Source organism: Argiope bruennichi, chromosome 8, assembly GCF_947563725.1.
Source record: "Argiope bruennichi chromosome 8, qqArgBrue1.1, whole genome shotgun sequence".
Classification (NCBI taxonomy): domain Eukaryota; kingdom Metazoa; phylum Arthropoda; class Arachnida; order Araneae; family Araneidae; genus Argiope; species Argiope bruennichi.
In genome coordinates this window covers 29826677-29951285 of record NC_079158.1, presented here as the reverse complement: position 1 = coordinate 29951285, position 124609 = coordinate 29826677, and the positions used below count along the sequence as shown (strand labels likewise).

General features: G+C 30.1%; 3 protein-coding genes and 2 long non-coding RNA genes across 5 annotated transcripts; 3 read left to right on the top strand and 2 right to left on the bottom strand.

Annotated features, from left to right (window-relative positions):
• Nucleotides 1–7572: 7572 nt before the first annotated feature.
• Nucleotides 7573–9855, bottom strand: LOC129981686 (uncharacterized). Its single transcript, XR_008785346.1, has 3 exons — nucleotides 9397–9855; nucleotides 9128–9272; nucleotides 7573–7644 (listed from the first exon to the last, which is right to left on the bottom strand). It is a non-coding gene; the product is annotated as an uncharacterized LOC129981686 (long non-coding RNA).
• A 3-nt stretch (nucleotides 9856–9858) lies between these two features.
• Nucleotides 9859–12213, bottom strand: LOC129981687 (uncharacterized). The gene is made up of 3 exons (XR_008785347.1): nucleotides 11336–12213; nucleotides 11069–11225; nucleotides 9859–10084 (listed from the first exon to the last, which is right to left on the bottom strand). It is a non-coding gene; the product is annotated as an uncharacterized LOC129981687 (long non-coding RNA).
• Nucleotides 12214–13391: 1178 nt separating this feature from the next.
• LOC129980605 (uncharacterized) lies at nucleotides 13392–14312 on the top strand. Its single transcript, XM_056090987.1, has one exon. The coding sequence runs from the start codon at nucleotides 13392–13394 to the stop codon at nucleotides 14310–14312; it is 921 nt and encodes a 306-aa protein (XP_055946962.1).
• Nucleotides 14313–27815: 13503 nt separating this feature from the next.
• LOC129981689 (testicular acid phosphatase homolog) lies at nucleotides 27816–43719 on the top strand. Its single transcript, XM_056092627.1, has 9 exons — nucleotides 27816–27918; nucleotides 32833–32928; nucleotides 34756–34836; nucleotides 36861–37013; nucleotides 37168–37263; nucleotides 38771–38860; nucleotides 39959–40079; nucleotides 41039–41124; nucleotides 42270–43719. Exons 1-9 carry the CDS (start codon nucleotides 27829–27831, stop codon nucleotides 42552–42554), a joined length of 1098 nt encoding a protein of 365 aa, XP_055948602.1. The 5' UTR covers nucleotides 27816–27828; the 3' UTR covers nucleotides 42555–43719.
• A 13207-nt stretch (nucleotides 43720–56926) lies between these two features.
• On the top strand, nucleotides 56927–80525 carry LOC129981688 (testicular acid phosphatase homolog). The gene is made up of 9 exons (XM_056092626.1): nucleotides 56927–57134; nucleotides 62547–62645; nucleotides 64203–64283; nucleotides 65190–65342; nucleotides 68028–68123; nucleotides 73555–73644; nucleotides 75456–75576; nucleotides 78223–78308; nucleotides 79776–80525. Exons 1-9 carry the CDS (start codon nucleotides 57042–57044, stop codon nucleotides 80058–80060), a joined length of 1104 nt encoding a protein of 367 aa, XP_055948601.1. The 5' UTR covers nucleotides 56927–57041; the 3' UTR covers nucleotides 80061–80525.
• Nucleotides 80526–124609: the final 44084 nt, after the last annotated feature.

The following is a 124609-nucleotide window of genomic DNA, read 5'->3' as shown; positions in this document are numbered from 1 at the left end:
AAACAAATATCTTTTGAATTCGATTCAAGTAAACAGAATCTTATTTAATGTCGCATCGCTTATAAAAATATCCATAATTCTTGCTCAGTTTTGGAGTTAGAATCAGTTGAATATTTTAACACGTTGATATAAGCAAATGAAAAAAAAAATTAGCGTAATAATAAATTTTTATTTAACAGCATTTATGTCTAAATAATTGAAACATTATTTTGTTTAAAAACATTAGTAACCCAAGCAGCAAAAGATCGTAGGCCAAGCATTGACCAAACATTGCCCCACAAAACGCGCGAGGTCCAGATCGCCCCGGCTTGTTTCTGACGAATTTGCCGATCTTTTTCCAACGTGTAATATCATTGGCGACTTTATACCAAGCATTTCGCGATGTGTTTTATCAATGGGCAACCCAATACCAATCATTCCCCATATATTTTAGCAATTGGCGACCAAATACCAATCATTAGGCGATTTATTTCTGAATACTTGCCGGCGTCAAATTTAAATATTAGTTTATTGATTATTCAGTTTTCTCCAACTCTATGAATTAATGTTACAATATTTAAAACTATCATACTTTTAAAATTTTGTCAAATGACTGAAAATACGAAATATTTTGAGTAGTTTACTTTTTTTTTTTTTTACCTCTGAATAACTTTGTTACTTATTTTGATAAATTTAAAATTTCATAAAGCACTTGCTTTTGATAGAATGACATTTTCTTTGGTTTTAACTTTTCTTCAATTTTTTTAACTATTATTTTAACATATATTTTACCAAAATCTTACCCTATAAAATTTTGAAATGATATTTTTTTTACTACTCTTTAAGAAAAATAAACAAATGTTAAATGTATCTGGTATAATTTTAAATTTGATCACCTGCATACATAAGAGTTAGTTCCTTCATTTATATTTTCCTATTTATTTTCATTGTTCATTTTCCTATTTCATTTCAGCTACTGTTTTAAGCATTCCAGGAGGTCCGTGTTATCTCTGACGATCGTGGCTTTTTCGCAGAAGATTCCCCTGTGCGTAAAGGGGGTAGAGTTGGAGGGAGGATTCACTAGATAGGTTGACTGCATATATTTTGTGTTTTGATTTTGTTTTGTAGTTTTTATTTTTATTTCTATTTCTTGTGTTTTGATTTGTAAGTTTCTATTTCCACTTGTTATCGCAAAATTGGAAAAAATTTAGAACGATTTATATGAGAAATTTTCTACTGAAGTTCTCTGCTAATGATGAATATAAGGATACCGACACAATGTTTATTTTTCGGATAAGCATGAGAGGCTCTATTCAGTATTAAGACGATTGTAATGATATAAAGACAAACTATTGCACTGATATTGCGGCCAATTCACATTGCAATTTTCTCACAAAATGGATAGCGACTCTTGTTACTGTGGAGGGAAGTGGTTTTATATTCCTAGCATCTTATTCTATCATCAAAGGACAGTCGGAATTTTTGATGCCGAATACATACTAAGGCTATCAAATAGGGCTAAAAGACCCTAAAAAGTTTGAGTTTTCTTTTTCCTTCCTTCATAGAGTGAGATGTTATATAAATGTCGAGTTCTTTGTACGATTGCTGTTCTGAAATTTCTCCTCGTAATTTTGATCCACGGTCAGATGGCGAGGACGACAGCTGAGCTGGTACCCAATTTCTAAGTTTCTATACAACACCAGAGGGAGGACGTTTTGCCCCGATGGATTTAACGTGCACCAGATATACTTACATGACGGTTCTTTGACAAAATCGGCTCTCGAACCTAAAACCTTTCGGTTCCAATGCCGAGAGCTTACCACAGAGCACCGCAGCCAGGCATGAAAGGTGTTAAAGGTTCAAGACCATTTTCATCAGACACATATGAATCTGTAACTGTCGAACACCAAGAGATTGCCGACCACACTATAATAATATGCAACTTTCGGATTTAATTGCATCCAAGTCTAAGTTCTCATTTTCAAATAAAAATGAGTAAAAAGTTGAATGTTTTCATTGTAATGTGCATTATCTCTTAAGAGGACAGACTAATACAGAGAGTGGACAGAGTGCTCCCGCGAACCATACAAACAATAATTTAGCCATGTCAGTTATATTTTACCATCACAAGTCAACAATATTTTAAAATGCATTCCTGCACACTAAATATACAACATTAATTCATTATCTATACATACATACATTCGAAGTAGCGAAATTATTTGTCGAATAAAACTGACATTAATTAATCAGGTTTATCAGGTTGAAATTGACATAATCGGTGGGCTGCGTTATAGTTTTATTACTCGATAACTTTTGAAATGGAAATAGTTGGGGGAAAGAAGCATTATTGATAACTTATGTAGGGATCATGACTTGATATGTGAAATAGGAATTGGGAAAATCAAACCAGTGGTTCAGGTTGCGTGACTGGTTCATTTTTCCCTTTATTATTTTGAATATATAGATTACGTGTGCAATTTTAAATATGTATATAAGCCCCTGCGAAAATCGTAGTAATGAATGGTAGAAGATGCTGTGCCCAACTTTTTACATAGGATGATTGATTCCTATATCTGGGTGGCAATTTATTTTTTCCGCGACTGTACATTAGGTTTATTTAGCAGTAAAATAGGCGGGGTTTTATTAAATCTAATTTATTAGACTACCGTTATTTTACAAATAAAATATCAACTGCAATTAATGAAAAAAAATGTGATACTGTAGCGTTTTAAGTATACTAAAAGAGCTTATTCAATAATTCGTTAAACAAGAATAAATTGGTACCTAATTTTATAAAATCCATGTTCAGTATTATAGCTATGAAATCTAACTCCCTTTTCGAACTTTTTTTTTTCTATTACTTTATTTTTGTCATACAATTTCAAGTGCTTCTAAATTTTATTAGATTTTATTTTCTAAATTTCTTTGGATAAAGTAAAAATACTAAACATGTATTTTTATAGAAAAATATTAAGTATACATATACAAATCTGAAAATTCTTAGCATTGGATATCAATGTTCAGTTTCCTCTCTTTATCCTCTTCAAATAGAATCCCCCCATTATGTACACTGTTAAAGCTGCGTATGCGGAAAATGCCTTCACACATGCGCATTTACGCAAAATTGTATTTACGTCACATAATTACGATTGAGAACCATCTGGAGGCTCTTCCCTTTCCTCCGTTCTTTTTAATTTACAGTAATATTTTTAGAGCATGTTGGTATATAAAATAAATTGATATTTTGCAATATTTTCTATATAAATCTCCAACACTGAGAAATCTAGAGGCTAAATTTCACGACGACATTTTATGGCTGTTTAAATGTGGATACAAGCTTGGTGAAAGCTTTTCGATTCCAGATTAAAGCCTTGGAATTTTACTTTAAGAAAATTCGAAACCTTTGATAAATATTTAAATATATTAAATATTTTGATTAAGATTTAAATACATAATAAAATTTGGCAACGAAGAGTAGAACATCTTCATATAGTATTTTATTGCAGAATTCTAGTCATCCACAATATACAATTAGAAGATAGATACTATAAAAAATCAACATAGCCAGGTAAAAGTACGATTTTAAATCAAGAATGACAATACATCTGTATATATTCAATAAAAGATTTTAATAAAGTAGTAAAAAATGCTAACTTATTTTCACGAAGTATAGAAAGAAAAAGGCAAGATAAATAATTATAAACTGAATTCTAATTCGAGATTAAAATTTAAGAGAAATTTCAAAAATGATAAAGAAAAATTCGAATTTCCTAAATTTTCCTGCAATTATAAAGCATGAACAGTTCAGCTAATTTCTTTTATATGTACTATCATTAAAACAGCGAAATGAATCAACATTTGATTTATCATGTTTTTACTCGATGAATGAACTAGCAAATTAATTATAACGATATTTAGATTAATAAGAATATTTTAGGTAAAAATTTATTTACATTTAAATTTAATTGGCGATTTATTTATACTTAGGCTAAAACTAAAAACGATTTTAAGTAAAGGATAGAAATTAGTAATTCATCTTATGAATTCACTTTTATTCTATATCAATTCAATAGTTCTCAGACGATGTAGATGTATGTACAATCTTAAATTTAGATTACGAATATGTTAGCAATAGTTTCTAGAAAATATTTAAGTACCAAAACTAATAAATATCTGAAAAAAGATCAATATATTTGGCAATTAAAAAAATTGAATTATAAATATATAAATTTCATTTACATCTTTGATATACAAAGATGGTTTACAAGATTGTTACAATATAAAAAATAGAATATGAATGCATTTGAAATAAGAATTTATAACAGATAAAGTAAAGTGGGGTTTGCAATTTTACGTAAAATTCTTAAGAACTAAGCATTTTTTCAAAATAAACCGTCTCGTCAGTTCCGAATTTTATTAATTTCTTAAGAGTTTCATACATTTAAATTACTACCCAATAACTTACATAGCGAATTTTTAATTATAATTTCAACTAGTGCATTCAATTGTTTATACAATTCAGAATGAACATTAAACATTGTATTTAATATTTAATAAAATATTTTTCCAAATTTAATACCAAAGAATTCTGAACAATCAGCTGCTAGAAAGGTTTTATTTTCATTACCGAAGAAAATTAAGAAACAATAAACATTAGATTATTGTAACATTCATTCACCATTTTTCTCGAAATGTTGCTTTTTCACAAACATCTATTTCCCGAATAAAGAACCTTCCAAACTTATCCACTTTCGATCGGGGAGTAATATAGAAAGTTAATTTTTGACTTTTAATTTGACTTTAAATCCCAATGAAAGACATTAACATTGTTCTTCATAGAAATTTCAAGAACTTGAGAAAAACCGCAATTCGCCAAATTCTATATTTCTAAAACATGACCAGCTTTCTTATTTGTCATATCTACACTCTTATCAATAAACTAACGAACTAATTCTAATAATTTTTATTTAAATTTATAAAATGATTTTAGCTAAAGGATATGAACAAATAAAAATTCATCTTAATCATTTCTACTTTTCATTTGAATAAATTCAATACTCTTCTAACGACTTAGATGTATGTAGTCTTAAACTAACATTCGTAAACTTAATTTATAATTTCCCCTAGATATCACCCATAGAATAAGTTTGTCAGAGAAGTGAATATTATTCAGAAATTAAATACAAAATTGAATTCAAAGTACATAAAATTTTATTTGTATGTTTGATAGACAATAACAGGTCTCTTTTACAAGATTATCATAACATAAAAAAGTACAATATAAGTGCATGAAGATTTCAGTACAGGTATCAAGACAGCAAGGCTTATTACATAAATTAAATTGGATTAAGAATTCAGTTTCATAAGTAAAACATTCGTTTAACATTAATTTAACATACTTGAGTTTGAATATTTTATGCAGCATGAGTTGCTATAGTTAGGTAAGAAACGCATAAGTTAAGGCATTTAGCAGAATTTCAATTGAAAATTCATTACAATTTTTTTATTTCAATGCGCAATGTAACACATAATATGCGAAAGTTTAATATTCTATAAATTAAAAGAATTTTTTTAGAAGGTTACTGAAAATCTGATAGTTCAGAACCCTAGACTTTCTCATGTTATTGGAATAAGAAAGAGCGACCTGCCCTACATTTAGATTAACATTCATTGCATCCATTCACTTTTTCCTTCAACAAAGCGAGACATATTCGAGTAGAATTTTATGCACATTTTATACTAATCATTAAAGAGCCTCGTATTTCCCTAAAAGCATACTGATCACCGTGGTGATCAGGCACGATGATCAAATGCTTTCTGAGAATCAAAAGGATATTTTGATTGGCTGGCCGGCCGAGCTAATCAAAATATGCTTTATCCGCGGATGCAAACTTTACATAAAAAAGTTTAAGTAACGAGATATTAGAATTTTAAATTTACTATTAATCTTAAATTTAAAATAAAATAGTAATAGTAACATAAATAAAATGTTAATTTAAAAAATAATTGCAAATGGATGCAACGAACAGATTTCTACACGGATCACGATTAAAAAAATCCGAAATGTTAAAGAGATTTAAATTAATTACCATTGGCATTATGACTGAATTTTTATTCGGAACCAATTAATGCGATTCGTTATGGAATTCACATATGAAAGGTAATGAAAAGATACTGAAACTTTATTTTCAAACAATTTCAGAATATTTATAATTTCAAAAATCGAGTATCAAATTTATATTACCATAAAACGTCTCTTCAAAATACGAAACCGTTTCATTTGCGTAAATACGCGACTTACGATTGATTAATATTTATTGAAAAGTATTTTCGAAATTTCAAACAATGCAAGACAAACATGAATGCTAACAGTACGTTCTGATTTAACCTCCATACACAATAGACATTTTTCTTGACAAGCGTTACTATTCGTTTATTTTAAATTAGCCGAACATGCATATGACTTATTGTAGCAAATTTCATAACTTCAGAGTTTAAAAAAAAATTTGTCTTAAATTTAGATATCTTGGAAAACAAATTAAGCACAAAATAATTTTGCACATTTAAAACAAATATTTGAAAGGCGAATATCGGGATTATGAAAGCAAGATTCTTTAATATACTAGAATCTTATACACATGGTCATAAGAATATACAGAATTATTTGATTACTCATTTTTTAATCACAAAACGAAATTGACAAGATCATGAAGTTGTTTTCACAAGCATCGACATTCAGTACAAAATGATACCAAAAGACTAATTTTAAAAATATGTAGGCAAAATGAAAAACAGATCAGTTTACAAAAATTTACATTTTAGATTTTGCTACGGTAATCAGTGATTAAAAATAATCTTAAATCATCTAATGGCGAAAAGATTTGTTTTTCCCTCACAATGATGAAGTAATGCATTACGCAAATGAAGTCGAGTTTATTTCATAATAACAATTGCGATTCTTGTCTATATTGCTGGGTCAATGAGAGCTCTGCTTGTGAAATCGTTGAGCTCTAAGAGATTAATATCCATACAGAAATTTTAAAACGAATTTTATCTGAAATGTAAATTAAATATTCAGTCTTGTTGGAAAGTTGGTTTAGATTACTAGCAAAATTAAATACACTACCAAATTTTAAGTTATCCATATTAAAAACATTTCACCAATGTCGATTGTTTTTAAGACACTTATTTCTCAAAGATTAAAAAAGAACAAAACAAGTATTATATTTGAAGGGAATGAATGAAGACCAATATTTTCAAGTTGGTATAAGAAAAGTTTCCACACAATTTTAAGATGAAACATTGAATCGCCAAACACTTGTTTTGAATCATTTTGCACACTTCAAACTTTGCAAAGTTCAAAAAAATTAAATATTCAGTATCTTGCTCCTTGAATAGAATAAAACATTTCAAAGATGTATTGATATCCTCAAGGAATGTTGACTATATACATAATCACTTTTCCACTGTGCAGACCATTTATGTATTCATTTTTAAGTACTAATATAAGTTTAGGCAAAACCAAAATGAATTTTACAAACTCAACTGCATAAATTGGATCTCCAATCGTAGTTTTCCATTGAAAAGGTTCCGAATTTCAAGGTTGAAGGCTCCAAATAGCATCTTTTGCCGTGATCACTTGGGTACAAACATGTAGGACGTCTGAAAAGATTAAATTAATAGATTAAATCACACTATCGAGAATGCCATTAAATGCCAGAATATAAAAGACCAAATTTTGATCTATAAATCCACTCCAATAATTCAATTATCTGAAAAAAATTTGTTTAATTGCTATCAAGATAAGCGGAATCTATATCTAGTGTTACGAATCTGCAATGCTGCTTCCCAGCATAGTTGGTTCCATGGGAGGTCCCGGAGCTTGGCGACAAACTTGGCGACTTTGGCGCCAAAATAGATTATACCCGAAACATCGAGAATTTTCCCGATCCGTCCAGTAGGAACCGAGTTACGCCTCGAACGTTCCTGATTGGTTGAGAGGCTTCTAGCCCCGCCTCCTGATGCCTATAAAAAGGAATCGGTCCTGCCTCTGCCGAGGGGGGGGGGCAGTGGTGAATTTAGTCGGAAGCGTCCGAGTCGAGTGAAGAATTGGTCTTCCAGGGACTAGCGGAGCAGCAACGGAGTCGAGCTGCTGTGTATGTTGTTTGCTGCATTTTTCGGCTGAAGATAATCGACTTCTGTGTTGTATATAGTTGTCGTGTTTGTGCTGTCGTGTGTGTCTTGTAAATAAACGTCATTGAGTGTTCTCCACACCATATAACCCCCACTATCCAAACGAACCCCGGAAAATTTCGTAACACTAGGATTTTTCCCACCAACAGTTCGCATTATGAAAATGCAGCTAACCATTTAAATACAATTTCAAAATAATTAAGCAATTTTTTTAATTCCAGAATCTTCTGAGACATGCGTGTTTTTATTCTCCATGAAAATCAGAAATTGCAAATAATGAATGCTCCAATAACGTCCAATAGTCATTGTTTAGATTTTAGAATACGGTAAATTTTGCTAGGCTCTTGAAACTTCCACAGAACCGTTTAAAAGCGCCGAAAATGAACGCATCCTTGCATAGTGGAGAAAAAAGAGAAAGGAACGATGTTGAGAAACGAACACAATTCCTTTTAGAGATTGCAAATGAATTTCCTAGATTGCCGTTTATATACTTGAAAAAGCAAGCATGTTCGCCTTACTGATTATTATATTCTGGTAATGAATGGATTGAAAATTTTAAATATCAACTGCAATACGTTTGGTATGGCCCCAAAAATAACTTTAGCGGAGAAATAACACAAAATTATGCAAAAACCTTTTTTGCTTATCTTTCAAAGGCACATGTCTGAAAAAGTTTGACCCCACATTTTGCTATTGAAAAGAAACCATACATAGGCTAACTCTTTTCTTGGGCAATTACTTCGACATCTATTTACAGAAATTGATCTCCCAGTATAACACGAACGGTAATTCGGTTCTTGTATTCAGAGGCAGCTAAAACTCAAATGTTCCCAGGAAACTATGATTCATGTATTTTTTGTGCCTTCGGAATACTTTCTAGAGGGATCAAATAAAATAGTTTCCGAATATTATGCTATTCTGATAATTTTATTATAATGATTCAAGAACTTACCCTGTGAATTTGACACTGCAAATTATCTTAAGGAAATTGGTGGCTTGTATATGGAGCCGAGAAAGCCGTATTTCTGATGGTGACAGCACACTTATCCAAGAAAAATGAATGAATAATGGTCGTAAGTTGTCTGACCTATGAATACCTAATGAAATAAGAACATTTTTATAGATCTAATTATTTCATAACCAAAAGTGTTAGGGATAATTATTTCATAACCAAAATACAATTTTCAGTTCAATTTGACAATTTGAATTCGTGCAACTTACCGATATCACTTGAGTACTATTTTTTCCACCATTCCAGACATCTCCCATATTTAGAATTTGCGGCTAGAACCGAAATGATATTTACTGCACAGATGAGTGGTATTAAGCCGTTGTTCAATTAAATGACCTCGAATGAGGTCATTGCAGAATGCGCTGCACTAATATCAGTTACAGGAGATTCTGCCTATTTTTCCATTCATAATACGATCCTTCATGATTAAACACGAAGAATTCCATCAGAATACTTTCAGGCATAAGTAAAGTAATTTATATTGATATTATCTCCAAAGTTCTTGCTATTATTACTCTAAAAACTGAAATTTTCATTCGTTTTTTTCTTTTCATCTCTTGAAAACAGCGTAAGAAGTAATGGTCATGGTTTTCCTCCAACCTCAGACTATGAGAAATCAACGTAATTCAGACTCGTCACTTAGAAGCCACTTTCCTGAAATATGCAGGGATTATTTCTTTCACTTTCAATTCACTGTGCAGGTCCTTAAAATTCCGGTAATTTTTGCACAAAGTTGATATATTAAGCTTAGTCTAATATTTCAGGATTTAGAAATCATCCAATAAATCTGGTCTGTTAGTCTGATTCCATAGGATGCGAATTCTAATATGCGCCTGTTGAAGCTCCATATTATCTGTTGTACCGTGATCACTTGGATCACGTGATCATCTTCAACATCTGAAAATAAATTAGATATGAAATCTATCAAGTGCACTATAAAATGTAAGAATATATGCATTTTACTTTTGCTCTTTTATCAACATCAAAAATTCAAAATCTGATAAGCATTTGCTTGCAACTTGCTTGATAGAAATTAAAGGTTTCCCGTTTTAATCAGAAAATCTTACATCCCACATCGGTTCATTTTTTTAAAAAATTATGCCATTATCAATATTTGAAAAGCATTTGTTAAACAAATCTAAATATTGGTTTTAAAAGAATATTTCCAGATCTTTTCCGAGAGCTATAAGCATATATTAGGAAAATAAGTCGTACATCTAATTTGTTAATTGCCCATTAAGCATAATTGCCGATTATACTCGTTATATTAAGTTTACTCGTTAAACGCTAGAATACTCTTTAAAGCGACACACAAAATGCTTAGAGGTAAATTATGAAATTTCATTTAAGGAACATTCAATTTCAATTTTGTACAGTTACATTTCAGATTTTATGGAATGCCATATTTAGATGCTTGAAAAATAGAGAAGCGAATTTGAGGGTCTTACCAAGAAGCATGTTTATTAACTACAACTTATAAAGGATCGAAAAACGTTGATTGTTTAAATAGTAATGCATTTATTCATTCTAGAAAGTTTACCTCAGTCCATATAGACACAAAACAATTATCTGCAATTATTTATTTTTTGTCCTGCTACAGGTGCGTGTTGGAATAAATGATTTGAGTGATCCTGGCCCTGTACTACCCAAGTGATGACATGCAAATAAACATAGTATAACATGTATTTCAATACTGGTAATTCTTCCGTTGGAGGTAGTTCAAAAGGTTACACATACATAGGTTCATAAATGTTTCCCGGTAATTATGTTTCACTTCTCTTTGCAGCTTCCAGAAAATTTACTTTCGAAACGAATCGAATACAATTGGTTTCCAAACGCCATGTCGCTTTGTCAATTTATTAATATAATTTGAAAACTTACTGTTTCCTTAAATTTCTTGTACTTTGTCATCTTAAAATACTTCCTCGCATCCAGCATTGGTGGAAATAGCATGTACATGGAACTGAAAAAACAGTTCTGGTGATGACGTCTTGTCTTTGCTAAATAAAATGGCATGGACATAGGTAAGCTGTCCAACCTATGAAAAACTAATGAAATGAAGTACATTTTTATAGCTCTAATTACCATTGAAAAATTATTGCATCCAATCTTCATTTCGATATGACAATTATAAATAGTAGAACTTACCGATATTACTTTTGTATGGAACCGAGAGGAAATCTGGCCCTCCAGATGGCTGCTATCAACACAATTTTTGCCAAGAGCCGAGAAGGCAGTCATTCCACATATGGGGGAAAGGCATTGCTTCAACAAACATCTGAGTTGTCGGCAGAGCTGCTCTAATAACTGCAGGATTTGTTTAGTTGATAATTTCTGTGAAGCTGCATTTCCTTTAAATTAGTGAAAACTGATGGATTCAAAACAGACTTCCTGGTACGAATGAGGCAGTTTAATGATTTTTAAGGTTATTTTAACCCTAGAAACTTGCGAAATTAAATATTTATTCTGCATATTTTCAGAAACGGCACAAGAAAAAAAATAGCTACTTCTCTTCCCTTTATCATTAGACTATACCAAGTAAAATCTACATAATTATGGCACTTTCGTCACTTGAAAGAAACTTTTGTAGAATATTCAGAAATTTATTCTTCCGTATTCAATCAAAACGCCAAATGTTCGGATTTCAATGCGTCTTAGAAGTTTTCATAAAGTTAGAATGTACGAATGGGCAGCTAGCAGTTTAGGGTTTAATTTTAAATTTTGGAAGAATTATAAAGATTATCCCGCACTTTAATAAAATTTGCTCTCGAATGAAACAACCTCCTTTGCCTTAAAGCTGTACCGACTGTTTAAGCTTTATGAAAAAAGATTTTTTTTATGCAACACGAAATTTACCTACTTTCATATACATTCAAAATAGCTGCATTTAAAGCCAATATCCCTAATGATTAGTTTGATTACAATTCCAAACATTTTCATATCCCTGATCTACACGATTACTGCTTTTCATTCAATTCGAAAGGTAATTAGAATTCATCCGCATTCAATACACGAGATCATTCAAACTTCTGTTTTCGGATTTTGATATGGAACAAACTAAATTATTTCTCATTTCTGAACTTGTGGTTCCTCAAATAGACACGGCTACTTTATTCAGTAGAAATTATACTTTATTACACCATAAATATATCTAGTCATTTTAGGATTAATTGATACACGAGCACGAATTGAACGAATTTTTTCCGTACGACGTGCGATGTTGTAACGTCAACTAGGGGAATAAATTCATACATAGAAATAAAAGAACGGCATCCATAATATTACTGTTCATATTATAGGTTAATTTTAATTTGAAGATTGTTGTGGGGAAGGGTGGTTAGAAAAGCGAAATGCTTCACCAAGATTACATATACGGAATTAGTACTGTCCAAGATGGCAAGAACCACGAGCTGAAATTTAAAATAAATAAAAGGTAGCTTTTAAACGCGATGTAGAAATTTTGGAATAAATTGTTTAATTTCCAATGCATGAATAATTTTTTATTGCCACTCAACGAATAAGTAAATTTAATTCGAAAAAATATCTAAAATTTATATATTAGGCATTTTAAGGAATTTCCACTTTTAAACAAGCTAGCAGATATTTTACGTTGAGCTCAGTTCTAAAGAAAACGCAGTAAACCAAAGACTCCGGAAATCAAATATATAATTTCACCGCGATATGAATTCGAATCCATTCTGTTCATCAATGTTATTCAAGTGCCATTATCGATCCTTATTGTACCATGAAAATTCCTATTTATTAAAATCAAAATGCATTTTATTTGTCGATTTTAGCACAGTTCTAATTATGGGAGATCTCCAAAATCTCGCAAAACGAACAGCAACGGAACAATCGATTTATCCGTTATTATTCAATCCAGTTCGATCTTATTCTTACGTACAGTGGAATATTCAAAATAAAAAGACGATTATTCTATCATACATATATAGCTGTCAAATTTATGGGATTCAAATCCAAAATTTTAAAAATTATCAAGAAAGCCCTGGTTTAATGTTCAACTTATTTCGGAGTCGCCTAATCATTCTATTAAGCATTCTTATCTTGTTCTATCCCTACTTCAAAGCAACGTTTCAAGCTCATCTCCGCCTATATCCCTACTTTCTATTCAAATAATGGCCGTCAACGTGAAATTAAACAGTTGAGAATAATGAGAATAAGCAAATCTTTGTACAACACACAAATGCGACCCCGTTTTCCTTCAGCATTTTCCATTTCATCGAAACACACACACACACACACACCTCCAAAGCCACAGCCAACTCGCACACAGGCATTACCCACACCTCCAAAGCCACAGCCAACTCGCACACAGGCATTACCCACACCTCCAAAGCCACAGCCAACTCGCACACAGGCATTACCCACACCTCCAAAGCCACAGCCAACTCGCACACAGGCATTACCCACACCTCCAAAGCCACAGCCAACTCTCACACAGGCATTACCCACACCTCCAAAGCCACAGCCAACTCTCACACAGGCATTACCCACACCTCCAAAGCCACAGCCAACTCTCACACAGGCATTACCCACACCTCCAAAGCCACAGCCAATTCTCACACAGGCATTACCCACACCTCCAAAGCCACAGCCAACTCTCACACAGGCATTACCCACACCTCCAAAGCCACAGCCAATTCTCACACAGGCATTACCCACGCCTCCACTACCAACCTCCAAAACCACAGCCAACTCGCACACAGGCATTACCCACGCCTCCACTACCAACCTCCAAAGCCACAGCCGACACACAGGCATTGCCCAAGCCTCCAACACCAACCTCAAAACCACAGCCGACACAGGCATTGCCCCTTTATTGCCCAAGCCTCCAACACCAACCTCAAAACCCCAGCCGACATACAGGCATTGCCCTTTTATTGCCCAAGCCTTCAACACCAACCTCAAAACCCCAGCCGACATACAGGCATTGTCCAAGCCTCCAACATTAACCCACGAAACCACAAATAGCACACGAATTACCCACGCTTTCAATACCAACTTCCGAAATAATTCAAGCGCTCATTACCCACGCCGTCTGCTCTACCTCCCATCCATGGATCTCGTAAATAAGCACATCGCTAACCCCAGCCACAGTCCATAATTCTCACCTCTCGCATTACCCCGCTAACATCAACTCTCAATATTACGTAAATACCCGGTATCACAACTAGTTAATCCAGACAATCATGTCTTTTCCATACCTCATAGTGAAGTAGCCTGCATACTTCACACATTGACTATTTTCAAATTCCACAAAGCCGCCACTCCACTCACTGTCAAATGAAACATTGTACGAATTAGACACTCGCCAATCCCCACTCCAACTCCCAAAACAAAGTACATTAATTTTATTCCGTGAATCATGCTTGTACGCAAGATAAGATCTTTCGTGATACACATTACTAGGGAATTTTCCGATTCGCATAATGCATCTCAGCCTGATACTAGAATGCATGTCAGTATTCTTATTGTTCCGCGAGGACCAAATAATTTTGCACTAATTAAAAACGGAATTTAAAAATACTGAATCCAGCGGTTTTTATGCAAGTTACGATTAACATGTTGAATTGAAGTAGAACAGAAACAGAACATGCGATTTCTTCAAGAAATTTTATAAATAAAGTAAATATAATTTTTAAAATAAGTTGCATACAAAATATTACCATTATTGCGTACTGCTTCCTCGGTCAATTTATGAATTTATTAAATTTCCTCAGTTGGGTGCCAAATCACCCAAATCCGACACCTAGCAATTCTCGATCATGTTTCTGAATAATTTGATTCATTACAATTATATATTGCGAAGAAATCAAGTTTTGGTTGAGGGACTATTTGTATCGAATAACACAAGAATGATTTGATTCTCAAATTTAAGAATAGATCTTGGACGTACGATTCTGACTGAAAGCATACCATAATATCGCTAATTTCTTCCTTTGCGTTTCTGAAATTTACCATTTCAAATTTTCGATCTCAATATTCCACATTTCTTTGTGCTCATATCAATTGGATACAAAACTAATTTTGTAAATTCCAGTTAATAAAATTTTAAAGTGTTAAATTAGCATGGCACGTTTCTGACTGGAAATGGTTAAAATGTATCCATTGAAATTTTCCGATACTTTATTTAATAGCTTGTACAAGAATTCGTGATTTAAGTAAATAAAGAGACAATACTAAACAATGAAGCTAGATAATGCTAATTAAATGGCACTCTTTAAAGGATGCAATTAAAATGCAGAAATACTAAATGCAAAATGATTTATTCCATTAATGTTGATTACACGAAATACATTAAAATAAGCAAAGAATGACAGACTAATATAGAAAGCAAAAGAATTTATATGAAACTTGTTTACGACATTAAAAAACTTGAACACAGACAATTATTTGAAAGAGCAAGAGACTTTTTAGGGTATTAATTGGCAATTTCAGTACGAAATATGGTTTCCAAATACGAATTAGCGAGGAGTACTTCAGGCTTAATTTAACATCCTTTGAAATGGATAGTAAAGTTAGAATTTCAATAATTTTCTTATATCCTTCCGTTCTCACTTGATTCGATTTTCCGTTAAAGCTATCATTAAGAACTAATCACTTCAAAAATGTCCTAATTCTGACTTCATCCAATTCGCTTTATTATCCGGAAGAAAAATTTCGTTTATATAATGTATATTTTAACCTCGTTCTCCAAAATGTTTCTGTATTTAGCATATAATTTCTTTAAATATTAAGAAAATTCCTCAGTCTATAGCGTAAAAAATTAGTAGGCCATGATAATTTTATTTTTAGTACAAGAACTAACAGTTCATTCCTTATCTTGGTTTATCTTGCATTCGATAAAAACTCAAACATCAAGAATTAACTGCAAAACTAATTTTTATTCGAAACAGGCGCGTCTCTTGATTGAGTAGTTGAAGATTGACTTAAACTTCCCTACTTTAAGAAATTGATTTGTAATTCGCAATACGAAATTTTCCATATCAATTCATAAACAGAAGTTTGAATAATAGTCTGAAATCTGAATTTTTTTACTTTAGAATATACCGACTGAAATAGGTAAACGCCATTGGGAAGAAATTTCAATAATCGTCAACGAGTTCCATTAATTTATTCTTACAACTCCGAAATAAAGCTACACCTGAACATAATTGAATGGCTTTTGACAAAGTTACAATCAATATTTAGAGGACGAGCTGATCTCTAAATAAACTATTGTGAAAATTAATGGAACCAAGCTATAGCGAGAGATTCACATTAGAAAATTTATCTCAAACATTGATAGATTGTATCAAAAATATTCAACTTCCGTTTTTAGTTTGAGAGGATGCACTTATTGCCAGGTTATTATTGGTTTGAGATTTATTCATTTTTGAGTGGATATTCGATTTCTATATTCTAGACTGTTCCTTCAAAATGCTTGACACCTCGCAAATTCATGGAAGACGCTAAAATCTAAACTTCTAGTATTCTGAAGGAATAGGAGAGAATTCATAATATCCGAATATTCGACACAAGTAACCTCCAAGCAGCTAGAGCACCACAATTATGTAGACATACCTGGTTAGTCCAATGCGATGCGACAGCAGAAAATTCAGGAGAAAGTACCGCCCTCCATCCAAAATCAGCATAACACTATAGTAATGGTGTTTCTTCAACCATCTTAGAACTAAAATTAATTTTGAGTCGAAAAGTTGGAATAATGACATTTGCAACGGCGATAACTTGCAAATATAGTCCGTCACACAAGGAGAGTCGGGCATAAAGATGCAGGTGTCGCTTTCACATAGTTTAAATTATCTGTTATGAAATTACCTGAAAGAGAAATTGTGGTTACCTTGGAGCAAGTTATAAATGATAAATTAAGAATTTCTTTAAGAAATGGGATGCGTCGTCCTACTTTATATCGATTTATGTGGAATTATGGTCTTCCATCGAGGTTCTAATTTCTCATTAATCTAGGCAACCGAAGTTACTGTTAATAGAATTGACATTAAAAATTCTATCCTTTAGTCGCTTTATATCCCTAAAAATAATTATCAATGGCAAAAGGACCAGAATTAGATAAATTGCGTCAAACTGATGCACCATCTATGCTACATACGCAATAGAATATCATCGAAATATGCGAGTGACTCATTACATAGCAGAACACACGAGCTTGCCTTAACATTACAGCTTTATGCTTTTATTATCATTTTAAGTAAAATGAAGCAATGCACTTTATTTAGCTTTCATTAATGTTACAATAGAAATATTGCAGTGCAAATATGTTTTAAATGTTTCATAAAACACTGAAAGCCTGGTAAGTATAATTTAAAAGGTTCAATTTTATTCATTAATCCCGAAGCATAACTTTCACTTCTAACAAATTTAAACTGGCATTTATTCTGCAAATCAAATGATTAAAATACTTCGAGTAGAATGCGTTGAATAATGAAATAGGGCTAGATAGACGATTCAAGCTTAAAATACAATGCTACTACAAGATGTAAATTTGCCATATTTTAACAGTTTTTTTAAATCCATTTCTTTATTGGACATATAAACAATCATAATAAAGTCAAATGTAACTTGGCTCATGGTCTTTCTAATTTTCACTATACTATAACTTATTTCTTCTATTCCGATGCAAAACAGAATCTTTAGCTTTCAACAATGTTTTCAGTCACTCGATTAAATATTTGATGAAATAACGAAGAGGTTTAAATTTCTGAACAGTATGATCGATTGTTAAATGTTAATGAAATAAAAATTTTAAAAATTACCCAAGTTTGGAAAAATTTCCCAATTATTAAATTGACATTAAGATTTTTGTATCAGTATTTTAAAAATACTCACAAAACTCATGAAATTGATCTTTTTTAATAAGAATTATCGTTAACATTTCAAAAAATACCCAAGAAGTTGCATTATCATAATTAAAATTATATATGTGCCAAATTTGGTAGCATTAGGTCAAATGGTCTGTCTTGTAGAATGCCAACACACATATTCATCTTTATTGTTAGTAGAGATGCAGAAATTAACAAGCAAATTTGAATGTTGGGATGTGTCAATTCTCCAATACAAGAATATTGTTTTATTGCGCGAGAAACATGCATTTTTTTTATTTAGCTCAAAAAAAATGTTTCCAAAGTTTAAGAGACTTGAGATGAGCTTTAGCCAAGTTCCGGAGGATTTTACAATGCCCCTATTTTACACTTAAATTGAGCTACAATCGTACATACATTCGTTCAAATGAGTAAGGAAAAGAAAGATGTTTAGAAGTCAAACTATCTAAAAAGTAATTATCCGAGTATCTGCTTCTTATCTATAAAGGTGCTTTTTAACACTAACAGAAATATTGAATCGAGCATTAAAACTAATAGGATCTTAGTCGAACGACGAAGTCATGACCTTTTTCAAATGGACCATTTTCCATAAAAGGAACTTTCTAAATGTTTCCATTATATATAGAGATGTTTAATTTAATTAGCCACATTTGTAAAATGTATCATGAACAATTCATTTTTGGCGAAATTCTCTTATGAATGAAATCCGGCTTACAATAACCGAAATTCTAGACCTTTTGTCGCAATAAAATATCGCGGTTTTTCCCAATTGAATTTTCCTATAAATTTGACGAAAAAATGAGTGACAAAAAATGATACTACTATGTTTTACAGCAAGCCATTTACATAAGACTAATTATCAAGCTTTGATATTTTAAGTTGGTTTATTCATCTAGTAAATGATAGTGTCATTTATATAGTAATGGTTTATTCAATAATTACACAAATTCTGCTACATGCTATATTTTTAAAAAGTTGTTTAAGATAATTAAAATAACCTTCGAAAAAATATTATGAACGAATAATTCCGTAGAACAATTCTTCGAATCTTCCGACACATAAAAAGTAATTAAAATTCATTTTTATACTTATACGAACTCAAAACAACTAAATAACTTACCCATTATTTAATTCAATACTAGTTATAAGCAGTTCTTCAAAAATATATGAATATTATTTTAATTCTTCTTTTAATATGGCACCATAGAGTTGAAGACAGCTAAAATATTCCATTTTCGTTCCGATTCAGAAGTGACATTAATAGTTTACACAATGTGCCCAGTTTAACAGAAATCAGAACCATTTTATAAAATTCATTTAAGGCATCTTCCTTAAAACGCCCGCAACAATAAAAGGAAGACCGATCAATTCGTTGAGTTTTTATAGATGTATAGGGATATAGAAATTTCTTATAAAGCGTCCTCTTCTTCCAAAGAGTCTTGCGAGGTGGCTGTTCAGCTAGCGCGTACGAAGTGAAGTACGAGATATTTCCTAAAAATTGCTCACTTTTTGAAAAAAGATTCAGAAATCTTTATCCAAATTTAAACCTGAAAGAAGAATACTCAATAAATATAAAAATTATTTTTAAAAAAAATCTCATGCCAAATTTAAAAATAACTATGTCGTCTTTCTTAGAAAACTAGGATAAGGCGAAACAAAGGTGCTCTATCACTCATTCAATCAGCAATTATAGGTTATTACTTTATATGCTTTAAGCGGGATTTTCGTTTAAGAAGCATCAAAAATATGATGACCCAGTAGCATAGGAATCAATGAATGTACACCATGATATTGTTTGGCTCCGAATCCCAGCTAATTCTTGCTGAAATACTCCGGTATAGCTTCTTTAGATATTGCAAATAGAGGGTTATGTACACTCCTGACCATTCAAATTGCAACACCAGGAAGGAATGATCTGAATAATGTCAAAATCATATAAAAGGAAAAAGAGGTTGGGATGTGCAAATGATTAGCATTTCAGCGCATTTAGATGACACAAGGGAGAAACGACATCTGAAGCATTTGGAAAGGGCTTTGCAAGGATGGAGTTTGCTCAAAATATGGTGTTATGCCTTGAATAATAATAATACTAAATTCTTACTAGTAAGTCGAAATTCAGTAGAAGCAGAATCGTTGGCTATCGACAGCGTGGATTATCGTTCCATGATACCAACAGTCACACTGGTCGAAATCGCAAAACTATTGTCATACGAATGTGGAATCAATGGGTTGTTGAGTCATACTGAAAGACATTCAGGATCTCAATGCCTCCCATTATTAACGCCCGAGAGGACAGACATGTTGTATGGTAGACCCTGTAAAACTATACAACTACATTATGGACCATTAATCAGGAAACGGGCAGGTTTGCGGCATGCCCAGTATCCTCTCGTACGGTGCGACCATTACTCCGGCTTCCTTTGACAACGCAACATAGAGAGATGGCGACTAATGGTACAACGAAGGAGGCAAAACTGGATATAGAACTGGCACGCCTTTTGAAACATTCTCTCTTCGAGCCGGGCGGTTTGGGACGCTTGGGAATTTTCCTTTAAGTAGAAGTCAAAGTGGGTCGCTTTCGGGCGCCTGCTTCCGTTACAGAGGAGATTGGTATTAAAAGCGGTTACTGTGTTACGTACTCCAGGAGGAACTCTAATTTCCATTTATATCCCCCCTAGTACTGATACTTCCAATTTTATTTTGGATATAGAAAACCTAATGCAAACAGACCAAAACCAATTTTTTTTGTGGGGATTTTAACGCACACCACGATAGCTGGGGGTGTAGATATAACTGCCCAAAATTTAATTCCCTAAAATCATTCGCCCGTCAGGCCATATTAGATATTATTGCACCCCGCCCACAAGATTTGGACCCCAGTCAGCTAATACATAGACCTCACTTTAATTAAAGACTTCTTGTACCCATTAGAAATTCACTTATTTCCTGAACACAGCTCTGACCACAATACCATCTAACTAAATTTTTTCTTTAAATACACCCAACCTAATAATTTAAATAAATGTAAAACCAGATGGGAAAATTTTAATATTAAGTCAGTCAGAAACCCCAGATACTGATGACTTTACAAATCCTGAAAAACTTGATCATTTTGTTAACTTTTTTGAATCAAAATTAGAGACCTAATTAGGGACAGGAACTTTGCCAGGAAAATTTTTCAAAAAAAACTAGAGACGCAGTCTTCAAGAGACTACTGGATCAACTTAATAAGAAATAGAAAAACTAAACAATAAAATCCAAACTAACGAATTCATAAATAAACTAATGTTAACACAGAGGACGGCTCAATATGGAAATTAGTCAAAGCTTTTAAAAGTAAAAAACAAAAATTCTGGTCCTTAAAAGCCCAGCTAGTGGTGCAATAACTGATAAAGAAAAAGTAAACTGCCCGGCGATTAGCCTTGAGAAACAGTTTCAACTTAATGATTTGAAAGATGGCACAACAGAATATAATCTAAATAATACAATCAAAAGCTTTCTGGCTCACTGCCATAAAAATTTATTTATATTCTCCCTTCTGCTATTGACGAAATTAAGAATCACATTAAAAAAATTTAATGTTAAGAAAGCCCCTGGCTTAGACAGCATTAACAATAAAATGCTAAAACCCTTTCGGAAAATTATTTAAAATTTTTAATTAACATCATTCGTAGTATTTTCAATTTAGGACATTTTGTTACATTATGGAAAACAGCTGTAGTTATCCTAATCTTAAAACCAGGAAAAGATCCAAATGACACCCTGTAGTTACAGATTCATATCTCTATTCCTCTCTGTAAGCAAAACAGCCGAACAGATGATACTTAACAGATTAAATATTCACCTAGAAGAGCATAACATCCTAACCCCAGAACAATTTGAATTTGTAAAAAATTATCTACCACCCACCAATTATTAAGAGCAGTTGAAAGCATTGAAGAAGGGTTTGAAAGTAAACAAAAAACTGCAGCGGTTTTCCTTGAAATTCAGAAAGCTTTTGGCAGAGTTTGGCTGATGAAGAAATTAAAACAATTTTTCCTACTGATAAAAGTGACAGTAATATGTCAAGCGAAGATGATGGTTGGTCAAAAAATGATGTTTTGCTGATCATTTGAAACAATTTCTCAAATTTCATTTATTTTTCTGATTTCATTGTAAAATGAAGTTTTAAAACCATCTAGTCTATTTTCTGAATTATTTTAATGTACAAAAAAAGTAAGCATTAATATATGGCATATTGTCTACGATTGACAAATGATTGTTTTAATATCATTTTAAAAGCTTAATAAAAATAAGATAAAAAATAAAGATTTTTCTTTGTGTAGACATTTGTCCCAACTTTTTTTTCAATGATCAAAAAATGATTTACTAAAAATTTAAGCATGATTCACTCATGCGTAAATTTGTGGAAACTTAATTCGGAACTTTCGTTCAACATTTCATTTTATTTCTTTGTAATAAAATCGTGCTTTAATAATAATACAGAAAACATAAAATAATATTTTAAAATTAGAAAATCAGCTTGAAAAATTTAGCATGATGGTTTATGCTAAAAAAAGTAATATTTATGATGAACTAAAGTAAAATGTCCAGGCTGAAAACTGAAGGAATGTATTTGCGAAAACTATTTCGCTGAGTAATTTGTTTCCCTTATTTTATTCTTTGTATATCAGTATTAAAAAGTTTTAAAAACATGTTATTTCATTTATTGAATTGTTTTGATAGATGAGATATTTACGTTTGACGTAATGTAGTCTCTTGGTTTGATAAAAATTTTAAAAGATTAGTAAATATGAGTTGCAAAATAAAGATATTTTTGGAATGTACATTTATCTCGCATTTTTTTTTTTTTTGATGATTTAAATGAAATAAATACGTAAGTTTTTGAAAACAAATTGTGTAAACTTTCTTAAAAACTTAATTAAAAGTTTAAACAATATATCTGCATTACGATCGAAAATTCAAAATAATATTTTATATTCAGAAATTCAATGAGCGTAACAGTTTATATTTAAAAAAATGTAATACTGAAGATAATAATAAAAAAAAATCTTAGCTGAGTGTTGAAAGAATGGGATAGAGTATTATCATTTTAGAAATAACTTTCAAGGTGCTGTTTTAACAATTTTTTTTAATTCAACGGATATTTTTATTTCAGTATTAAATGAAGATTTAAAACATTATTTCGTCTAGTTCTGAATTGCATTGACATCTATGCTATGTAAAAAATATCCTAATAGCATTGATATATACATTATGTATGTAATATATTATGTAAAAAAATTACATACTAATATATGAGGTAGTATTTAATTTTAAAAAAATGTAATTAATATTCTAAAGGTTTATTGAAAATTAGATGAAAAATAAAGAGATTTTTGAGATCGATATTAAGGCCAGTTTTTATTTGAATGGTTTGGAAATCTAAAATAAAACTTGCTTCACACTAAAAAATATCAATGCTTTAGAATGAAACACTTATGCCGATAGTAAAGGCAACTCCTTGTCAGAAAAAAACAAGGCCATTGCTCAAAGTAGAACGATCGCAGATTTTTTTTCTTGGGCCCACAAGAGAGTAAATGCCTTAAGCTCCCTTGAGCTTGGAAGAGTCCATGTATCCCAGCGAGGAGCTCAGAAAGTCCGGAAGTCAAAGGGAGCGCCGCTTGAAAAGTGCTTGGATGTTAAAGAGTTGAAAACACTAATGCACAAAGAAATGCTTAGAAAACAACACATATGTCATTTTTATGGTCTATGAAATATCATGAAGAATAGTTTTAAAAAACAACTAGGATTATTTCAAGAGGTAAAATAAAACGGAATTCAAAATACCCATAATCTTGCTTTAAAGGTAAAGGGAACAGCTTTGATATTCAGTCATTTTCGCCCAAAAAATAATTTATCGCCAAATTTTAGCGAAATTGCCGATTGCGGCGCGAAAGGCTGCAAAAGCGCCACCGAAAAATTGCCAACTTCCAAGGCGCCCAATGACTATATATCAAAGCTTAGACAAGACTTTATCGGCGTATGACTCTGCGTTTTAATGTGCAGATTGTAAACGCTCGATACATAAAATAAACATTTCTTATTTTAGGATATTAAGACCAACGACTTAAAGTATTTTAAAGAAAAAAAATGAAGCTGATAAACAATCGGCCAATAAATAAAATGAAGCTGATAAATAATCGGCCAATAAGAGAAAAAAAATGCAGCTGATAAATAATCGGCCAATAAGAGAAAAAAAATGCAGCTGATAAATAGTCAGCCAATAAATAAATAAAGCTGATAAATAATCAGCCAAAAAAAAAAATGGATAAGACGCTACAGCCAATATATCACCACTAATAACAGCAAAAAAAACAGGACAAAAAATCGTTCGTCTCACCTCCGACGCACTGAAGGGGGAGTAATGTGGTGACGCTTTATAAGCCAGATAACAGCTACGAGACATGAGAAATTTATTTTGTCTAGTGGTCTTGTTACTCGGCTACGAACCCAAAGGTTGCGAGTTCGATCCTCGCCTATCGCTAATAGCAACAAGGTAAAGTTTATAATAAAAACATTCAAAAGAAATACAGCGTGAGTTAATTTTACTCATAATGCGAGATTTTCTGAAAATTTCTAAAACGAGTAATTTTTATTTGTAATATTATTATACTAGTAATTTTACGAGAAAAGTTGCAACTAAATCTTTCTGCTGCCTTATTTGAATTGATTTACCTTTCTTTAAACTTATGCACTTTAGTCCACGTGCATCTAATCGGTTTAAAAGTAAACAAAAGATGTAAGTATAGATAGCCATTTTCTTTAAATCTGGCAATATGAATTAACCAGCTTTAATTGAATGATAATATTTAGGATCAAAGACATAATGCTAAATTATTTTATGAACTTCTCATTTCTAGAGAAAGTATGGAGATATTTATTAAATTTTTATTTACTTGAAACTCCTTCATTATTATCAACACATGAAATTCCAATTCGTCCTTTCACAAATGAAAATATCACACTGATATCAGTGCAAATAGTAAGAAAATTTTTATAATTTTATTCCTAATGTAAGGAAATGGTTGCAATCGCTCTACAAATAATTTTCTGGATTTCATAATATATCTTACCATATTAATTTATAATTTTTTAAGATCTGAGAGTTGAAGAAAACATCGAATTTTATTCTAGTTTCCTTAGATCAATTTAATGTAAATTAGTATTCCAATTTCCAGAACAAATTAATAATGACTAACCGAATAGCGAGTTCGCAAATTGTACAGACTAAGTCTATGTCAAAGGATACCGACTTACTCTGATTGGTTTAAACCTTGGCATCTTTTAGGCAAAACATTGCCAAAAAGATGCCAAGGTTTAAACCAATCAGAGTAAGTCGGTATCCTTTGACATAGACTTAGTCTGTACAATTTGCGAACTCGCATAATACTACTAATACTAATTATTAAAAATAATAATAAATATTACTAATAATACTAGTAATACAAGTAACTAATGTTGTTTATGCACAGAAGTATAAAAACTATATGAAAGTAATTACTAAACATATGATGCAGCAATTAAATAATTCTTATTTTTCTATGATTTTCGTGCCTTTATTAGATAATTTATGCAGTCATTGAAACTTGTTGCTGAACTTTTGTTACTTTCCCATCAACTACATATGGGGAGATGATTACTTAGTGCCCAAAACGTATAAATATGCAAGCTTTAACGGAATATGTGATTTCGTTGATAATTTTTTTAGTTATAAAAAGAAATATTAAGAAGAAACAGAGACAAAAAATATTTTTAATAAATTGTAATTTTTATACTTCCTGAATTTAGGCTTCAGGATTTGATCTTTTCTGCTGTATATGTGTTCCAGATTAATATTACATGTAAACCGTAAAAAATAGGGGGGGGGGGATAAATTCACAAATTTTATTTATTTTTATAAAAATATATTTCGGCATGGCATCTTTTTGGCAAAACATTGCCAAAAAGATGGCAAGGCTTAAACCAATCAGAGCACGTCGGTATCCTTTGCCATAGACTTAGTCTGTACAATTTGCGAACTCGCACAATATACTGGCAAACCAGCTGTCACCAAAGACTACTAATGAAATAATAAGAATGAATTTATATATGTTGGCACTCTACATGCTAGATCGTTTGACCAAAATCTACCAAACTTGGTATTATATACTTTAGAGAGTGGTAATATGCACCTCAGAATGATTTTGTTGAAATTTTAATTAGGAAATTTTAATCAATTAAGGTTAATTATAATATTGGCATTTTTCCACGATAGTTTTCAAAACTATTACTACACAAAAAAAATTAATTTTTACATCATTTTAAAATTTAAAAAATTACCTTTTCGGTAATGCCAATATTTTGTAGAACAAGTATCATTGTATTTTTAATTATTTTTTAAAAATCATTTAAAGCATATTTTATATAATACATTTAATTCCTGAAATGAAAGTGAAATCGTCTTCATTGTTTGTACTAATATTTCATCAAGTCTTGTTTTGTTGGGAATCAAGATATTGAAATTAAACTCATTTTCCCATGTCGATTAAGTTCAAGGTGTAATAACATAAGGTATGCTTTCAAAATGGGATGCATAAAACTATAGATTGAAAATCAGTAAAATGTATAGCATTATGAAAAAAAAACAAAAAAAAAACGGTATAACGCTTCTAAAATCGTATAATTTATATATATAACAAAATTCAGTTTAAAAAATTATTTTGCTAACGAAGAAATAAGAATATAGCGACCAACAATAAATCAGTTAGTAGCTATATTCGGTTGCAAGTTCGCAAATTGTACAGACTAAGTCTATGGCAAAGGATACCGACGTGCTCTGATTGGTTTAAGCCTTGCGATCTGTTTGGCAATGTTTTGTCAAAAAGATGCCATGCCGAAATATGTTTTTATAAAAATAAATAAAATTTGTGAATTTATCCCCCCCCCCTATTTTTTAATATTAACATGTAATATTAATTTGGAACACATATACAGCAAAAAAGATCAAGTCCTGAAACCTAAATTCATGAAATATTAAAATTGCAATTTATTAAAAATATTTTGTGTGTGTGTTTCTTCTTAATATTATTTTTATATAACTAAAAAAATTAGCTACGAAATCACATATTCCGTTAAAGCTTACATATTTATACGTTTTGGGCATTAAGTAATCATCTCCCTATATGTAGTTGATGGGAAAGTAACAAATGTTCATCTACATGTTTCAATGACTGCATAAATTATCTAATAAAGGCACGAAAATCATAGAAAAATAAGAATTATTTAATTGCTGCATCATGTGTTGAGTAATTACTTTCATTTAGTTTTTATACTTCTGTGCATAAACAACATCAGTTACTTGTATTACTAGTATTATTAGTAATATTTATTATTATTATTAATAATTAGTATTAGTAGTATTACGAATAATATTTAGAGAAAACAATTATATTAATAAAAATTATATCGTGTTGATATTCACTCGTATCTTCCATAAAACTAATGAAAGGTACAAGGTTTGAGCCAAATAAGCTAAAACTACACTATTATGAGTGCACTATTTTGAGACATCGATAATATTTATTCAATCGATGTAACAAAAATGACAGTGATCTTTTGAATGGAGCAGCGATTAAATGCGATTATAAAAAGAAACAGCTCTTATCCTTCAACGAATCATCATCTCGTTGATAGATAAGAGCTTTCTAGCTTAAATATAAACAATCTAAACTTTGTTTTTAAACAGAACACTCACTTTCAAAGATGTTTGGGAAGATTTCGTTGGTATGCATTTTAGTATTTTTACAGAGAGCATTTTCAGAAGAAGACAGCAAGTTATTACTCGTCCAAACCGTAAGAAAAAATAATTCAATAATTTTTACTTCTTTAGTAATATTTGTTTGTGAGATTGATTAATATCCACTTTAATGTGCCCCTTTTCATCGCCAAGGACGGCAGTAATGCCAAGTCGCCAAGGTCAAAAACAAAATGGCTGATTATGTAAATAATAATAAGCATAGGATTGCTAGAAAAATTGTCCCTGTTCTGTTTGGGTTACCATATTGGTGATAAATAAAAGAGCACAATAAAGTAGATTCCCATCTTTAATTCATCTCTTTTGTTATAAAATCAATATTTTAAGAATATTGTATAGTGCATATTAATTTTGTGAGATAATGTTTTACAAAAGCAACATTAGTTATTAATTGTTCACTATAAATCTATTATTGTAACTTCATGAAACAGCTTTGATTGTATGAGGTTTTAGCAAAGATGATTGAAAAGCAAATAATATTCAAACATCATTGTATGGGTAATGTTTAATCAGCACTGAATGTATGTTGAACTGAACTATTGAGTAACTTTATTAGATAGTAATAAAAAAAAATGATTTAAAAAACTGCATGCCAGAGATTAATTGCCAAAAAATCCCAAATATTTCACAGTTTATAGCAACCAACTGCCTGCCCTTGTCAAATCACCAAATAAATTTCCAAAATTTCTTGTTATTAAATATATTCATTAAATGTAAAGGATCATTTATGTAAATTAAAATATGTTCGCTAATGCAAGTGTTTGACATTTAAGAATCAAAATTTAATTATTTTTTTAATTCAAAAGCAAAGACTATTATAAAATTAAAATTAAATAATTTGCCTTAAAATATTTTCTTTATCTTTTAAATCTAAGAATGCTTCATAAAAATTAATTCGTTGAAATTTCTGATTTTTTAAATTTTTTTTTTTAAAGTTATAGATAATAATTTTGGAAATGCAGTTTCATTTAAAAATAATTTCGTGTGGCTTCTCAAAGCTTATAGTATAAGATATTTTGAAACATTCTCCTCATTTGTTAACCTTTAGCTGTGGAATTTGATTATGCTTTTATATTTAACTCAAAATAATCAATATTGAAATACTTTTATTTTTTAAACATACCTTGAATAAAACATTTCTTCTAAAATACACGTTTCATTAAATTGACATTTTCTACTGTTATCAGACTATAGAAAAATAAATTTTATATGGATAAAAGTCAGCATTAAAAATTCAAAAGAAAAACTAGTCACAAAACTATTCGGGGACCCCAATTCAGTTGCAAATGGCAACTACTTATAAAATAAAAAAAAAGTTATTTTGAATGTTGACAGATTATCTTTTGAAAACTATATCAGAAAGAAAACGGTTCCATATTTATCTTCTTTAATATCTCAGAGAAATGTTTGAATCCGCAAGTTTTGAAATCCTGATCTGATCATGTATTATCTTAATAGAAAACTAATAAAAATTCCAAAATTGGTACTTTTTAAAAGAGAAACATGATTCCATGAGTGACTAAATTCTTATTATAAGTATCTTATCTGTTGATAACAAATTTAACTTGGCTTTCACTTCCGCTTTTATATAATTTTTAATCTCTATCTAACCCATCCATCCGCATCAAAGAACAATAAATATTTTTTTTTTCAAATTTTTAAAGCACTTCAGTTTTGCTGTTTGTTCTGTTCGCCTTTAATGAAAAAATCATTCTCCAAATGTATTGAATAACTTTCTTTTCGATTCAGCCTCTTACGCATAAATTGATACTCATGTTCCTTTAAGAGAATATGTTTAAACATTTAATTACGGTAAAGATATGAAACATATTTTTATAGTAGCCTTACATTTGTAATTTTCATTGTGCACATTAATGTTCCTAAGGAGGATCAGTGACAAATGTTCCAATGTCATATGTTCCATAAGACATAATTGTCATATGTTTCATATGACAATTGTTCCAATCATCTTATATCTAAATGACGTTATTAAAGCCAAATTTATAATTTTAATCCTCTTGCAAAATAAAAATTTGAATCCAGCATAAATTGGTGCTGCATATTTTACATCCAAAATATATGAACTAGATTAAAAATTTCCAAAAAGGAACTGAAATATTTTAATATATTTAACAAAGGGTTTTATGTACGCCCCGAAACATTTTGTAGAAATAAAAAAAAGGAAATCAAACCCCTTACTCTCCTCCTCTCGATAAAATTATAATGTATCTAAATGTGTGTATCTCTCTAGTATGTTTATATGCTACCTGCTGGTTCTCCATAGATCAGTCGACTGAACTACTTCGGAGGGTAAGAATGTGCATTTCGGAGAGTCCTTTCTGAAATTTTGGTCAATGAAAAATTAAGCGTGTTTTTATTATTTCTTCACGATAATTTCTGGATATTTTTTCATAAGAGGCTTCTCTTTCTTTGATGAGCCCTGTGTTCTAGTTCCGAGGTAACCTGAACTCTTTTCTCATCCCAAGAGCATAACTGTCTTCGTTAACTGTCAACTTCGCAATCAAGGTTGCTCTAGTGAGCTTTATCTTCTTTATTTTTTTAAATTTCCTTGATAGTATGTGTTGAATTAATTTTTCATCTCTAATTTCATTGATCTTTTATGTGCAGCTTTCGTTCATTATGTAACCAACGCGATGGTCATGTATGGCAAACCAAAACGAAATCCTTGATGACCCCCTCCCCTCCCTGATTTGCTTTGTTCCAGTCCACTAGGGGAACACCTCAGATATGGGTTAAAAGGTGTCAGTATAAATTGAAAGCTTCTCACTTCCCTGATAGATAAAATAATGGTGAGAGGTCGAATTACATACGTTCCGATTACAGATAGTATTTCTTAAGTAGAGATTGGAAACGGTAGCTGCGCCATAATGACAGCTATTAGACATTTTCCATAAGCTCCACTTAAATTTCAATTATGGTCTGGTCATTCAGGTCACACCGTAAGGTAAGGCAAGACAGGTGACTTAGAAGACTCTTTTGTTGTTACCATTGGTTCACGCTGCTTCTTTAATCGAGTTGCGGGAATTGACATAGTTCCTTGTCACCATGGGAAGTGGCTTTATGAACTAGAAAGCATTCTTGGAGAATTAGGTTTACAGTGTTTGTAAGTCTGTATACTGCAACCAACCTCAAAAGAAAACTTCAAGTTAACTGTTGAGATTGGAGAAGTCCAGAACTGGTAGCTGCCTCCTTTTGTAGAGCTATATGCTGAGTTGATGGGATATGCCCGAATGGACATCTGATACATATTTACCGAAATTATGACGGATCCATGAATTCACTAAATCCTTTTAAAAATAGAATTATAAGAAATTATTGAAAAAAATTCAATATATTACAATAGTGAAAGGATTTTTTTTATATAAAGAAATGGTTTGTTCCTACAAAATAAACTAATTCTAACGTTTTAATTTACCTACTGTATCAAAATCAATTCTTAGTTAAATATTCAGTTCTATCATACATAATCAACTATCTACATTGCGGTTTTGAATTGCAAAATTATCAAGTTATAAAGACGTAAAATTTTCAGTTTGTATATATTCTAGTAAAACATGGTATTCAACACTACTTGCATGAGTTACAAAGGTTGCCATCTCGCCTGTGCCTTAGTATGTTGGCAAGAATAGAAGGAAATACAGGTCTTCAAAATCACTGAAATCGCTTTTGAGGAGTCACGAAATTTACTTTCAGAATCACTTTCATGAAATTCTATTTTTATCTCAATATTGGTTGAATTTTTTTTTCCATAAGAAAATGAATCTTTATTGAATAGAAAGAAATATAAAATTATTTGTGATTTTGACAATATTCTAAATTTTTATCATTTAACTCTTTTTGTTTTCAAATATTTCCTTGTCTCTGTCACCAGTATAATTCTTATGATCTTGTATTTATCTACGATTCAGTAACATGGGTAATCACGAACACATACCACGTTCCTCTTTATCATTAATAGAGATATTTATTATTTTTAAGATTGCAACTTCAGACATAGTAATAGTTTGTTTTTATCTATAATTTATAGTAGCAACTATTTATGCTTCATAATTATTGAATACGCTTATTGCCGCAAAGTTCAGTTAACATATTATGCATTATAATTTTTAATCAAAATTTTATCACAATGAATTAAAAATATCTCATTTTTTTGTACCAAAATTTGATCTGAATGCTGCGGTTGTCGGTATACTTCCGGACAAGACGTGCCGTAGAAGGAGTTTGCCGATACCAATGCCCCCCTCACCATGCAAAGTAACATGGGTAATCACGAACACATACCACATTCCTTTTTATTATTAATAGAGATATTTATTATTTTTAAGATTGCAACTTCAGACATAGTAATAGTTTGTTTTTATCTATAATTTATAGTAGCAACTATTTATGCTTTATAATTATTGAATACGCTTATTGCCGCAAAGTTCAGTTAACATATTATGCATTATAATTTTTAATCAAAATTTTATCACTTACAATGAATTAAAAATATCTCATTTTTTTGTACCAAAATTTGATCTGAATGCTGCGGTTGTCGGTATACTTCCGGACAAGACGTGCCGTAGAAGGAGTTTGCCGATACCAATGCCCCCCTCACCATGAAAATTGATTCACTTTTACACAATCCATTTCAAGAAATTCCATATGTTACTTCAAATTAGAATATTGATTTGTCTAAATGAATGTGTTAATCTTCTTTTCAACTAATTATACAATGATTTAGCAATGAGCAAAAATAAATCATATTTCAATATTCTTTTACAATTGCCTTATTAAATAACAATTAAATAGTTCAGTGTTTATTTGAGATATTTCACATTCAAAGCTATGGGTTCATCAGGATACACATAAAATGTATGAAATGGCTGTTATAATAAAGAAAGGAATAAATAGTTTTCTAAAGATTATTCTAATTCCTTTCTTATTTCTAGCTTTTCCGCCATGGAGATCGTGCGCCTGCGTTTTCATACCCGACAGATCCCAATAAAGCAGACTGCTGGCCAGAAGGTTTAGGAAAGCTTACTTTGGTACAGAATTTTTTCCTCTTTTCAAGAAAGAAATTTACTGTTATATAGTTATATAATGAATTGATCTATTTTTAATTAACTGTGTCTGTTGGTACTGTTAAATTTTAAATACGTTGTAGTTCAGGTAAATATCGGAAAGATATTCAAGATCTAAGTTTACCGCTGAGTTCTTGATCCGTTCACATCATTGATATTATTTACGGTATTTAAAACACACACACACACATACACACACATAAACACAAACACACACACATATATATATGTAATGATATTTTAAATTCTTAATTTAAACCAAATTAATTTCCAATGCTTGTCTTAATTTAGCCCATAGTAACTTCATTCTAAAATATTCTCTTATTTCGTAATTCAATTCCACTTTCGGTTTAATTAATTCCTTTGTAAAAATAATGCGCCTTCAGTACTACGTATCAAGAGAAAGTGATATCTTCGGTTGCCCTTGAACAGGTGTCAAAGGTCACCACGTATATTGAATTGGCGCCTGGCCAGAAATCCTATGTAATATAAGACTGGCGATCATCTGTCGTTCCTTTTTGCCACCCTGCACCTTCTTGTAAATAATTATATTTGCCTCCCGAGAGAGAATAAAACGGTATTAAAAATACCAAGTCTCTTCACACTGCTTCGAACCTGCATTCTACTTAAACTAAAAATATCTTACATATTATTTAACCGACTATATATATATATATATGCAGGGTAAGCTTGATCAATTCTGACCTCTTACGTATGTAAGAAGCCACGGGTGATCAGAGGCCCCATGGGCCATCTGATGAAAGAACCCATGGGTATCATACTATAACAACCCTGTCCCATCTCCAACCGTTTGCAAGTTACAACAAATAAATTGATTTTGCTCAAAATCGTGAAATAATCGAAATTATAAGTTTTTTGGGCACATCCTAACACAAAATAAACACATATTATGAAAGAACAGTTAAAATCCTTTAATATGACATCAGTTTCATGCAACTACATGGATTTAAAGCCGAGTAATAAGCACCAAAACGTTGGCGAAATTCAAAATCTAAATGTCGCCAAAACTTTTGATTCTGAATTACGAAAAACCGTACGTTACATTTTATCAAATTTATCAAACACTTGTCTGTACCATCGGCTTTAAAATGAGACCACCATAAGCATACCATATAAGTGTTTTATTTCAGGAAAGATTAAGTCGTCGAAAGATTAAGATTTCGTCGGGAATACATCACGGAAATCAGTGTTCATTGAAAGAGACGTTCGATAAAGATTCACCATGCAAAAAAAAGTACAGATAACTGGAAAGTATGCATATATATATATATATATATATATATATATATATATATATATATATATATATATATATATATATATATATATATATATATATATATATATATATATATATATATATATATATATATATATATAATGCAATTTTTTAACTTTGAAGGTAATTTTAAAATATTTTAATATATAATTTTTATATATTTCTGATCGAAATTGAAATGTTTAACTTAATTTAAAATAAATATTAGGAGCAGTCACTTTGTATTTTGACTCTCCATTTGCTTGTAAATATCGTTAAATGTCTTTATTTGTCTTCTAAATATGTTTGTACCAAACATCAATATTATATATAAAACAATGTATTCTTCATTCATGAAAAAAAAATTAATTCTTAGACCAATATTTAATATTTCTTTGGGAATTTTTTATGATAAAAGTTGTCATGAACTTTTCTGATACATTTATTTCTTATGATATTTCTCAACAGTACTCATTCGAATTGGATTTAATTATCTGTTTTTGTCATTCCAGATTGGAAAAAGGCAACAGTATGCACTTGGGAAATTTCTCCGTTCCATGTATGAAGACTTTATAACGACAAATCCAAATGAGGTAATAAAACAATTTGGTATAAATTATGTTGATTAATTGTATGAAATCAGTGCAAAACTTTACATATAGTATAGATTTGTCTAATTTATAAAATTCAAAATTAATTTTATCAGCTTTATGTAATAAATATGTGAATTTCTGTTTAACTCATTCTTTACTAAAAGAAGTACTGATTTCTGTTTATCATCTACATCTTTTTGGAATTTTATAACTGCTTGCATTATTTTATTTGTGTGTTTTCAATAGGACAAATATATAATGAAATGTGAAAGAGTGCAGATCTTTAGCCCTTTAAATATATTATTAATAAATTAATACTGAAATAAAATTTAAAAAAACACTTCCTTATATTGAAATTTCAATTTTTTATCATAGGAAAATATTAGTCATTTTTATAATAAAATTTTGAAATTTGAAAGGAAAATATGCTTTAAAATTAAGTAAAACTTCTTTTTTAAACCTATGTATAACTAACTATGATAATACTTAATGAAAGTATTTATTGTTTTTCTTATTAATGAGGATGAAGTGGTTGATAACAAATATTGAGGTCAACTTGGATATCTAGACAAGAAACTGCGACAAAACGTACCAAAATAAGATTAAAATTAATTTTTACCTATAAATTTGCATATATTGCAAATTGGTTTAAATTATATAGGCCTGTGATGGAACTCATATCAAATTAGGAAAAATCTTTTTTAAATATTGAAATCTAATCTAAATATAGATTTTCAGAATATCCATTTTCTGTATATGACATTTTAAGTCAAATATTTTCACAGAATAAACAAAACTCATTTTACCTCAAATCTTTAAATCGTTTATTTAAAAATCTATTGAAAATATTGAATTTAATTGCATCAGTTATATAAAATCCTAATTCGTTCACTTTCTAATTCGTTTTTTTTTTTGTAATATTAATAAAAGAAAAAAATAAATCCTAGGTTTGACACTCCAAGAAGTAGATTCGAAATTGGGAGTTTTACTCGCCGAGTCAGAGAGTTTCGACTTTATTAGACACTAGCCGCCTTTGGCGACCAGCCGGTTCGCCAATCTTAATTTTCGTTAAAATTTTAATAATTAAATATTTTATGCAATTCCTACTTTAATAGCTTCTTCATCAAAATATTTTAAAACTTCAAATTTTGATAGTCATATAATTCACTCATAATATTATAAACGCCTTCAGTCATAACGTAATATGTATCTCTCTAACTTTCTGTTAGCTCTCGTAGAATTTATACTTTAAATTAAAGTGGAAAGGATTAATCTGCAGTTAATATAATAATATTTTTTACTGAAACAAAGTATTTTTTTTGTAATATGATTACTGAAAACACTCACTGAGCGTTTAAACTTTATGGGTACTAAAGAATATCTTTCTTAATTTATGTAATATTTCAAAAATTTGTCAACAAAATTTTCTCAGAATCATCATGAGCAGATCGATTAATTAACAATGTTTAATTTTAAATGCATCAAACATTAACAAAATAAAACGAATCGTTTAAAATAATCGGTTGAAAACAGGTTAAAAATAACTACTTAAAAAACTATGTACTTAAAACTATAAGCATAGACAAAATATATATAACTAACATAAATACACTTTAATTACAAAAGCATGCAACTAATCTAAAAATAATTTAAATCATCCGTTGATAATGGTTGTCATGTCAACAATCAGAACACAATACGCATGCGTGAATTTTCAACGCCAGTTCCGGTAACGCAAATGCCAGTTGGGGTAAAGCTATGCAGATTTGACATTTTTAATTTCCTTTATTCTGTTTCATTTTAAATCAAAAGTACTTCAGAATGAATCTGAAGCATAAGTCTTTAATCGGAAACATGTCTTTAAAGACAAAGTTTTAAGAAAATCTGATATAAAGTTTAGGTTTCTGTAGTGTACAGGGAAATAGGTGTTATGAGTTTTTATCGAACTTTTAATGTATGATTTGTTTCAGGGCTATGAAAGGGATTCGTAATCAGCTTTGATTTAATATTCTATAATTTAACAGGTGTTGGTAAACAGTTCAGCGGCGCACCGGTGCTTAACCAGCGCTGAAGCTACTGTAGCCTCCTTTTACGCCCCCAAAGGAGAATGGAAAATCGAGGAGGGTCTCAACTGGCAACCAATTCCTGTTCACTATTTTCCTACATATCAAGATAAAGTAAAAGAAATCTCTTTCATTGTATCAAAATTTTCTGACCATATTTTCTTTTTCCTTTAATATCAAATAAGAAAAATAAGTGTTTATAAACTACTAGTGGTATTAATATTTTATTTTCAGCATATATACATGTAATTCCACGTTTGTTATTTAGTTCCTGAGCTACAAGGGCACCTGCCCTCGAGTTGCAGTCGAAGTGGAAAGACAGCTAAATACAGGAAAAGTGCAAGAACTTTTTCAAAAGTATCAGGTATATCAGAGATTAGAATTTTTACTTTTTCATATACTTGAACGAAATCTATACACATAAAGTTTTCTTTTTTGTTTGTCCGAGTACAAGTGAACAGAATAAATGTAGGATAAGAGGTGGGGTAGATCAAATTTGGTGCACAATTTTAGCATATAGATAAAAGATGTGGGTCGAATTATAAACCCAATATGCCAATCGGTTTCGTATTTTTCGTGCTTGCATATACAAATTCAATAGCTCAAAACTAGATGATAAAATAAATAACATTTGATATTTGATTTTGTTATAATAATTCTTTCTCTGTGTCTAATTTTTAGTTTAAACTGGTTATTTGAAATGTGTTCTAAATTCCACACATTCCAAGCATGAACCGTCCATGTGCAAGACTTAAAAAAAAAAAAAAAAAAAAAAAAAAAACTGAGCATTTGTGAAGTTTAAGGCGTTGCTCAAAAACCAAATGGGCCGCGGTGGCCCGGTGGTAAGGTCTCGGCTTCGGAACAGGAGGGTTTCAGGTTCGTGACCCGATTCCACCGAAGAACCGTCGTGTAAGGGGGTCTGTTGCACGTTAAATCCGTCATGCCAAACGTCCTCCCGTTGGTGTGGTGTGGTGTGGAGAGGGGGGTGCCAGCTCAGGTGTCGTCCTCGTCATCTGACCGTGGTTCCAAATTACGAGGTCCGTCCCAAAATAGCCCTAGTGTTGCTTCAAACGGGACGTTAATATAACCAAACCAAACCAAACCAAAAACCAAATATTTTATTATGTGGGAGAGAGGATACCAATTTTAATCGAAAATATGTGAGAAATCGAATTACGTTTCTAGGATATATAAAACGTGAAAAGTTAAAAAATATAATTTGGTACACAAGTTTAGTCCCTAAAATGCATATTATAATCAAACGTTGAACTATATTCGTCAATCTGCTTTTTAAAATGCATATAATAATAATAAAAAAAAACTCATAAACATAATGTATTCAATCAATAAAATTCCTTATGAAACATTGTGACTACAACTGCAGATCGGTATCAAATTTAGGTTTCAATCAATTTAATCAAAAAAGGCGTGCAAGCTATATATTCACATGATAGAATCAGCCAAAATGCGCGCCAATGTGTTGAAATAATTGTTTGCCAAAGCCTTACAAAACGGTCTCAGCCTTAGTTTACAGTTCTATTTGGGAGGAGGTTCGATCAGATCTTTATTGGAGAGTATGCTGGAAAGTTACGGGTACACTGGTTTTTCACCAAAATATTGCATATGAATACCAATACGATAACATTATATAACGGAAGATAGTTGGCCGTCTTTTTTTCATTGTTATTCCAGCACAAAATTTAGTTATATGTACTTATATTGCGAAATCCGTTTCCATTTTGTGCGCATGATCTAATTTTGACCACTGCGCGTTATACCAAAACTCGATATATCTTTATTAGAAGATAAGAATTAATCAATTAATTCCTGTAATTTTTCAGAAATTGCTAATAATATGCATTTCTTTTCAGGCCAAATTTGAAGCCATATCAAATTATACGGAAGTAAATGTTTTTTACGGAATCAATGCTTTGCTTCTTCACGATACGATACTCGTTGAAGTAAGTTTTTTGCTTGTATTAACATTCAAAATAAAATAGAATAACTATATTTTGCACCAAAATTACAGGAAAGTATTTAACCGAAGATTAAAAACTATACCTTCTAACAAAGTGTCGAATATAAGGGACATTTCCCTAACGAAATATTTCTGCACTGTCCGTGAGCACATAACCTGAGCTCCTGTTTGTAAAAAATAGAAGTCCGCAAGAAAAATCAGGAAATAGTTTTCTCAACTAATCATCCATTTATTCATATGGAGCCAATTCTTATTTTTATACAACTTCCGATAAGCAAATCCATATCACGGTTACGAATATCTCTTCAAGACAATAAAAATTATATTCTTGATAAATTACTGATTTCACGAGAAACTCGCTTGGTTTCCGCGTGATCGCTAAAATAAATTTGCTCTGCTTTTCCTCGAGAGTTACTTATCGCTCACATGCCGCGTGAACATCTCCTTTCCTTGACTGCCAATCAAAACCAGAAATCTTTTCTGCATAACTTTCAGGATAACGGGAATGCACTGACATCTGGTGTTATGAAGGGGAACTAATTCCGACACAAAGATTTAAATCATTAGTGTTTAATTCGTCAAAGACATGCCCTGCATTAGTTTCATGAGAGTCGCAAGTTCATAACAAAAACAGTCTTTAGCGCAGAGTATTAGTAAGTTCATAAATTTTTAAATAAATGTCCATAAATTGATGAAATTTCTCCAATTTCAAAATTCATAAGAGTTATAAAAGTTTCACAAAAGAATAATTTTGAAATAAATAAATTAATTACAGTTTTTATAATTATTAAAACATAATTTATCATGAAATTATTATAAATTTCATTTATGTTTACTTTATTTCAGTTCACGAGTAAGAGAGTGCCTTTTACTACCTTATATCCTTTTAATTAATATCAAATTTAACTACATATTTATAACGTTAGGCACCATTTGGCATTTGTCCCCCAGTTTTGTGGTGTTTTCATACTTCATACCAACAATCAAGAAATCCTTTTTTTTTTCTTCTGAAATTTGGTAATTAATTGCAACATTTAAGAAGATATATTTTATATCTTTCATTACTTAGTATCTCTTTCAGAAAAAAAAGAATCTTACCATTCCAGAATGGGCAGATCTCTATTGGGATGAGCTCGAAGAAACATCATATGCTATTTTTCATAGTGTCACGAGTTCACCCCTTACACTCAGACTAAAAGTAGGTAAGTCTGAGTAAACTCATTTCTCATCAATCCATTACTAAAAAAGGTACTTCTTAGGCAATATATAGGTAAACCACCACAAAAAGCACTTTTACTCAATTAAAATTTTGCTAAAAAAAAGTCACCGCTTGTACTCAGGCTAAGTGTAGTTGAGACACCACGAAATTTATTTTTAATTAATTGAATTTTGATTAAAAAAGAGAAAATTAATATTTTTCAATAACTCGTTAATCGAATTTCAATTTAATGTAATGTACATATCTCTGAGGCATGAAATGTCCATTAAGGAAACGAATAAGCAGAGGACACAGATGTACAAATTTTTTTATACGTGAAAAGTACATAATAGATATGTAGATAATGGATAATTTCATATCACATATCATTTTTTTTGTTCTTAAAAATTTTATTATATAATGGATGTTTATAATGTCTTGAATTAGGTATTTTTACAGCGCATGAATATTACAGAGTGTTTTATGAAGAAGTATACACTTTTCGGATGCTGTAAAACTGTAACAGTCAAAGACACGAAAACCATCTTAGTGAATTGTAAGGTAGATGTACTTTTAAAGTTTGGGTCTCGTCCTTGATAGAAGTCACGTAATCAATAGCACGTGTGTCATGTGACAAGTCAGTCGAAATAGTGGCATCTGCAGTGAAGAAGGCTTTTCGTTTTCTTCTATTTAGCAAAACGGAATCCGCAATAGTTGCGCCATGGCGTTTTCGATCACAATTCGGAAAAGAAGTTTCAGTTAAAAAATCTATCTATCAATGGCATGAAAAATTTAAAACTTCGAGTTGTTTGTGCAAATGTATAAGTCCTGGACGACTTATATTGAGAATATAAATTTGCTTTTTCTAACTTTCCCGATTCATATATTGAGAATATTAATTTGCTTTTTTTTTTTGAACTTTAACTTAATATCTCACGCTTTCACATTCTCTGCCTCTTACAGGTCCTTTATTAGAAGACATAAGTCTAAACATGAAAAAGAAAATAAGTGGCCAATTGCCACACCTGAAAGTTCAAATGTATTCTACAGTAAGTATGAATGTAAATCTAATGCATCAGTTATATTTGAATTAATTATAAAGTGAAAGCAGATTTTATTAAATATTCATTTCACTTAATCTCCCTGCTAGATTATCTTATTCCGTATATCACCATCAAAGAAATAGTGTGTGACGCAAGCAATCACAGACATATCGTAAGCGATTACACAATTATCATGCAGAATATGCCTACATAATATAATTCTAAATGATAAATATATAACTTCGTTTAAATGCCTCTGAATTCTTCAAATTTCGCAATGTTTTTTTTTTTTTTTTTAATGGGAAATGTAACGGACGTCTTGTGGCAACAAAAAAGGCATTCTTCAGCAGAAATACTTGGCATATATAGATACGATACACCAAAACATTAGGAATTAAAACTTAAAATGTAATAATCCGGGAGAATTTAATTAAAAAATTATATATTTTGCAATTTTTTAAAGTATGTTTCATTCAAATTTCAGTGCGTATATTAAAAAAAAAATGTTTTAAATGATTCATATATAATCCTACACTATATTATTTATATTATGTATCTATCTATTAAACTTATTTTTGTTTATTTTATGGAAACTTTATATTTTTAAAAGCCTATATTTTAAGTGGAAAATATTTTGTATGTTCTTAGTTATTCTCAAGTTACATGATACTCAGTATTTTCCCAAAGTATTTATTTTAAATATATTAAAATAAAAATGAATACAATTCAAGTATTCAGATTCTGCCTCATTTTGGATAAGATGTGGAATTTATTTTCTTAAGTTTAACAGTGGATATGAACTTCAAAATTATTGCATCTCAACACATACTATTAAAAATATTTTAAAAGTCGAATAATTTTTTGTTATTTAATAAGCACAAAGGCTATTATTTCTTAATGTGTATATGTGTGTGTGTAATCTGCCTCCCTATAAAAGGGGATATCAACTATTATTTGGTCGATTATGGATTCATAAGATTTATTCTTCATGTAATCATACATTTTAAGTGTGATACTTCAACCGTAAGTTTTAAAATTGTGAAATATTATATAAACTAGTTTATTATCTGTGACTTCTTCATACTTTTTATAAGTTAAAAATTCATCAAATTATAGTCCTGTAGAACTGACAAATTTTGTTTTATTTTCAGCACGATGTAAATATCGCCGCAGTTTTACAGGCTTTGAATTTTACGAATATGCCAAGGCCTCCCTATTGCGCCACGTTGTTGTTCGAGCTGCACGAGATGCCCGATGCTTTGATGGCTGTACGGCTGCTCTACTTAAACTCCACCGATCCTCTTTCTGATATGGAGGAGCCCCATATTTTAGTACTGGATGACTGCTCTGAATTTTGTCCAGTAGAAAATTTCACAAAAAGGCTTGAACACTTGATACCGGACAACTGGGAACAAGAGTGTCGAATGATAGATTAGATACTGGTGAAAACCTGTATGAAGGAGATCTTTTGTATTGTTGAAAATGGTAAATGAGATGACACTCTGGAATCTCACTTTTTGTACACATGACCAATATATCCAAGCCATTCAGTTTACAAAAATGTGTTTCATTCTTTGTTTATACAATAATTTTAATTTATGAAATTTAGTAAAATACACTTTGAGAACATTATGAAAGAAGAGGCTTCATTTCGAAATTTGTTTACTTTAAATTTTATGACTTAAAACTATTCCCACACTGAAAACAGATTTTATTTTCTTCAAAGAAATAAAGAAAAAAAATTATTTCTCTTATATAGGTATTCACTTCAATTAAAAATATTATTATGCCTATTTTTGTTATGTTATTTCTCAATAAATGTTTTGGCGACCAACTGGCTCACCGAAAATGTTGATTATCTATACTTATAATAAAGCTCAATGTGTGTGTGTGTGTGTGTGTGTGTTGGCGCTCTACAGGTCAGGTCATTTGACATACAGCTATCAAATTTGGTACATGTATACCTTAGAGGTCTGGAATGTGCACCTGGGGTCCCTTTTTTTGAAATTTTAATTAGAATTTTAATTATTAGTTAAAAACTAACTTTCCCGCCAAAAAAAACTTCCATTTTCCCCAATGCCAACTTTTCCGCCAAAAAAATCTTCCATTTTCCCCATCGCAGACTTTCGGTTATTTTTTTCTCCCAACAGAATTGAGGCTAGGGTTAACATTTTTCGGCGGATTATTTCAAACGATTCTGTTTATTTTCTTAATGTTTTATGCATTTAAAATTAAACATTGTTAATTAATCCATGTTTCACATTCATTCTGAAGTACTTTTGAATTAAAATAACACAGAATAAAGGAAATTAAAAATGTATAATCTGCATAGCGTTACCCCAACTGCCGTAGAAAAATTCACGCACTTGCGTTAACGTAACTGGCGAAGAAAATTCACGCATGCGCATTGTTTTCTGACTGTTGACATGGCAACCAACGGATGATTTAAATTATTTTTAGATTAGTTGCATGCTTTTTTAAGTAAATTGTATTTATGTTAGTTATATATTTTTTGTATATGCTTATAGTTTTAAGTACATCGTTTTTTAAGTAGTTTTTTTTAACCTATTTTCAATGATTTAAATTATTTTTAGGTTAATTGGATGCTTTTGTAATTAAATTGTATTTATGTTAGTTATATACTTTTTTGTATATGCTTATAGTTTTAAGTACATCGTTTTTTAAGTATTTTTTTAAACCTGTTTTCGACCGATTATTTTAAACGATTCATTTTATTTTTTTTAGTGTTTGATGCATTTAAAATTAAACATTGTTAATGAATCGATCTGTTCATGATGAATCTGAGAAATTTTTGTTGACAAATTCTTGAGATATTACATAAATTAAGAAAGATGTTCTTTAGTGCCCATAAAGTGTAAACGCTCAGTGACTATTATCAGTAATCATAGTATTAAAAAAATGCTTTGTTTCAGTAAAACATATTATTATATTAATTGCAGATTAATCATTTACACTTTAATTTAAAGCATAATTTCTACGAGGGGTAACAGAAAATTAGAGAGATACATATCAGGCTATGACTGAAGGCCCTTATAATATTATGAGTGAATTATATGACTAACAAAATTTGAAGTTTTAAAATATTTTGCCGAAGAATCTATTAAAGTTGGAATTGCGTAAAATATTTAATGGTACGACCAGAGTTTAACCTCCTGCTTGGAGCAATTTTTAAAAATCGCCAACAACGACCTTGCGAAATGTTCAAAAGCAAAGGAGCAGATGTTCAATTATAGTGCATAATAAAGATTGCCAGCTTTGGAGCGTTATCGCAACTTGGCGAAGAAGGGGGTTAAACTCCGGTTCAACCTATTTAATTATTAAAATTTAAACGAACATTAAGATTGGCGAACCATCTGGTCGCCAAAGGCGGCTAGTATTTCAATAAAATCATCTATGCTTATATTAACCCTTAACTGGGGAGGTGAAGTTTTAGGTCTTAACTGGAGAGGTGCGGTCTACGAGACCGCATTTCATTTCACTCAAATTAAATTTTCTAATGAATGTATTAGTATGAAAAACTGTCAATATATTTTGCAGATAATTTTCTTGATATATAGACATGCTTTAGAAATTTTCCGAAATATATTATCATTGAAAAAACAAAATGCGTTGGAACATGCATTTTCTTCTCAAATTACATGTTACAATTAATAATATTCTTGAAAAAGCATATTACTTTTTACTTTTTAAATCATATTTATTTTTACAGTATATGAAGGTATATAGAAGACAATATAATGTAAAATTCAACAATTATATGAAAAATAAAAAAAATGACAATGGGTAAAATTGGTCCTTTTTTTTTATCGGCTTGTGTGACTTTCATAGCACGGTTTTCTAGGAAATTTTCAATATACAGGTTAAGAACTAGTATAAAAATCAACCTATAAATTCTGTATATATATCTCTTGGTATATTAATATATTTTATAAATTTTTAAAAAATACATTATCACTAGAAAAATTAATTATGTTTGAACATACATATCAAAATCAGTTGAATGCGAACTTTCATTGAAAAACTCTTCTGTACAATTTTCCTTATCACTAAAATCCTTTTCTGCTTCATTTAAAAGTGTCTGGAGCACTGCTTCATAATAGGATCAGTAAACTGGATGATATTTCGGGGCCCAAGTTTTAGCACCATCCGCTAAGCCTTGTTTATCACTGGGAACTAACAGGGAGATGCGGTCTTAGAGACCGCGCTCGAAGAAATAACTGAATTATTTTAAAAATCATCTGCTGAAATCCGTTGAAAAAGTGCACGTGTATTCAAGGTCATAAAACTGGAAGCTACAGGGCCAATCCATTCAATTGAGCTAAAAATAGAATAGGGGGACATAAAATCCATCGCTAGCGGTCTCACAGACCGCACGTCCCCAGTTAAGGGTTAATGTTCATGCTTCCCCAAATAAGTACTTTTAGACACCAAATTTTGATACGACACGTTTTATTTTAAATTCATCTGTTCTGTTCTTTCTGTATGCGAATTATTCCAAGAAAGTCCGATGACACTACTTATTAAAAATGTAACTGTCAGAATAATCATTCATTTTATTCTAGTAATATTATAAGTTCATTTTTTAACCTTTATTTAATTGATACAGATATTGAACAGAATTCTCTTTCTTTTTATTCAACATTGGAAGAAAATCGCAAGATATAATTTTTCACAGATAAACGAAAAAGAAGTAAATTTCTCTTTAACAATAATAATCAATTGTTAAAAAATAATCAAAAAAAATTTCAAAATTGCCATAATTCTAGAAATGTTTTCTGAAATAAAAATATCGTCATTAGAAACATCAGCTTTTAAATTTTAAAATGCTTGAATTTTTATTTAATTAAAATTGTACTTAAGATTTTAAAAAGCTACACACTTTTATGTGTAGACACTTATTTACAAATTTTACTCACTTATGTGTCAAAATTGGAATTATCATACCGAACAATTTATCCATGTTTAAATTCTATTTTGTTATCAATAGGATTAACATAAAAAATGCAAAATTTTTTTTGCTTTTTTTCTAAATGCCATGAGTAGTACATGAATTATCATAATAAGCATGCTGATAATTAACAGTCTCTTCTTATGCTTTCTTCAGAGTAATTCATTACAATATTATTAAGCGCAGTAAAATCATAATTAATAATGCTGCCATAAAAATTCTTTTAAGTTAAAAAAAATTTCTTACAAGATAAAGATACACATTAGTTTCATAAATACGAATATATATATTTTCTTAATCTTTCTTAGTCAGCATATTTCATTTTCTAATACTCATCATTTATAAAGACGATATACTTTAGTAATAATAGAAACGAATCTGTGTCTGTTCATTTATTTGTTTTTGGGGCTACGATGTGTACCTGACATCGTTTCAAAATTTTGCACAAATATTCTTTGAGGGAATGAAAGATGACCAAGTGATTTTTTTAAATTTCCACGAATAAAAATTTTTTTGTATCAACTTCCCATTTTTCGAGCTAGCTTTCGGAAATGTAGCACAAAAAAAAAAAAAAAAAAAAAAAAGATAAAATTCAAAGAATGTTCTTTTCTATGATGTCAAATGAGTTGTCGTCAAATTTTTTTCCTCACTTTCGTAATGTTTTAAAACTTATTTTGCAAAAATACTTTTTGCATTTTATTTAATTTAAAATGAATTCAAGCCATTTTGTTTAGTAGAAATACTTAATTATGTGTTTCTCCATCAATGCTGACATTTCATTAAAAAATGCACGACTTTTTTATACTTTCATAATCGGAGTACAAATAGTTTATAGATTCTGTAAATTAATTAAGATATAAAGTAGGTTACGATGCATATGGGGGTAGGCTGAATATTTGTGCTTTCTTTTTTAGATTATTTTCATCAACGTGTGACAACATCTACCTAATGTATTTAACACATGCAAGTGAAGGAATTAATCAATCTCATGTTATTAACGCATATTATGAATTAATTAATCATGTTGCAGAGTTAATTTCATGATTTTTTTTTTTAATTTTCAACGTCAATTTAATTTTTGAATCCGCTACATATGTTTGTATGAGAAATGAGAATGAGAATTTTTTTGCCAAAAATGAGTAATTAGAAGTAGATAATGCGGACATTTACAACATGCGACTACAATCTTAAACGGTGTTTATGAACACAATGAAAGGGACGGCATTTTTTGGATAAGAAATAAGAAAGAGTAGTTGGCATTATAATGTTGCAATTCTATGCCAAATGACGCGAACAGTAAAATCATGTGACTTACGCCTAATAAACTTTCATTTTTTTTGTATGAGATATAAAGAAGGAAAGTTCATGCCATGGATATGTAATTGGATGATATATGACGCGAATAGATATGTCATGCCACTAGACGTCTAAGGGACGTTCAAGAACATAATGACCAGAACGGCACATTTTGTATGAAAAATGAGAAAAGGAAGTTGGTACCGACAATGTTGCAATTCGATGTTAGATTGCACGGACTGTTGCGTCGTGTTTCCAGACGCCTTAAGAAAGTATAAGCACATATGGGAAAGAACAAACGCAAAGTGAATATAATAACACAAGTTATGCGTCTATCAAAGTTTGAATTTTAATTTTTCTTAGTTTAAGGTATCGTGAATATCAAATTTTGCATAAGAAACTCAAATGAAATGGAACAAAATTTTTATTGATGATGCATCAGAAAAATATTTAGTTTATCTTTATTAATGCTAATAAGAAATAATTTTAATCTCCTTTTGTAATAATGATATTTTTAATGCGAAACATTTTAATCAATATGTATAAATATATTTATTAATCGCTTTTGGTGAATAGGTTATACGATTCAAAACTGCCGACATCAAAAACTGATAGAATATTCTTTATGATTAATATATGAGAGGTTGTCGATATAGTATTCGACATCAAAAAGACATATTTCGGTATTATTATTATTATTCGACCAAATATTATAAACAGATAACCAGCCTTCTTCCAAAGAAGGCTGCATGGTAGGTCGTATAATATGTGGTATTACATATTAAAAATTCTGGTATAAGTTCACTATTGATATTTATTTAAAGACTTCGTTCAGTTTAATTTTGAAATACATTCCGATTTTTTTTAAATAATTGCTACGGCTCCCATTATATTTCCTTTAAAAATACTAGTGAAAACAGGATTACATTAAAAATTTTTTGATCTTTTTTTTAATGATTTAGAATAATTTTTTATTATAACTATTATTATCAATATTGTTTACTTATAATTAGTTATTTCAATGAAAATATTTTATTTATTTTCTTCATCCATGTTCAATTCTACCATATTTTACTCAATAGCACACACACTCAGTTCACAAAGTCCTCAGTTTCTTTCAATTCAGTTGTAATTTTTTTTTTAAAAAAAAAAGGGTATTTGTTATTCATGTTTTAAAATAATTACTTCAGATTAATGTAATAAATCAGGCGTTTATTTAAAAGCCTAATGTAATGCTATGAAATGCATATTTTGTGTACATATCATTGCTGTTATAGTTATAGGCACATTTTAAAAAATATTTTAAGTGTCTATGAAAAAAGGTACATTCAAGATTAAACACACGTTACAAAATAAAGAATTTAAAAAGAACTTTTAATAACATGATGTCACTTGACAAGCATTCTTTTTGTATCTTCCATGGCACAAATATCGTTAGACACAAAATGTTACGGCTGATGCAATCAATGATGCATCCTCAATAAACAGCAAGATATATATATATATATATATATATATATATATATATATATATATATAAATATTTTTTATTTTTTAATTGCAATTTAAATTATAATTTGTAAATTTTTAAATAAAATAGGTATCTGTGATAATTGCGATTTAGTGATTTAAAATGGTGATTTAGTGATAATTTGGAGGCTAATTTATTGATTAGTTGAGGAGAAACGAAATATTTTGCTAAGAAAAATATGATTAAAAGAGGAAAATCGTTGGAATTCAATAGATGGCAGCACGTGCCAGACTCAAAAAAATGTCCTTTAACATCAATTTCAGGTTTTGAAGATGAAAAAAACGGCTAATTTAATTGGTTCATTAAAAAAAAAAAAGTTCGCATTTTTAAAAGCAAATCCAATTGTTTCTTATAGATCCTGTATTATTTCAAATCGGATGGAATTGTAGCATAATACCTATTTTATTTAAAAATTATCATTAAATCACAATTTTAAAGAAACTTCTTAAATTTTAACTACTTAAAACCTGGTAAATGAAAAATTCAATACATTATTTTACTACATAAATTCTGCAAAAATTTTATGAATAGGGCCAGGGTTTTTTCTTTACATTCAGCTTATGAAGATTTTTTTATTTTAAATCAATGAATAAATAAATAAATTGACTGATAGTCATTTTTAAAAATGTCATTTTATTTCTACATTAAAAATCAGGATATTTTTACATGAATTATTTTCTAATTGAGTGTTTAATTTATAATTCGCAATTAAAATTATTATAGAATCTTCAAATCATTTTTTCCAAATTTTCTATGAGGTTGTCCTTTTAGAACATATTAAAAAAAATAATTAAATAATTAAATGATAATTAAGTTCTGAAATAATTAAAATATTTCATTTTCAACGAGAAGATATAATCTTACAAAATTTGAAAGCTATCCTTACAAGTCGAGATATTTCGTGATATTTTAACATTGCTTAACATTTAGAGTGTGCATAATATTATAAAGACATTGTAACTGTATTGCTGGACATATTAGAGTACATGAAAAAGAGATTATATAATTGAATACTTATAAACATATAACTAAAGTGTAATAAAAATATATGAATAATAATTTTGGTTAAAAATCACGTTTTCAAAACCATATTTTTATATTTAAAATAACTGAGGTTTTTTTTAAATTCTTATAATTTGATTTTTTACTTTTTAATTTCAAAATCTATAACTTTTTATAATGGCTGCCAGATGGCACCAGGGGTAATGAATAAAATTAAAGATGCGTGTTAAAAGAAAACTAGAAGGAAAAACTATTTTTAAAGCATCCTTGATTTTCTTTGATTTTTTTTTTTTAACTTTGATACAAGAACAAGTGCAGCACCTAAAATTCTAATGTTATAATTTCACATCAGTAGCTTTCTTAAATGCATTCTTCAACTTCTGTAGTCAACATTTAACTTTGACATGACGTGGACAATAACCACGATACCACACTAAGGTATGTTTAAAGACTGGCATTTTGTTCTCTTGCGTTTTTTAGTCCCAATAACCCTAAACTAGCTTAATATCCAAATAGTGATCTCCCATTTTCACTTTCTAATATACCAAGTATAGAGAAACTATAGTGACCGTCAATACATTCAAATTCGAAATTTTAAGGAATTACTACGTTTTAGATCTCCCTGAGTGCGGAAGACATATTTTTTGAAAACATCTGTCTGTATATGTCTGACTGTGCCAAAAAAGCTTTGAGCTAGGTGGTTGAAATTTAGAATACGGTTTTTACACTAAATTTATAGATTTATATCAAATTTTAAGCGAATTTGTTTTGAAGATGTAAATCTTTCCGGCTTTTCGAACATAACACGATAATTACAAACGAAAAGAGCCAGGTAGATAAATTTTAGAACACAGATTTAATATCTATAATGTAGACACTTACCAAATTTTGAGCCAAATCCAACTAAGGATTGACTGTCCCGTTCTGCACGTTCAGAACCATGCAAGCTAGATAATTCGAAAACGAATTGACTTAACTGTATCAAATTTGGTACAGTACCAAATTCGTAGTCACAAATTTGGGATTTTGTGACTACGAATGCAGTTTCGTATCAAAATTTTGTTTCAACTGGTTAAGAAAAGCATGTCTAAAACCACAAATTCGATTTTCGGATACTATTAACCGCATGCCAGGGAGTAATCGCCAAATAATTCGCCAAGGATGATACGATAGATTCACACTAAATTCACACCAAAAATTATTTCGTAACTATTATACACCAATGCCATGTAAGGTGCTTCCGGGCATGGCAAGTTTATTAGAGAGCACGCAAGAAAGTTTTGGAAAGACCACACCCGTCGGTAAAATAGCTTGTTGTTATGATGTATTTTGAAAATTTGGGAGATATTTGTGACACGAATAATTTGTATATTATCGATTGAGGAAAGGAATGTGAGGACTTTTTTTCTTATATAAATAAGCTGAAATTATCAAATGTACATGTAATCCTCCCCGTATAATAGTAGCAATGTGTTCTGACGCTTTGCTTAAACAGGAATAGTATCTATCAGATTATCTGTTTCCTTGACCTCCTGACAAGACCTATCCTGACAAGATATACTTAAAAACAAATGTTTTGTTTTCTTGTAGCATATTAATAAAAAAGATTTGCACCGTGAATATCAATCTTAAAGTTCATGATATCAATCATAAGAATCATGGTATCTAATATATCAGCATTTTATACATTTCTGGTAATTTTTTTTAATTATTGCCATTTTTGAACAAGCAATTTCCACAACATCACGCTGATATATTGAAAAAAATATATTTTTCCTTGTTATTTGTTGTTTTGACTTGACTGAAACCTGAAGTAAACATCCTACACCTGCTTTACTCAGACAATGTTATAATTATGTTTACTTTTTTTTTGAATGATATTTGCGAAATGAGAAATTCCATTGTTATTTCTTTCTGATATACTCGAAAACAATGTACTTTTTTGTGCTCAGTCGGTCGAAATAAACTAAAATTTATTTATTTAATATGCATTAATTATAAGATATTTTAACGATGCTTTCTTTAAACTGGCATGAAATTTGATAATTGACCAATTTTGATTATTTTTGTGGAAATAAATTAGTAAGAGATGTTTTGGTTTTTAGCCAACTACTGATCTGAATAGATTAAACATTAATTCGTGTATACTGACATCTCATTTGATTATATTATACTGTAACAATTTTTTTAAACTGGCATGGCATTTGAGAATGGTGCAATCCCGATATTATTATGTCGAAATATTTTAAGATATAGATGTGTAACATTCTTGATTTATTTTAGTCCGTATTGGTTAAAATTCATTTAATTTACATGCACCCATCTCATGTTTAATTATAATCTCCCTTTTATTTATCCCTTTTATAATTGCAGTTTTATCTATATAATTGGAAACCTGAAACACATTTTAAATCAATTCCATCGTAGTATTGATCCTCTCCCAACTTGTGTTTTTGTCAATATTTATTTTATTATAAAAAACCTGCAATAAGTTAGACAAATGAAAAATGTCATTTGAATTTCGTGTCTAGAATTCCAGGGCTGAAACAAATTTCAAATAAATTCCATCATAGGACTGAACCGCTCTCAGTTTGTATTTTTGCGGCCATTTATTGTACTATTAAAAAAACACAATAACTTAGATAAATGAAAAATATTACAACAAAATGGCAGATTTTGAGCAAATTTTGGACCAAATCATTGGAAAGAAAGACGCTCAAACTGCATATTAATTTTTTTTTCACTCAGGTATGCACTATATTGTATTAGCATATAAGAGGCACAAGAGAGAAAACTCTTACAGATTTTTTTTCTATATTTTGAATAGCATGTAAACTCCAACATCATTTTTTGGAAATAGAATTTCCCCGCTCATGCACTAGATCAAACATTTCACAAAGGTCTACACCTATGGCATGAAAGATATATATATATATATATATATATATATATATATATATATATATATATATATATATATATATATATATATATATATATATATATATATATGTAATATTATTTGTTGTGAAGCATGATGCAGTTTGAAGACAATGAAGATACTTTTAATTTTGTGACGTCGTTTTATTTCATTATGAAGAAGCAAGCATATGTACAAGGGACGAGAACACAGAAAGGAATGAGGAAAAATCTCTTGGACATTTTATCCCTGGTCTTATATAACCTATGATTTTGATAGGGAAAATATTTCTTTACAGTGCTAATGTATTATGAGATTTCGATAGGGATTTTCATTACACGGGTGGACAAGGTAGGGGAAACACAGGGAGATTTTAAAAAAGAATTTGCTTGATCAGCGGTATGTTATCTCTTCACGCGTAGTGTGGGAAAGTTAGATTTTAGCTGATTCAACAATTTAACAAAGCTTCTCTTGAATTAATTAAGTAGAGACAGTGGAATTGGATCACGAAATAAGAGAATATTTTAGAATGAAGTTACTATGGGTTAAATTAAGATGAAGTTACTATGAAAATTAATTAAATTGAAATTAGAGTTAAAATATCATTACATACATATATATATATATATATATATATATATATATATATATATATATATATATATATATATATATATATATAAATTTTCTTCTTCTAGCTAGACGCGCTTTTGAATAATCGGTGTGTAGATACGCATGCTCATATAAACAGGCACACAAAGCATGACATTTCAAACTGTTTCGAGCCAGGAGCGATGCGGGAAGTCGCACAATACAGTCACAAACATCACATGACGTAGGACACTCCTATCCATAAGAGACCAACATCTAACTCTTTTATCTAAGATGCCTTTAGCAGAATGAGCATAGGTAAAGTCGCTATATGCAATAGATATTCGTCAACGCCCTGCATACGTTTCCAACGAAATCTTAATTCAGCATTTCCAAACAATTTTTTTTACATTAATTAACATTTACATCTATCATTTGGGATATAAATCAACTAATTTAAACCAAAATCACCGATCAAATCAATTTCTTGAACAATAATTCGGTGATAATGTTCTTAATTTAGTCTTTAATTCCGAAAATTTGAAATAGTAGATGAACATTTTACAGTTGCCATCCTATACAACAATTTTTTCTTCCATTTTTCTACATAAATAAACACAGTCTTGTATTAATTCTTCAAGTGCACTCTCACTTTGATTGTATAGGCAAGTGGCTACAATATGGTTATTAAAAAATAACAAACAAAATATTTCTGAATCAGAGAAACGTAAATTAAACAAATGCATATAATTTCAGCTTTCACAATGAATTATTTATAAAGTCATACGCAATTCAAATAAAAAAATATGTCATTAAAAATTAGAAGCATTAGGCTGTTAGTGTTTTTTTTAAATTCCCAAGACTAAAAAAGTCTCGAAAAATTGTAGTAAACCATTTGCTTACTTGAGCATATTACTTTACCTTGTGAATACTTTCTTTTATCAAATAAACAATCATTTTTTATGATTGTTTATTTGATAAAGGAAATTTTTGAATTAACAAATTAAAATAAGGCAGTAGCACCATTTTAGCAGTAATAACTACAACTTCTTTCTACATCAGTAAGAGTCAAACGCTACATAAAGTTTAATTAGATCAAATACTCACTATTCTCTGAAGCAGAAATATTTTTCTCAGAAATTGAAGAATTACTTCACTAACATTGGTTCAAACGTTGACTAACGTTGGTTTTAAAATAAATAGAGACTAAGAAAGCAGTTCTTCGATATTCGATTCGGCTCACTGTGTAAACGTTGATACTCGATGCCAACAATTCTCTGAAAATTCATTTTTTTTTATTTCTCTTATGCGTAGTAAAGAGATAGTATTGTAATCCTCAAAAAATTCTAACTCGAATTTTTAACGAATTTATGTTTAAGACTTCTTTGAGTTCGAAAAACACATTTTTGAAAAATCTCCGTCTATTTATCTGTGACAGACAACTCAAAAACCCTTTATGCTGGGCGAATGAAATTTGTATACGGTATTTACACCAAATTTGTAGATTTCTGTCAAATTTTGAGCAAAATCCGGTGAGAGGATGTCTGTCTGCCCGGCTTTTCGAATATAAAATAACACTATTACAAAACGAAGTAAGCTAGACAGATAAAATTAGGTACAAGATTTAACATCTATATTGTAGACACTTGCTAAACTTCAGCTTCAAGGGGTCGACCGTCTATCGGTCAGTACTTTGGAAATATCTATAAATGCAATGACTTAAATAGATCAAATTTAGTTTGTTAATTTATGATTACAAATGGAGTATTGTTTTAAATTTTTAGTTTCAATCGGTTGGTAAAAACACATCTGAAAAACAAATTCTATTTTCAGATACTATTTACCACATGCTAGCAATTCATCGCCAAGAAAATCTCCAAGGATGCCACGATAGATTCAGTATAAAAGCTAATTTCACGCCAAAGGTCAATATTTCGCAACTATTATATGCCAATGTCATGCAAGCATTCACTGAGATAACACCTTCATTAGAAAATATGCAAGAAAGCTTGGGGAAGATAACCTATAATGATTTTTCAAAGCTATAAGGTGTGCAAGCACCTTGATGAAGAGTAGATAACAAACGTTAAATGGGACGAAACAAGACGCTTTAAAAAACAAAATTGCTTTAAATGTGATGAGGCAGGCATAGCTCGCAGTTAGAGAAAGATTTCTAGACTGTTTTACGATTGTTAGATAACACTGATAATAATGTTCCGTTACTTGGCAATCCCAGACAATGACTACCCTTTCTAGGTATCTGCAAATTTGCTATAGAATGAGCTTCGTCTTAATATGCAGTTCCTAGCTTATATTGGCTTTCTAAATAAGATAATGACTCACAGCCTCATTACTGGAGCCTGAATTTAAACAAAAACTTGAAAACACGGGAATATAATTTTAGGGAAAGTTTCTAGGTGGGATAAGATTTCGATAGGAATTGTTACAAATAATTCCTAAAGAGAGATGGGTAAAAACGGATTAGTGGATTTCTTTTAGCAATTCAACCTTTATTTTATATTGATATCCTTTAAAATGACCACCGTTAATTTCTAAGAGAATATCTTTGTTCTATAAAGCATTTTAAGAGCCATAGTAACCGTTTTTATGATGATACGATTGCTTAATTCTTCATCTTAGCTAATTTTCGTGGTACAAGCTTGCTTCTTCTGATACTCTCAAAAAATTGAAGTAGTGTGATAAAGCCATGAAAGAGATCTATTTCTGCCAATCCAGCGTTCTAGGAATGTTTCATCAAGGAAACATCACTTTTTTTTATGCAAAGCATGTTCGGTCTTCAGAAATGTTTTGCATAAAAGAAGCGATTTCTTTTAAAATGTTTCAATTGATTCTCTATTGGTGGAAGCTTATTAAATTCACAATTATATCACCTCTGAATTGTTTCCAGGAGATTTTGTTTCCTGGAAAGAACTAGAGAATGCACATAACATTTTGAGTGCATAATACAGTGCATTTTCTCATTCAACAAACAAGTTTTTCTCTTCTGCAATCTGTAAAAAATGGGAAACAATTATTTTTTTGAACAAAAAATCAGTTTAAATCATCACATAGTGTATCATTTATGGATATCTTGTAGGTAACAGATGCCATTAAATCAAAAGGCAAATATAATATTTGGAATAAAATTCAAACTAAATAACTCAAAATGTGAATTTTGAATAAAATTGAATTTGAATTCTATTCTAAATAACTTTCAAAATGTGAATCTTTTTAATGAATATTACTATAGTTGAGTCACATCATTATTTTGACAAAAAAAATATACTTCTATGTTAAAAAAATGCTGATAAGCCTGGTTGACGTCATCTTGAATCATCAAATTTTAGTACAATAACATGATTTACAAAATGTCAAATCATGTATAATTTGTACTCAAAATTTTGTTCTGACACTAAATAGAGAAATCGAATTTTTGCTTTATAAAATTGATCAATTGTCATGTCAGTTCTATGGCGTCTTACGTCATTTGCACTCAGACTTTTATATGGAGTCATTTCCTTTCTCCTCTTACAAGATTCACATAGTTTCCAAATTCAAGTTGATGCTGCGGCATAAATGCGTACGATTCGTTTAGCACATTTTTACTTTCTAATATGGCTTTCTTTCAGCTATTACTGCTGAGTGGAATTATTATGCTAAGTCAAACCCTGACTGAAGAAAATACAACATTATTATTAGTTCAGACAGTAAGAAAAAAAATATTTTCATTCTTTTTAGTACTTTCTTATATATCTGTTTTTACTCCCCTGGATTTTATTATAACTTTGTGCAATCATCAGTATATAAGTTTATTTATGCGTTTGATTTGTGTTTAAGAACTGAATGTTTAGGACTCTAATGAGGTAAGTGCTTTAATGTCATAAGTCTAACTTTTGCTTAAGTCTAAGGAAATAAAATTTTAAGAAATACAATTTGTATATTCTTGTTTCTTTATAAATCTTTAAACTGGTTTGCTTAGGTAAATTTAAAATGCATTGCATTTAATTTACGAAACTTAAATTAATTATTAACACTTTTTCTTTTATGTCTATGTCTATGACGCAATTTAGACGCTATGACTTGAAGTCCATATTGAAAGATATAATATAAATTTCTTACTCTTATAATTATTAATTCAATTAAGGAAAAGTAAAGAAAAACAATGCAAGAATGACTAATTTTCTATATTAGGACAATCGCATATAAGCATATAAGTACTACAAAACCGTGTCGGTTATTTTACGTCCAATTACATAAAATTCCGTATTTGAAGAGTTCTTAATATGCAGATTTAAAAGGTTTTTTGCTTTTAAAAGAATTCAATGATGATAATGTCAGTAATGAAAATGTAATTCACTAATATTTATTGAAACAGAAAGTATTTTCACTTTGGTTACCAGATTATAATGTTAACTGATTATGAAAAATAAAGTGTATTTACATATAGTTTCTATTACTTTGATGCATAAAACCTACCAAATGATTTATGATTATATTTATTATACATTATATATTTTGATTAATAAATTATATTTATTCTACACAGTCGCTATTTTAAATTTATTTATCTTAATTTTTAATTATATTCATAAAGTTAACATCATAAAACCAGTTTTTGAATATTTCTGACTTTATTATAAAATTATCGTCAAATGTGAGAAAAAAATCTTCAGTAAATTTGGATCTTTCAATCCAAATCTCACTCACTTACCACCCATAAAATTTAATTGGATAAAGATGAAAGTGTGACATTCTAATGGAAGCAATGTGTCATATAATGGAAGTTTTTAAATACAGAAAAAAAAATAAAGAATACATGAACATGATCAATGAGCCAATTAGCCATTACTTTAAAGCGCATAATAATTTAAAACAGTTGCAGTTGTTTGCCTGAAATCTTTTCGCTTATTCTCTAATAAATATTTTATGTTTTTATTCCCTGTATAAATTTGTGGATTTGGGGAAGACCGTGAGTGTTGGAAATATTCAGTGTTTATTTTCAAAATTTTTACTCATGATAATTATGGGATTTGTAGTACAATGAAAAGAAAACCAAATTTATATTCTCTGAGCCTTTTGTTTGAATGATTGAAAACAAAATTTTATATAAAACTATAATTCAATGACAAGATAATATACCAAGTTTCATTTGTTTAAATTATTGTATTTTCGAATTATCGGTTCTAACAAACTTTATTGTCTTTTTCTTTAACACTCTATGTCAACAAAATTTTCACATTACTTTCTAAATTTATTTATTTTTAATACCCAAATTTTTTAATGAATCGTGAGTTTTTTAAATATGAAGATATATCAGACCCAAAAGTAAAAAGTAAATTGCTTAAATGATTCAATAGAGATTTAAGGAGAAGTGACTTATTTTGGAAGTGATGAAATCATAATTTATAAGTGCATATCATCCTCTAAGTTGGCAACACTTTCAAGTCACATTTTCTTTCTTATCCTGGTTGATACACATTGCAAATCATTGAAAGAAATTCTGGTTGCATAATTCATTGAAAACTAAAGCAAATTTTCCCAGCGCATAGCTTAAGTTTTAAAAAAATGAGTGTGCATAAAAATGTACACGCTTTAGATGTTCATTCAAGTAAAACATAAATTATATCTTGGAATTCTTTGAGGCTATGTGGAAGTAATGTAATGTGTGACTAAATTCAAAATATATATATATATATATTTTATCGCTAAGAATTACTAAGCAAAATTTTCCATTTAAAGAGTCAATAAAAAAATCAACGTTTTGCAGATAGCTTAAGAAATATATTATTTAATTTTTGAATAATGAATAAGAAATAATATAAATTTCTAATTAATATTTAAATAATAGCAATCGATTGATAAAAAATAATCTGAAATTTTCAATTTATTTTGTATTATGGAACGTTAAAACAATTATAATTTTTTTTTAATTTGCAAAATGTTTCTTTTGTTCTGCAAAAAATATTGAAAAAATATATCAATTAAAATTAGAATAAAAATTATACATTACTTTTTAATTTATGATGGTTTTCATAAAACTATTATAGCAGGGTTTCGAATTTGAGAAAACAACATTTAAATATTTAAATATTGTAAAAATAAATTAAATCATACGAAGGTGCAAAAATGAATGTTGTTGTTGTTGTTTCTTATTCCCTTGTATTGAACACTAATTCAAACCAAGTCCAAGTGATCGAATCCCATGACAAGATTGTAAACTGCCTCCCCTTCATTGACCAGCTGCCTCACAGAGGCGCCGATACAGTCAATGAAATGAGGGGAGAAGCGTCAGCAGAGCAGTTGCAAGGGGTATGCATTTTTTGACCTCTGATGAAGAAAAGACTTTTTATATGGCCAGACTTTATCCTAGATAAGTACGTTTGAACACTCCTTGGACTGGTGCACGCCAGAGACAAGCCAGGACACCTACCGGCATACCAGTCTTGCTCTGAGGAATCCTCCATTTCGTTTTAGTTCATAATTTAAAAAAGGCTTGGATCTCTGTGACTTGCAGTCTAGAAGAGGGGGTTTGGGACTTAGGATTCCTTCCTTGGCCAGAGGATCTGCAATTTCATTTCCTTGGATGCCCATATGAGAAGGGATCCACTGTATGTTCACTTACCCGGTCCTTGCGAATGTAGTTAATTTGGAGATAATGTCTTGGCCCAATCTGTCAAGAATGTGTAACCAGTCCTTTAAGTATTGTATTGAGCTCTTGCTGTTCTGTGAAGATCCAAATTTAGGAATTATCAATCTCCAAGGCGGTCCAATGCTCTGTTAATATCGAGAAATTCAGATGGAAAAACTGAGCTATGGTCTGGGTTTCTAAAACAATGCCTCAATTCCCCTCTACTTGATTTTAAAAATATGCCTCTTTCGGTTCTCCCAGAATTCATTTTGCTTCCATCAGTGTAGATTTTCAAAGCTTAATCGGGGATATCACCAATGACCTTCTCAATGGCCAACTGAAAATGAATGTAGCTTTCCAAAGGAAAAGTGAGAAATTATGATTAAAACGATTTTATAAAGGAAAGTGTTAAAAAAAGAATATAGAATTAAAAAATTATTCGATTTTTTACATTAAAAATCAACTTTTCAACGTAGTCATTTGCCTTAAATATAAAAAACACAATTTATTAAAGTGAAAAAAAATTGGATTTGTTACGCCAAATTCACGTGGAAGGTAAAATTTGAATAAAGCCTAGTGCCTTTTAGCGGCGAAAGTAAAACATCTAAATTATTTTAACAATGAAAATAAAGTACCAGAAACGTGGTGTAATAGCAAAGAAATGACTAACATGGTTCAAGAACATTGGGCATATGGAAAGAGCATATTAAGGATATAATATAGTCATATAAAAGAATTTTGATGGAATGCATCGTGGAATGGAAACAAAAGAAAGTCCTATTTTAAATTATTGCTTCATAATATTCTTCATTTCATTCTAATTGCTGAGCTATCTTACGAAAGGGTGGAATTAATTGGAACGAAAATTAATGAAATCAGTTCAGTTTCTAATTAAAAAACAGCCTACAGATGGCACTGGTACTAACGATTTAATGGATGCATGCAAATGAGACAGGCGATTATAGGTTCTTACGCTCTTGATCCAGAGCCAGTTGCATGCCATGTATGTGAACAAGGACGTTGAGTGGAAAAGATAAGCTGTTTTACATGAACCAGAAATCAGCGATTGTTGCATTGCATAAATTCCGATTTCAGAAAAATGTGAAGACTGGAAAAGGGCCTTTAACTGTGGCAGGCCTCATAAATCCTGTTCAACGATTTGAGGAAACTGAGTCACTGGAGGATCGTGTAAGGTCCAGACAATCAAGTCTAAGGCAAACACGTTCTGCGCGCATTGCAGCCGAAATGGAAATAGTAGATTCAGAGCACGGCATTTCCATATCAGCATGTGGAAATGTCGTCTAAATATGGAACACACATTGCTATAATAAGGGATTTGTAACATTATTTTTGTTATTTGCCTGTCTTTTCTTTCACGTATGTACAAAATGCCACCTATCGGCTGTTTCTTGAATTATTATTAATACCATTATTACTTACCTTTAAAAAATCTCATAACTTCTCGATGCTAAATCTGCAAATCGTTTTTTATTCTGCTTAATTATTCCGGTTTTATAAATTTTTAAAGTTTTTATGTAATTTTTGTCCACCTTGTATAATTTACAATTGTATTCTGCAATATCATCTGTAATTTTGAAAATGAAAGGGTAAGTTGATTCTTGAAGTAACAAGGAGTCGTTAACTTTCATATGAAAGAAAAACTGGCATAATGTATCTATTAGATATTTTATTTATCGATTGTGAATCATGAGCTTTAAAAGGTTTCTCCCGCAGCGATATTTCGAATGCAAGCGTATATTTCAAATGCTTCGAGTGATATTTCAAATGCAATGATGTAATGCATTTGAAATATCGCTCGTAAATGGAAGGTGGATAGAGAAGGGCACCATTGATTTGATATGAAACTCATATGGCCTTCGTATGATCATTATGCTATTAATTTTATATGAAATAAAAATTTACAAAATCAGTACAGTGTTTGTGGATGAGAGAATGATTCTTTGGTCTATTAAACTATTTTAGATATATAAATAGCGGGCGAATATCTGGTCACCGAAGGATAGTGAAACTTTAAGAAGTAATGCTTTTGAAATATGTCTCGAAAATGGTTGGTGGATAGAGAAAGTGTCATTGATTTGATATAAAAGTCATATGGCCTTCGTATGATCATTGCGCTATTAATTTTATAAGAAATAAAAATGGGCGAAATCGGTACAGCGCTTGTGGAAGAGGAAATTATTCTTTGGTCTATTAAATTATTTTAGATATATGTAAATAGTGGACGAACAATTGGTCGCTGAAGGCTGGTGGAACTTCAAAAAAATTTGTAAATCTTATCCTGGTAACAATAATGAAATTCATTTCCTTATCATTTTCTATGAATCGCATACTATGATCTGATTGGTTTCTTTTAATAATGAAATTTTAGCTTTTTTTTCTTTTTGACATTTTTCAAAAAGAAAATAAGATTTGGTTTGTGCTTGAAATTTAAGATCAATAAAATGAATGGTCGTTTTGCTTTCCTTTTTAGCTTTTTCGGCATTCAGATCGAGCTCCCGTGTTCATATATCCGAATGATCCAAATAATCCCGAGATCTGTTGGCCCAATGGACTGGGAATGTTAACCCAGGTAAGAAAAATTAATAAAGGGGAAAGAGTATGAAAATATAACTGGCATAATATTGGGTGTCCTGAAATTGGCTGGCGAATTTAAAGATGCAAAAATGGAAAACGGTTTAGGTTAAAAAAGAAAATTCTTGCAGCAAATTCATGTGACAGGGATAAAATTTTGGAAACAATTGGATACTAATTTTGAGTCTTTCTATCTTTTCATATTATTACCGTTTATTTTTCATACAATGCTAAATTTGTAAAAACAATTAATCATTTTATTCGCTTTATTATTTTGTACATTGGATCTGTCGAAAGAATTTTAATGTTGCACTTGAAAAATAAGTTCAATTTTGAATCAGGCTTTAATAATAACCTTCGCTTCTTCCTTTTTATTAAGCTTCTTAGAATTTAATTTGGTGGTCAGAATATATAAAAAATAAAAGCCAATATTAAAGGTATATGTATGTATCAGAGTTTGGTGATTGGAAAAACGGAATTTCTCTTACTTTTATGAATCCATAAAGTTACATTTACTTTTGGTGAATGCATAAAGAGGGTTTTTGCATTGATAAGACACTGTGGCTAATCTCTATAGATGTTTTTATTTCATCAAGCTATTAATCGCCAAAAAAATCAACAAATATGACATTTTAGTTCAATTGCTATGTTCGGTAATGATTTGTGGTTGGGTATAATGTTTTCCTATGCCATATAGGTAAGCCAAATTATGCCAATGGCATGCAATTAATGCATAACACCGAATAAAATAATTAAATTTGATGTAAGGATCTCTCAAAATTTCCTATTTCAATAAAACCCAGTATTATATTTGATCTAATGATCCTCTTTGAAATACGATATGGTACGATACGATTCTTTTTGAAAGTCATAATAGGAAATTAATACTCAATTATCCTCTTAAATAAAGTCATGGTTGTAGTAGGAACATAAAATTCAGTTATATACATATTAATCCTTTCAATTGATATTTTAAACCATATAATAAATAGGCTTAAAATAATCACACGGCAACAACAACCATATTATACTTTAACTCGAACGAATTAATAAGCACTGTTAACCCTATTCATTGCATATGCGAATATAGTCAAAATTAAAAGAAACTATTATTTAAAATTTGAGAATTGAATTCATTATTTAAAGTTCATTATTGTCACTGCCTAATTCGAAATATTCCTTGCTGATATCAAACCTTGCCGATTGCAAACACGTTAAAGCTTTTGTTTGATCTCGAAAGTTGCTTTTTTTGGCTAATTTTCACGAATACTTTTTTTTTATTTTGGTTTAAGAGAGCTAACACTAAATTCAGACATTAAATAAATTTCGAAGAGCCTCTCTAAACCTTATATCCAATCTTCGTATCATGCTGCTGACAGATTACATAACTACTAGCTGTTAATGTAAAAATGTGGAAAAGATGCCCTATTAAATTTGGGAAACTGAGTTTTGGTAAATATATCATATGCTCAATATCAACTTTTTAAAATGTTGGCAAAATTTTGAGATACGTTTCAACCGATTTGAAGTAATTATCTTTTCTTAACTATTCCAGCTTGGAAAAATGCAACACTATGCAGTCGGAAAATTTCTTCGATCTCTGTACAAAGATTTTATTACAACAAATCCCAGAGAGGTAGGTTGATCATAGATTTCTACAATATTATTATATGTAATATGATAGCTGATGAATATTTAATTGATAATATGCCTTATTTGTTTTGCTTCTTGCTCATTTGGATACTGGTAAAATTGATCTTCTAAGCTAATATCGACATCCATCATGTATTAATGAATATTAAAATAAATAAATAAAAATGTTTTTATTACATTAGATAAAAGGGGGACTTTTAAATACATACTTTATTATCAAAACCTATTACGATATATATATAAAAATAAGAAAAATCTTAAATATGCAAATAAACTGCTAATGCAACTGTTAATGCAATCATTTGCAAATAAACTGTTAAATCTGAACAAAGAGTAGATTTTAGATTTTAGAAGAAAATAATATGAACAAAAATTATTTGCTGAATGTTATACAATCTTATTTATTGAAACAATTTAAAACTATTATGTTCGCTTTTCTTACTGCGTCTTCTCAGCTTCCCGTTTCATCTCTTATTTGTGGTTATTTTATAAGAGATGAAACGGAAACTTTGAACTTATTTGCGGCGGTCAAAATACACCAGGGATTATTCGAAGTATAATCAGTAAGTTCGAAGTTAAAAATATAACAGAATATTTAGTTTTCCACCTATCTATTTTGTATATATCAATATTCACCGAAGAATATTGGCATTATCGAATTTTGAACTTTCACAGTTACACATATGAAAGATTGGAAATCACATAATTTGAACCGTGACTATAACCCTTGCATATAATAATCCAAAACAAAATTTAATATTTGATGCAAATTATCTACCATTCATTGTGAAGTAATTCAAAATTCGTTACAAATGTCATCAAGGAGTTCACCATACGTTTCTTTTCATCTATTCATTGGTCTATGCAAACTATTTCTTCTATTTCTCAGGTCTATGCAAACAGTTCATCAGAGGACCGGTGCTTGAACAGTGTCGAATCGAACCTAGCTTCTTTCTATGCTCCAGACGAAAAATGGCAATTTGAGAAGGATTTCGACTGGCAACCCATCCCCATTCATTATCTACCGATGGAAGTGGATAAAGTAGAGACTTGTTTAACCCTTTAAAGGGCCATTTTTTTCTAGTCATATTATGTAAAAATATTTTTAGGCTTGAAATTAGAATAAGAAAAGGGATTCATTTACCTTATTAGATAAATTTAATTTGATTAATTAATTAATTTGGTTAATTAATAATTAAGTAACAAACCAAGACACATCATTTTGTGTGAGATAAAGAACTGAAGTATCTAAGTTTCTGTCTTTGTAAAAAAATTTGTCAGAACTTATGCCAATCTACATAATTTCATACAAAGATTGATAAATTTGGTGGGAAGCATACTTCCCACGGCCCTAGAAAGGGTTAACTCATTTGCAAGTGAATAAAAATGAAGCGTTTCATAAACGATTAAGTATTATTTCTCTGGCCAACAGCGACTATTGTATTATGATAACAGCGTGAATGGCTACTATGAAATTTTCTTGTAGAATTATGAATTTTCTGTGAGGCTGAAAAGGCAGAACAAATCAATTTTTTATTTTCAAAATTCCACACATGAACGTTTAGTGATTCGTTACATAGTAAAGAAAACTAAGTATTCATTTTGGAAGAGTTTTCAAGACCTATTATTCCTTTGCAAACGGAAAAGTAATTCGAAAAGAAGTTATTCTCTCTAATATCTACTTTGTTTAATGCTACGAAAAATAAGAATATATATATTTGTTTTATTGTTTGACAACGGATTCTAAAACCCTCCTTACTTTTGCGCATGCATTATGATGGGTTTAATTCGTCAATACAGGGGTGAGAGGAAAGGTGAAAGGAGGGGATGTTTACATTTAACAATAAAATAAACTTGGATTTCTCGCAGACTGAATTAAAATAAGACAGATAGAAACAACACGATATTCACATACACGTGGGAAAAAAAATTGAACCAAAAAGTATCTGATAGGGCGAAAATCAAGGTCAAAGAATGACGAAGAAGCCAGGAAATGCCATCATCCTTCCGCGTCTCTCCCTTTAATGAGATAGAATCGTCGAAAAATGGTCTCCTTGCACATCCTTACAACTCTGTAGGCATTTTAAACAATAAAAATTAAATAAATAAATGAAACTTTAAAATGATGCACCGTCTTGAGTGGTGAGTGAGAGTCACTATCGGAGTACAAAGGGTTAAAAACCAATATTTGACACATAACTATAATTTTTGTTACAAGGTCACATATCAAATTTAATTAATTTAAGTCACTGAATTTTTGAGTTATTGCCTTTATATGCTTGAATAATAAAATCTGTTAGACAGTTAACGATTTTAACTTTTTGATTTAAAATTTGAAAAAAAAATCAATGTTTTGAATGTTAAGTCTATGTACCAAATTTCATTTACCTACTTTTCGTTGTTGGGTTATCGCATTTATATGTGTGTGACAGTACAGACGGACGATCAATTCCTCAACGTATTTGGTTCCAAATTTGATACCGCAACTTTTCGAACTAAAATTTTTTTCGTGGATTCCTTTATCACGTATCGTCAATAGTTCTCGTACAAAATTTGGTGGCTTTGCGGCTGATAGCTCGAGCTACAGAGGTATCTCAGTACAGTCAGTTTAAAAAAACACACCCTGTATTTTTAAATAAAATTTCTTTTAAATTTTTTATAAAATATTTCTAATATTTTAAATAACCAGCCGGAATGATCTCTCTGAAATTTTCTCGCATGCACAGTAATAAAAATATTACTCTCCCCAACCAATACTAATTTAAAAATTTGGTTTAAAAACTATATATTAAATTTTAGTTCTCCAACTCGAAATGTATTGAGTTATTGTTTTCAAATACACACATAATTCTAAAAACAATGTGTTTTCTGGACTCATAGAGGTTTTAAATGCGAAGAATTGGCTAAATGTTGAGAAGAATTATTTGACGATTCTAATATATTTTCGTATGCGAGAAAGCCAGGATGTTCTATTTTTAATGAGATTAAAACTGACAGCTAAACAGCCTTTAGTTATTATCGTTTTAAATCAATCAAAAGCCAGCAAAGGGGAAGAGAGTCCGTTGATTGGGTTATCTTTCTTCTCCAAGACGGTCTAAAATTCTAATATTCAAAGCTTCATAACTCGATACTTCATTTCAGTCACTAGAGACGTAAGCATTGTTATGTTCAAATTAAACAGTTTTTCGTTATGTTAAACGTTTCATGAGATCAAAACTGACTGACTGAGATATACAGCTGTAGTTGCTGTCATTTTAGATCAATCAAAAGTCAGGTCAGGGAAGAGAGTTCGTTGATTGGATTATCACTCTTCTTTTTTTTCTTCTCTGAGGCTTCTAAAATTCTAATATTCAAAGCTTCATAACTTGACACTGCATTTTGTCTGCTGTAGACGAGAATATTGTCTTATTCAAATAAAACGTTAATGTATCAAAAGTATTTTAAGAAATTGGACCAGAATTTGTAAAACAAATTGAAATTTCGCTTCCGTTTTCCCTTCTTAATTTTTTTTCAAAAGTCCAATCATTGACTGAAATAAACATAGAATGCAAATTTTACTTCAGTTAGCCTTTCTCTATCTGGAATTATATACTGATATTTAACTGTTTAACAAGTTAGCTGTTAGGTCTTGATTAGATTGGATACTTTAAATATTTCTGTTTCTCTAGCATATCTCTTTGATTTTCCTTTTCTTATATGTAAAATGAAGCCATCATTTTTTTTTCAGTACTTGAATTTTGATGTTCCATGCCCTCGAGCTGAAGCTGAATTTGACAATTTGCTTGATTCAAAAGAAATACTAGATATGTACCAGACACATCAGGTATTTCAAAATTTTTGAACTTGTTTCTGAAACTGAAATTGTGTTTGAGAAAATTTTGAAAATAGAAACTGAATATTATAGTCTCTACATACAATAAAACATTAGGAATAGTGTCTCTGAAACTTTCTTTTCTATTCCCGAATAGAGATTTTTTACCCCTATTCCTTTAGTATCAAATTATGGCCTTATAGTGAATAGATTATAAGCCAGTTAACAGCTACGCTACAAGAGCAATTGCTTTTGTATTGTGGTCATGTTACTCGGCTGTGAACCATAAGATCCCAGATTCTATCCTTGCTCATAACATACCACCACCGCCTTATGGAGCAAGAGTCTGAAAGCCATGAATGCTCAGATTTTTATTTTTTAAATTCCTGCACATGAGCATTTAATAATTCATAGTATTATAAATAAAACCAAATATGCATTTTGGGAACTTTTTTTATCATTTGTAACCAACATTTGACACAGAAATACAATTATAACAACAAAATCAGGTATCAAATTTATTTATCAAAGTGATTACGCTTATATATATGCATGCGAATATACAGACAGACAGTCTGGATTGAGAAGTTTGGGTCCAGATGTAAAATAATGATTAGATGTCAAATCTGTTTCTTGAAGTTTATCCATCTAACTTTTTTACAGTTATAAGTTTACGAGTTTTCGTGTTTTATTGTTAAAGTATTTACTTGTGCCCCACAGTGAGTGAGGCTTTCTGTGAATGTAATTCGTACGAAATTTGATGGAAAAGATTAGATATACGACTAATGGTCGATAGATAGATAGATTTGATATACGACTAATGTAAATACCATAAACCAAGTTTAATCTGTCTAACTTAAAATGTTTTTAAAATATCTTGTTCGTTGACAGACATAGTTCCTAAAATATGTTTACTGAATTCAAGTAATTCTAAAATGTTGAAATGCGTCAAAATCTTCGAAAGTCCGAAGTTTTTGAAGATTACAATACTATCCATTTGTACGCTTCGTATATATATATTGTTACGAATCTGTGGCGGCTTCCCAGCATAGTTGGTACCATAGGAGGTCCCAGAGCTTGGCGACAAACTTGGCAACCATTTGGCGACTTGGCGTCGAATTTGGCGACTTTGGCGATAAAATAGATTATACCCGAAACATCGAGAATTTTCCCGATCCATCTAGTAGTAACCGAGTTACGCTTCGAACGTTCCTGCTTGGTTGAGAGGCTTCTAGCCGCGCCTCCTGAGACCTATAAAAGGAGTAGCCTGCAGCTGCCGCGGTCGTCGTGAACCTGATCGGAGAGAGTAGTCGTGAACCAGTAGTAGTCGGAATCGACGGTAAAGAACTGGCATTCCAGGGATAAGTGGAGAAGCGATGGAGTGAAGCTAGTGCTGAACTAAGCTGTGCGCTACTGTCTGCAGTAGAGTCTTGTTATGTGCTACTGTGTATGCTGTTGTTGCTGCACGTCTCTGCTGAAGGTAATCGTCTTCTGTGCTGTATATAGTTGTCGTCTTTGTGCTGTCCTGTGTGTCTTCGTGTAAATAAACGTCGTTGTTTTATTTTGTACTACCGCCTGGTGATTGAGCGTTCTTCACACCATATAACTTCCACTACTCAAACGAACCCCGGAAATTTTGTAACAATATAAAAAAAGATAAAAGTTTAAGTGCGTACGTCTATGAATATTTCTATTTACATTCCATAAGGCACATTAAATATTACATTTCATGGAATGGAATGCAATATTTCTATTTGCATCCCATTGTCTGCTCTCGTACAGGCATGGGAAAGTTATAATTTGCATCTGCATGTGATGAATTAAAAATAGAATTAAATTTTAACATTATTCTGCATTAATTTTTGAAAATATCATTGCATAAAAACTATTTTTACACATAGTACAGCTTTTAGAAAATCGCGTCGGTGATATTAAATTTTTGTCACGCAAATTCTTTACAAATTTTAACAAATCTTTTTCGTAAAAAAAAATTATATATATTTTTGCAAGAAGAATTTAAATTTTTGTTATGAAATTCAAAGTTCCTTTTTCCTTTCCTTTCCAAAATTCCATTTTTTTATTTTTACATGCTTTATAATATGAAATTCAAAGCCATTTTTTAAATTTTACATTTGTAATAATTATATTTGCTTATTTTAGTTCTTTATGAGTATTTTCTCTCTAGATTGCATTCTGTTTAACATACTTTCACAATACTCGCTTCACCATTTTCAATGATGGAATCAAGTACTCATTTTTTGAGAAATAAAAAAAGAAATTACAACACCGCTTATGACAATGCATAATCAGCTGTTTAACGACGCTGACAGTTGCATCTTTCTTGCAATTTCGACGTTCTGGGCTATTGCCTCCATAACGGAAATTCATAAGCATAATAGGTGAAAAACTTCTGATATATCACAGAATGAAGGTCAATCTTAATTATATGTTTCCAACTATTTTGTGGTGGGAATTATCGAAACATGTTATATATAAAATATTTAACTATGATTTTTTTTAAAACCAAACCTTAATTCCCAGTAAGCTGGTTTTCTGTTAAACGTTGCAGGTCTTTAATAAAATAATTTAAATGATAAAAAATTGTGCAAATGCTTGTAAATATATATTTCGACTCTTTTCAAATATTCTTTTTCTTTAATTTAAAATTTTCTATCTACTTTCTTTAAAGTCACTATTTGGATTTAATAACAAGACCAATTTTGAATTATTTAAAAAGTAACTGAGATTTCGCAGATAAAAGCATCAATTAGGAGAGGATATGCAAGCTTTTTTAAAGGCTTCCACTGAGATCTCGTAAAGTATATTAGATTTTCGATATCTGTCGAAGTATTCGGTTCCAATGTTTTATTTTCATTTTTGACAATAGCTGCTCATTTTTCCAATATACTACAAGTTATTTTGTTAATTTGTTACACGAGTTTGTTGTCCATTAAATATTTTTAATCTGAAGACAAAAGCTCACAGCATTTTAACTTATCCATTATAACTTATCTGATTATCATGCCTGATAAATCGGGTCTTTTAGTTTACTATTGGCTGAAATTGGATTTTGTATTCTGAAAATAATAAAGCGAGAGAAGTCAGACAAGCATTTATTTATTGACGAGTTTGGCCAGTGAAACCATATCCGTGTTTTGAGAGTAGATTGGATGGAGACTCTGATGATTATATCTATCCAGATTAAGGAAGTCAGATATTGTTTGTTTACCCTGGTACTGATTGCTTTGCCGGCGTCCTGGCATAGGGGTAGTGCGTCTTCCCCGTGATCTGGGCGTCGCGGGGTCGAGTCCCGGTTTGGGCATGGTTGTTCTTCTGCTGTTCTATCTGTGAGATGTGTGAATGTGCCCTCCTGTAAAAAGGGGTTGTGCAAGCGAATGAATGATGCGTGAAGTGGCAAAGTCGTACTCTTGGCCCTAGTTGGCGCTGCTATAAAAAATAAGAGACGTCCCCCTCAGGCTTAAATAGCTGTCTTCGTAACAGCGGGCTTGTCAGTGGCAAGTGCCATAAGAAACAAACAAACTCATTGCTTTTATAGCAAGTAACTTTGCTTAGAAAATTGCATTATTTGACATCAGATGTGAATCAACGGTGGAGCGGTTAGCTTTCCCAGACACCGAATATACTATCTGCCTTTGAACCGCCTATATGATATAGATGAGCGTTTCTGAACTTGTGGTATGTTTATTCCGAGAGGTGCATGGAATTGTATTAGGAGTAACTGGATTTAGTTTAGTTTAGTTATAATAACGTCCCGTTTTAAAGCAATATTAGGAATATTTTGGGACGAATCTCTTGCTTTTCAACTACTGGTCAGATGACGAGGACGATACCTGAGCTTGCACCCCCCCCCTCCAAGCTTCCACACCACATCAGCGGGAGAAAGGAGTAAATGAAAAAAAGGTTGAAATAATGAACCCAGAGGAAGAGATTGAACATAAATAAAATGAAAGAAAGTTATTTTAACAACTGGTGTTTATTAAATCAGATTTTTAATTATTGATTGCTCCCAAACAACTTCGAGGTTCCACTTAAATGTCCATATGCGCATAATAATTTATTATTAACCCTTTACCTGTCGAGGATAACTTGATAGATTCGGTCCCCAGTGCCACTTATATAGTTGCGAGACGTATATATATGCCAGGGGCAGTTAACACATTGACTTAGGGAGACGTATATATACGCCCGCGGCAGGCAAGGGGTTAATCTACGTTTTAAAAATAAATTTCTAATCACTCGAATTTTTCATAGTAATTCTAAATTCTGTGTTGCATGGGTTATTATAATTCACAAGGAACTAAAATGCTGTGCCAACAGATTCTTTTCTTAAAGTATATAAGCTCAGAATATTTTCTACAAGCATCTTTTTCTTGCTTTCTACCTTCCCATTCGATTCGCTACGCCGTAATCTCACAATAGCCTTGAACAAAGAAATCTTGATAAGAAGTAAAAATTTGAAGATTAGAAATCATTAAATAACTTCATGATGGCTTCTTCAAAATACATAACTTTATTCAGGAGAACTTTTCTTCGTATTCTATGGATTCGAAAGCCTGAGTCTAGTTGAACATGTTCCTGAACTGTTGAAACCAAACTTTCCTATGATTAAAATTAAATTATTTGAATTATCTGACAAAACCATAAAACTCTTATGCCGTTGTACAGAAATATCCCATAAATTCTTCATTAAAACACACAATTAATGATTGGCTGCTCTCATAATCAGATGAAGGCAAGTTACTTTGGTTTTTAAATTAGAAAAATGAACTCTACAATTTAAAATTCTATCGTTAGTTATTTAGAGATAATTGAAGGCTGATACTCCTTTGATTGGCTGATCCACCCATTTCAATCTTAGGAAACTGAATTATTTATATAAAAAATATTGCAAAATTTTTCTATTGAGACTTTTTATTAATGTTTTTAGATCATTTTTTATATTTTTTTCCAGGATGTTGTGGGCTGTTTAACTGAGTTTTGCTCTTATTAATAAACTAATATCAATTAATTACGAAATGATTTTGAATCATTAATTTCAGAGGAGTGTAATATATTTAACAGCATTTCGCTTTTTATTAGAATATGAGAAATATATAAATAATGAATGATAGAAAAAAAACTTTAAAAACAACTTTGCAGGGGACAAGTTCAATTGAAATTATTCATTCGTTGTTTTTAAGTAATTTATTTAAATTATATATATATATATATATATATATATATATATATATATATATATATATATATATATATATATATATATATATATATATATATATATATATATATATATATATATATATATATATATATATATATATATATATATATATATATATATATATATATATATATATATATATATTAATATCCTCACATCAGTACTTGCTTAGAATATGTGGGATTTTATTTTGTATTTCAGGATTTGGTGGAAAATGTGACGAAGTTTTCGGGACTAAATTATACTGAAGGAGGAAATCCTCTTTTTCTTTACGATACGTTGAAAGTTGAGGTAAGTTTGTTTCCATAGCCGATTATTTCTTCATATTAACATTCGAAATTTGAAATGTGTTGATGATAAAATTGTATAAATATTTCTCAAGATAGTCTGTTTTAATCGTTATTAATAAATTCTACTTTTTATCTGAGCCGAAATGCAACAGCCAATTTACTTTTAAGATAAACGAAATAATTCAATCTTTACATCTTATTCATTCCTTTTCTTTATTAATTCAAACATAAAATGGAACTTATTTTTAGATTTAATGAAATAATGCAATTATTGCATTTCATTCATTTATAACTCCAAATTTCAATTTTCCTTTCCAATGATATTCTTTTAATACTAATGGTATAATTGAATAAAGGCAGTTTTTAAAAACATATTGGTACAAATGTACCAAAAAGATTAATTTGTTTTGCTTCAATTATTTTTTATTTTTTAGACTTTAAGTATTTTTATATTATTATGAATAATTTGTCATCATTGTATCAATATTTTTTATCATTATTACCATATTTAATTAGCATGGCGATTGACGCGTGACTCATGTGTGACTCACACCTTCTGCTTAATTAGTCCACTCTGATTAGTATACCTTTTTCAGCTACGGTTAAGAGACAAAAATTTGGGGGTCATCTAATGACGTAGATTATATGAATTACAGGCAAAATGCATGGCAGTAGAGATATTAAATGAAATTATTATTTAAAAACTCAATTCTGAAATATTAAATTTGTGTATTTTCTCTAAGAATGATTAAGTGTACGAATATCGAAGATCTAACACGTCTAAAAGAGAGAGAGCATCTATTACAAAATGCCAATTCCACAAACCTGAAACATATAAATTTAAAAACAAACAAACATTGGAAACGGTTATTTTGACGTATTGAAATAGGTCGTGGACATTCATCAAAATAATTTAAAAGTATTGAAGATAGTAACCCTTCCTCTGAATATACTAGATCATGAAAAAAGACATTTCTACTGATTTAAAAGAATTCTTTTATTGAGGATTCTATAGCTTAAAATTTTGAAACTTGGATAAAGCTGCGTATGCCTTGCATAGCTTTGTCAAATAATGTTTACGAAATCAAGCCAGAATTTTGCCTTTTTACAAAATCTATAGTGCGGATATGTAATTTTAACCCCATTTTCTTCACCAATTGAAACCCAATTTGCCATGAAACTACAGTTGTAACCATGAGATCACATGCCGAATTTCCTTGATTTAAATAACTGGACATACAAATAGTTGCATGCATACAAATGAACAAACTGGCAGATCTTCAACGCTTCAATAGATTCCGTTCAAAATTTTTTGATAATCTACATTTTAGATGCTAAAACCATCAAGCATGTATCAATTTTTATCTCTCTAGCTAACTTTTTACATTTTGTAGTTATTGAGTTTACTAGCTAAAAAGAGAGACTGCATTTGAATGAATTTCGTTCAAAATTTGGTAGAATCTGTGAAATAAGTCTACAGTCTGTATACCAAATTTCATCCAGCTAGCTCAAAGCAGTTTTGGATTATCGTATTTATAGACTAACAGACAGACTGCCGTAAAGTAAAAAAAAACATTTTTTTTTTAACTTTGTTTGAAACTTGAAGATTTGTGCAGATTCGAATACTTTTTCTGTATTTAATATATGAGGAAATGAAAAAAAAAAAAAAAAAAAGTCTAAAGCTTCAAAAATTTTGTAAAATCTCAATTCCCAATGTTTTAAGGATCACAATCCTTCTTTAAGTTTACTTTTGTATAATTTCAAAAAGAGCCCTTTTTCCTTCATCTCATTTTGCTTGAAATTTCATTTCAGAAAATCCACGATCTCATTATTCCAGAATGGGTGGACACCTATTGGGATGAAATGAGTGTTATAGCATTTGCTATTTTCCGGACTTTCTACAGTTCATATGTTCAACTCAAACTACGTATGGGTAAGTGACATCAGTGTTTTTTTTGTTTTTGTTTTTTTAGTAGCCAATGAAATTTTAACTCAAAAATTAAAAAAAAGTGCGAAGACAGTGCAACATTTTTAAAAGTTCGTTAATGTTCATTAAGAAATTCCTTTTGTAGTTATCTAGATACATTTAAAAATAGAAACATTTTATACTTAATATTATAGGTGTAACATGCAAATATCAATGTGAAAAGATTAAATTAGCTTTTATCTATTTTCACGTTAATATTTGCATTGTAATGTTTGGTTAGAAAGATAATAAAATGGACAATAGCTCATAGTGTGGGTAGCATGAATCCATTATAGAGATAAACATTGATCAAAATCCATTGCATTTTGCAACGCATTAACGTAATTTAGACTAAAAGTAAAGTGCGTGTTATATTATTCACAAACTGAAACTAATCTCAGCAATAGATAGTAAAAAATAGCATCCGAATGTCGACTTTCAAGAAGCAAATGCAAATTTTAAAAAGAAGGTGAAATTGCCGGATTTTTTGTTAGTTGAGTCGTAGCACTGACTCTCTAATAGACCTCGAAAGCACACGGATAAAAAAAATGAATGACCAGACACCCGCAACCGCAACACTAGAGGAAACTGTGGTTGAGTCCTAAGTACCCTCACCGGCCACGGTACAACTCTTCCTTACTTCCTGTCATCGATGGGAGGAGCCTTACCTTAACTTTTTCGTGTACCCTCCAAGGTAGTGAGAACCAACCACCATGCCGGAAGCGTCTCATCCTCATTTCGAGATGCCTCTCAGAGGAAATTTTTTTATTAAGTAAACGATTTCAAAAAACGTCTACCATTCTATGTCCGGGCAGTTTCTGCAATTTCAAATGAATTTTATAATTGTTACATGGGGTACCACAATGCAATTTAACTTTTAAAAGCGCTAAACAATGAAACAAAACAACGATAAAGTCATATGATAAGTTATGTGGCTGTGCCCAAGTATTGCCTTAAATACTGATGCATTACAATAAAAAATCGCGAATTTCTTGATGTGCTACCGTTGGAACGTTTTGTGCCTCCTATGTACGTGGACTAATTTCCCTAAGATGCTTTAGAGCTATTTTCTCTATATTTCTATAACATGAAAAGCGACGAAATTTTTGCCTTCACAACATTTAATCTATACTTATAATAAAGCTCAATGTGTGTGTGTGTGTGTTTGTGTTGGCGCTCTACAGGCCAGGTCATTTGACATACAGCTATCAAATTTGGTACATGTATACCTTAGAGGTCGGGAATGTGCACCTGGGGTCCCTTTTTTGAAATTTTAATTAGAATTTTAATTATTAATTAAAAACTAACTTTACCGCCAAAAAAATCTTTCATTTTCCCCACCGCCAAATTTTCTGCCAAAATAATCTTCCATTTTCGCCACCGCCAAATGAGTAAGGCTTCAGTTTTTTTTCTCCCAACAGTAATGAGGCTAGGGTTAATATTTTTCGGCGGATTATTTCAAACGATTCTGTTTATTTTCTTAATGTTTGATGCATTTAAAATGAAACATTGTTAATAAAACGATCTTTCAGATTCATTCTGAAGTACTTTTGAATTAAAATAACACAGAATAAATGAAATTAAAAATGTATAATCTGCATAGCGTTAGCCCAACTGGCGTAGAAAAATTCACGCCTTTGCGTTACCTAACTGGCGAAGAAAATTCACGCATGCGCATTGTCCTGGATAGTGGTTGTCATGACAACCACTATCAACGGATGATTTAAATTATTTTTAGGTTAGTTGCATGCTTTTGTAAGTAAATTGTATTTATGTTAGTTATATATTTTTTGTATATGCTTATAGTTTTAAGTACACCGTTTTTTAATTAGTTTTTTTTAACCTGTTTTCAATGATTTAAATTATTTTTAGGTTAGTTGCATGCTTTTGTAATTAAATTGTATTTATGTTAGTTATATATTTTTTTAAGTTAAGTAGTTTTTTTAAACCTGTTTTAGACCGATTATTTTAAACGATTCATTTTATTTTCTTAGTGTTTGATGCATTTAAAATTAAACATTGTTAATTAATCGATCTGTTCATGATGAATCTGAGAACATTTTGTTGACAAATTCTTGAGATATTACATAAATTAAGAAAGATATTCTTTGGTGCCCATAAAGTTTAAACGCTCAGTGACTCTATTATCAGTAATCATATTATTAAAAAAATGCTTTGTTTCAGTAAAAAATATTATTATATTAATTGCAGATTAATCATTTACACTTTAATTTAAAGCATAAATTCTACGAGGGGTAACAGAAAATTAGAGAGATACATATCACGTTATGACTGAAGGCCTTTATAATATTATGAGTGAATTATATGACTATCAAAATTTGAAGTTTTAAAATATTTTGCTGAAGAATCTATTAAATTTGGAATTTAATTATTAAATTATTATTATTTATTTAATTATTAAAATTTTAACGAACATTAAGATTGGCGAACCGGCTGGTCGCCAAAGGCGGCTAGTTAATAATAAAATTTTGCTGCTAATTAGAATCATCTCTCTAAATAATAATTCACAAATAAAAAGAATGTTTTGCAACAAAAATTGCATGGAATTTCACATTTGTAAGTAAATTTATGTTCAATTATTTACTTTTACAGGACCGTTTCTCGAAATTATAAGCAAAAACTTGATGGATAAAGTAAATGGACAGAATCCTCATTTGAAAGTCGTAATGAATTCTGCAGTAAGTATCAGCTACGAAATTAATTATTCGACCATTTAAAAAGGATTTGCAACTTTTTCTTTTGTTTATTTATTCTTTCTTATCTTATATGTTAGGCAAATTCCTTATAAAATTTTAGTTACAATAAAAATTCCAAATACGCCCACATCCTAGCTTTTTCCAGCTTATTATTTAACTCTTGAGTACGCTGTAATCTGCTTACCCTGTCAGTAACGAAGAAACGTTGACGAAAGCGAAAAATTAAGTTTCTTCATTGGAATTATAAAGAACGAAAATTCAAGAATTCTCTCCCTCTCTCTTCCATACTTTTTGCTTTCCTAGTCAGTTCGCTACACTGCTTTTGCAATGGCGTGGACAAAGAATCTTGATAATATCTGAAATCTGGACTATGAGATTATGAAAAATAAATGTCAACATAGGACGCTACGATTGTTCCATCAAATCAAGTTTTACATATATATATATATATATATATATATATATATATATATATATATATATATATATATATATATATATATATATATATATATATATATATATATATATATATATATATATATATATATATATATATATATATATGTAATGATATTATAATTCTAATTTCAATTTAATTAATTTTCAAGATTTTATCTTAATTTAGCCCTTAGTAACTTCATTCTAAAATATTCTCTTATTTTGTGATCCAATTCCACTGTCTCTACTGAATTAATTCATTGTTAAATTGTTGAATCAGTTAAAATCTGACTTTCCCACACTGCGCGTGAAGAGATAAAATACCGCTGATCAGGCAAATTCTTTTTTTTAAAATCTCCCTGTGTTTCCCCTACCTTGTCCACGCGTGTAACGAAAATCCCTAATCTCATAATACATTAGCACTGTAAAGAAATATTTTCCCTATCAAAATCATAGGTTATATAAGACCAGGGATAAAACGTCCAAGAGCTTTTTTCCTCATTCCTTTCTGTGTCGTTCTGTGTGCTCATCGCTTGTACATAAGCCTGCTTCTTCAAAATGAAATAAAACGACGTCACGAAATTAAAAGTATCTTCACTGTCTTCAAACTGCATTCTGCTCCACATAAAATAATGTTACATATTAAAAACTCGACAGGATTCCGAAAATTGTTTTTTATATATATATATATATATATATATATATATATATATATATATATATATATATATATAGTCTAGAGCAGTTTAGCGAACTGTCCAGAAATTAAACTGACATAAATCTCGAAAGTGAGAGAAAAATTATTATGAGCTTATCTAGCTTTTGAAAGAAATATGCAGACAAAATAGCAGTAAAAATATTAGCCAGTTTCAGATAAGAACGATTTCGAAGCAATCAATGCTAGTCTAAACAAAGTATATTATATATTTATATAAACTTTTATTTATTTTCTAACAGAATTTTCAATTATTCATTTCTGAACAGAAATTATTTTTGATTTGTTTCCAGCACGATCTGAACGTTGCAGCACTTTTGCTAGCTTTGAATTTCACGGACATGCCACGACCTCCCTATTGTGCTACCTTGTTGATTGAGCTTCACGAGATGTCTGATGCGTCGATGGCTGTACGATTGCTCTACATGAACTCCACTGAACCTCTAAGGGAGGTTGAAGACCCTCATGTTCTTGTTATGTATGGCTGCACGGAATTCTGCCCCTTAGAGACATTCATCAAGAGCTATCAACATTTGATACCGGATAACTGGTCAGAAGAATGTCAACTCAAGAATTAACGTGGATTCGACTTAAGCGCAGAGCCCGTTTGGCGACGTAAAATTTTTTGATGGCGATCTTTCGCCAAATGTAATTTTGTAAACCTAAAAGATTTTTGTTATTATTTTATTTGTAACTATCTAAAATGAATGTTTGGCGAGTACGTTTGGAAGTTTGGCATAATTTTTCTTGATTGTCGAGAAACCAGACATCAATTTTAAATCTAACCTTAACATGGTCTGAGAAACCATCAAAGACCTGGGAAAATTCTGTTCCTTTACACAATTGTAAAAAAAAAAGTTTTGAAGCTCTTTATTTTATCGAATTAAGCTTCACAAGGAAATGTATTCAAATTGTACTCAAGATTTAATTTATAATCTTTTTCTCTTCGGCTTGCGATAGTTTGTATCGCAGAGCCCTGAAATGTATCTAACTTTATTCCAAGAGTGTGATTTGTTTAATAAATAAAATTTTCTCGTTTGCTATTTTTTCATCATATTGTCTAACTAGGATTTCGGCATAATTTTTGTTGTGTCGAAACTACAAAATTTCAAATTTAAAAATTATGCACTGAATTGCACCCGATTGCACTGAAGAGTTGTCATATAAGTGAACCTGTTGCACGTCATTTCTGGAAAGTTTTAAAAAAAGACTGCAGCTCAATAGCCTTCCTCGTCATCTGACCGCGGTTTTTGATTATAATGTTTGCCCCAAAATAATTCTAATGTTGTTTTAAAAATCTGCACATTAATATAACTGACCTTAATATAACTGATTGCCAGCACAAATTAAGTAAAGCAGAAACTCAAAATTCATACATGAGGAACATGGTAAATGAAGTTTCTCAGATAAGTCCGCAGCTATGTACAAAGGATGTTCAAATGAAAAGGTACGAAACGTCGTAACAACGTAACCGTTAACATATATATTTATGCCGCTATGGGAGAAGGTAGAAATACATCTAGGGGTGCGATTGGAATCTCCAGCGTAGATCGGAACATTCGCAGAACAGATCAGAGTTTCTCATAAAGAGCGCCGTCCAACTGACGTTACAGTGCATGTGAAGACAGGATGGCGTTCACATTGCAAACCAATAACTCCGATGTGTATTTTGAAACACTCCGAAGAGTACGCACGTCCATCAAGAACAAAGGACCGGGGCCACACACAGAAGGTGTGGTTCTGCTCCATGATAACGGGTGTCCATACGTCTCCAGAGTCACACATGCGGAACTGGCCAAGTTCAAATGGGAGCAGCTCGAGCATCCGCTCTATAGCCCGGACATGTCGCTCTGCGATTTTCATGTGTTTGGTCCCCTGAAATACATCTGAAAGGGAAGCGCTTCAACTCGGACAGCGAACTCAAGGACACTGAAGGACTGGGTCTCGTCACGGCTTGTGCTCAGGCCTATGGTGAATACTTTGAAAAAAGTCTTCATTTATGCTCACAGTGTCGTTTCGTACCTTTTCATTTGAACACCCTTTGTAATAACTCACAATATTGTTTGAAATATTTAGTGAAAATATGGCATTGTTTCATGTCATACAATTAATCTGTATTTATCTATTATATTTGAAGTTTCGAAATATTTTGCTGATGATGCCACATAAACCAAGCTATACAAAATATTTAATTGAAATTATTAGTATCCATTAATTCCAACTGGCCACCAAGCCATTGAACCAACTGGCCATCAAAGGAGGATAATTAAAAATAATTGGAATTCTAAAATTCTCATTTGTTTCGAATAAATTTCCCAAGTCTGAACACGAGACATATTATGATTATTTTAATACTTGAGAAGAGGCATCCTAAAGTCCTCTAAATAATTACATGGAAATATATATTAAAATATAATAGAAAATGCAGTTGAAATAAATTTTAAATTATTCATATAAATTTTTCAGTATTCATTGGAAAAAAAATATATATTTAGATTGGATTTAATATAATTTGCAACCGTCGTTTGAAATATAGCAAATGGATAATTAAATGAAATAAGTATAAGTGAATGCATATTGTAAAATTTGGAAGTAAAATGACTAGAGAAATTCTCATGGTCTAAAAAAATGTACCCAAAATTAATATTGGCTGAAGGGAAAATACAAAAAGCTACAAACACGTGAAGAGCATTAAGAAAATACCAAAAGAGGAAAATCATTCAAATAGATGAATTTAGTGAGTAATTGTTGCGAATGTAATACCTTTAAGAACAATGATTTTTCTCATCAGTTGCAAAACGAAAGTCATGCTCCAAAAGTAAGTCCAAGAAAGAAAGTCCTAGGGATTCTGGATCTATTAATACAGAGTGACTTTTATTTATTAACAAGGAGAAAAAAATTGGAAAATCATTAATGGAGAAATTCTAGAAAGTATTACCCTCCATATTTAAAAGAATGCTTTATATCTAATGAAAAGAATGCTTTATATCTTTTATTATCTAAGTGATTCGTGTTATATACAAAATTAAAATATTAGAAATTCCCTTTTTCGGTTTTTCTTCATGCAGTTGTCTTCAGGCCAGATTCATCATTCCATTCATTTTATTCCATTTAATTCATTTTTGAAATTTAAACTTAATATTTATTTCTAATTTTGTTAGCTCATTTGTGTTTTAGATCTAGAAGAATTAGAGCTCTCTAAATGTAATCTATCTTCTTTTTTAATAGTTTTTGACTCAGAAAATGATTACTTTAAAAGATAGTTTCATAAATATCGCTTTAATTTTATGGTTTGCAGTTTTCTGAACCTAGGTAGGTTAGAAAAGTGGAAAAATTCTCAGGCTGGATTTTTTTAACGAACTACAATAATTTGTCATTATATAATTCGTGTGCGAGAAACTGAAACTAGATACATTAAAAATTAAGTGGTTTTTATCGTTATTTAATATTACGAAACAACATGAAGGAGATTGAAATTAAAATGTTACGATTATAAATTGTTCTTACATAAAAAAAAAAAAATCGGAAACGAATTCAATAATCTAAAGAAGAAACAGCAATCCATAGAAAATATATTTAAGTGTATATACCATTTCTTCAAATTGCAACTGCATTTACTCTAATATATCTGTAAATTGTACATACAAATAGTGGTGGTTGAAGTTCTACATCAAAACCCTTTCAGCGTTGTTTTTTATCTAAGATTTTAAGAAAAATAATAAATCTTTTCTAAATGCAATTGAGTTTTGCCATTTTATTTAAAATTCTAATTCGGCAAGTTTTAAGTCTTATTATAATAGAATGAAACATTATTTTAGAATAACATTTTAGCATTAAATTTTAAACGAATTTTAGTTTTTTTTAAAGCAATTTAGAAGTTTTTAAGAAAATTTTTTACAATATATTGTGTGTTGTAAAGCTAAATTTAGATTTTTTGCAATTAAATTATGCATATTCTATAAATCTTCTGTAAAGAGTGCGATCCAAAACCGTTAAGCATTGTTTTGCCAAAATTATGATGAAAAGAAATTGCTTTTCTAAAACTTATACAAATGAATTTTCAGTTTTGCATCTATTATACAGTATATGCATTTTTTAATATTTCCACGCATTAAATTCATTGAAGCTTTTAAATTGCTTGATATATCATAACGGACAATACAACAGCTAATACAATCAACAAATGCAGCATCTAATTAGACAAATAAAATCCCAAAGATTATCATGTTTTCTTATTGTGTATACTGTAAAAGAAAATTGTTTTAATCGTTAAAATATTCTAATTGATTGTGAGAGAAGAATTTGATTGCTGCTGCAAATAGTAGTTTTTTAACAGTTTCTACGCTACCGACGAGATATCTCGTCTTTTAGATACTTCCAATTACAAGTTTCTGTGGGCTAAAATTTGTCTCTTATGTCAGTTTAGATAGGTTGAACTTTCTAATACATATCTGAAGAATACTTTACTTTTTAAAAATTGGCATAAGAGACAAATTTTAGCCCACAGAAACCTGTAATTGGAAGTATCTGAAAGACGAAATATCTCGTCGGTAGCGTAGAAAGTGTTAAAATAGTTTAATAAAAAACAACTCACTCAGTAGGAGTTATATAACGCCAGTCATTCGGATCAATATTTTTTTTTTTTTTTACATTGCCAAATCTTTTACATTTATAAAATTATCTTTTTATTACTATATATTAAATTAATTATGTATTAAATATATTAATTACATACATATTACTATATATTAAATTTAAAAAAAACTACATTTATATTATTTTATATCACACAACAGGCAATGAAGATGTGACGCTCTTTTCCACTTATTTACTGTTGAGTGATTGGCTATGAAAACAGCTGCTATTGAAAAGCAATAAGAACCAAAATGTTTGTTAAAATACGAGAAGGCTGTTGAAAAATGTCAACAGATTTTGAGAGCTGCAAGTAAAATTTATTGAATGTTATTGATAAATGTAAATGTTGTGGCGCCATCTATCCTATAAAATACTTAAGAAACACCATTCGCAATAATTGAATCATTAGTAATGCAGAGAGAGCGTTGGATATGATTGAATGAATCTTGAAAACGGAAATTAATAAAAAAATAAACAAATCTTAGAATGCATCATATCAGAACACTAGATCATTCCATCTTGGTAGTGATAATAGGAGAGGTGATGTTCTGCTTATAAGAAAATGGTTTAAAGAAATGGTTAAAGAACATTTGAATTAGGGACCATTTTCCATCAAAGTTCTATTGCTTATTTAGGCCTAGAGATCATTGAATTTTAAAATATCTTATTAATGTAACATGGGAGCCTTGATATATGGTTTTGTAACATGCATTTTCTTAGGGAATTCAGCTCATTCCATAATATATTTCCAATTGTTTCATAATCTGAATATTGATTTAGATATACATTAAATAAAAGAACAAATGATCCAATGTGCATAAACTGATGTTATGAAAAATAAAGAATTGCAAAATTTATAAATTTAAAGAAAAAGTTAATAAAAAATGGAAATAAATTCCAAACACATGTTATTTCAATGCCTTGATTTAGTATTTTTCTGTTATTCCGTCCTTATGATAAAGAATCTAGAATTTAAAAAAAAATTAAATGTTTAAAAAAGAATTCTTAAGATTCTTCCGATATTATTATCATAGCATAGTGTCTAATTATCAAAAGCAAAAATATATTATCAAGATCTACAGTGTATACGGATAGATTAGATATTTTCTTTCCTCTAAGCAATGCTTTTGTGAACATTTGTAGCAAAATTATATTACGTCTGATAGGATTAATTACATTAAATAATAATAAATAAGTTGAAAGTGAAACTGTTAGCTATAGTTTACAACGTTTTCCAAAATCTAAAAGAATTAACAAGGAGACTCATCTCAAAAATGATTATGATATTTTAGTTTCTTATTTGGATTACTAGATGGCAGCACAATCGGAGTTAAAACCGAATGCAATGTTTTGATTATAAAGCATTATACTGATGTTAAATATGAGAATATCAAATTGTAAACATTCAAGGAATTTCTTATTTTAAGAAAATAATCAAAATGTTAAAAACAGAATAATTTAATTAAACTTTTTGTTAGAAAATTATTTTTAATCATGTTCTTCTTACAATCAGTATTCTATAATATAGTTCAGAATTTATGGTACGATTCAAGATTTTTTTAAATTTCTGGAATTTGAAATAATAAGATTCGAATAGCACATTTTTCATTTTTATTTAATTTGACTGCTGTTCGCAAAGAAGGACTTTGTAAGTGACCGTTGCTCATTCTCTGATGCGGAAGAGCTTGGAAATATTTTTAGCAGGGTGTTTCCGTTAGAAGTTGTTATTAGTAATAACAAAATACGATTTTAATATTTTCTGAACTGAATTATCAGTTAATAAATTGATTAAATATAATTTGAACATCATATATGAGGCATGTACCTGCTTATAAATTTGAAGGAAGGAATTGTTTCAAAATGTCATAATATTTGTAATAATGAATTATTAATTAAATACTAAAAACAGAAACATACAATGAAACATTCTTACTGTTGTTACACTAATATAAAAGTGCGTTTTTTAAAACTGTTTTATTGATTTTTTTTAGTTTTATAAGTAAAAAGTTTGCTCTAAAAATGTGATACAAATGAAGTAAAATCATTTTTTAAAAAGTTAACTCCTGAAGAATTCTATTCTCCTACTTACAGTGGTAGCCAAAATTGTAGACACTTTTGAAAATCGTAATGTTTTCTAATTTTGTATGCTTATAGAAAATGTAACGTTTCACAAAATGCAAACCCTTACATATCATTTTAAAGAAAATTTAATGCCGATTTCAATACAAAAACTCAAATTCAAATATCTTTAACAAAAAAAGTTGAGCAGCAATAATTATCGAGATGCATTAGATGCTGATGACTGCAGTGAGTTATTAGTACTTAGTAGGGTAGCCTTTATTTTTTTATTACAGCTTCACACTGATGTTTCATTGAGCTGACGAGAGTTTTCAGTTCTTCCTTCGTTATTGCATGATGCCAGAAAAAATTATAGCCACAATGTATTCTCTTTTATTGATGAACGTTTCATATGTGCAAGAGTTTTTAAACATTGCCATAAGTTCTCACTAATTTTGAGGCCAGGACTCTTTCCTGGCTATGATAACAATTCAATGCTTTTTGTACTAAATCACTCATTCGATATTTTTGATGTGTAGCGAGGAAAAGAATCCGGCTGAAAAATAAATAATGTGTTTTTGGGAAAGAGATCACAGATGGAAGGTGTAAATTTTGGCTCTAGAATAGTGTTAACGTATTTTCTAGCATTTAATGTCCCATCGATAACATGAAGGAGACCAATACCGTCTGCTGACATACATGACCTAATCATAACACTGAGTTTTTAACAATTGTCTGAATGCAGTCAGGATGTAGCTATTCGCCTATTCTGCCTTGCATATTTTTGTCATCACTACTGAATAATAATATCTGGGCTTAATCACTCCGTATAACTTGTGACCACTGATCATCTGTCCAATTAATGCGGTCCCTTGCCCACTGTAATCTTTTTATATGCTGCTGCAAATTGAGATAAGGATTAGTTCGCTGACATTAGTTAGTGCAACATCTAATAATCTTCTCCTTATTATTCTTGAACTGACATAAATGCCAACATCATTCAATTGATTTCTGATGGCCTCTGATGACGTTCTTCTATCTTGGAGACAGTCTTTTTATTCTTCTGACATCAACAGATGTGATGCATATTTTTCAGTCATTTCCTGCTTTATATTTTAATGAATTTGTCTCCTGATATCATAAACAAAACCTTCGGATTCTAGATGTAATCACTGAACCACCCACCTGTCGTTCAATTTCAGCATAGGAAAAGATCCCATTCATGTAACACAATAATCTTAATTCTATTTCTGGATGTCCAATCTATTCTTTTATTTGAGGTCATTGCTTCTTGACTAAATATTATAAACATTTACAAAAATTCCTCCCATATATTAAAAAAGTTTCATAAAATTTCTAACTTGCAATTTGATTACATAAAAAACAGACTTCCTTCAACAGAAAAAAACAACAACCCAATAATGACTTGTTCCAACTTTAAACAAAATGCCAGCTTCGGCTAGCAGTTATTAATATTTGATTGCTTCTCAGAACAAGAGTAGTGACTTGTCAGGAAAGTTGAAAATTACAATCCATTTCATCACTGTGTTTTTTATTCAGATTAAAGTAAGAATAACTTTTTTGTATTGAAAATAATTGAATTTTGCTTTTGTATTAAAATCAATATTGAATTCTTCTTAAAATTATATGCAAGATTTTGCTTTTTATGAAATGTAATATTTTTTATAAGCATACAAATTTAGAAAACATAACGATTTTCAAAAGTGTCCTCAATTTTGACCACCATTGTATACTATACTACAACTATAATCATAATATTTGAAACTTTCTGCATATTTTGATAGGGACAAAACTAACCCATCTCATTTTTTTGTATTGAAATTTATTAAGCTTCACTAAAGAATTTACTCAACATAAATGCAGTTCGGATAACTGATAAAAAAAAAAAAAACACAAACTTTGATTCATGCAAAAGCATCGATGACTCTTAATTACTAACACTAATCCTTATAACAGCTTTGTTGTATTTTGACAATTCCTCAAACGAGAAAAATCTTTTGAAAAAAATCATAGTTCAACAGAGCGAATACTGAATTTATTCATTGCAATTGAATCAATTTGAAAGCAGAGAAATGCTCTTCTCTTGATCTTTGAGTATACTTCTCAAATATTGTAAGTTATGTATGTGATTTTGTCTTTTTCACATTCAGTATGCTCCATCGGCAGTCTTCAATTCCAAAATGCCACCCTTTTCAGAATATTTTTGAACTTCTTCGCTTTGATCCACTGATTTCAAGATTTTAAACAGACATCTAGAATTAAAACACAGATGTCTACAGGAGAACATTTTCTAAGGACGAAAATAAAGAGAGTACTCTTTTTGATCATTTAAGATTTAAGAATATGGCTTTTGCTCTCTTAAATGACCATATCACTTTTTTAAGGGGGGGGAGTGTTGTTCAATTTTAATGACTGAGTTTAAAATTTGTAAAAATCTAATGTGTGAAAATGTATCAAAATATCACAATTGAATTATTTGAGATTACAATTTCTTTTTCTATACTTCGTATACCAGAAGTTCAAACACAATTATAAAATTCATCCTTCTTGCCTTTCTCTATATAAGCCCCTCTATTTGCTTACATTTTTTTAATAGTTGACTTTTTATCGTTCTTGATTTTCAACTCTATTTTAAATTATCTATAAAATTTTACTTTCATTTTTATTAATAAATTCAAGTGTGAAATTGAAAGTGTGAAAAAAATATGGTTGAAGACATTTGAATAGAATAGACATTTGAAGACATTTTATATAGCATAGATGAAAATAACTAAAAATTAAATGCTGAAATTGCTATTTCTCATAAAACTTAATACGCACGGATACACAAAGTGAATGAAATATTTATCTTACAACAGAAGGGAACGTTTATCGTACAACAGAAATGTCCCGTAAGGCTTTCGAATTCCAGATCAGAACCAGTCTCGACTAAACTTTCTCGCATACTCTCTAATAAATATACTTGAATTTTATACACGGAATGTTGATTTCAATGGAATGTTGTTTTCCCGACTGTTTTGAAATGCAGCAACAGTAAATTCTGATCTACTTTACTATTGTTCTTTTTAAATATTTTTGCTGGTTTAAATTAGTTGATGAATATTGTCTAAAAAAAATAGAAAAAATTGTAATGTATTCTTCAAAATAATGTAATTAATAAAAATGTAATGGAAATGGAAATATATTCTTCATTTCCAAGGCATTAAGGCAGTCAATTCAGATTTCTGGTACAATAAGAGATTTGTTTGTATCATAATTATTTATATAAAATCAGTTTGTATATTAAAAATACTATATATGAATTGAAATTCCAAACAACGCCGGATATATCAATCCACGTACAATATTTTTTGCATTGTTAGTTTCAAATCTAGAGCTTCATTGCCAACTTTCACCAGCCATTACTTACAGCCTACGCACATATCCACCGAGTATAAACAAAAACAAATGCCTACCAAAATCACTTCATGTCCAAAACAATTTGGAAGTTTATCTACTGACTTCAAACCCATCAAATTGCGCCTCAAGGTGACTGGTCATTGCTTCAATAAATCAAAGAGGCATGCAACTTTTGCCATGCTTTCTCTTCTTGTGAAAAGCCTTTAACCAAACATCCATAAACGTCAAAGAGGATGCAAAAAATTCCAATCACCTTCCGATTTTAGTTAAAACTGATTTGCCTTAAAAAACTTAACGAGCAATTTCAATGGAACATTTGTGTCAAGGTTCCCAGTAGCGCCTACTGAATCTTGATATCAGAAATGGACGCATCACTCATTGATGTCCAGAAGGTCTTTTGAGATCATTTAACGCCTTTCTCGTTCATCCTTCGACTGATTATGCTAAGATGAAATTAATTATGGAAGCAGATATTAGAGATTAAAGTTAATTGCTTGGAAGATGATCAGCAATCAAAAAGGGAGCATTGTCTGTGTTTACGCTTTGGGCTTGTAATTAGACCAATTTTTATGCTTTTTCATATGAGTAATGAGAGATGAGGTCTAATTATATTGATGAATGTTTTAAAGACGTGTGAATATATATAATTATTTTATCACAAAATCGAATTGGAGCATATTTTATATAAAATATTTCAAATTAGGCATAAAGTAAATTATAAATTTAGTATAGAGTTATTGACTTCAATTTCTGAAACTTTTCAGATTTCAAAATGAAGTAAATTTTATTAAATTGTATAGCTTTTTAGAAAATGAAAAAATATGTTGTTTTTTTTAGTGACAAAATTTTGTAAGATAAAAGGAAAAGTTAAAGAAATTTTTTACTTGTAACAAAATCAAATAAACAGATTTCAAATAGTTTTTATTTTTCAACATATTAAATTGCGAAAAGAAAAAAACGGTAATCGGCACAAAATTCGACTTTTAAATTTTGATACATCTTCGTATTTGAAACCTTTCAGCGTCTGAAAAAACATATTTTTAATTTCTTGTATACGCAATATCAAAAGAAGGAATACTGTAATAAAAATCAAATAATTTTGACGAATTATCTCTCGAAATCTTGACATATCTCCACTTTTCAGACTGAATTCGAAAAACACACTTTTTGGAATTTTATTTATTTGTGCACACTATCACTCTTTCACCACTATCACCACTTTGAGTTAGAAAAATAAAAAATGATGGGTGGACTATACACCACATTTGTAGATTTCACTCAAATTTTAAACGATTCAACTAAAATTAATTTAAAATTAATTCATAGAATGTCTGTTTGGTTGTTCGAATGCATGTTAACATGATAACTATAAAACGGATAGATAGTTGAATAAAATTTTGTACACAAATGTGGCATCCAAAATGTAGATATGTGTCGAAATGGGGTCATACTTTTCAAGAGATTTACCGCCTGTCCATCTGCACTTTCATAAGCATCTGAACGCAATAATTCAAAAACCCAATGACATATATATAAGAAATTTGGCATATAATTTTAACTCTGTGTCAAATTCTGATTTTAATCGGTAGTCCAACATAAAAATTTCTTTCTTTGGTATTTGTATATTAATCTCATTCCAGTACGTAATCGCCAAGATCGCATCCTAATATGCTGTTTTATAATTATTGTTAGCTAACTGCATGCAGTTAAGGAGATATATGTAAATTTATTTGAGGCTATGCGAGAAAGTTTCAATAAGTCCATTTTTGCCTTACATTTGCAAATATATAACTCTAAAATCAAATGAGTTCTCAATAAAAATTGTATTTGGTTTTTACGTCAAAATTGTAGATTTATACATTCTGTGAAAGGGAAGTCAAAATATCTATGGTTTATATAGGTGCAAACATTTAACAGCACGATAACAATATATGAAAGAAATTTAGCTTACAATTTATTTGTAATATTCCAAGGTTATACGATAGTGAAGCCATCAACATTAACTTTCCATAGGCTATGAAGCAAAAATTCTTCATGCTCTTACTCTATTAAAGGCAAAATAAATAAAAAATATCATTGCAAAATTACTATCCGTTTTAATGTGCTTGAAATATTCTGAATTTTTTAGGGACAATGCCATACTAGATAAGAAATGTTTCACCAGTATATTAAACCATAAATTAACCGGATGAAAAATCGAGTTCGAAATGTAGTTCGTATAATAGTAATATACCTTTAAGACATTCCCTCATAAAATTATTAAATCGCAATTGCCTGCAAATTTCGAGACAAGAGTCTTCAAACTTTTGGCATGTTTTTTTATGTTAGTAACTGTTTTTGAGAAACCGAACAGTATACTTTCGTCATGGTTCTGGCTTCATATCCGTAAGGTCACGATTTAGTCATCGAGGTGTTTTGTTTAAAAACTCTCCAAAATAATTTAAATTAATTGAACGATTTACAAAATCATTAATTTATGTTACACGATTTTTATGCAAAATAAATATGCTTTCATCTAATAGTTAAATTTTGAAAAGGTAAAATAATTGTAAAGATAGCTTTAATATCATTTTAAAATTATAAAATGTTTTAATTTTCGGATTTTAAAAGTGATGAATTATTCTTCCGAATCTTTGAAACCGTGTTTAACTCGGAAAATAAAAAAGAGCATGAGTCATTTTTTAAATAGATAAGCAAAGTTTTTTCAGTTTAATAAATGAAAAAAACAAAACAAAAGGAAGTGTTTAGTATTGAATGAGTAGGCAAGTGTTCCAAAATTTTACCGATAGTTTCATTTCGAATGAAGGCTAGGAAAATAGTTTATTTTTTTCACAAACATTTATTTTAAAATCTAGATGACATAAACATGCGGACACCAAAAAGAAAAAAAAATACGAGTAAGAATTCAGACGAAAAACTGTAATCTACAAGAAATAGCAATAACCTGTAAGAATAACCCTAAAATTAAGCATGTATGGGGTCTCAAGCATACTTTTTTTAAATTTGCCACAAGCCTTATTCCTCCAGAAATTCTGATCAAACATATGTTACTCTTAGATTTTGCTATTATTGGAGTATCAAATATCGAATGTTTCTTAATTTAACTTAAAGCAGATCGTTAAAATTGCTGAAGTCCAAATATATGTGCCTGGTAAGGAGAAAAATATTGATTATAATTATTTGTAAATTGTTAGTTTAAATAGTTTTGGAAAAAAAAAGAAAAATGCATCTATATTTGTAATTATTTTTCTGTTTAAAGATTAAATTATAATTCAAGAATTAGAAAACTAAATATTTATTTTGGTTAAAAAATAAGTTAATTTTGGTTTATAATAAAGTTTGGTTAAATAATAAGTTAATAATAATTAATAATGTACCTAGTATAAATCTCTGATCTCTAATTATGTACTCATTATTACCGTTTATTCCTATTTGAAAATCCTTTAGTATAATTTTTTAAAAATGAAAATAATGCATCAAAGATTGAGCTTTGCCTTCGCGGATATGAAGACAGTACACAGGCAACTACACTGATCGGCTGATCGAGGAAGGCGACAATTTTTTTAGTATATAAGCATACTAAAAGTTTGAAGGCTATTTTCTCAGAACTGGCTGGCTATTATGCTTTAATATTTTTATGAATGAATTTCCTAAAGGCATACTACCATTATATTAAATTTCATCATGAACATTTTTTCAACCATACCTTCCTTTGTTAGAATTATTTCTAAACGGAAAAGGTGCTTTTCGTTTAGCCGAGCATAAATGAAAAATCGCCAAAAAGTTGTAGCTTAAGGTTTAAATGAAAGTTGGAACAAGTTCTGGCGACATTTTTTTTTTTGGCGCAGGTCTAAATTATTTGGCGACATTTCATTTATGCCCGTCTAACTAAAAAATACAACGCAAAATAATTCATGGATAAGCAAATCACAGATGTTCTCTCTACAACCACATTAAGAAATATCCGGATGGTGAGAAAATATCCTGGAAGATAAAATCATCTATTATTTTAAGAAAATATCTGAAATCGTTAAAAAATCACAAATTTTGAAAAAAGCAATTTGTGAGAATACTGGATCATCTAACGAACATAAGAATTTCGTAATATGATTATGACGAGCTATTTACTAAGAATTAACTTATAATTTTTAAAACTCGATTTAAATACTAAATATTTTTTTAAGAAATTGAAAAATGCTAAAAATAGATATTTCTATTTTTAGTATTTTTGAATTTTATTTTTTATTTTGAATTTTTTTTGTGCGATTTTGATTAATATTTTGTATTTCGATATATGTATATTATTCGTAGTGTTTGATTTTATCCCAAAATTCGGTTCTTCATATTTTACAATGTAAATGATTTTATATTACGGTGATTTATATTCAATATTTATATTTAATATTTATATTTAACGGTGAGCTATATTCTTAATCAAATTTTAAGCTAAACAGGTAAAAAATAATAAGTATCGAAATTTTTCTGATACCTGTCGAAATACCCTAATGTCATTTACCTTGTATCTGCCATAAGATTACAAGCCATACCTACAGCAAAAGCTCTCGACAGTCTTTAACCAAATTAAATTAGAGCCATTACACAGGTCAATCGATGTCAGCCATTACTGCATACTTAACCTCCAGTCCTCCTTCAAAATTGCGTTACACTCTTCCAGAAAGAAACCACATGGCGCTATAATTGTCGACAACGAGTGCAGTCAATCACATGGGCCACCCCCATCCAATCTGCATAGTAATTGAAGAACTCCATCAACTCTAACAAAACTGGCGTCGCCCTACATTTCTCCACTAGCGGCCACGAGAAATCTGTTACGTCAACTCGATTTTGATTTCTTTGTAAGGAGCGGAACCCACTTTGACAGAAGACCGCCATCCATTTTCGAAGATCGGTCGCCCACCTGGTGAAGCCGAACGGCGAATGCACTGGTGAGGAGTGAATACAAACTGTCTCATTGCCTCCAAGGAATTCGGAAGGTTGTTGAGACGATGGCGTTTTTTGTAACGAATGGGATCACATTTGATGGTTTGTGCCTCGAGAAACTGGCCAGCTATTTATTTGAGCCACAAGAGAACAATATTAATTCCAATGACAATGGAATTGATGTTTATTGAATTGCAAGCGAGAGAGATGAAACTAAATAAAAGGATCTAGTGAGTTAACTGCAAACATGGTCTAGATAGGATGGTTTTTTTATTTGTATGGTCTTCATTATTTCATAGATTAAAATTATTTTCTTTCTAAGATAAAAGTTGTGTTGAGTTAAAAATTTATTAAAGCCCAAGTCTACAGCAACACATGTTGCTGTAGACATGAAGAACTTTCCAACAATAAACTGTGGTCAAATAATGGGAATGGTATACGTGGCGTACATCCTATCTGGCTACGACTTGAAGCTTCTTCTTGTGTACAACCAACCACCCCGCCACCAAGGAACGAGGCAGTACCTATTTGTTGTGGCCGAAGCGATTTGAGGTTGTTAGGCTAATACAGGCAGCTATAAGGTCGATTAAAAATATTATTTGTTTAATAGTCAAATAAATAACTTTATGAAGAACAGAAACTCTGTGAATAGTAAAATGTAAGATTAATATTAACACTTTCAAGTTTAATTGGTCAAGTTCCCTATCTGTTTCATTACATTCATTCACTGGTAAAAATACTTGTAGACACCAATCGCCTACTTAAATATAATTTTATACAATTGTAGATGAAGCGAACTAATCTATTTAGTAAATCAATCAATCAATAAAAAATATATTTTTATAAAATTAATAAAATAAAATATAAATATTAACATAATAATTATATAATATTATTACATAAAAATTATTTAATATCAGCATAATCTTTAACATTTCGCCAAAGTTTAAAAAGAAAGAACACACAATATGCATTCCTTAGGGTCGCAAAATGCCTAATCCGCACTTGATGCAACGAGTCTTTTGAAACTTCCTAATTAAAATATTCTAACTAGAGACATTTGACGTTCACTAAACTGATGTACACTACAGAACTGTGAGTAAATGGGTGCTAGATAAGCAACTTCAAAATTGATACCAGGCCACGAAGGCCAGAAGTTAAAAGCTGCTTACCACCATCATGAAATGAGCTTTAAATATCAATAAATACTAACTGTTTCGACCTGATTCATGACACAAGAGTCTGACCCGGCTCAAAACTCCCGGACTCCGCACCAGGGGTTAGCAGACTCTAAATATAATCCCAAAGAAGATCCGCCTGTGTATTTCGGTTTTGTTCACGGCAAATCCACAAAATCTGAAATGTTCTTTCTTGTTGTGGCTTAGAAGTTAGATGAAGATGGTGTCTGATGCCATTTGACCAAACGACAAATTTACTAGGCTCACCCTTAAATAACCCTTTATTTAATTTCCAAAAAAAGAATTTAATCAGATAAATTAAATGTAACTATTTACGATTTGTTATGAATACAGGTAGCTGCATTTTAATCATTTCTCTAATTAAATTTAGGTATTACCTTAATTCGCAACGCTTCCGGTTTTCTGAAAGCATTCCATTTTACAATTTTTATTCGAATTAGAAGTATATGATAAGCTTGACTGTTTTCGAATATGTTCGAATCAATAATTCCATCCCATAAAATGGATGTTTGAGCCGTCATCCATTAAAGAGTTCATTGAAATTATTAATGTGAAGATTAATAAATCAAACATCTAATTAACTTTATGCAGATGTAACACAAAAGTAAATCAATTCTGCTGCTAAATTAATTGAAGTCCAGTGATTTCCAGCTCGTTTTGAGTTGCATTTTAGAGATAATTTAGAATTCTTACTCAGACTTATCCAAATTATAATTGCTCAAACTCGCCAGTTACATTTCATTTAACTCTTACGTTGCTTTAAAACAATGTCTAAATTTATTATTAAGCTAAACAAATCGTAATTGTTTCTGTGAACGAATTGATTCGGTGTAAACGAAAAAGCGGATACACTGGAATTTTTAATTGCTCAGAGATCATTTTAATACGAAATTAAATCAGAATTTAATATTTTAATTTCAAAATATAAAATGAAATAAATAGTTGATTTAACTCGATTTGTGAAATACGTTGAATTCTATTTTAAAAAGTGTATGCTAATCATATATATTAACACCCCCCCCCAAAAAAATGGAATTTATATCTAAGAGAAGAGGCGAAATCTTCGAGGTCATACATGTGGTTATTTTTGTCAATTAGCTCAAAAGCTCCTAAATTGTGCTTTCAATGCGTTGAGCAATCTCAACCTTCTCACACAAACGCCGTGAGGTAATATTAATTTTTGTTAAATATGTTTTTTTTTAACATTTTTAACTTAGTTTTGCGACATTAAGATTTGTTGATGTAAAACGAATAACTCTCTGGGTGTGCATAACATTTGCTTTCAACACCAAGTTAGGGAAACAAAATTCAGTTGTCATTTTTTATTTTTATTTTAATATCGAATAATTTGTGCTTTTCGCCAATGCCATCATTTCTTTCGAATATCCCTATACGGTCCCCAGGTGTATGCGTATCAGAGGTTGGCAACCTCTGGTCTTGAAGAATGTCGTTTGGAAATTCTATGCCATCTTAAAAGTCTTTTTTCTGTTTCTTTATGAGCGAAATGTTCAGGTTACTTAATTTATTTCCATTTATATTGTATAATAGTGTGGCTAATAATATAAATCATTGTAACAGTTTTGAAACGAGATTCGCTCTAAGAGTATCACTTAGAAATTTGAATCAGTCCTAGAGATATTTCTTTCCTGCTTCTTTATATGTTTGTTGATGACATATTCAACTTGCACTGTTTCTTTTGTAAATTTACTTCAGGAAGAAAGAATGATTTAAAATGTATACGAGTTTATTCTGTTTGAAATGATACTAGCAAATTTAATACTAGGGTCAAAGGACTCATGTTACAAATGCTTGGCTTTTGGTTTATTTTTCCCAATTCTTTATAGGCTGAAATTTTATTTTGGAGATTTATTGAGGTTCTTAATTCTTATGTGAAAATTTCGAATAAAAAACGGTGCTGTAAATATTAAAAGCGAAATGGCTTTTTTCCAAATATTTATAATATATTTATCTATTTTGCATACAGCAATAATGCAGACACGTTTAAAATTGTGTAGAAACAAAAACCTTTGTTTGCATTTTAGATAATTTATTTTTTTTTACGGGAAAAAAAACTAGTGCATTTCTTTTTGAAAGTGTTAAAGAATTGAAATAAATAGCAATTTGTTTGCGAAATAGGATGAATAGGTGTTGCGGAATAGGTGTTTTAGTATGCTGTTGCTGTAAAATGATTTGGCTTTTCAATCTAAATTTCAATACAAGTGAAACTCATTATTTATTAGAAATCCCCCTTCAGGTGTACTTACATAACAAAAAAGATTTTGTTGTGAATTCTGCAGCAAATACTATTTCTATTCATTAGAATTATAACAAATTAGAGAAAAATTGTAATGTTTATTATTATTATTTTGTTTTTAATATTATTTTTGATATTACAACAACAATTAGTCTCTTTTTTTATCATTGTATTTTATACAATTATAATAGAAAAGTTTGGATAATGGTTTTATTGTATAAAAGAGAAAATATGTCATCATGAAAGAATGATTGAGAACATCTTTATTTTGTGCAGACCAACAAAATATACAATATGGAAATGACTTATTTTACAAAGTTATGCAATTAGTTATTAATCATTTGATATTAATATCCTCACGTTTTCCAATTAACAAATTACTTAAATTACGTTAGAAGTCTGTTATTCACATAAAATTACTTTTCTCCAGATTGAAAAATAAATATAGTTTGGTGTTTATATTTAAATCGTTGCCTTGGCCTTCTTAATTGAGAACAGAGTGAAATAAAAGTATATTTAAACAAACTAATTTAATATTAATAAAATACAGAAAATTTTAAAATATTGCACAGAATACAAATACTTGAATAGTTGAAAGATTAATTTTGGAACGTACATTGCAGCTCGTTCCAAAGAATACAAGTGATAACAATTAACGCTACTTTAAATAAAAAAGTACAAAGATATCTATAAAGATAAATTTATTTACTGAAACTAATTTGTGTTAATATTTTATTATTTAGAAATCTCATCGTTGTTGTTTTACAAAAATTAAAAATAAAATAAAATAGTGATACATCCACTTTACTTACTTAAGAAAGTTTAATTATTCGAATTCTGCTTAAGTGAAATATCTTAAAAATCTATAAAATAAATTTTTTAAAGGAATTTCACTAATTTTAAGTAGGCGAAAATTACTTTATTTAGAAATATTTATCATAATTTATGATATAAAAATAGTTATTATATTCATACGTATAAAAATATCATACAAGATAATTTTTAAATTATTTATTAGTGAATCTTTATCGAAAATGTTTAAATATTTTCTTCTTCTTTTCATTAATTTCTTACAAGTAGACTCAAAATAAATAAGTACAAATCACGGGAGTGGAAGTCCTTGAAATATTTTTAATTTTAATCTACAATCTAGGAGAAATAAGAGAAGGGGGGCATTTATGAAACTTTTAACATCCTGAATACTTTTAAACTATTAAAAAAATTTCATTCAATAAAAAATGTTTTAGATTTAATTAAAAGTTTAATTAGCAATGCATGTATATATTGTTACGTAAAGATCAACAATAAAAATAGTAACGTCATATCTTGAGCACACAACAGGGATATCATCAATAAAGTAAAATATGATGCAATAAATTGAAATATTGTGAAAAATGAACAAGGAACTTGTAAATACCCAGTGTAATAATTTTGTTGGAAGCTCGTTGGCATTATTTTTGTTTAAATTTCTTAAATGCAGAAGTTGTTGAATCAAACCTAGGAGGAGAGGAAAAATATAGAAAAAAATACTATGTCTATGTGGTCGTTATACTTGTCACGCAACTAGTGACCTTTCATTCCATTTTTCTAAAATTCTGATTTCCAAATTTGTAGTCAAAAAATTCAAACCCTTCGAGGCCCTGAAACGTTTGATATAAAATCATGATAAATATGTTAAAATGTTTTTATATTCAGTTGGCCATACTAAAAATATAAATGTTTAGAGTTCAATTAAAAAATGAATATTCTAATAATGAATGAAAAAGAATATGCTAATAATGAATAAATATATCATCATTTCACATATATAATGCTTTGTACATAGTTATAGATTAATTTACAAGAAAATATATATACTTTTTCTGTGCAAGGCGCAGATGCATCTGTTACGAATCTGTGATTCGGCTTCCCAGCAGAGCTGGCTCCATAGGAGGTCCCAGAGCTCGGCGACAAACTTGGGGACCATTTGGCGACTTGGAGACGAATTTGGCGACTTTGGTGCCAAAATAGATTATACCCGAAACATCGAGAATTTTCCCGATTCGTCCAGTAGGAACTGAGTTACGCCTCGAACGTTCTTGATTGGTTGAGAGGCTTCTAGCCCTCTGAGACCTATAAAAGGAAGCAGCCGCAGCTTCCGGGCAAGTCGTGGACCAGTGGAGTCGAAGTGTCGTCGTAGTCGGGAGCGACGGTAAAGAACTGGCCTTCCAGAGATAAGTGGAGCAGCGACGGAGTGAAGCTAGTGCTGAACTAAGCTGTGCGCTACTGTCTACAGTAGAGATTTGTGGTATGCTGTGTATGCCGTTGTATGCTGCACGTCTCGGCGGAAGATAATCGTCTTCTGTGCTGTATATAGTTGTCGTCTTTGTGCTGTCCTGTGTGTCTTCGTGTAAATAAACGTCGTTGTTTTATTTTCTACTGCCGCCTGCTGATTGAGCGTTCTCCACACCATATAACTCCCACTATCCAAACGAACCCGGAAATTTCGTAACACATCGTTGCAAATTTATTTTAGACATTAAAATAGGGATAATTTTCTTTTTAAAAAAAGTGCGTTTTATGTGAGTAATTAAAATTCAGTGGTATTTTACTACAAAAATTATTTTCAGAGTTGTTAAATTTCATTTTAAACGCATAATTGAATTCATAGATACACATAAAAAAATATTTTTCAAACGACACGCTTTTCTATTGCTTTACATTTTTCTTAAGATACTTTCTTACGATTTCTAATCTAGAAATACGGGGCCTTTCTATGCATAAACATTTTTTGCATCTAAATAAGTTATTTTTAATACTTTTACTTTGAGTAATGTAGGATTCTAAACAACTTTTTTTTTTTTTTTTTGCTTCTTAAAATACAAGTAACAGCTCACAGTATTTCAGTGAGCACGGTTTGCAAATAAAAAATGTCATAATTTTTAGCATATGTATTTTTTAAGATGAATTACCCTTCGAAATTTTGCGAAAATGGGAACATAAATGTGATATGAGGGATATTATAAATGTTTAATTTCATCCACGAATCAACATTCAGTTAATTCTGTTGTCATTAATATCATTGATTTCACTCTCAAATTACCAATTTTCAGTCTTAACTATCATCACAACTATCCAAATTTATAGAATATTAAGAAATGCTATTATTACCATCTTTATCAATTTTCATTTTTTTTTATTCTCAGCGTCACTGACACTCGGCATACACATTAATACGTACAAAGCAATGACGAAAGTACAAGCAAATGTATTCAATATACAAAAAATAATGTATTGAAAAATAGGATTGCGCCAAACGTTTGCGAACTGAAATGGATTTTGTGGTGATACCTTGAGTAAAAACAAAACTTGAAGTATTGCATATTAGAGATTTTTTGCATATTTACTTTATGTGTAGGCAGAGAGAATGGATCCTGTATTGTAACTGACGTAAAACTTCTTTGACAGCGAAGTTCTGGAAAATATATATGATACCACTCGTGGAAATTAGAAAAACAGTGCACATAGACTCAACTGCAACAAAAGCTTAATGACGAGGCATCAGAAGTTATATAAATGCCCAAGAAACCATTTTTAAGGAGAAATCTCAGGGAAGATAAAGTACTATTACATTTATTTCATCTTTAAAAGTCAAATATGAAGAAGAAAAAAAATATATTTGTATTTGGTATGCCACTGACTCTATATGCAATACTCTAAAATTTCTAGTAACATTTTTTTACTCTTCTCACTGTTTTTCCCTCAGATAAATTCTGCCGGTGATAGCGATATGCACGTAATACAAGAGTTACGCAAACATCGAATCCCTATTCTTTATACAACGAAATTCCTCTGGGTCATTCGTTATTACGCGTTCCGTCATGGTTAGCCCCCGAAATAAATGCTGGCATCACGGCTGAACTTCAACCCCTCTCTTAATATCTCACTCCGAATTGCTCAGACTGTTCTATGTCGGCATTGGACGCCAGTCTCGTGAGCCTGTAAACAAGTGCGAAAAAAAATTTCGCAACCTTTTCTTAACTGGGACAGCTCAGCGCACGTGAGCGGAATCATCACAGAGCATCGTAGGTAGGGATGCGCAAGATCCTTTTCCCTCCCCACACCGCCCCAGCAAGCGGTCTCGCCACTCCCTTAGGCCCGTTGTCTGAAATTCGAATAGAACCAGATGATGTGTAAGGTCATTAATTTTTGCAGAGCGGATCAGTGGCAATGCAGAAAAGATATGTGGTAGATATTTCATTGTTAATTGCTTTCTCGGAAGTGTTGAAAGAAGAGACGCTTAACTCTTTCTGAGATCTGCGGGTTATTTCTTTATAAAGAGCCTATTTGAAAATTCTGATGCCGGCATCAACTTCCACCTTTTTATAAGTCTTTTACTTTTGATTGCAAGAATCGCAGCGAACATATTCAGTTTCAGAATTAATTTAGTGTAGATTTTATTTTTGTATTGCTAAACTGAACTATTTTTTTTAAAAATTTCCATCCGGAGATGGTCCTAGGTTCTGCTCTATATAGCGAGAAAGGAGCAAGCAAAACAAAGATAAATGATCAAACACAGATATTAACTCAATCTATTCCAGTTGTCTTGTTAATTTATTTCTGATATCACAGATACAGCGGCAGATGTCAATAAGTTAAGAACATAAGGCCGAGGTGACCTGGTGGAAAGGTCTCGGCTTCGAAACTGCAGGGTTTCAGGTTCGACACATGATTCCACCGAAAAATTATCGTGTAAGTAGGTTTGGTGCATGTTAAAGCCGTCCGGGCCAATCCGTCGTCTTCTCACTGGTATAGAGTGGAAGTCTGAAGAGGGAGATGGCAGCTCAGATGTCGTCCTTGTCATCTGACCGCGATTTAAATCAATCCGACGTCTTCTCACTGGTGTAGTATGGAAATCTGGAGATGGCAGGTCAGATGTCGTCCTTACCATCTGACCGCGATTCAAAATTACGAGGTCCGTCCCAGTATAGCCCTAACTTTGCTTTAAAGCCCTAATATAGCCCTAATGTTGCTTAATAAAACTAAACTAGAAGAAAATTGATACCATAGATACCATATTATTTTAAGGCCCTTCCTAGGTAAAATTTATTGATGAAAAAAAGGTAGCACAATCTAAAAATATTTGTGCTTTTTACTTTATCATTAAGCTTATTTTCTTGTTTCCGTTATTTAGTTTAAATTCAATTGCTATGTTGTTATTTACTGCATCTATAACGTTTATCTTCCCTATACTGTACAGAATTATTATTCTCAAATTACATATCACTTTTTTAAAAAAATGGTTCTGCAACATTGAACAATTATATCTCAGAAAACAAAAACAATATCCTGAGCAAAATACTGTGTTTTCATTACTTATTTCTATAAAAACCATTTGTATTTGTTAAAAACTCTATTAGAAAATGATTTTTTTTTTTTTTGTAGAATTTTTGTTAGTTTTGACTCAGTGATGGCTTTAGATAGTACGCATTATGTAACAACTCTTTTAATTAACAGTTACACATTGCAATATATTTTTAATATAGATTACAATTTAACTGAATATAGATTTAGATTAATTTAGATTAATGTTTCTCTAAAACTTTGTGGATATGCATATTTTTTAATAATTATGACTCATTTTGGAGTGGCATCCACGTCTGTACAGACTTTATGGCAAGCAGACAGCCGTGTCTATAATACCAAAATATAAAGTGCGCATAATGAAATAGACAGGAATCTGATAAATTATGCTTGATAAAGTGCTAGTATTTTATGAATCATGGAATGTTTACTTTTTAAGAATTTATTTATTGGGAAATAGATTCGAACCATTTTTTTTTCAATTTATCCTCCCCCGCCCCTCGAAGTAGAGAATATTAAAATCTACCACTTTTTTTAAACATAATAGCATTTTTATGAAATCTTTTAAAACAAAATAAGTAATGATTAGAATTTTAAATTATGGCTAATCCACGTCCCAACTATTTCTTTAAGATGAGCATTGGCTCAAGAACCAGGCATCTCACTCATTAAAATAATGTATATTGTTACGAATCTTTGATGCGGCTTCCCAACATAGTTGGTTCCACGATCAGAAAGATTGTTTTACAATCATCTGTATTGGACGGAGTCCAAGTGTCGCGTCGGAGGTCCATGAGCTTGGCGACCATTTGGCGACTTTGGAGCCAAAATAGATTATACCCGAAACATCGAGAATTTTCCCGGCCCGTCCAGTAGGAACCGAGATACGCCTCGAACGTTCCTGATTGGTTGAGAAGCTTCTAGCCCCGCCTTCTGAGACCTATAAAAGGAGCAGCCTGCAGCTGCCGGGTAGTGCGAGAGTAGTCGTAGTCGGAAGCGACAGAGAAGAGTGGTCGGAATCGACGCTAAAGAACTGGCCTTCCATAGATAAGCGGAGCAGCAACGGAGTCAAGCTAGTACTGAACTAAGCTGTGCGCTACTGTCTACAGTAGAGTCTTGTTGTATGCTGCACGTCTCGGCTGAAGATAATCGTCTTCTATGCTGTATATAGTTGTCGGTTTTGTGCTATCCTGTGTGTCTTCGTGTAAATAAACGTCGTTGTTTCTTTTTCTACTGCCGCCTGCTGATTGAGCGTTCTCCACACCATATAACTCCCACTATCCAAACGAACCCCCGGGAATTTCGTAACAATATGTAATTTCTTTCGATGATTCGGAAGGATTTTTTTTTCTTTTTTCCATCAGAAAATTTAAAATGTAATTATATTTCTAATATAAACTGTAAAACAAAACAATGAGTTCTTATACAATGTATCTGAAAAGGAGCATATCACAAAATATACAGATGCCATAAATTCAATTTTCTAATATAATTTCTGATAAAAAAAATGAATCAAATGAACAATTTTGAACAATAATGATAGAGACAATAACGCTAAATAAGAATACAGAAATTGAACTTTTGAAAGATCACAAAACTACATCTTATATAGAATTAAACTTATGAATTTGAAATGACAAAAGAAAAAAAATGGGTGTAAAATTTTCAAACGTAGAGCTACATATTGGGAGACACAACAAATAGCGACAGTTCATTTAAGTAGGTTGACTCGCACTGTTAAAAATCAGTAATCAACAAGTTTCAATACAGTTTCAAGTTTTTCATACATATAGTTCATTAACCTATCATTTATAACCTACTGAATCCAGAATTTTTCAATTATTCATAAAATGCAGCAATATCATTCCAACTAATTTTAAATGGCATTATATTAATGGAAATATTCGATTTGAACAACAATTATACTTTTAAAGAAAAACAGAATCCGTCCATGGCCAAGAACGCTAATTCCAGAGAAAATAAAAATCACACTAAGGACACCGGAAAACTAGGATTGATGTAAATTATTCTACCTAAAATGTATCCCTTTCATTAAACAAGAGACGGAAAGCAATTCTTTGTTTTTAGATTTAGCTTAAAGATAATGTATACTGGAATATTTCTACTTTTGAAATGATTTAAAGAGTTGATTTTTTTTCTCCGTTGTCCCGTTACTCAAATTCCTGTTAAGATTCATTATTTCGTTTATTTACTTTCTTTTCTTTAGAAGAAAAAGTAGGGAAAGAAAGTTTTCTATGAACAAGGCTACACAGCAGAAAATTGTCAATGACTTAGCACTGCTGTATTTGGATACACTTGGTCTTGAGGCACGAGACGACTGCCTGCAACGCCTAGGCGGAAAACCTCCACTGAATAGATAATACGAATTTATTTGTATTGTAAATCTAAAATATTCATAGAAACTACGTCTATGACGAATGATGAATTTTACTTTTCAGAAAAAATGTGTATTTATAACTTTTTTTTTGCATAATTAATATATGTATAAAACTAAAAAGAGAAAACATCTGAAACTAATTTTTTAAAAATTTAAATTTAGTACATATTTCTAAAATTTTTGTGATATTAGATAATTAATTCTATGTAGATATTTCTTATTGTTATGGTAAAATGAATTAATACAAAAAAATGAACAATTCAAGAAAATCATAATGTAGAGAAAATCTGTAAGACATTTTTTTTTTAAGTTAAGAATCAAATGCCAGAGCTTTCTCGGTACTATACGCAAATCGCAGCATTTGATTTGTGATTCATAAGATCAAATATTATAATAAGTAGACATTAATATATTCAAATTAATGATTTCCATACCATTTATAATGAAAGCAAGATTCCTGTCAGAAAAAAAAATGCCCGATATTGCAAAAGATAAATATCTATAAATAAAAAAAGAGACCGATAAAAAAATTTCATGAAGAAACTTTTCTCTTTCATTGCCCGAACAAAATGCAGTTTGTTTTTATTAAAATCAAAATTTTAAGAAGTAAATTAATGAGCAGTATCAAATTTTATAATCTGCGCAGCGATTGCAGCTTTTCATCAAAAATTTATCTTTGTATTCTGTATCGGAAAGAGTTCAGATATTTCATAGAAAGATCTTTTTGAATCTCGCACTTTTCCAGATATTTAGACGTCGGAATTATATTAGATTTGGAATAAAATTTTTATTAGAATATTTATTTTTTTCTAGATTTTTAAGGTATTTTTTAATTGAATTTTTAACTAAAGTTTTGTTGAGTTTATAAACTTGCTACAGGAGAACAAGAAATTCTTTCGATGCTAGGACTAAACTAATTATTTTGGGCAGATGACGAGAAGTGAAAATGACGAAATTTTTTTATTATTTTCTTTAAATCCATTTACTTTAGAAAATCTGAAAAAATTAATTACAAAAAAGCTAATATTTACATATTTTGTAATATAAATTGGATACTGAATGCTTCCACTATGTTAACTGAATACCTACATCTATATAATTTACTCTAAACAAATGTTCTTTTTTATCTAAAAAAAATGTATAAAGCAAGTCGAGAAATGAAAGAAAAAGAGATTTAAAACTTTAGAGCAGAATATCTTAATATTTATTTGTTATGAATATTAATTATTTAATTAAAATTTGATGACTAAAAATGTGTTTTTAAATAAACATATACCTATAAATAGAGGCATTTAAGCACCAAACATCTCAAAATCAGTTGAAATACAAAGCAAACATAGCTATGATGCAAACATGAATTATTGTAAAATAAGGGTTAATTTTTAGAAAGGGACAGAACGTTCAATTTATTGATATTTAAATATACATAAGCATGTGGATTTTATGAGAAGCGTTTGATTTTAATTATGATTTGATTGGAATATGTACTTAGCTTATAATAAATTAATGCTTACAATTATTAAAAGCATGGATGAGTATCAAAAATCGGAATTCATAATTTAATAAGAATATTACTTCTAGCATTTAATTCATTTATCAAGTTTATTTAAACCTAAGTTTAATTACTTTTAAGCCTTCTTAAGTTTAAAATGTAAGCTTGATTGAGTTTAATACACTTCATTTAAGCCTGAAATAAAATGTATTTTTACTACCAGAATAAATTAAGTCATATAATATTTGGACAAAGCTAAGAATTATTTCTAGACCAGTGAATTCTTTTCACACATAGCCAGTAAAAAAGATATCGCTTACCTCCAGAAAATTCATGTTGCTTGCCAACGGAAACAAAATATTTCGCAAACAAGAGCTTTTTGTTTCATTCCTTCGTTAAAAACAATTAAAATGTTTAATGTTTACTACATAATAAGGTATTATGTAACGCATTATCATTAATACATATATCGCTAGCATGATTGCAGCTTATGTACCATTAAAAATTAGGGAAACCGTTTATCATCAATAAAAGATCATCACGGATAAAAGTGTTTTTAAGGACCAACCAGCGCCCTTCATGCTGGATCGAATCTTTTGTTCGAAATTGAGAAATAGTGCCAATTGACCCTTAGTTAGCCTTAAAAGATCTTCCGCACGAATTATATGTTGAACGGGATATATGAGCAATAAACCGTTGCCCTGTTTGGCCTTCTTTTGCTCGTCAGACAATTCGTAAAATGACCTTGATCCTGCATTTTTTTCCTTTGTAGTTGAGTGAACTTTTCACTTTCTGCAACCCATGGGCCAGATATCTCAGTAGGATTTTCATGCCTTCGCAACTGCTTTTCCTCTTATCGAAATATCAGCTGAGCTACGATTTGTTACTTGGCATGGGGCCCAGTTATGGGCGCAGGTTCAAGAAGAAAAAAATGCAGTGGATGAGATTTCATATTTTTATGCCAGGTGGTTCCAGCTTTCGTCAGTTCGTGCCCTCGTAGGTTAAACATTAATTAAAAACCGGATTCAATTACTGAAATTCAGTTTCTACTTACATTGCAGAAATCTTTTCAGAAATCTATAGCAATTAATAAAGCATAGCTACCTGTATGTTTTTATATCTTTTCTGGTTTTTAACAAACTAAACTATTAAAATATCAAATGTTTGTTTTATGTAAAATTAATATAATAAATAATATGAAAATTAATATAATTTATCATAAATATAATAAGTAAAATTATTATGTTCAGGAACTATCAAATATTTATTATCAAACATTCGGTATCTATTAATTATACCATTAATTAAATTTGGCTATTATAATTTTAATCCTTCAAGATTGAGTATATTCAACCTTTTAAACTCACAATGTGTTTCTCAAATTTTCTAAACACATTTAATATTTAAATATCTTGTATATTTTTAATTTTGTAAGAATTCAGATTTCGCAACTTCTAAATCTTAACATTTTTTATTAATGTTGTTCGATTGACTGTATATTCTTATAATGCTCTTAAAATATTTTATAATGTTCTTGCCTTAATTATTTGTAGCTTTTATCTCTGAGTTTACTATGTGTTCATTTTTAATGCAATCTGTAACTGGAGTTTTTCATAGGGTGCATTCTTTTTTAAAGTAATATATATATCAGTGGCAATAGCAAACGTTCTCAATTAATATTTAAATTCCTTTAAGCGATAAAAATTACAGTTTCATCCGAAAACATATAATTCTTTTTTTAATCATACTTTTAGTTTTTAGTTAAAGAAAAAAAAAGATTATAACGACATTTCAAAAATTTAAAACATTAAATTTAATCATGTCAGATTAGCTAACATTCTGCTATTTCTCTGATTTCTACGATTTCTTAAATATTTGTTTTAAATTCTAGCAATGATAACTCAAACGCAAGTAAATGCAAAATACTTTGAAAATAAATGGTAATGATTTTATTATTTAAAAATACTTATATTGTTTACACTTTTTCGGTGCTAAACGCTTTTTCTCGAAGACTGCATTATTTTGATAACTTTACTATAAAGAAAATAAATCGAGTATAATAGTATCTTTTATCTATGGCAATTTTTTTTCCAAAATTTGATGCAGTTTATCTTTCTAATGTAAGAAATATAAACCTGATAAAGGTCATCATTTTAGGTCGTACGTTTATTGTATTTATTTGCCTGCAAACTTACAGACACATAGATTTGGCAGAAATGGCATTTTGGCAGAGAATTTACAATGAAAGTAAATTGTGATAACACTTTATATTCTTTATTGTTAATTAATATTGTGACTCAGAAGTGAAAATATTTAATGGTAGCAAAGCAATGGTAGTATTCACTTGTAGCAAACCATCCAAAGTATTTTTTGTATATAACACTGTTGTATATGAGAGGTGTTCAAAAATTATAACCTAAGATCCATTGAATCGAATATAACATTACCAATTAGTAATGTTATGTTCAGTTCACGGAATTCATTTTAGCAGATTTTTTTATTGCAATGAATTATTATTAGTCAAAATTATAACTGAAAACTATAAATGTAACTATTTTCACATCAAATATATCGATTAAATGTTGAAAATTGTTAAAAGGCTTAAAGAAAAGTGAGAATTACATTGATAAAAAATGGCACTTTTATAATTTTAAAAATTCAAAACTTTAACAGCAAAAATAAATGTCATTAATTATGGAAAAAATAATTTATATTAATTATGGAAAAATAATTTATATTAATTATGGAAAATATAATTGGTAGTAATTATGGAAAAATAATTGGTATAATTATGAAAAAATAATTGGTATAATTATGGAAAAATAATTGGTATAATTATGAAAAAATAATTGGTATAATTATGGAAAAATAATTGGTAGAATTATGAAAAAATAATTGGTATAATTATGAAATATAATTGCTATTAACTATATTATTTAATTTTTAACAGAAAAATAGTTTATATAAATTATAGCATATAATAACTTATATAAATATATTCATTAAAAATAATTAATTATTTTTAACCATTGATTATTCTATTTTTTAAATTATTAATAAATTATTTTAATTTTGAAATTTTACTTAAAGAAACAAAAACTTGCATTCAAATATATGCATATAATATACTCGCAAGGAGGTCCCAGAGCTCGGCGACAAACTTGGCGAACATTTGGCGACTTGGCGACGAATTTGGCGACTTTGGCGTCAAAATAGATTATACCCGAAACATCGAGAATTTTCCCGTTCCGTCCAGTAGGAACTGAGTTACGCCTCGAACATTCCTGATTGGTTGAGAGGCTTCTAGCCCCGCCTCCTGAGACCTATAAAAGGAAGCAGCCGCAGCTTCCGGGCAAGTCGTGGACCAGTGGAGTCGAAGTGTCGTCGTAGTCGGGAGCGACGGTGAAGAACTGGCCTTCCGGAGATAAGTGGAGCAGCGACGGAGTGAAGCTAGTGCTGAACTAAGCTGTGCTCTACTGTCTACAGTAGAGATTTGTGGTATGCTGTGTATGTCGTTGTGTGCTGCACGTCTCGGCTGAAGATAATCGTCTTCTGTGCTGTATATAGTTGTCGTCCTTGTGCTGTCCTGTGTGTCTTCGTGTAAATAAACGTCGTTGTTTTATTTTCTACTGCCGCCTGCTGATTGAGCGTTCTCCACACCATATAACTCCCACTATCCAAACGAACCCGGAAATTTCGTAACACATCGTTGCAATTTATTTTAGACATTAAAATAGGGATAATTTTCTTTTAAAAAAAGGTACGTTTTATGTGAGTAATTAAAATTCAGTGGTATTTTACTACAAAAATTATTTTCAGAGTTGTTAAATTTCATTTTAAACGCATAATTGAATTCATAGATACACATAAAAAATATTTTTCAAACGACACGCTTTTCTATTGTTTTACATTTTTCTTAAGATACTTTCTTACGATTTCTAGTCTAGAAATAAGGGGCCTTTCTATGCATAAACATTTTTTGCATCTAAATAAGTTCTTTTTAATACTTTTACTTTGAGTAATGTAGGATTCTTAACAACTTTTTTTTTTGCCTCTTAAAATACAAGTAACAGCTCACAGTATTTCAGTGAGCATGGTTTCCAATTAAAAAATGTCATAATTTTTAGCATATGTATTTTTTAAGATGAATTACCCTTCGAAATTTTGCGAAAATGGGAACATAAATGTGATATGAGGGATATTATAAATGTTTAATTTCATCCACGAATCAACATTCAGTTAATTCTGTTGTCATTAATATCATTGATTTCACTCTCAAATTACCAACTTTGAGTCTTAACTATCATCCCAACTATCCAAATTTATAGAATATTAGTAAATGCTATTATTACCATCTTTATCAATTTTCATTTTTTTTATTCTCAGCGTCACTGACACTCGGAATACCCATTAATACGTACAAAGCAATGACGAAAGTACAAGCAAATGTATTCAATATACAAAAAATAATGTATTGAAAAATAGGATTGCGCCAAAAGTTTGCGAACTGAAATGGATTTTGTGGTGATACCTTGAGTAAAAGCAAAACTTGAAGTATTGCATATTAGAGAATTTTTGCATATTTACTTTATGTGTAGGCGGAGAGAATGGATCCTGTATTGTAACTGACGTAAAACTTCTGCGACAGCGAAGTTCTGGAAAATATATATGAAACCACTCTCGGAAATTAGAAAAACAGTGTACATAGACTCAACTGCAACAAAAGCTGAATGACGAGGCATCAGAAGTTATATAAATGCCCAAGAAACCATTTTTAAGGCGAAATCTCAGGGAAGATAAAGTACTATTACATTTATTTCATCTTTAAAAGTCAAATATGAAGAAGAAAAAAAATATATTTGTATTTGGTATGCCACTGACTCTATATGCAATACTCTAAAATTTCTAGTAACATTTTTTTACTCTTCTCACTGCTTTTCCCTCAGATAAATTCTGCCGGTGATAGCGATATGTACGTAATACAAGAGTTGCGCAAACATCGAATCCCTATTCTTTATACAACGAAATTCCTCTGGGTCATTCGTTATTACGCGTTCCGTCATGGTTAGCCCCCGAAATAAATGCTGGCATCACGGCTGAACTTCAACCCCTCTCTTAATATCTCACTCCGAATTGCTCAGACTGTTCTATGTCGGCATTGGACGCCAGTCTCGTGAGCCTGTAAACAAGTGCGAAAAAAAAATTTCGCAACCTTTTCTTAACTGGGACAGCTCGGCGCACGTGAGCGGAATCATCACAGAGCATCGTAGGTAGGGATGCGCAAGATCCTTTTCCCTCCCCACACCGCCCAAGCAAGCTGTCTCGCCACTCCCTTAGGCCCGTTGTCTGAAATTCGAATAGAACCAGATGATGTGTAAGGTCATTAATTTTTGCAGAGCGGATCAGTGGCAATGCAGAAAAGATATGTGGTAGATATTTCATTGTTAATTGCTTTCTCCGAAGTGTTGAAAGAAGAGACGCTTAACTCGTTCTGAGATCTGCGGGTTATTTCTTTATAAAGAGCCTATTTGAAAATTCTGATGCCGCCATCAACTTCCACCTTTTTATAAGTCTTTTACTTTTGATTGCAAGAATCGCAGCGAACATATTCAGTTTCAGAATTAATTTAGTGTAGATTTTATTTTTGTAATGCTAAACTGAACTATTTTTTTAAAAATTTCCATCCGGAGATGGTCCTAGGTTCTGCTCTATATAGCGAGAAAGGAGCAAGCAAAGCTAAGATAAATGATCAAACACAGATATTAACTCAATCTATTCCAGTTGTCTTGTTAATTTATTTCTGATATCACAGATACAGCGGCAGATGTTAATAAGTTAAGAACATAAGGCCGAGGTGGCCTGGTGGAAAGGTCTCGGCTTCGAAACTGCAGGGTTTCAGGTTCGACACATGATTCCACCGAAAAATTATCGTGTAAGTAGGTCTGGTGCATGTTAAATCCGTCGGGGCCAATCCGTCGTCTTCTCACTGGTATAGAGTGGAAGTCTGAAGAGGGAGATGGCAGCTCAGATGTCGTCCTTGTCATCTGACCGCGATTTAAATCAATCCGTCGTCTTCTCACTGGTGTAGTATGGAAATCTGGAGATGGCAGGTCAGATGTCGTCCTTACCATCTGACCGCGATTCAAAATTACGAGGTCCGTCCCAGTATAGCCCTAACTTTGCTTTAAAACCCTAATATAGCCCTAATGTTGCTTAATAAAACTAAACTAGAAGAAAATTGATACCATAGACACCATATTATTTTAAGGCCTTTCCTAGGTAAAATTTATTGATGAAAAAAAGGTAGCACAATCTAAAAATATTTGTGCTTTTTACTTTATCATTAAGCTTATTTTCTTGTTTCCGTTATTTAGTTTAAATTCAATTGCTATGTTCTTATTTACTGCATCTATAACGTTTATCTTCCCTATACTGTACAGAATTATTATTCTCAAATTACATATCACTTTTTTTTAAAAAATGGTTCTGCAACATTGAACAATTATTTCTCAGAAAAGAAAAACAATATCCCGAGCAAAATACTGTGTTTTCATTACTTATTTCTATAAAAGCAATTTGTATTTGTTAAAAATATTAGAAAACGATTTTTCTTCCTCGACGAATTCAAATAGAAATCTATATATTATCATTTTTTCGACTAGCTCCTCTTCTCCTTCCCTCGAATAACTAAAAAACATAACTCGGATATCGATTGGAAATCCATATATTAACTCCTGTTTAACACATACTTTAATGGAATGGTAAAAAATTTCGCTCAGATATAAAAAGATTTGGTGATAAAATCGTATAGCAAATTCAAAATTGCTTTCCCAAGTTTTTGTAGTCACATGTTAATAGGATAATTAAATAGATTTTCCATTGACGGATTTCGTTCAAAATTTGATCAAATCTACAATTTTTATATAAAGACCTCAAGCCAAACTTCAAACCTTTCAGCTCGTAGTTTCAGGTCTCTTTTCTGGACACGATGTGATTTTATGTGTGGTGAAAATTTCATGGTAGAATTTTTTGACGATTTCACTATCTTCGTATATGGGAAAATAATCGCCTCATTTTAGATCTCCTTAGTTATGTGAAATGGCATATGAGCGCAAAGATTGTAAAAGAAAAGTCATGTTAAGAGATGCTGATTTTTTTACAACTTGACGCACAAGAACCGAGCATGTTTTGGTTTAACCCTGTTTGACTGTTTTTTGAAGTTCATTGTTATGAGTACAGAACGGTCAATGGAAATGACAATTTTTTTGTGGGATTTTTGTTAGTTTTGACTCAGTGATGGCTTTAGATAGTGAGCATTATGTAACAACTCTTTTAATTAACAGTTACACATTACAATACATTTTTAATATAGAGTTAATATAGATATTTTTAATATAGATTACAATTTAACTGAATATAAATTTAGATGAATGTTTCTCTAAAACTTTGTGGATATGCATATATTTTTAATAATTATGACTCATTTTGGAATGGAATCCACGTTTGTACAGACTTTGTGCAAAGCAGACTGCCGTGTCTATAATACCAAAATAAAAAGTGGACATAATGAAACAAATAGGAATCCGATAAATTATGCTTGACAAAGTGCTATTATTTTATGAATCCTGGAATGTTTATTTTTTAAGAATTTATTTATTGGGTAATAGGTTCGAACCATTTAATGATGAAGTAATGATTAGGATTTTAAATTACGGCTAACCCAAATCCAAACTATCCCTTTAAGATGAGCATTGGCTCAAGAAATAAACATCTCCCTCATTAACATAATATATATGTAATTTCTTTCGATGATTCGAAAGGATTTTTTATTTCTTTTTTCCATCAGAAAATTTAAAGTGTAATTATATTTCTAATATAAACTGTAAAACAAAACAATGAGTTCCTATACAATGTATCTGAAAAGGAGCATATCACAAAATATACAGATGCCACAAATTCAATTTTCTAACATAACTTCTGATAAAAAAATGAATCAAATGAACAATTTTGAACGATAATGATAGAGACAATAACGCTAAATAAGAATACAGAAATTGAACTTTTGAAAGATCACAAAAATACATCTTATATAGAATTAAACTTATGAATTTGAAATGACAAAAGAAAAAAATGGGTGTAAAATTTTCAAACGTAGAACTACATATTGGGAGACACAACAAATAGCGACAGTTCATTTAAGTAGGTTGACTCGCACTGTTAAAAATCAGTAATCAACAAGTTTCAATACAGTTTCAAGTTTTTCATACATATAGTTCATTAACCTATCATTTATAACCTACTGAATCCAGAATTTTTCAATTATTCATAAAATGCAGCAATATCATTCCAACTAATTTTAAATGGCATTATATTAATGGAAATATTCGATTTGAACAACAATTATACTTTTAAAGAAAAACAGAATCCGTCCATTGCCAAGAACGCTAATTCCAGAGAAAATAAAAATCACACTAAGGACACCGGAAAACTAGGATTGATGTAAATTATTCTACCTAAAATGTATCCCTTTCATTAAACAAGAGACGGAAAGCAATTCTTTGTTTTTAGATTTAGCTTAAAGATAATGTATACTGGAATATTTCTACTTTTGAAATGATTTAAAGAGTTGATTTTTTTTCTCCGTTGTCCCGTTACTCAAATTTCTGTTAAGATTCATTATTTCGTTCATTTACTTTCTTTTCTTTAGAAGAAAAAGTAGGGAAAGAAAGTTTTCTATGAACAAGGCTACACAGCAGAAAATTGTCAATGACTTAGCACTGCTGTATTTGGATACACTTGGTCTTGAGGCACGAGACGACTGCCTGCAACGCCCGGGCGGAAAACCTCCACTGAATAGATAATACGAATTTATTTGTATTGTAAATCTAAAATATTCATAGAAACTACGTCTATGACGAATGATGAATTTTACTTTTCAGAAAAAAATGTGTATTTATAACTTTTTTTTGCATAATTAATATATGTATAAAACTAAAAAAAGAAAACATCTGAAGCTAATTTTTAAAAATTTAAATTTAGTATATATTTCTAACATTTTTGTGATATTCGATAATTAATTCTACATCAATGTTTCATATTGTTATGGTAAAACGAATTAATACAAAAAAGAAAATGAACAATTCAAGAAAATCATAATGTAGAGAAAATCTGTAAGACATTTTTTTTTTTAAGTTAAGAATCAAATGCCAGAGCTTTCTCGGTACTATACGCAAATCGCAGCATTTGATTTGTGATTCATAAGATCAAATATTATAATAAGTAGACATTAATATATTCAAATTAATGATTTCCATACCATTTATAATGAAAGCAAGATTCCTGTCAGAAAAAAAAAATGCCCGATATTGCAAAAGATAAATATCTATAAATAAAAAAAGAGATCGATAAAAAAATTTCATGAAGAAACTTTTCTCTTTCATTGCCCGAACAAAATGCAGTTTGTTTTTATTAAAATCAAAATTTTAAGTAGTAAATTAGTATCAAATTTTATAATCTGTGCAGCAATTGCAGCTTTTTACCAAAAATTTATCTTTGTATTCTGTATCTGAAAGGTTCAGATATTTCATAGAAAGATCAATTTAAATCTCACACTTTTTCAAATATTTAGACATTGGAATTTGATTAGATTTGGAATAAAAAATTTTTATTAGAATATTTATTTTTTCTGGATTCTAAAGGTACTAAACGTCTTTCAGAAAACAAACTACTATCATATATATGTATATATATAACTGTCAAAATACTTAGTTCTGATGTTTTTTAATTGAATTTTTAACTAAAGTTTTGTTGAGTTTATAAACTTGCTACAGGAGAACAAGAAATTGTTTCGATGCTAGGACTAAACTAATTATTTTGGACAGATGACGAGAAGTGTAAATGATGAAATGTTCTTATTTTCTTGAAATCCATTTACTTTAGAAGATCTGAAAAATTTAATTACAAAAAGTCTAATATTTACATATTTTGTAATATAAATCGGATACTGAATGCTTCCACTATGTTAACTCAATACCTACATGTATATAATTTACACTGAACAAATGTTCTTTATTGTTTAAAAAAATATATAAAGCAGGTCAAAAAATGAAAGAAAAAGAGATGTAAAACTTTAGAGCAGAATATCTTAATATTTATTTGTTATGAATATTAATTATTTAATTAAAATTTGATGACTAAAAATGTTTTTTTAAATAAACATATACCTGGAAATAGAGGCATTTAACCATCAAACATCTCAAAATCAACTGAAATACAAAGCAAACATAGCTATGATGTAAATATGAATTATTGTAAAATAAGGGTTAATTTTGAGAAAGCGACAGAACGTTTAATTTATTGATATTTAAATATACATAAGCATGTGGACTTTTTGAGAAGCGTTTGATTTTAATTATGATTTGATTGGAATATGTACTTGGCTTATAATAAATTAATGCTTAAAATTATTAAAAGCGATAGCTTAGGTGAATATCAAAAGCCGGAATTTCTAATGTAATAAAAATGTTTCTCCTAGGCATTTAATTCATTTATCAAGTTAAGTTTATTTAAGCCCGAGTTTAATTACTTTTAAGTCTCATTAAGTTTAAACTTTAAGTCTGATTCAGTTTAATGCACTTCATTTAAGCCTGAAATAAAATGTATTTTTACTACCAGCGTAAGTTAAGTCATATAATATTTGGACAAAGATACGAATTATTTCTAGACCAGTGAATTTTTTTCACACATAGCCAGTAAAAAAGATATCGCTTACCTCCAGAAAATTCATGTTGCTTGCCAACGGAAACAAAATTTTTCGCAAACAAGAGCTTTTTGTTTCCTTACTTCGTTAAAAACAATTAAAATGTTGAATGTTTACTGCATAATAAGGTATTATGTAACGCATTATCATTAATACATATATCGCTAGCATGATTGCAGCTTATGTACCATTAAAAATTAGGGAAACCGTTTATCATCAATAGAAGATCATCACGGATAAAAGTGTTTTTAAGGACCAACCAGCGCCCTTCATGCTGGATCGAATCTTTTGTTCGAAATTGAGAAATAGTGCCAATTGACCCTTACTTAGCCTTAAAAGATCTTCCGCACGAATTATATGTTGAACGGGATATATGAGCAATAAACCGTTGCCCTGTTTGGCCTTCTTTTGCTCGTCAGACAATTCGTAAAATGACCTTGATCCTGCATTTTTTTCCTTTGTAGTTGAGTGAACTTTTCACTTTCTGCAACCCATGGGCCAGATATCTCAGTAGGATTTTCATGCCTTCGCAACTGCTTTTCCTCTTATCGAAATATCAGCTGAGCTACGATTTGTTACTTGGCATGGGGCCCAGTTATGGGCGCAGGTTCAAGAAGAAAAAAATGCAGTGGATGAGATTTCATATTTTTATGCCAGGTGGTTCCAGCTTTCGTCAGTTCGTGCCCTCGTAGGTTAAACATTAATTAAAAACCGGATTCAATTACGGAAATTCAGTTTCTACTTACATTGCAGAAATCTTTTCAGAAATCTATAGCAATTAATAAAGCATAGCTACCTGTATGTTTTTATATCTTTTCTGGTTTTTAACAAACTAAACTATTAAAATATCAAATGTTTGTTTTAAGTAAAATTAATATAATAAATAATATGAAAATTAATATAATTTATCATAAATATAATAAGTAAAATTATTATGTTCAGGAACTATCAAATATTTATTATCAAACATTCGGTATCTATTAATTATACCATTAATTAAATTTGGCTATTATAATTTTAATCCTTCAAGATTGAGTATATTCAACCTTTTAAATTCACAATGTGTTTCTCAAATTTTCTAAACACATTTAATATTTAAATATCTTGTATATTTTTAATTTTGTAAGAATTCAGATTTCGCAACTTCTAAATCTTAACATTTTTTATTAATGTTGTTCGATTGACTGTATATTCTTATAATGCTCTTAAAATATTTTATAATGTTCTTGCCTTAATTATTTGTAGCTTTTATCTCTGCGTTTACTATGTGTTCATGTTTAATGCAATCTGTAACTGGAGAGTTTTTATAGGGTGCATTCTTTTTTAAAGTAAAATATATATCAGTGGTAACAGCAAACGTTCTCAATTAATATTTAAATTCCTTTAAGCGTTAAAAATTACAGTTTCATCGGTAAACATATAATTCTTTTTTTAATCATACTTTTAGTTTTTAGTTAAAGAAAAAAAAAGATTATAACGACATTTCAAAAATTTAAAACATTAAATTTAATGATGTCAGATTAGCTAACATTCTGCTATTTCTCTGATTTCTACGATTTCTTAAATATTTGTTTTAAATTCTAGCAATGATAACTCAAACGCAAGTAAATGCAAAATACTTTAAAAATAAATGGTAATGATTTTATTATTTAAAAATACTTATAATGTTTACACTTTTTAGGTGCTAAACTCTTTTTCTCGAAGATTGCATTATTTTGATAACTACTATAAAGAAAATAAATCGAGTATAATGGCATCGAGTATAATAGTATCTTTTATCTATGGCAATGTTTGTTACAAAATTTGCTGCAGTTTTTCTTTCTAATGTAAGAAATATATTCCTGATAAAGGTAATCATTTTAGCTGGTACGTTTATTGTGTTCATTTTCATGCAAACATATAGACACACAGATTTGGCAGGAATGGCATTTTGGCAGAGAATTTACAATGAAAATGAATTGTGATAATATTTCATATTCTTTATTGTTAATTAATATTTTGACTTAGAAGTGAAAATATTTAATGGTTTATAATTTTTCACTAGTAGCAAACCATCCAAAGTATTTATGTATATAACACTGTTGTGCATGAGAGTTGTTCAAAAATTATAATCGAAGATTCATTGAATCGAACAAAACGATACCAACTAGCAATATTATGTGCAGTTCAGAGAATTCATTATAGCATTTTTTTTATTGCAATGAATTATTATTATTCAAAATAAAAAATAAAACTATTTTTGTATCAAATGTATCGATTAAATGCTGAAAATTGTTAAAAAGCTTAAAGAAAAGTAACATTTATAATTTTAATAATTCAAAATTTTAACAGGAAAAATAATTGTTGATGTTTATAATGGCACTTGCCATGGACAAGCTCGCTGACGAAGTCATTGATTTTAAGCCAAAGGAGCGTCTCTTGTTTTAGTAGCGCCAACTAGGGCCAAGAGTACGTCTTAGCTATTCACGCATCGCATTCGCTTGCACGACGACCCCTTTTTACAGGGGGAGGTGCACATTCACACATCTCACAGATAGAAGAACAACCATGCCCGAATCGGGTTTCAAACCCAGGACGCCCAGACAACGGGGAAGACGCGCTACCCCTATGCCAAGACGCCGTCACAAAAATAATTCTCATTGATTAAGGAAAAAATTATTGATATTAATTTTGGAAAAATAATTGGTATAATTATGAAAAAGTAATTGCTATTAACTATATTATTTAATTTTCAACTGAAAAATAGTTTATATAAATAATAGCATATAATAATTTATATCAATTTATATATTAAAAATAATTAATTATTTTTAACCATTGATTATTTTATTTTAAAAATTATTATTAATTATTTTTTTTAATTTCCCTTAAAAAAACAAAAACTTGCATTCAAATATATGTGTTTAATATACTCGAAACGCAAATGAGTTAGTATTTACTAAATAAAACAATGAAAAATATGTCTAAAAATAATATATTTATAAAAATACGTAAAATGAAAGAAAAGAATCTACGAAAATAAAATTAGATTCATTGAAATGTTAAATTTGAATATTATGAACTACAAATAAATAAATTGTTCTAAAAATTGTAACTTAAAATTTTTATATAATATTCAGCCTTTCCAGATGTATAATTGTATATCATTGTATGGTTGCTTCTAAGAAAACTAATTTTAAATATATAAATAACTAAATATAATTACAAATTTATAAATACCTAAATATAACTGTTATTCTATAAGTATCTAATGATAATTCTAATTATCTGGACAGTAAATGCCTTAAAATAAATAAATCTGTAAATAAATAATCATAACAATCAATCTGAAATTTGCTGATATAAAAAGCACATCGTTGAATAAAATGTTATTTTAGTCGGAATTCATTATTATTGTAATTTTATTTCAGAATGAATAAAATTATGAAACAGGAAAAGATAAAGTTTTGAAATGAAAAACTGTTTCGATTGCACAAACCAAAAGTATGTCCAAATAAACCGTACGACCTTTAAGTGCTTAGACCTTATCTGAAGAAAAAAAAACCGTTATAGTTCTCCCTATTCATGGCATTCCTTTGTTGCGTTAAAAACCTATCTTGCAAAATGCTATATCATGAAAATCTTTACCGTTTATTACAAAACACGCAACTTCCATAGTTTAGCTGAGATTTAGAGATTTAGAAGCAAGATTTTTTTTTTACGCTTCTAAATGTTGTAGCTGTCTTTTTTTTAATTAGAAACAGGCGCAGTAAAAATATAAATAGATATATATATATACATTCTAAACTGTTTCATGAATTTTTTTACTACAAGATATAATTGAAAATATTTAGATTTTTTCTTTTAGGGCCTTTAAAAATTTTTGGCATACAAAATATGATACAAATATGCGAGGTAACTACTTATTACTGTTAACAAAACATATTGTGAAAGAGGTAACGATTTATTGTCATAATTTTCTAAAATCTTATTGCATTTTTTTTTTTTTTTTTTTTTTTTTGTAAATTGGCATGAGTGTTAGTAATTCTTGAAATATCATTATTTTCTTATAATTACTGCGTTAGACAGAATATTTTAGCTATTCATAATTCATATGTGAGAGCGAATTGGTTTTTACTTTCATTTTGACAAAGTTCAAAATTTTAACTCATTAATATATTTGATAATAGTTTTTCGTCTGTCGAACAGTCAAATCAACAGTAGGTGCAAATAGTTTAGACATTTTTGTAGATTTTCTTAACATCATCAATGAAGATAAGAAAGATGAGTGTTCTATGAAAGCCTATACAAATTATTGAATTATTATCCTCATAATTGAAGATAAGAATAAATTTATGAAAAATATTGAAGCATTATGTATTGTTTTTGAAACAAATATGAAATAATAGAATTATATGCGAGGGAGAATTAGAAAACCAAAATAAAATGAAAGGAGGGACCAAAAGATCGTAAGCATAGCACAAAATAAAGAACGATATATTATCAAGAGAGATTGTGGAAGACTTGAAATTGGATAAATCAACTCTAACAATTCGCAATTGAATCAAAAGTTCAGAGTTAATCATCAATATAAAAAGAATAAAAAACAGACTTTAAAAATAAAATATGGTGAGCCGTTTGACCCTTTCAATTAAACTCTTCAAAAGATCATAATATCAGAAAAGTTCTTTACGATCATACTGCGTCTCTTCAATCAAAAAACCGTAAAATGGTGGAGCAACGATCAGGAAAAGCGCTTACATAAATTCAGTATCCTAAGCCAAAAAAGAAAAAAAAATGAGACTGAAATATGATGACATCAGCGGGCTTTTCCTCTAACGATATCGTTGAAATTGTGGCGATAAACTTTTAAATGATTTTAATTATATACATCATTATCGTATCTCATAATACGAAGCACGGTCCCACAAATTTGCGTATGGGTTGATGATGTACTTTCCAGAAAGATAATAAACCAAAACATTAGTCAAATCTTAATTTAAAAAAAAAAAACATTTTATCAACTTGGGAAGACCTCCACAAAGACCGAAACTTAATACTATCAAAAATTTATTATGGAATTAGAATCATAAGTTCCATTTTGACGAGTGAAAAAAATAAAAAGACAACTGGTACTACCTTTTTTTCTGGTAATATCAAAGACAAGTGACGCAGTATTAACAGGGAAATAATTTAGAAATATTTTGATATCAGGAATCAAACACAATAATTGAGGCCAAAATGGATTCAACCAAATTTTAAATTCTTATATTTGAATTTAAAACATAGTTATGCTCCTTCTTCCCTGCAATATTTTCAAATAATTTTGAACAATACATAGTTATGAGTTGGTTAAAACTGTTCTTATTCTGAAACATCATGCGATTAATTTTTTTGCAACTTTTTTCTAATAAGTAAGATTAAATTAATAATACAATCAATGTATTTGAGATATAAAACAAAATTATTATTTTTCTCTAATAAAAATGTAAAATTCTCATCTGCATTTTAATAATTTTGTAAACTTAGTAGCATTAACTACATGAATTTCTCGCCAATGATTAACAGCGAAGCACCCATTGGTCAAATGTTTCAAGCGGTAACCGTCACATTAGACAAAACGAAATATTTATGACAAATTTGATAGTTAGCTATAGAATAGAGGGTACTAAATGTCTTTGAGCTCGTAAGTCCTGTAGCTATAGAGAATGTATTGTAACATGATGTAGCTCAAAGTCCTCAAGTTCTTTAAAGAAAAAAAAATTCGTTTAGGTAACGCAAGCACCTGAGAAAATTGCTACCTCGTTCATTTAATCTTCCACACTTCCTCTACACTTGCGAAACAAATTCTGATCATGTCATTTTATTCTACCAAGTTGAGGAAACCCGTGCGGCACATAATTCGAAAAAAGAAATAAATTGTAACGGTTAGGAATGAATGCCATAGGAGACATGTTATACGGGTACATTTAAGGGATCGACGATAAGACTTCAATTAAGCAACTGTCGATATGACTTACAAAAGGAAAAGATGAGTTTGAAGTGGATGATTACAGCGTCGTCAAGTGCTGTAGCACTCTTCTGTTTCCTGTTAATGACACGCTTGTCAGTCTATCAGTGCGTTTATCTTCTTATGAGAACTCAACATTTCCTTCTCGTATTTCTGTCAAATAAAGTGGATAGATAAGTGAAAATTATTCTAGTTATATAGTGATAAACGATTAATTTTTTTTCAAGATGTTCGCAAAATACCCATTCTTATTTGTTCGCGATTATGAAATGGTTGCAGTTTCAAAATACGAATAGTAGTAATGATGGTCTGGTGGTAAGATTTGAAACTGGTTCTATCAAAGATTCGCCATGCATGCCAGTCATGTGCATTCTAAATATGTCATCGAGGATCAAATGTTCTGCTATTATGAAATTTCTTAGGATAGGTGATAACATAAATTTTTCCCGATGCCAAAGGTATAAAATAAACTTAGTACAAAATAAAGAGGTCCCTCAAAAAATAATCTTATCCTGTCTTTAAATAGTACTTTAATATAAATAATCAAATTCAAAATGCAAAATTTGTAAAAAAAAACAATCTTTATCTCAAAATATTTTAATGCTATGTTTTTTCAAAAATTAATTGTTTTATCATAAG

Coding starts and splice junctions, on each gene's coding strand:
- LOC129981688 (XM_056092626.1), top strand. CDS start 57,042: ATGGCTTTCTTTCAGCTATTACTGCTGAGTGGAATTATTATGCTAAGT. Junction 65,343..68,027: donor TACCGATGGAAGTGGATAAA/GTAGAGACTTGT, acceptor TTTTTTTTTCAG/TACTTGAATTTTGATGTTCC. Junction 78,309..79,775: donor AAGTCGTAATGAATTCTGCA/GTAAGTATCAGC, acceptor ATTTGTTTCCAG/CACGATCTGAACGTTGCAGC.
- LOC129980605 (XM_056090987.1), top strand. CDS start 13,392: ATGCGACCCCGTTTTCCTTCAGCATTTTCCATTTCATCGAAACACACA.
- LOC129981689 (XM_056092627.1), top strand. CDS start 27,829: ATGTTTGGGAAGATTTCGTTGGTATGCATTTTAGTATTTTTACAGAGA. Junction 27,919..32,832: donor AGTTATTACTCGTCCAAACC/GTAAGAAAAAAT, acceptor TCTTATTTCTAG/CTTTTCCGCCATGGAGATCG. Junction 38,861..39,958: donor ACGATACGATACTCGTTGAA/GTAAGTTTTTTG, acceptor TATCTCTTTCAG/AAAAAAAAGAATCTTACCAT.